The sequence below is a fragment of the Aedes aegypti genome, chromosome 3, assembly GCF_002204515.2.
Source record: "Aedes aegypti strain LVP_AGWG chromosome 3, AaegL5.0 Primary Assembly, whole genome shotgun sequence".
NCBI classification, from domain to species: domain Eukaryota; kingdom Metazoa; phylum Arthropoda; class Insecta; order Diptera; family Culicidae; genus Aedes; species Aedes aegypti.
In genome coordinates, this window is record NC_035109.1 from 99882536 (window position 1) to 100026714 (window position 144179).

The window sequence follows — 144179 nt, forward strand, 5'->3', positions numbered from 1 at the left end:
GCAAAGAAAGCTCTCAGTTAATAACTGTGGAAGTGCTCGTAAGAACACTACGCTGAGAAGCAGGCTCTGTCCCAGTGAGGACGTAAATGCCAAGAAAAAGAAGAAGAAATCTATGAATTTTGGTTTTTGATTTTTATTATTGTTATTTTTGAACATCCCTATCCTTTTTCATTTTTTCTTGAAGCCTCTTCTAGTTACTGATTTTTGGCAATACTAAAAATTCAAGTTTTTACGGTACTTTTAAAAATAATAAATTTTGAATATTTTTTCTGAAAATATTTGTGTTTTCCGTGTATATAGCGGAAAAACAGGTATGCAAATATTTTAATACCACCATGCTTTTCTCCTGTTATAGGTTAATAGTAGAAAAATATAAAAGGTACGATTTTTTATATTACACGTCAAATAAACCCCAGGTATTTGTAGGTTATATAAGAATACAAGTTTTCAAACAATTTTCAAAAATACAAAAAAGTTTCAAAAGTCTAAAAAAACTTTTCTCATATGCGTGTTATGAGTCAAGGTTAAAATAAAATCATTTTGATTTCCGAGCTATTAGAGGTATTAGAGGGTTAAAAAACGTTGTTTTCCTGAGCCACCCTATGTTGACTGGGGAAAAATGCTCCATATCAGTCAAATTGTAAGCTTCAGGGAAACATTTTAAGGCAAAAAACTTTGCCAAATACTATATACCAGTATTATAACAAATAAGAAAGTTGATCAAATTAGTTATGTGATATTTTGGACCACCCTTGTTCAAGATAACACATAATAAAAGGCTATATCTTTGGAAATAATTTTGACGAAGACCATTTTAAAATTTAAATTGTTTCCATACTCAAGATGCAAAGTTGTAAAAAATTACAAACAATAAAAATCTTTAATATAGTTTTTTTTTTTCATATCGGTTTCATTACACATTTCTCATCGAAGTAAACGTATTTTCTCAATAAAAATTGTTGGTATCTACTTTAGCTTAAAAGTCATTGATTTTTTTATAATAAAAGTTTTTGTTTTTCATGGCTTTTTATTAAAAATAGAGAAATACCACATTTTTTATATAATAAAGAAAATCATTTCGTCTTTTGACTGCCGTCAAATTATATTTTAATCTTTGCCCAAATCAGTATAGACGTGTTTTTGCGAAGAAAAGAACCACAACACTTGAACGAAAAGAGATACCGAGTTCCTTCACTCACCAAATTTAGGTATTTTTAAAATTTGTAAAAGTAGTTCATAGACTACTTTGATGAAATATTAGAATTGAAAACACTGGAGCCAGATAATCAAATAACATGAGAAAACGCTATAAATCGGCCAATTTAAGAGCTGCAAAATAACTTTTTTGGTAAATTGTCTTGAAATTGAATGGTTGATAACTTTGTTGAAGCATGTATACAATAATTCCTACAAATAAGAAAATTGGCCTCCCCTGCTCCGTAACGCTTTTTGTATGAAAATTTTTAAATTTTTGTATGATCCGTAACGCTTGAGTCTACTCCCTCCCTCCCTCTAGAGCGTTACGTAATTTGTGAATGGTGCTTTATTCCAGTGCTAAAGGCAGATGCGTTGCTACCCGAGGAGGAAGAAATTATTCGCAATAAAATATAAATACCTTATTATGATATCATACCATAATTGGGTATTGTTCAATTATTAAAACCTTAATTTGGTATTATAATGGTATTGCAAAAACTGTTGAAAACATTAAAAATACTTCATTGACGTATTCGATAGCTATTGAGGACTGCTTGATGAAGTGAACTATTATTGAAAAATTTCACTTTTATATGAAAATCCATCACGAATTATTTAGGTATTGCAATACCTGATCTAGTTATCAGTTTTTATCTGGTACGGAATACCTCAGTATGGTATTGAGTAGCACTTTTCTTCTGCTCGGGTACAATAGATGGTACATAGTACAACAAGCATTGAAAATTTACGAGTGTCAAAAAAATACAAACCCTAGTGGAATTGAATGGTATAGTACTAAATTTGGTTTCCATTTACTGATGATCGGATTTTTTTTTTTTTGAGTTTTAAACCACTGTGGCCTGTGATGAATTTGTCCCAATATTACAATACACGTCAAAAAAGTTCTCTAGTATTACGGTTCTAGAACTACTTACAAGCTATATTGCTTTCGTTCCGTATCCATCATACTTCGTCTACAGCTTATTTAAGAATTGAAAGACAAGTTTTCGGACTGGTAACCTTGCCAAACATCAGAGCTCCGCAGGATCTCCAAAATAACGGGTCGGGTCTTATCCGGTGTGATTATTATCGATTCTGCTGGAAAGCTTAACATTTCGTTGCGGGAAAATTCCCTCTCACCTCTCCACCCGAAAGCCAACTACGGCAAACTGGACCATCCCTTGACCCTTCTTGAACGTCGTTGAACCGCAATAGATACGTTTGGTACGTAGTTACCGAATGCTGAATCCAAACGATCCGGCTCATCGGCCGACCGGTAATGAAAATCGGCTACAATAATGACGATGATAATAATATTAAAAAATAATGTCCCCGATAACGCCAGAATGGTTAAATTAAAATTAATGCCTAGCGTGAGGGGAGCCCACCAGGCAGGGGCGAATTGGTGTTGTTTGTATCGGTTCGATTTCCATTCGACATTGTACTCCATTTCCGATTGTTATGCGTGGGTGTGATTCTAGTTTTTTGGCAGCATTTCCATTCTGAATTGATGCGGAGGTTCAGTGAATTGGTAAAATTAAAATTGATTCTTTACGAGCGGATTTGCTATCACAAAAAGGAGAAATTGTGTGGGCAAAAAGTTTCAACTATTTGCTGTATTCCATCACTGATATGGGACATTTTATGGAACACTTCCCAAGGGCGTAATAAAAACTAACATCATGTAGCTTTGATGATCGAGTTCTGAACAAAGTCCCTCTGCTGAAAGCTTCCATCATCAGCAACTAACCCAGAATGTCAACCCAAAGGGAAAAACCATCGGGGGAGACGAAAGAGGTTTAATAATATCTAACCCAGTTTTTCGTGGTTTGCAGCATACCCGACCGTACCAGTCACAACAAGTACGGTAATAGTCCACCCTCTCCGCTCCATGGCTCCATCCAAATAATGCTGGCAGGAATAATGAAGTGGTGCCGTAAAATAATAATGGTTATTCGAACGATTATTATTGTACCGTTTCGATAGAAATATCCCCTCAATGTAACAGTTTCTAGTGGTTGATGGTTGTTTGAACATTTTGCTAAGCTCGATTGCCTATCAAGGCGCACTAATCGGGCTATGGGATTAACAGTTCCTAGATCAAGTGCAAGTGAGCAATAACCGTTTAGAGCTTGAAAAGTTTGAAGCAGAGTGACTTCTTAAGTTTTTTGGACTGTAGCGCGTATTTTGTTTTTCTTTGTTCAATATCTGCTTCGTTTTCTAACATATGAAGCTTTGTATCTCAAGTATTGAATTGCCAATCAAATTATAAGATGTGTTGCAAACAAATCAGCATTAGATTATTTTTTTGTGAAATTTGTTAAAAACACTTGATGAGTATGTACCACACGATGTTAAACATTTTGCTGGGATCTAACAGTAGTGTGAACGACAATTAAGGAATTACGATACAGTAAAACCAATATTTGGACTAATGTCAGGTCCTAACCAAATATTTGGCACTGACGAATTCCATCCAGAATGAGACGAAAAAAACATAGTGCTAGATAACCTTCGGTTCAGATTAATTTTTTTTTTATGGTAGAATAAATGTGTTATATAATTCGGAAATGGTTACTTCTAGAGAAGTGATCATACTAATCCCTCTTTTTGGAAGAAAGATCAGGGATTCCACGGAGGCATGCAAGTCGATTCTGATCGACCATTTCAAAAATATCTGAAACTTTGCACAGTTTTTCAGTTCCATCTAAATCGTCATTTTCCGATATCAAATCTTCAAGTTGAGTCACGACTAACTTTTCAAAAGGGTGTATGTGAAAATGGTTCAAAAATATTCAAAAAGCTGCACAGCAAAAACGGTTCGTTCGATTGTTAGACAACTAAAGAAACAAAGTTAGACAACTAAATAAAGATTCCAAAAAAAATACACACAGTAAAAAAAAAAATTTTTTTGCATTAAAAAACATCATTTTTGTCACAAAAACTCAAATATCTCAAAACCCTATCGGAATACCAACGTAATTTTTTGAGGGAAAACGGTCCATTATATTAGCTATCTACCATAAAAATTTGGTGATGGTAAGCCAATAAACAAAAAAGTTATGACATTTCAAATATTTCACAAATTTGACACTTAGTGAAAAATTTTTTTTTTTTTTCATTGTTAATTTTTTTTTAGGACCGCAGTTTGTTGCTGAATTTTTTGTTAAGGGTACCACATGAGGTTAACAAGTTGTTTTCATGATATTTTATTTAATTATTCATAACTGTTATAGCATCTATTAGAAAGTTAGACGTGATCCAGTGTTGTGATCTAAAGTCTTGATAGTGTCATATTTTTTATTGTACGTAACTGAAGAAAAATTCTCTCAATAGTGTTGAAACCTTTTGATAAAAGAAACCTATAAGAAATCTAATATTGAAGACAAAAGCTACAAAAAAAGTTTTCTATACAGGTATACGACTAGTTTACCTGCAAAAAGTTTACCTCGTAGAGAACAAGGCGGGTCTATACCCAGGTGATCTAGTATACGTAAAGCAGGTCGGTTTTCTCGGCGCTGGTTTTCTCCACAAAGTTAAAATCTGATTACACCTGGGTATAGACCCGCCTTGGTAGAGAATAGACTTTGTTAATCATATTTGGGAAAAAAATATCCTGGTAAAAAAAAAAATATTTTCGTGTAATCTGTTAATTCATTTTAATTTATACATATATACATATACATATAATATTTATACATATACATAATATTTATACATATAATATACATAATACTAATGAATACATGAAAACGACTTGTTCAATTCACGCAAGGCCCTTAACAATAAAATCAGCAACAAACTGCGGTTCCCGTAATAATTTACACCGAAAAAAAAATTTTTTTTTTCTACTAAATGTGAAAATTGTGACATGTTTGAAATGTCATAACTTTTTTGTTTATTGGTTAACCATCACCAAATTTTTATGGTAGATAGCTAATATAATGGACCGTTTTCCCTAAAAAAAATTACGTTGGTATTCCGATAGGGTTTTGAGATATTTGAGTTTTTGTGTCAAAAATTATGTTTTTTAATGCAAAAAAAATTTTTTTTTGGAATCTTTATTTAGTTGTCTAACTTTGTTTCTTTAGTTGTCTAACAATCGAACGAACCGTTTTTGCTGTGCAGCTTTTTGAATATTTTTGAACCATTTTCATATACACCCTTTTGAAAAGTTAGTCGTGACTCAACTTGAAGATTTGATATCGGAAAATGACGATTTAGATGGAACTGGAAAACTGTGCAAAGTTTCAGCTCAATAGAAAAAAATGAATTAAAAAATTTACCAAATTTTGGTGCTGTTGCTTGGAATCACTCAGATGTCAATTCACCTTTCCTTTTATTAATAGTATTCAGAAGGTCATTCCTTCATGAGTGGTTTGTTAGATTTAAGGATCCAGTAAAAATCGGAGGCACGGGTCCTAACAAGGATCGAAATAAAACCAATGAGATAAATACGAAACACTGAATAGTACAGTTTCACTGTTCTTAGTTGTATCAAAACTTCCGTCAGCAAAAAAAGATGATACAGCAGCATACGAGAGATTCGTAATCAAGTAACAGTTTCATACATATTTCACATTGAACTATATAATGTAGAAGGCAGCACAAGTTATCACTCATATGCACACGAGTAAACATTACATTCTGATCTACGTGACGCCGTCTTGAGTTTTATCCCACACATAGGACCCAGTGTATACTGGTGCATATTTGCGTCAAAAATTCAATATGCCTGGATCCTTCTCCGAACTTGGAGTCCACCAGACGACGATACGTCACGAGTCTATATCAGCGTTAGCAAAGCACTCCAAAACAGTCAGCGTTATAAATATTTATGGGGTGAACGAATCCTCGTTGGCGGAACGAATGCTCTGGTAACAAGTAGGAAAAATGAGAAATCCGAGCAAATAGTATAAATATAAAACATATTTATAGATGAACCTCTCGTGTCGCGTCCGCCTTCCTGCCGCCGGTTCCGATAATATGAAATAATCTCGCACCAAGAAAAATTCGATTTATTTATATTTCATCCTTTACTCTATCTTCCAGCTTGGTCGGTTCTTGCAGAATTCTATTGTTTTTTTTGCGATTTTTTTTCTGTTGCATATTTATCCCATCAGTGGAGCGAAATCGTGCTTCTTCAGTATTCCAAACCAGCCGCCACCTTCTTGAGTATATGCATGGCTGCACGCGAGCTGTTCTTCTTTGCTCAATGATTCCTATTTTCTTGCTCAACGTTTCAACTGGAACGTGGACTGTCTATTTTGAACCTATTAGTATTGGGATCATTTCCACAGCTATTTGATGATACTTTTTATTACACGAACTTGTATATGTTGTGTCAAGCTCAGGAACTGTGCTAACTGGACCCCGATTCAATGATTTAGGATTGTTTTTAATAGTATGATGGTCAACATCAATCAATGCAAATGACGTGTCAAGGCTATATTAATGAAGTATTTAGAATACAGGGATGCTACCACATGAAGAGATCAAAAAGTCATCATATAGACATTTCGAATCGTACACTCGTGCTGTGCGTACACAAATTCTCTTTGCTCTAAAAAGTTTTTAAAACTTCCTAAAATACTAAAACAGTACTTTAAAATTTCAGTGTTTCGAAAACAGTACTTTTCAGTGCTATTATTTAATAGTTACTGGTCCCTTTTCGATTCTTGTTTGGACCCGCGCTTTCGATTTTCCGTTGGTGGTAATCCTTCTTGGACGCCGTCTAAGAAGAAAACTTCTCAGAAGGTCATTACTTAATTCATTAAACATAGTTGATATCACAAACAAAAGGAAGGGTGAATCATTGATCTCACAACTTCCATCCAAAACAACTGTCACTAAACTAAACGTGGCAAAAATTGAAGAAAGGACGATTCTCCAGAATGCGCGATTTCTTCCAAGGGTGAATGAATAATTGTATCGAAATGTGCAATCAGTTCGATGCTCTAGATAAATTTTCCGAACACCAAATCGAAGCAGCCTATCGTGATCAGTTGTTCCGAATTTGGAGGATTCATGCAGAAGATCTTGAACTCCATTAAGGGAATCAAGGTTTCCTTCCAAATCGCAAAGAAAGGAGACTGTCGCGTTTTGCCGTTTTGCGAACTTCTTCTCAAACATCTTGAAGAGAAGAAGCACATTTTTTTTACATATGACGACAAAACTGAACGTTCGTTCAAAAGTTATAAAATGGAATAAATGATTTACTTGGATTTTTTACAGTCCAAGAAATCATTATGAAAAAGATAACCCAATCTGGCATTCTGAGTAAAGGGCTTTCACATGAATATTATTCAGTTCACTTTGACGAAATAATAATAAAGCTTTAGAAAAAGCAAGACTATCCGTGGGGGACATGGGAACAATTCCAAAAACCTGAAGGAAATTTTCAGAAACTCACTCAGTGCCGTCGGTGCCAAAAGTGGAGTCATGGTACTAAAAATTGCCGCATGGATGCTAAATGCAAAATTTATGGAAGTTCTTCTCACGCTGAAGACGTCTGTCCTGTGAAGGAAGATACCAAAAAGTTTGTATGCGCAAATTGCGGGGGCAAAAACAATTGAAATTTGAAACAAATTCATTGTATTAGCTTTATTGGGAGTTTATTAGTTCAGCAATGAAAAAAATATAAAGTTTATACTTGAATGTAAAGTTCACTTTGCTTTTGAACATAGATTCGCAGCAACAGCTTGGACGAAATCAGCAAGGTCGTAGTTCTCATGATTGTACACAATTTTCGAAAGTTTTGCATCAGTAATCTGATCTTCACTGTGCCGCTTCTTCTCAGTGCTTCATGACTGCTTTACTCCGGTTTGGCTGCTGATGTACAGTTGTGTTCAGAATAATAGTAGTGAAAGCCGATTTTTATACAAAATGCTCAACTTTGGCATGCTGTAACTTTGTTTCCATATGAGCAATCGGCATGAAATTTTGGCAGTGAACTACAAATATGCTCAATTTCATCATCACAAAATTTGAAAATTTTCACACTACCGGCTAAAAAGTTAAGCACCAGGTGAAATCGCTCAAAATAATAGTAGTTTTAATAATTTAAACATCTGCTGTATTTTGAGTTTTTGAATTTTTCTTTACTCATCGTTTCAACCATTTCCACCCAAGCTTTAAATGTATAAACAATACAATTTTTTACAAAATTGTTGCTGAACAAAAAATTACAAAAGAAAAACTACTATTATTTTGAGCGATTTCACCTGGTGCTTAACTTTTTAGCCGGTAGTGTGAAAATTTTCAAATTTTGTGATAATGAAATTGAGCATGTTTGTAGTTCACTGCCAAAATTTCATGCCGATTGCTCATATGGAAACAAAGCTACAGCATGCCAAAGTTGAGCATTTTGTATGAAAATCGGCTTTCACTACTATTATTCTGAACACAACTGTATTTCTCCTCCGTTTTCAGCTCTTTGATTATTTCAATCACAAAAGCACTGCGTCCCACCAGGCATTTCCAACGAAACGCGAAATTCGCTCTTTCATATTTCCTATATATACTGACCAAAGTTGTGATGGAAACAATTGTTTGGATCTGGATATTCGGCCCGATCGCGCTACCGTACGTTGGGTTTTGCCGAGCACATAGGTTTTTACAACGTATGTCAAAAATCCGTTGAGAACAGCTGGTGCCGATGATTTGATGTTCGCGAAGGCATCAGGGCTGCATTTTGACTGAAAGTTGCCAGCAAGTTGTTCTGCTGAATATTAAATTATTTACAGTTTTTGCACATTGCAATGATAGAATATTGAGAAATTTACTACTTCCAGTAGCGGAAGAACGAAAATGGAGGGTTTTATGTTTAGAAGCGTTTTTCTCGACATCGTGATTTTCCTAATGGGACTGTATTGCGAATATGGGCAGTACAGTGGGATTCCGTTTTTGACATGCTCCATTTTTGGCACTCTCCGAGTTTGCAACAAAATGGATCCGTTTTTTGCAACATTTTTTATTACAATTAAAATTTTCAAATTTTTGTGAATATCATTGTGAGTTTTATTTAAGTCATTTGAAACGCAAACGTTTTATGAAGTCATTAATCTCTATGAGTAGATACTCAAAGAGTTCAAACATATTTTCTCAGGCATTCATGTTGTATGACCAACCTACTTGAGTATGCCGGTAGATGATACAGTTAATAAAAATATTTTTTATTCAGATTTCAGATTTTCAATGTACAAGCATTGACACAAGAGCAACAAAAAGTCTCACACAAAGTTTCAACTTATCATAAATTTCATGTCGCCGCTTCAGCACACTGTTCTTTTTAATGTGGAATTACAAGGATTGCCTAAAAGCATACCACAACAATAGCAACAAAACAAACAAAAAGTCGTATCTCTCAACTCTCTACGGAATTTCATAAAATAAATTGCATTTTTTTTTCGATCAAGATTGTTTCAAAAGTGTCAACATATAATTTATGACCATGTAAATATCCCACCAGCTTCCTATATACTCCGTTTATTAGCTAGGTCATTAGCGTGCAATGAATACAATAGAGACTCTGTATGACATTCGACTTTTTAAGAAAATATCCAATATTCTATACCAGTGCTACTCAGGCTGGAGTATAGTGCGTACCATATCAAGGATGCGGGCCGCATGAAACAATCAAAATTACGAGATCCTGGAGATCCTTAGCTGGGTCTAGGTGTTTTCTAACTGAATTCTGGAGAATCCTTACGGGATCCTCTGCTCTTTTAGAGGGCTTCTGAGAATTTTCATCGAATTCTTGAAGATTGTGAATATTTTTTCAGCGAAATTTGGAGATTGTTAGTAGTAGCCTGGGAAGTCCTTATGAACTTTTGTGAATTTCCATAGGAGACTTGAAAATTTTCAGCTATATCGCAGCGAAATCTTAAAATTCTAAGCGATATCCTCAAAATTCCAAGCAAGCCGTTGGATAGATCCGAATTACTATATGACTCCTAAGGAAAATCTAAACAAGCTCCTGTGGATTCCTACCGAGCTACTTCAGAGTCCAAGCTGGTTTCTGTGGAATCTTAACGGACACCCGAAGGTTCTTATTGGGATCTTTGGTTTTCATAGCGGGATCCTGCGAATTTCTGTTCATACCATATGGTTAATTTAAAACATACAAGCTCAAATTCAAAAACACAATTGAATATCTTTTTAAATTGAAATAATGAGAAGCTTATTTGTACGAAATAATGGGCCACAGTTATGGGGTGCTCATGAAGCTTGTGGACCGCATGTTGACTATTACTGGTCTATACCATTTTCTTATTAATTCTAGAGGAACTTTACATCCATATTTCTATAGAAAATCCTATTGGAGGCCAAGTCAATATTATGTTTCGAAAAATATCATAGTATTTGTGTACAGCAATTGATTTCAGCACAGAAACATGTGCCCCTTTGAATGTAGGCAGTAATTCGATATGAGATGCCTCACCATTCATATTGTCAAATTTGAAGGGCTCAAAAGATAAACCGATGATTAAAGGATAGTTTAAAGCAGCGAAACATTCCCGTTAGATGCTGTAATTACTTATGGGCTCATTATTGTGCTTGATAGTTAGTCTGGTCATCATTTAGTTCCATACTGATGATGTAACAACGTCTAAATGATATTCTTGAATTAAAATAAATGGTTTCTGATTTTGGCAACTTAAATTCTTTGTGGCCAAAAATGGAATCCCACTGTATTTATAAGGCTCATGCGCCATTAAGCATTACGAAGCAGGCGTTAAGTCAGAGTGGACCAAGTACAAAACTTGGGAAAATTGCAAAATAATGTTATCTCTATTTCACTTTGATCCGATTTGTTGAATGTTGAAAACTGGGAGAGTTATGTAACAAATTTACTTTGGATGATCAATAAAAATAAATAAAAGTATGCAGCCAGAGTGGACCAAGTGCTTTTTACCATAACAACGAAAACAAGCAGTACGCTGAGAATTCTATAAAATGCTAGACATTTCAAGTTATTTTTCAGATTTTTCGACATGGAATGATTCTTTTTTCCATCCATCAATAGAAATTCATAAATATGGCATAATTCGGTGGATCTTATTTTTGAATCTGGTCATTTACCGTATTTGACTAAGTGGTCAGAAATTGCAACAATTTCTGTGCAGACAGAGTGGAAAAAGTGTGAAAAATCAACTAACTGATTGATTATTGCATTTTTTGAGTTGTTTTCAGAGTCCGATAGAAGTTTATGATAGTTCTATGGTGCATGCATGGACTGTCCTAGAACCCGCTTATTAGACCAGTATATTTTGGGAGGTACTCGAGATTTTCACTTGGTCCATTTAGTGTAGAACTAGCCCTCGTGTGTTAAAATACACTCAAATAAAGATTTAAAAAAAAAAAAAAAAAAAAAAACTTGGTCCATTCTGGCTGAACTCATATTTGAATATTTCTGGTCTTCATTTCCCTGACCCTGCAAAACCTTAATTTTCAAGCTATTGTAATGTCACTGATTTCGGGATTGAAGATATAATAATCCATATCTTCAATCCCGAAATCAGAATTTACGATACTGAAGTCAAAAGGTCTTAATAATCTGTTTATCTTAAAGATATGCACCTAGTTTGACCATGCAACCATTGAATGATTATTATTTTTATAGAAATTGTTCAATCAGAGTGAACCAACTCACTGAACGGTGATCTTTAGTTCAGTCAGAGTGGACCAAGTGAACATAGTGTATCAAAAAATCGTTCTAAAAGAGGTTTGGATTGCGATTTTTCATGAATATCACTTCACATTATATTTTTCGAAAGTAACACAAAGAAATATTGAGCCAAAATATTGATGAAATAAAAAATTACAAAGTGTTAAACTTTAAGCCCGTTTTTCTCAAAAAATAAAAATATCTTGATATCTTTGTAAATTGCACCGCAGCTGCAATGATTGCTATTTGTGAACCCTATTCAATAAAAATAAGAGCCTAGAGAACTAGTTGAACATACATAAATCGACATATTACCTTAATAAAGTATCGACATAAGTCCAACCCCTTGAACCACGGCTTCTTCGATACTTGCGGAAGAATGGCCACCTGCCCAATTCTTCGGCATCCAATTTTTGTTGCCAGCTGACCAATGCATGTTGACGAGCAATTGAAAAAAAGTTCATTGAAGGCGATTCCTCGATCAAAAATATCACCTTCCATAGCGCCCACCTTGGCGAGCTAGTCCGCTTTCTCATTGCCCGGGATCGAGCAATGCGAAGGGACCCAAACCAAGGTGATAGTATGTGAATAACGCGTGGCGTTAACGTTGCTGCACAGTAATAATGATTTCTTTTGTACAACAAATTGATCGCCAAACGTGACCTTTGGCACTCAGAGAACAATAGCCGCTTTTGGCTCATGGTTTAAAGTGAGTGACCGATACACTCACTTCCAACACGAGGAGTGTATCTAGAAAAATAGTGCTGATGAGCGTTTGTGCTTCTAGTGCGTATCTAGATTCCGTGCTCAGTATCCCCTGCCAGTGTCAAAATTTTCGACTAGCAAAATTGTAACGTTTTATTTGAATCGAGTGTTTACAGTACCAAATTACACAGCATTATATTTGAACAAATTATTTTTAAAAATCTAAATAGTCCTAGTTCGAGCGAAATAAAAATCAAAATGAAAAATTCACAAAACAAATTGTACCGAAACCACGTGTTCTTAGATGATCCATTGTTTACTGTTCAAGACGTATGTGGCCTATTGTCCAAGTGACCACAATACATAAAAAAATGTTATTATATCATCAATGTTCAATTCCAAACAGAGATTAGAAATCACATCTTTTTTCTAAGTCAACGGCCTACGATGTCCACGTACAAAGTTGTTGTTTATTATAAGATTGAAAGGGCCAGCAATCAGACGATATGAGAAATAATTGAATTCTTTAGCTGAATATTTCGATATTCCGATTCAAAGAAATTATTATTCATATTGTATTACACACAATGTATACGAATATTTAAATGGAACTACTAGAAAATCACATTGCAGTACTAAAAGCTGAGCAATAAATTACAGAATTTTAGTATAAAGAGACCTGTAACAATTACGGCTAAAATATTAACGTCCCATAAAAAAATATAAAATTTCTATAAAAAATGCAAAATTTGCCAGTAAAGAAACAAGGGTAAAATCAATAGAAAAGTTAAAAATTTCCATAAAAAATAAAGAAGTGCATAGAAAAAACAAAATTTTCCATAAATAAAAAAAATTTGAGCAATAAATAGATTCAAAAGTGCAGTAGAATCGACAATAATCTCACTAAAAAATATCGAATTTTCCATTTAAAAACCTCAAAATGTCCCTATTTTCTTCACAAAAAGCAAGAAATAATTATAAATTTTCCACAAAAAAAGCCAAAATAAGCAATAAATAAATAATAATTCGCCCACAATAAATCAAAAATTTCCATTCAAAAAATCAAAGATAGCAATAACAGTAAATGCAAAGTTGCAATAAACAAACTCAACTGAGCAATTCAAAATGACAATCAATACATGAAAATGTTGTAGAAAATTCCAATATTTAAGTAAAACTTTCCATAAAAATAACGTAATTTTCCAATAATGAGTAATAATGTGTGTAATGGATTTCATAAATTTTCAGTCAAACTGAAGCATTGTTTTCACAATTGGAGCTAATTAGTCGTCGTATGTAGAAGTAGTAATTGCATTTTAGAGTTCGATAATTAATTACGTAAGAATTTAGGGGAGGGGAGAGTGGGGAGATTGGCCGGGTTTGAAAAATAAAATTCTTGCCATATAGAAAAAAATATGTTTCATACAAAAAATCATACATGGAGGGGAGGCGTGGTTTCGGAAAATCACAAAAAAAATGTTTTTTAATACACCCCATCGTTAGGCGCTACAATTTTAATTATTTCGGCAAAGTTGAAATGAAACATGAAGTGGGTGATGAGGTACAAAAGTAGCGTTACAGCATGCTTAACCATATTTGTAGTACTGAGACAACCCACTAGATCTAAAAATGAACCTATTGGAAGATACTTTAAAAAGCGTTATGTTCGTATGCAAATAAAAAAAAATATTTAGGAAAAAACTCATCAATCGAAGTATACATATTTCTGCAACTGCTGTGGGCAGTTACTTTACTGATGCTTAGTTTGTAAACACCAGTTCCCTGGCTGGTGGGGCATGAGAGCATAAGCTTCTACCAATGTAGTTGGACATAACCCAAGTAGTGACATAAGTGTTTCTAATATTGGAAGATTTGATATCCCATGTTCCATGTTTCATTTCAACTTTGCCGAAATAAGTAAAATTGTAGCGCCTAACGATGGGGTGTATTAAAAAACATTTTTTTGTGATTTTTCGAAACCTCGCCTCCCCTCCATGTATGATTTTTTGTATGATACATTATTTTTTTCTATATGACAAGAAATATTTTTTCAAACCCGGCCAATCTCCCCGCTCTCCCCTCCCCTAAATTCTTACGTAATTAATTATCAAACTCTAAAATGCAATTTCTACATCTACATACAGTATTAGACAAAACATTAGCTACTTTTTCGATTTTCCATACAAAATGACCAACTTTGGTAAGCTAGATCTCAGTTATTTATGGACCGATTAGAATGAAACTTTTACAGAACATCAGATGTAACTTGAATTTTAACATATATTTTTGAATAATTTTTCCAATCACGAGTTTATAAGTAATAACGATTTGACTAAAGTGTAATTTTCGACGAAAAATTCAAAACTTTTTATCTCAAAATCTGATAGCCTTACACAAAAACTGTCTTCAGCAAACTTATTCATCTCGTCAAAATCTACAACTTTGCTGAACATACGATGAAGCTATTCCTTCACTATGTTAAGTTATGTCAATTATGAAAAATCGTCAAAAAATTCACTTAAGTATAACCGTTACTGCTTTTCAACTTGTGATTGGAAAAATCACTCAAAAATATATGTTAAAGTTCAAGTTATGTCTGATATTCTGTGAAAATTTCATTCAAAGCGGACCATAAATAACTGAGATATAGTTTATCAAAGTTGCTCATTTTGTATGAAAAATCGAAAAAGTTGCAAATGTTTTGTCCAATACTGTATGTACGACGACTAACTAGCTCCAATTGTGAAAACAATGCTTCAGTTTGACTGAAAATTTATGAAATCCATTATACACATTATGACTTATTATTGGAAAATTACGTTATTTTTATGGAAAGTTTTACTTAAATATTGGAATTTTCTACAACATTTTCATGTATTGATTGTCATTTTGAATTGCTCAGTTGGGTTTGTTTATTGCAACTTTGCATTTACTGCTATTGCTATCTTTGATTTTTTGAATGGAAATTTTTGATTTAATGTGGGCGAATAATTATTTATTTATTGCAAATTTTGGCTTTTTTTGTGGATAATTTATAATTATTTCTTGCTTTTTGAGAAGAAAATAGGGACATTTTGAGGTTTTTAAATGGAAAATTCGATATTTTTTAGTGAGATTATTGTCGATTCTACTGCACTTTTGAATCTATTTATTGCTCAAATTTTTTTTATTTATGGAAAATTTTGTTTTTTCTATGCACTTCTTTATTTTTTTATGGAAATTTTAAACTTTTCTGTTGGTTTTACCCTTGTTTCTTTACTGGCAAATTTTGCATTTTTTATGGAAATTTTATATTTTTTTATGGAACGATTAATTGTCTGCCTAACAATTACATCTTGTATATAATATAATAATAAAAAGCTTAAAATTGATTGTTGAGATCTGAAATGAAACTGATACATTGTGATACTCCACGCTGCTGCTCAGAACAGCTAATAATCAGAAGAAGGTAAAATATCTAATTTGAATTTAATTATTATCAATTTACCGATACTTAAGAATCATTCTACGCATCTGAAAATGTATTTCCTTTTTTTTTTCATTAAATTCATGTTTATTTCTTAAAAGTTTTTTACAAAGAACATAATATTTTTTAAATTTAGGTGGTTGACCAGAGTGGTTCTTTTGAAATGGTTTTACCCTAGTGCTAGTGTTCGGCCTTTTTGGTTCTGGTAGTTAAATTTATTTCCTCTAGAACATTAACATTCATGAAAACATCTTCATCTATATCTTCTTTTACCATTTTGAACAGTTGATCTTAAATTTAAAAAAAAATGTAGTGGCTTAAATAGAATATTGGTAAAACATGATAAAATTTAATAAATTTATCCGTACTGTGCGCCTATATAAGGTGCACCCATTTTGCCTGTAAGAATGTAGTTTTTTTTTTCGTTTTCCCACCGAGTAGGCACGCTGCCTCTCGGTGGCATTAAATCGTCAGTGAAGTGAAATATCGGTTGTTTGATTCGTCGTCCGTCTCCACATCATTAAAACACAACGTACGGAAAGACATCCTGTCCGAAACAATGACTGTATCCACTATTTAATAAAAAAAAAATCGAAACTTTAGTTTTCCTCTCATAAGCAGATGAAATCAACTCACATCTAAAAATTTGAAACCCCTACGGCAAATGAAATGTAATATGTTGTTAACAAAATGTTAATGAAAGCTTAATTTTGTTTGCCCAAATTGTTAACAAAACGTTAATAAAAAACTTAATTTAATTTAACCATATTAGGATGATAGTGTTGCCTAACACAGAACACCTAAAAATATAATAAATTTATCCAATGTGATGTTTGAAATAAAACTAAAGAAAGGAATTAAAAGGAACTCGTTTTTCTCAGAAGCAGATATTTGTTACTCAGACTTTTTTGCTTCAAACCTAGTGATCATGTTTTTTGAAAGCCGAATACGAATGCCAAATAATTGAAGCACATCAAATTCAGTTCCCATGAAAACACTTGAATACTTCCCAACGATGGATTACTTCGACTACATTGTCGGATAAATTAAAGATATCGAAGGAAGCAGCATAACGAACCGAACTCCACTCGACGATGACGAAAGAATCTTGTGAGAGAAAACCTTGCTGCAGGGCCAACGAAACAAAAATGCGAATAATAAAAAGCCCAACAGTGAACGATCTATCCGTGATTGGTTTTCCAGCCTCCGCCTCTCTGTAGGTTTCACTTCGTAAAGCCAGAGAAATCTCTGTCTGCGAAGAGGAGTGCGCTCGAATCTCACTATTTTGGCTTTCGTTGTTTTGTTGTTCGTCAAATTATATTCGCAAAAAAATGTCGGCATTGTGGGGCTTGGTTTCGGATTTCGATAGCCCTGGAGGAAGAATACACTTTCGTGAAGGTTGACTTTGATTTTTTTTTTGTCTTCGGCAATGTAATGGAACCCGATTTGGGAGGAGTAGATGTACTGTAAACGAGGTTCGTTTTTCTGTGTTCCAATAAAGGAATTTGACGCAATGCTGTAATATGAATCAATCGAGCTCAACGTAGCATGAGAATTTAAAGAAAGCTTATCTATAGATGGTGGCTTATTATATTATTCGTTGCTTGTTTCTAAATTTAAAAACAACTCAACATTTCATTCCAGACGAATTGATACCTAAGCTGCCATAAAATATAAATTCATTTTGCCTGAAAAATTATGGTCTTCGAATATTTTTCTTACAATCAATTTCGAGACCACTATCTCACAAACATAACTAATGGAATGCACTTTGCTCTGCATTTATTCCATTCCAAGATAACTCCCCTGATTTGCAGTAATCCATCCGCTCCGCAGTAAGTAATCCATCTTTATAGAGTTCACCGAGCAACATTGATGACAGCATCCGTCGAAAACGACGACGGGAAGCCAATATTCCACTCCAGTGGACTTTTGCCATCCCCGGCGTCGCCGGAACCGTATCACTTCGTTGCGGGGCAATTTGTTTCCCATCCGGGTCGAGAAGATAGAGAAAAATTGAACTTACTCTATCCTGTCCTGTCCTGTGCCGTTCGTATTTATACTCCGGTACGCTTGACGAAGCATCGTGTGTCCGCGCTTTCCGGAAACAGATAAGCACCATAAGTAATGATTTGCGCTCAAGCCGGGAGGTGGACAGAATTGCTTTCTACCGCAGGGGTTTTGTGGATGGATGCCTGATGGAGCGTTTTTCTTTGTCCAAGGTTTTTATTTTCTGCGTTTAAACATTTTTTTACATACACGATGATACTCACCAAAATTCCTCCAGGAAGACCTTCAGGCATTTTTCCAGGAACTGCTTCAGGAAGTCATCCACGGAATCCATCAAGAAGACCTCCGGGAATTCCTTCAGGAAGTCCTCAACGGATTCCTTCAGAAAGTCCTCCAAGGATTCATTCAGGAAGCATTCCGGTGATTTCTTCAGGAAATCCTCCAGGGATTCCTTCGAGAATTCCTCCGGGGATTTCTTCAGGAATTCTTCCAGAGATTCCTTCAAGAATTTCTTCAGGGATTCTATCAGGAAGTTGTTCACGGATTCCTTCAGGGATTCCTCCGAGTAAATCTTTCAATAATTCCTCCAGGGATTGCTCCGACAATTTCTACTGAGATTGCTTCAGGGATTCCTTCAGCAATTCTTGCAGGGATTCCTTCAGCAATTATTTCAGGGATTACTTCAGGAATTCCTCCAGGGATTCCTTCAGCAATTCTTCCAGGGATTGCTTCAGGAATTCCTCCAGGGATTGCTTCAAGAATACCTCCAGGGATTTCTTCAGGAAGTCGTCCAGAGATTCCTTCAGGAAGTCCTCCAAGGATTCATTAAGGAAATACTCCAGGGATTCCTTCAGGAAATCCTCCAGAGATTCCTTCAGGAAGTTCTCCAGGGATTCCTTCAGGAAGTCCTTTAGGAATTCCTTCAGGAAGTCCTCTATGATTCATCCAAAGATTCCTCCATAAATTCTTCCAGGGATTCTTTCAGGAATTCCACCAAGGATTTATTCAGGAAGTACTCCAGGGATTCCTTCACGGATTCCTCCATGAAGTCCTTCAAGGATCCTTCAGGAAGTGCTCCAGAAATTCCGTCAGGAAACCCTCCAGGGATTCCTTTAGGAAGTCCTACAGGGTTCCTTCATGAATTACTCTGGGGATTCCTTCAGAAGTTCCTCCAGGGATTCCTTCGGGAATTCCTCCGGGGATTCCTTCAGAAATTCATCTGGGGATTCCTTCAGGAATTTCTCCGGGGATTCCTTCAGGACTTCCTCCATGGATTCCTTCGGTGATTCCCGACTCCATCAGGAATTTCTTCAGGCATTCTTTCAGGGATTCCTCCAGGGAATCCTTCAGGAATTCCTGCAAGGAATTGTGCAGGAATTCCTTTAGGAGGTCCTCGAGGGATTCCTTTAGAAAGTTCTCGAGGGATTCTTAAAGGGAGAATTTCAAGAATTCCTCTAGGGATTCCTTCAGGAATTCCACCTCAAATTCCTTTAGTAATTCCTCCAGGGATTCTTTCAGGAATTCCTCTAGGGTCCCCTTCAGAAATTCCTCCAGGGATTCCTTCAGGAATTCCTCCAGGGATTTTTCAAGGAATTCCTCCAGGGATTCCTTCATAAATTTCTCCAAGGATTACGTCAGGAATTCATTTAGGGATACCTTCAGAAATTCCTCCAGAAAAAACTTCAGAAATTCCTCCAAGGATTCATTCAAGAATTTCTCCAAAGATTCCATTAGAAACTCCTCCAGGGATTCCTTCAAAGACTCCTCCAGTAAATCTTCCAATAAGTCCTCCAGGGATTCCTCCAAGAATTCCTCCAGGGATTCCTCCTGAGATACCTCCAGGAATATTTCCATGAATTACTTCAAGAATTTCTCCGTGATTTTCTTCAGAAATACCTCCAGGGATTTCTTCAGATTTTCCCCAGGTATTCCTTCAAGAATATCTCCAGAGATTCCATCAGGAAGTCTTCCAAGGATTCCTCCATAAATTTTTCCAGTAATTCCTACACGGGATCCTCTGGAGGTTCTCTCAGGAATTCCTCAAGGGATTCCTTCAGGAATTTCTCCAGGGATTGCTTCAAGAATTCCTCCAGGGATTCCTTCAGGAGTTTTTCCAGGGATTCCTCTAGAGGGAATTCCTCCTCCAACAATTCCTCCATGATTTTCTTCAAAAAATCCTCCAGGAATTCCTTCAAGATTTTTCCCACGGGTTCCTTCAAGAATATTACCAGAGATTCCATCAGGAATTCCTCCAAGTATTCCTCCAAAAATTTTTCCAGTAACTCCTACACGGAATCCTCTAGAGGATCTCTCAGGAATTCCTCAAGGGATTCCTTCAGGAATTCCTTCAAGAATTCCTCCAGGAATTCCATCAAAAATATCTCCAAGGATTACATCAGGAATTTCTCCAGGGGTTTCTTCAGAAATTCCTCCAGGGATTACTTCAGAAAGTTCGCCAAGAATTTCTTCAAGTATTTCTCCAGGGATTCCATCAGGAAGTCGTCCACGGATTCCTTCAGGGATTCCTTCAGTAAATCCTCCTATAATTCTTTCAAGAATTCCTCCGAGAATTCCTCCTGAGATTACACCAGGAATTTCTCCATGAATTTCTTGAGAAATTCCTCCCGGGATTCCTTTAAGAATTTATCCAGAAACTCCATCAGGAATTCCTTCAGTGATTTCTCCAGAATATCCTCCAATAATTCCTCCATAAATTCCTCCTGTAATTCCTCCACGGAATTCTCTAGGGGTGCTATCAGGAATTCTTAAAGGGATTTCTTCAAGGAATTGCTTAAGGATTTCCTCCATGAATTCTTTCATAAATTTCTACAAAGATTCCTCCACAAATTTCTCCAAGGATTCCTTGAGGTATTTTTCCAAGGACTGCTTCAGGAATTTCTTCAGGAATTCATCCAGGGATTTCTGCAGGAATTCCTCCAGGGATTTCTTCAGAATACCCAGGGATTCCATAAAAACTTTCTCGAAGGATTACATAAGGAATTCCTTCAGCAATTCTTCCAGAGATTGCTTCAGAAATTCCTCCAGGGATTCCTTCAAGAATTTATCCAGGGACTCCATCAGGATTTCCTTCAGGGATTACTCCAGAATATCCTCCTATAATTCCTTCATAAATTCCTTTAGCAATTTCTCCCCGGAATCCTCCAGGGGTTCTCTCAGGAATTCTTCAAGGGATTTCTTCAAGGAATTGCTTCAGGAATTCCTCCATGAATTCCTTCATAAATTTCTACAGGGATTCCTCCACAAATTTCTCCAGGGATTCCTTGAGGTATTCTTCCAAGGACTGCTTCAGGAATTCCTTCAGGAATTCATCCAGGGATTTCTGCAGGAATTCCTCCAGGGATTTCTTCAGAATACCCAGGGATTCCATAAAAACTTTCTCGAAGGATTACATAAGGAATTCCTCCAGGGATTCCTTCAGCAATTCTTCCAGGGATTCCTTTAGGGATTGCTTCAGGAATTCCTCCAGGGATTGCTTCAGGAATTCCTCCAGGGATTGCTTCAGGAATACCTCCAACGATTCCTTCAGGAATTCTTTCAGAGATTCCTTCAGGAATTCCTCCAGGTATTCCTACAGCAATTCTTCCAGGGATTGTTTCAAAAATTCGTCCAGGGATTCGTTCATGAATTTCCCCAGGGATTCCTTCAGGAATTCATCAAGGAATTGCTTTAGAAATTCCTCCAGGGATTTTCTCAGGAATTCCTCCAAGGATTTCTTCAGAAATTCTTCCAGAATACCTTTAGAAATTCCTCCAGGGATTATTTTAGGAGTTCTTCCAGAATCCTTGAGGATTTCCTCCAGGGATTCCTTCAGAAATTCTACTAGATTTAATCCAGAGTATTCTCCCGAAACACCTCCATGAATTCAGTTGTTAACTTTGGATAACATCCAGATATTCCAGATATGTTTCCAGGAAGCTCTCAGATATTTTTCAAAAATTTCCTACTGGGATTCCTTCAGGAAGTCCTACAGTGATTCGTTCAGGAAGGCCTCCAGGGATTCCTTCAAAGATTCCTTCAGGGATTTCTTCGGGAATTTCTTCAGAGATTCCTACAGAATTTCTTCAAAGATTTCTACAGGAAGTTCTACTGGGATTCCTTCAGGAATTACTTCAGGGATTTTTTCAGGAATTCCTCCAAGGATTTGTTTAGGAATTTATCCAGGGGTTCGTTCAGGAATTCCTCCAAGGATTCCTTTAGATATTCCTCCATGGATTTTTTCAGGAATAACTCCAGGGATTCTTTCAGGAATATCTACAAATATTCCTCCATGAAGCCCTCCAGGATTTACTTCAGGAATTCACCCAGATAGACTTGAAATAACAATTTGATTTGTTTGCAGTAAATTATACTTAAAATTTCTACCGTCTTCAAACTTTTGTAGAGCATTTTAAAATAATGCTTCCGCCCAATAAAAAAAAAACATGCTTCTTAGAAGAGTGGCTTGTTTTTTTTTGGCTCTTGTACAATTTAAATAGGGTGAAAAAATAATGAAAAGCCGTTGTGCTCATAAGTGGATTTATGTCACTCAGACCTCTTTGCTTCTAATCCCATCAAATGTTCTGAAAAAATCTCCAAGAAGTTTGCCATAAGTTTCATAAGTTTCAGAATTCTTAGAGAAATCTCTAATTGGATTCCTGGATTCAACTAAATTTTGCATTAAACTTGAAATATTAACTTCTCTAAAGAGGTGATCATGATAATCATTACGGTTTAGAATGATTTCAAGATTCCTATTTAATCATCAAAACATTTTTTTTTTTTGAAACAAAAAAAAATTGAAAATCCACTCGAAGTTGTTCATAGAAAAAGTTTTTTTTTTATTTCTTCATCATGAAACATTGTTCCAAACATCTGTTTCCTATCTAGATTCTGTAGTGAAAATATAAAAAATATGGTGATTTGTTGGGTGTTTTAATTTAATTTAAGTAAGTGAATTTCGTAACAAAAACTTTAAAAAAAATTGCATGCAACAATTAATGGGCCATTTTCGAAAGTTATTCTTAAATCAAAAAGATCGATATATCTATGGAAAATACTTGTTGTACCTTACCGAAAACATGTGCAAAATTAACTGCATCGAATATGGTCGAGTTCTGTGTAAATAATTTCTACTTCTGGCCAGAAAATTTCACCAATACCAAGTTATTATTTTTTCGCGTTATACAAATTCGAAGAATTTTTAGGGTAACTCCTGATAGAGTTTCTATATTAATAACCAACTGTTCAAAGACTTACTTGAACGACTATTCATGAAATTTTTGAACACATTAGCATCTGTTCGCGAATGTCTTTTGGAATCATGGGGAACTATCTGAAGTAATCCCTCTGAAGAGATTTCGACGAAGTTCTATTCTCTGTTTTTTTTTTTTGCACTCTTTACAGGAATTATTTCAGGGATAACTGGAGTAAAGTTATCAATTCAATTATTTTTGGAGAAACTACTAGAAGGATGGATCAATGCTGGTAGCTCAGCTAACCAAATGCCTCAAAATGTACACCAGATTGGAAGATTGTAATAGTAATAATCAAGTTTTACGGAATACACGATTGCATGATCAACATTTAATACTAAAACAAAAAAGTAAGTTGGAGTACCTTGTATCTTTTAATTCCGCCTTAATTGCTTATATATAACAGATACGCGTATTTCGACTACCACTCGTAGCCTTCTTCAGTGACAGTTACTCGTACTAGTAAGTACTTCAACCTACATTTTTGTTTCTCTTTTAAGATTCTGCTCAGAGGATTCGAATATATTGAAAAGAATTGAATACCATTTTCACAACGAAGAACCGGAAAACCCCTGTCCGTTTCCACCATCCATTGATTCTCCTATCAGCTTCGCACAGAGTGCGGTGCGTATACTAATGATACTAATGGTTATTGGTAAATTGAATGGAATTGGTCGTAATTTTACACTGACATTGAGGAAGGACGATAATCGTCGTAAAGTTGTGAACAATAAATAGTATCGAGCGTGTGCAATCGATCGGAAAAACCAGTGCGAAGCAAACATTGCTTCATCCGTGGGCAACGCACACAAGATTGATTCTCCACCGAAACCAAACTCCATTAGTTCCTTTCTTGTCCTAATCCGACAGTAATTGCTCACCAAAGTTGATTCTGGCTGGCACAAAATAAATAATTAACGTAAGTTCTCTAGAGACCATACCGAAACTCTCCGTGGCGAAACCATGAGCACCTTCTTGTACTATACTTTGCTGCTCACTTTGAGCTGGGATCTGGTTGTTGTAATTCAGATTAAGATGTAAATCTCAAAATCACACCATTCATGATTGAGCACAGGAGTCAGACACCCAACAGCTTTGCCGCTCACCGCAAAAACCATTTCCATCTCGTTTCGTACCTCGAAAAGTCTTGAGCCAAATCAATTATTCAGCTAGGGCCAGACAACCAACCAGAGGGATGCAAAACGAAACCTGAGAAGGGATGTGACTTATGGACGATGGAATTACCAAAGGTGAATAGGAGACTGAAATGTGTGTAAATTTTGAGGTGGGTATGACTTATAAACCTTATTTTTATTCTGGTAAATAACTAGAAAATTTGTAAGGACTGGTATAATTTTATGATAACGTATTTCAAAAGTTAAAACAAAAGCAAAAAATAATACAGTAGCTCTAATCCAAAATATACAACTTATAAAACAAAAGAAAGTGCAGGAAACTCCGTATCCATTTTCGTTGGTACCGATATCAATGACGCCAAGTGGAGACTGAAGGTAATCGACTGTCAATCGAAACTTCCGGGAATAAATAGTGCAATGGAGCCCTGCCTGATATTCTCGGTACAACGGCACAAACCACTAAAGACGCTCACTTGATAGCGATAGCTATAGGGGAAGGGGTGGTAAAATGAACACCTTAAGGACATCACCTTTTTTCTGATAGAAAAATGAGGAATTTGTATAGTTCTATCCCATAACATCAAAAACAGGGATGTTATGTATAGCAGCGACACGAATTCAGACTAAAATAGCTGATTTTTCACATATTTTTGTCGCTAGCAAAAAAAGGATGTAAATGTTCATTTTACCTGCACTATGTGGGTAAAATGAACAGCTGTTGGTGGTAAAATGAACATCATGCAAAAAACGTGAGCAAAACAAATATTTCTGAAAATTGTTGATGCCCTACCGAAAATATATCCACTAATGATTGTAACTCATTCAAAAAGAATTCTAAAGGTGTCAGATTTGACCTCATATTATAACGATATTCACCTCATTGAAAAACTTTATGTCTTCCGAGCTGAAAGTTACGTCAGTTCTAATTTTCAAACGTGGTTTTCTAAAATCTTGGTTTTCGTTGATATTTTCACTTCAATTGATCTACGTATCAACTCAAAAACTCCGATATATGCTATAAATCGTCCGTACGTGATAAAAATTCATCAAAATTTGTTTTTTCTTGATAAAAGGCAAGGTGTTCATTTTACCACCCCTGTTCATTTTACCACCACTTCCCCTAGCAAACTGTGCGACGACAATCCTGTTCAGATCCACTATGGACATATAAGACACAGCAGCAAAACACACATAGTGAACAAGAGACATAGATGGAACGAGCGATCTGTTATCCGGACTATAAATAATGCATGTCATTTATTTGACACGGGAGAAACTGAAGTGGGATGCACCAGATCGTAAGGAAATAGAATTGAAATAAAAAAAAATATTTATACTTATTTGAAGTTATTTTTTGCGAAATAAATATAATAGAAAATGTTGATATAACAGCCTGTCAAAATAAAAAAAAAATAGTATTAAAGGTGATTTTTTTTTATCTTTATTAACGAGATTTTTAGCCCTGGGCTAGTTCATCTCGAGACCAACGGCTTTACTTCCCTTCCGAAGGAAGTCGTCACTGACATTTTTAGTGACTATTTCGGGGATGGGATTCGATCCCAGGTCCTCGGCGTGAGAGGCGTGTGTTCTAACCACTACACCAGGTCCGTCCCCTGCAAAGGTGAATTATAGAATCCAAAGATATCCATCACAATGGGCGACTAGTATCCACAATTGCAAATGCACTAAACTGGAAAAATAGTGAGCTAAGGGATCCGATCTTCATATTTAATGCTTGAGAGATATTTTACTGTTTTACTGTTTATCCCAGTGTAAACTCGTGAATTGAATAAGTTTGTAAAACGAGGAAACTTAGTCTGTAAAAAAAATTGCATTATATAGTCTGTTTATGAGAAATTTATCAAAAAGTTAAGCATATTATTGATACTTATGGATCTTGATCAAACTAAAAATGCATTTTTTTATCATACTGTATCACACAAGTTGACAGTCATGCATGTTGAGACCACAAGCTCGATAAATTTACCGCCATGCTGGCAACATTGTTCTTATGTGTAACAATTCATCATTAGCTTAATCATAAGTGTAACTTCACCGGGGGACCAAATTACCGGTTTGATCCAATTATTGGACCATGTTAAAAATTGGAGCTTGCACCGGTGTTGCAAATAATGTTCAAATGTTATTTTATTCCACTTTACTGGTCTATTTTTTTGGAACAGGTTAACTGCCTGGTCAATTTTTGGTCGGATTTCCAAATTGAACTGTTAGTGGTTAATTTTTTGGTCCAAATTTATATCAAAAATGGACGTCTCAAAATTAAATAGACCATTAAAAATATTATTTTTTCGATCCATTTCGAATGTGATCAACAAAAACAAACCAATAGTATTGAATCAGCAAAAGTCTAAAGTTTATTGCCGGAATCTAGAAATTTTCACCTGATATTTATTAGTGATCCTTTATAGAGAGATAAGCGGAAGTAAAATGAAATGATTTGGCAACATACCAGCAGTACTGAGTTTGCTTCGCATCGACAAAAACACAAAAAATGCAAAACAACTTTTACCGAAATAATTTAGAGCGGATTACATTACTACTCATGAAAAATTCAAAACAAATATAACGCATGTTCGTTTGGCTCACGCTTTTACAGCTCTCGCTGCTCGATTAGTTCACACTTTTATGAAGGATCACTATTATTTACTGATAGATGGAAGAGCTGCTGCTGTGGAAGAATTTCAGATCAATTCTCGGTTGAATTCCAGAGGACTTTTGAGGAATTGCCAGATGTGAAAGGGGAAGACAGGAATTCAAGGAGGAACTTCGGAGAGATTCCAGGAAGAACTCTGAAGGAATTCCGGAGAAATTCTAGGACTCTTGAGAAATTCCCGGAGGAACTCTGGAGAATTTCTTGGAGGATCTAGGAAAATTCTCGGACTATTTCTGAGGAATTATCGGAGTAACTCTGAAGAATTCCTGGATAAATTCCGATAAAATTCCTTTAGAAGAAATTTGAATGAATTACCAGTGGGGCTCCGAAGGATTTCCCGTCAAAAGTTTTGAAAAAAATCCTGGAGGAACTTTTAAAAGAACACCGAAGGAAAAAGAAAAGCTCCGAAAGTATTTCTGGAGAAAGTCTAAAGGAATTCCTGAAGCAAATCTTAAAGGAATTCCGAAGAAATTCTTGGAATGATTCTTGGAATTCTGAACGAATTCTCGTAAGAACTCTGGAGGAAATCCCGGCAGAACTCTGGAGGATTTCCCAGAGGAAGTCTGGAAAAATTGCCGGAGGAACTCCGTAGAAGTTACTGGAAGAACTCTGAAAATATTCATGGGAAAATGCCCGAGGCAATTCTGAAGGGATTTCCGGAAGAACTCTAGAGGAATCCCTGGAGGAACTCCAGATGGATTTCTGGAGGAACTCCAGAGATATTGCTGAAGAAACTCTGGAGAAATTGCTGAAGGAACTCCGGAAGAATTGCTGGAGGAAATCCGGAAAAAAAATCCTTGTGAAACTCTGGAGGAATTCCTGAAAATCTACGGAAAATTCAAAACGCAACTACGAAGTATATCCAAAAGGATTTCCGGTGGACCTCTGGAGGAACTTCGGAGGGAATGCTAGATAAAAAATCAGAAGAATTGCTGAGAGAACTCCGGAGGAATTCAAGAGGAATTACCAGCTACGCTTTGGAGGAATTCTCGGAGGATGTCAGAAGGAATTTCCAAAGGAATTTTGAAGGAATTCCAGAATGAACTCTGTAAAAATGCTAGAGAAACTCCAAAGGAATTCCTGCAAGTACTCTGGGGCAATCCTTGGAGAAACTCTGCAGGCGTTCCGGGCAAAACTATGGAGGATATTTGAAAAAAAAAAATCCCGATGGAACTCCGGAAAAATTTCCAGCAATTACTGGATGAAATCCAGAGTAACCTCTTGAGGAACTCTAGAGAAATTTCTGGAAGTACACTGTAAGAATTCCTGGTAGAAATTCAGAAGAAGTTGCTGTATGAAATCCATAGGAATTGCTGGTGGAAATCAGAAAAAACTTCTTGAAGAACCTAAGAAAAATCCTAGAGGAATTCCATAGAAATTATTCGAAAAAAAAACCCGGATAAACTCTTGAGAATTTTTGAGGAACTCTGGAGGAATTCTTGGAAGAATTATAGATATTTTTTTGAACAAACTCGTGTTGAATTCCTAGTGAAAATCCGGAGGATTTCTGAGGTATAACTAGAACTTTGAAAAACTCCAGGAGAAATTTCGGGAAAAAAACGAAAAGGAGACCTGGACGAAATCTGAAGAAATCCCCGTTGGAACTCCAAGAGAATTCCTGGAAGAAATCTGAAAGAATTCCTAGATGAACTCCGAAGAAAATCCCCGAGGAGCTCTGAATGAATTCTTGCAGGACTTTCAAAGAAATTCCTGCAGTACTTTGAAGAAATTGCCGAAGGAATCATTTTTAGAGTAACTCCGGAAAAAATCCTGATGGAACGATGGAGGGAACCTCGGAAGAATCCTGAAGAAAATCTGGAAAGATCTACAAAGAAATTCCTAAAGAAGCTCGAAGAAATTTCTGGAGAGAATCCGAGGAGTTGCTGGAGGAACTCTGACTCCAGGAAGAATCCAAGAAGTTAATCGAAAGGAATTCCCGGTGGAGCTCCGAAGGGATTCCCATAGCAACCAGGTAGAATTTTCGGAGGTAATTGTGAAGAAATTCCCGGTGAGCTCAGAAAGAACTCCCGGCAAAAAATCTGAAAGAATTCGTGAAGGAACTCCGAAGGAATTCCTGGAGAGACTCTGAAAAAGTTCATTTAAAAGGTATTGGAGGAACTCTGGAAAACAGCCCTGGAGGAATTTTAAAAAAATCCCCGGAAGAATTTCTGAAGGAAATCTCCGGAAGAATTCCTGGAGCAAATTCCCGGAGGAATTCTATGAGGAAATCCTCGGAGGAATTTCCGGAGCAAATCTCCGGAAGATTTCCTGGAGGAAATCCCGAAGGATATGCTGTTAAAAATTCCTATAAACATTTCTGAAAGGCGACCCGCGGAGAACTTCCTGGTGGAAGTCTCATGAAAAAATCCTGGAGGAAAACTTCGGAGGAATATCTGGAGAAATTCTTGGTGAAAACCTTTAGAAGAATTCCTGAAAAATATCCCCGGATGAATTCAAGGAGCAAAATCCTGGAGAATTTTTGCAGAAATTCCCGGTTGAAATCCCATGAAAAAATTAAAAATTCCTGGTGGAAATCTCAAGAGGAATTCTTGGAGATATTTCTGGAGTAAATCGCCAGAGGAATTCCTGAAAGGGATCCCGTAGGATTTGCTGTAAAAAATCGCCGCATACATTTCTGTAGGAAATCCACGATGTAATTTTTGGTGGCAATCCCATGAGAAATTCCGGGAGGAATTTCCCGGAGGAATTTGTGAGAAAAATCTTGGTGCAAATCTTAGAGGCATTCCTGGGAAAATTCTCCAGAGGAATTCCTAGATCAAATCTTCTGAGGAATTCCTCGTAGAAATCTTATGTGGAATTCCTGGAGAAATTCCCTGGAGTAAATTCCCGAATGAATTTCTGGACGAAATAACTAGAGAAATTCGTGGAGAAAATCCCCAAAGAATTTCGTAGAGAAAATCCCCGAAAGAGGTTCTGGAGGAAATTCTTGGAGATATTTCTGGTCTCGAGTATCATGAATTGCTGAATAACAGTTCAATCAGCTGAACTATGCTGGAGAGTGATTTGTTCAACACCTATTCAGCAAAAATGTTTATTGGGGAAGAAACCTCTGGACAACATTCAGATAATTTCTGGAGGAATTTCTGGGGTAAATCCCCGGATGAATTCGCTGAAAACCCCTCGAAGGAATTCCTGCAAAAAAAACTCCGGAGGATATTTTTTAAATTACAACTCAGGAAGAATTTCTATTGGAGATCCTCTTTGGAATTCCAGGAGGAAATCCTTGGAGGAATTCTTGGAAAATATCTCCGGATGAAATCCCTGGAGAAATTTCTATTGAAAATCCCCTGAGTAATTTGTAGAGAAAATCATCAGAGGAAATCCCCGGATGAAATCTCCGCTGAAATTCCAGGTGGAAATGGCCAGAGAAATTTGTGGAGAAATTCTTCGGAATAATTTCTTAATCAATTTATGGACAAAATCCCAAGAGGCATTCCTGAACAGAAATCCCCGGATGAATTGCTATCGGAAATCCATTGGTAATTCATAGAGGAAATCCCCGGAGGAGTTTTTGGAAAAAATCATCAGGGTAATTTTTGGAGAAAATCCCTTGAAAAATGCTGGACAAATTTCCGGAGGAATTCCTGGACGACATTCCGTGGAGAAATTCCTGATGTAAATTCCCAGAGACACTTCTGGTAGAATAAATTCTCTGAAAAACCCCCGAAGAAGATTCTGGTTGAATTGTCTGAAGGAATTTCATAATGAAATCCACAGAGGAATTCCTGCTGCAAATCCCTAGAAACATTCTCGGAGAAAATCCCCGAACAAATATTCTAAAAAAAGTAACCGAAGGAATTTTGGGAGAATGTCACAGGGAGAAAAATCCAATCTGGTAAACAAACATGTGTCAAACCAGATTTGGAACAGCTCAAATTTGGTCCAAAAAATAGACCAGAAAACTGGTATAAAATAAAATTGGTACATCATTTGCAACACTGGTGCAGGCTCCAATTTTTAGCATGGTCCAAAATTTGGACCAAGCCAGTAATTTGGACCACCCGGTGAAGTTGCCCTCAAACACTAGTTTGACACATGTTTGTTTACCAGTTCTGATTTTTCTCGCTGAAATAGCCGATGACTCTAGTTCCTACTCATTTGAGGTAGATAAAAACAGGAACAATATTTATTCCTCTTCCAACAATTCATTCGGCAATTCATTCGGGAAATCCTCCAGGAATCATCAAGTTATTTCTCCGAGGAATTCCTGCAGGAATTTGTTCATGAATTCCATCACGAATTTCTGCGGGAATACATCTTCTCTTCCTCAACGAATTCTTCTCACAGAAATCTGCAGGAGCTTTTCCAGGAATTCTACCACAGTTCCTCCAATGTATCTAACAGGATTTCCCCATATATTCTTGCATGGATTTCCACCAGGAATTCCTCCTTGGATTTCCTCCAGAAATTTGTTCGGGGTTTCCCTCCAAGAATACCTCTGGAGGTTAGCACCAGAAATTTCTCCGGGGGTTTCGTCCAGGAATTCGTCTAGTGATTTGCTCTTTCAGAATTTTTACCGGGAGTTCCTTCAGAGCTTGTTCTAAAATACTACCGTAATTACAACGGGACTTTCTATGGCTTTTCTCCATGGATTCTTAAGGAATTCTTTGAGTGTTTCTTCAGAAATCCCTTGGATTTCTTTAAAAAAAATTGGAGTTCCTCCAAGAATTTCTTTGAAGATCTTCCAGGATTTTCCCCAGATTTCCTCCGGGATTTCCTTCGGAAGTTCCTCCGGATTTCAACGTCCAAAAGCCTTACAGCGATTTTTCTCGATTTCATCCAGTAATTCCTCTAGTGTTCCTCCGGAGCTCGAAAATTCCTTCGAGTTTTCTCCTTAGTATCTGCAGGAAATCCTGCGGAGTTCCTCAAGCAATTACCCCAGAGTTTCTCCACAAACGCAGTTCCTCCAGCAAATGCTTCGAAAAAGTTTTTCCAAGAATTCCTTTGGAGGTATTCCAAGAATTTTTCCTCCGGGAATTCCTTAAGATTTACTCCGAAAATTTCTTTCTTTTACTCTTCCGGGGGTTTTTTTTTTCTTTTTGATTTCCAGGAATTTAATCGGACTTTCTCCAAGAATTCTTCAGAGTTCCTCCAGTAATTCTTTAGAAATCCAACGGAGTTACACTAGAAGTTCTTCTGTAGTTACTCCGAGAATTTCTCTAGATTTCCTCCGATAAATCTACCAGAGTTCCTACGAGAAATTCTTCAGGAATTTCCCATTAGTTTCTTAAAGTTCCTTCAGAATTCCTTCTGGAATTCCTCCGGAGTTCCTCCGAAGTTCCTCCAGAAACTAATTTCTTCTAAAAAAATTTCCCGGGGTTCCTCTGGCAGTTCCTTTGAATTTTTTCCAGTAATTCCTCTGGATTTCATCCAGCAATTCCTCGAAGATTCCTCCGGAGTCTCCGAAGTTCTTCCATAATTTCTTTCGAGGTCCCTCTAAAAATCCCTCTGGGTTTGATCCAGTAGCTCCTAAGTAATTTCCACTGGGAATGCCTTCAGATTTCCTACATAGTTCTGCAGGAATTTCTTCAGAGTTCCTCAAGCAATTACCTTGGTGTTCCTACAGGAACGTTTCAGGAGTTCCTTTAATAATTGCTCCATAAATCCTCCAGAGTTCATTTAAGATTTTTTTTTTTAGGTATCCTCCAGGAATTTCTTCAGAGTTCCTCTAGGAAGTCCTTTGGAGCTCTACCAATAATTCCCTCAAATTCTCTTCATGGTTCTCCCAGCAATTGCTAAGGAGTTCCTCCAAGACTTTCTTCGGAATTTTTCTATCGAAAATGCATCTTTTCAAGATTTTAGCGTCTTCTAAATAAGTCCGATTTTGAACACAAGTTTATCTCCATCGCTAAATATATTAGTAATAACTCTTTTAAAGATAACTTGGAACCAACTTCTTTTGAGAATCAGATCAAACGATGTGGGAAATTCTAAGAATTTTCATTAATTTTTGACGTGCTAATGAGTTTTAGCTGTGGGATTTCCCCTTATGACACCTGTTAAGAAGACTTTTTGAAGACAATTCATTACGCAATTAAAAGTGATTTTATATATTTGCAGATTGGTAAGTCACTAGTATGGCGAACAAATAACTTTAAGCTCTGATATGTTGCTTATCTTGACAGTTAGGCCTATTTATTTTATTTTTTCTTTTGCAAAAGTGCAGTGTTCAATTAGTGGATTTCTTCTCTCATTTTGCGAAAAACAGTATAAATGTATATTGGAATTATTATTTAAACAATTACTGAAAAACGTTTTTATCCAAACTAATGTGTCTTATGAAATTTCACAGAAGGGCAAAGTGCTTCCATTTATGAATTAATTCTTATTCAAAGTTTTATCAGATTTGTCAAACATTTTGATCTGTGATTTCGAACTTGTTTATGAAAAGCTCTGAATTTGAGCTTAGCAAAATTGAAATTACTTCCAAGTTGCGGTGAAAATTCAGGCTATTCGAAGCACTAGAAGCCGAAATTCAAAACAACAAATGATTATTTTGTATGGAAAACGGCCGATGCGTACTTCTCTCCGGTTTAGTTAAATCTTCCACAATTTAAAAAAATACTCAACCTAAATCTTTTCTTAAAATAAAACACCGGCGCTTTTATAGTTTTGAAATTTAGTTACTCAACAATATCCTAAAAACTGGTTTCACTTCTGATCCCAAGTAACATTATTTAAGATTTCAAAGCTAATGTGTAGTAAATAGAACACCTTGACCAAATTTTTTCAAATTCTTCATTTAGGCAAATTTCAGTAAATTGACATATGGCTTGTTTTTCACCTTTACCAGAAAAGTTTCAAAGGGAGGCCCAGGGAGTTCAAGGAAATTTCCATTACGAATAGATCCTGGACCGACCGGGTATCGAACCCAGCTTTGGACTCTAACCACTCGGCTAAGGAAGACCCCTAGCAACACTATCTACCATATTACTCAGTGCGATAAGTTACCCTCGGGTTTGCAATAAATCTTTTCCGATTCCATCAGTAAACCACATCCCAAAGAAACCAACTTCTATCACTGTTCAATACTGAACTATTCACAACCACCCGGCAGCTTATCATGCATAGATCACCATACACAAGAAAGTAACTTTCCCAAAAATCGAAAAGCATCTGATGCAACACAGGCAGCTGCAGGCGTTCGGATTTTTTCTCCGCCATCAAAGATGGAAACAACTTCTTCCGGGAGTGTCTTTCAAATCTAGAGGGCTTTCACAATCTTCGTAAATAAAACACGAATCTTCGCACTCCCCTACTAGGAGTTTGCTCGCCGGGTTGGGATGTGCGACGCGAGACGTTCACAATCTATCAAACTTATCCCGCCGTGTGGTTCGTATCGGGAAGGCGCACGGAGGTGGCGAAAGTTTTGCTCGTTGTTCTTGTTGCAAAGTCATATCCCAACTCTCGGATGGTTCACCTCCCTCGCCGAAGATAACCCGCTGCACAGTGGGAAAAAAGAACCCAAAACGGCGATTGATGTATGCGGCTGATTGCGGTTCTCTAAAATCGACATATTACACACAAAATACATCAAGAAATCGAATGCTGAAAGTTTTAGTTTTAGCTTTTCAGCCAATTTGCATGCAAGTTTGCCAGCTTGTATGGCAATTTATTTGCTTTATTTACCACAGTATTCAAAATTTATGTGCATAACAATACTTATCAACAAAGCTGGTAATACTTTCGATGGTCAACATTAATTTTTTGGTAGTTACTAAAAGAATTGCATTTTTCCATATAAGAGAAACGATTTTTTTGTATGGAGACTGCAAGCATGCTAAAAAAATCGATTTGAGGTGAATCTAGTCAAGCGATTTTAATTAAATAACATCTAAATTGAAAGATTAAGTCCTATTTTGCATGCTTGGTGGATCACAAAGAAAGTTTGATAAATCATACTTTAAATTTCATGTAAAGATCAATGAAATCAGTGCGCTTATAAAACTTTGATTACCTGTAGCTAAAAATAGTGCTGGAACATTTCTGAGGATGGCATCCGATTCAGCGACCTCAAATTTAATAGAGACACATAATTTGATCCTTGGGACACCCAAAAAAGTCATTTTTGATACGCTGTGTAATGGGTAATTAAACGCATGGAAATCAAGTTTATTTTGAAAGCATATCATGAAGTGTCTATAGCGTTGCATACCAGCAGACGTTTAACGTTACATGGAAATTTCTGACTTCGATTTCAAAAATAGTACCAACTTTTGTGTAAATGCTTTTCGTTAAAAAAAATGAGACGGAATTCATATTCTTCTATAACAAGGCTATCAAGAATAATTGACGAAGTTATAATAACTACATCAAACAGTGGTCGTAGAGCACATTGTTTGTAGGGGTTTCAAAACTGCTAAAATCTCATTATATTTTAATATTCCGTGGTGCGGGGTGACATTGGGCCATAAGGATGAACTTAGGCCAAGATTTTTACAGCAAACTAAAACCAGAACAATGAAAACAGTGTGGCAAGCTTCAAAAATACGTTATTAATAGCCTGAATGGTCATGGATTAGTTTTTTGGCTTCCTTACTAGCCATGAGATGCATCGAAAAGGGCGGTCAAAGTCACCCCCTAGGCCCAATGCCACCCCGCGTGGCAGTTCGAATGAAAATCTTGAATGCACTCAAACTCAAAATGAATCAACCGAAAATTGCTCTAACGTTAAATTTCATACTGACTCAACTCTTATCTTTTGCATTCGTTTTGCTTAACAGAATAACTGTAACTATGTTATTTCGTTATGTTTATTGTGGGTCCCGTACTATCAAGGATAACCCGTTTTACTATAGTAATGATATTAGCAAGCGAGTGCAGCTATCTAATTTTTTCTGAGGTAGAATCATTTGCCTCTATTTGAATGCATTTTGTGCAAAAAATATGTTGAACTTATTTTAAACTTGTAATGGATTTGTGTTGTAAATGTAGGTGATATTTCTGTCAAATTTTTAAAAAATAAGATAATGGTTTGTTAATGTTTATTAAATTTCTGTTAGATTTGTAAGGAATTAGTGTTAAATTTGAGTATTTTTATTGTTTATTGCGTGTTAAATTTGTGTTACATAAATTAAACTGCACGATAAATTCTTGATAAATTTGCGATGGATTTATAAAGATTTTTTGTTGAATGTGTTTTGAATATATATTCAGTTTTGCTAAAATTCTGTTATATTACTGTTAACGATGATCAAAATTTTGTTGGATATGAAAGGTGTATTGAAGTGTTATATAATTTTTGCTTGGTTTGTTTTAAATTTATCTAAATTTTGCGTACAACTAGTTTTGAAATTGTGTTCAACTTATGTTAAATTTATGATTTCTTTTCAAGTTTGTGTTTATTTTATGTAAAACTTTTGATAAATTTGTCTTATGATTTTGATGAATCTGTATTAATCTGTGTTTAATATCTGTTGATTTTTCGTTCAATTTGTGTAAAATTTTCCTTTGAATTGTGTTTAATGCGTATTTATGAAACAGTTCAGTTGAATGTGAGTTAATTTTTTTTTCTAAACTTATGAGAAACTTTATACGAGGTTGTGTTGATTTCATGTTAAATTTGTGTAAAATTATTTTTTATTGAACTGTATGAAAATTATAGGGCCTTCCTTAGCCGTGTGGTTAGAGTTCGCGGCTACAAAGCAAAGCCATGCTAAAGGTGTCTGGGTTCGATTCCCGGTCGGTCCAGGATATTTTCGTAATGGAAATTTCCTTGACTTCCCTGGGCATAGAGTATCTTCGTACCTGCCTCACGATATACGAATGCAAAAATGGCAACTTTGGCAAAGAAAGCTCTCAGGTAATAACTGTGGAAGTGCTCATAAGAACACTAAGCTGAGAAGCAGGCTCTGTCCCAATGAGGACGTTAATGCCAAAAAGAAGAAGAAGATGAAAATTTGGTAAAGTTTTATTGAATTTGGTGTTGAATTTTTGTTGAATTTGTGTTAAATTTATGTCAAATTCATGTTCAATGCATGGTGAATTTATGATGATATATTGTTATATTTTGAATAAGTGTTAAGTAATTGTTAAACTTCCTGGTACATTAGGGTCATTTTTGGTCAATCGCCACGGCAAGCTTTGTAGAGAAAAGAGATAGAAATCTTAAATTTTCTTACTTTTCCTAACTTCTAAAAACGACTTTTGCGTGCTAAAAGGAGCTTTCAGCAACCTCCAGGAGCGGCGCTACAAAACAAGTGACACATTATGCATTAAGGGTCAAAAAATGGCCCATGGACACCTCCCGATATTTCTCCAAAAAAATTTTCAGTGACCTGACCAGAATAACATAACAAAAATGTTACATACTGTACAAAAAACTTCTACAAATAACAGAAGTTATTATAATTTTGTTATCAAGATGGCTTTGTTCTTAATTTGACACATTTTTTGTAACAGATGTATTACATCATTTGTTATACTTTTGACACTGAATTTGTGAGTTGGTTGTAAATAACATCTAAAGTTATGAACAGTAACAAATTTTGTTATGTTGTGATATGTCGGAAACACGTTTTGTAGTAATTTTGTTATAATTTCGATAGGGTTTGTTATATTATATATTTATATGGTGTAAATTTTGTTAGGATTTGTTAAACTACTAAAGAAATATATTTTTATAACAACTGGTGAGATAATAAAATCATATCAAAGCAACATATTCTGTTATAATCATGTTTCTTCTTTCTGATCGGGGACTCTTTTCAGGAATACTCCAGGAATATCTCTAACGGGATCTATGCAGAGATGTCTTCAAGGCTTTCTCCAAGTTACAGTACGATAATTTCTTCAACGATTACTCCAGATATTTCTCCGCTTATTTCTCCATAATTTCCTCTGGCAGTCTTCTCCAGATTCTTCTAAAAATTATTCCTGAGATTTCCTCTGGAATCGCTTCAGAAATTCTCCTGAACAAATTCATCTAGGGATTCTACAATAAATAACTACATGAATTCCTATAGGGACTCATCAAAATGAATAAGAATTCATCCAGAATTTCATCTGTGATTTTCTTGGAGATTTCACTATGAACTCCTTTCCTAAAAAAGTTTTCTTGAAAAAAGCCCTAGATAAGTTCTTGAAGAAAATGCTGAAGCAATCCCTGGAGAAACCTTTTTTTAAACATAGAAAAGACGTCTACACTGAAATGCTACCAGTGAAGACTTTACCTTTGAAGGAAGCACCAAACCAGACAACGGACTTGCATGCAATGCCCAATTTCACAGTCAAAACACGTACCTGACAAAAAGATATTCAGACTGAAGCGGGAATCGAACCCGCACTCCTTGGTCGATGCGGCTAAATGCTGTGTAACTCTAGAAAAAAAAATCAAGTAACCTAGGGAATTTCTGGAAGAATCCCTGGAGATCTTCTTGCAGGAACCTATCGACGGATTCCTGAGGAAATCTCTGGAGGAATATCTGAAAAATTTCTGGAACATCATATATGCTTTTTGGCTACGAAGTCTTTATTTTTTCAACGGCTTTTTTATCATAAAGACTTCGTAGACGAAAATCATATATCATTGGAACATGCAGTTGATTGTCTACCAGCTCAATCCTGGAAAAAAAATCTGGAGGAAACCATTTGAAGATTTTTCTGAAGCAATCCTTTGTGAAATCCCTGGCGGATAAGCTGAAAAAAATCTCTGTAGGAATCACAGTAGAGATTTTACTATTGTAATCCCTAAAGACTGTTCATTTTATAAAGTGGACACCTTGTTTATGCTATATCTTTTTTATTTATTGATGAAATCGTAATCGGTTTTCTGTGTTTCGTTCAACTATTATTCTACAATGTTATGAAAATACATAAACTTACAAAATGCTTTCGGTTAAAGAACTAAATAGTTTTTGCAAAAACTCCTAAGAAAAACTGTTCGTCAAGTTTAAGCATTATTTTTCGCATGAAAAAAAACCTAAATTTAATGAACAAATTGTATGTTTGTATCCTTTACTATTCAACTTAAGGTAGAGCTTTTAAAAACATCAATAATATTCCATCAGTTCCTGACGCTGAGTCACTTTAGTGATCTATTCCTTATGGTCAAATTTGCTGATACACCATCTTTTTACTACCAGCAAAAAAGTAAAGTAATAAGCATGTTCAAAACTGGTTTAGATTACTAAAGAAACTATATATGTATAAAAAAAAGCAAAATCTTGAGTTTTAACCGCATTCTTGGGTACCAAATTTACTCTTTATGGTCGTTTTATTGAAAAATCCCATACTTTTAAAATTATATACGCATGTTTATCGATCTAGAGCAAACTGTAAGCGTTTTTCTCAAAATATTTTGATAGGTAGTCTCAGAATAACACATTCTGAAAATAATACATGCAAAATAAATTTGATTTAATTCAAGCAGTGTTCCCAATCTTGATGATTGTCATTGTGCTTTGAGTGGTCTTCTGAAAATAAATTATTTGTTTTTCTATTGTGCTTAAAATATGACGTGGGGACTAAATCAGCAACTCTATGAAGGCGTAAGTTATTTTTATTATAAATACTATATTATAACTTCCGTCTGGACGTACTTTAAACCTTAAAATTCTACTCATATCAGTTCCATTAAAATTTAAGATATTTTTCTTTAAAAAAAATTGATAAAAAATGATTTTATGATATCTGCAAAATTGCTTCTCCGAAAATAACTTGATATTTTTTAGCAAGCTTCTAATTTATGATGCTTTCTAAGTACAACCATTTTTTGAAAATAAAAAATATAAATTGTCGAATTTTCCTGCCAATTTTTAATAATCCTTGATTTTGATAACCTCCAAAAATCGACCGTTCTAAACGTTGTGCCTTATTAGTGTGAAATCATATTATTTTGGTAACTTTTTTATTACCACAGCATTGTACAATATTAGTCGAACGATGTACAGAAAACCGATTTCGATTTCATTGATAAATTAAAAAGATATTGCATGTCCAAAGTGTCCACTTTATAAAATGAACAGTCCTTACATGAGAATCTGGATAAATTCCTGTAGGAATCTCTGAAGGGCTTCTTGAAGAATTCCTGGATAATTATTGGAGGTATCGCACGAAGAATCACTGTAGATATTTCGCAGGAATCTTTGGAATAATTCTTGGAGAAATCCCATGAGAAATCTCAGGAGGATTTCATGATGAGATTTTCTCCAGAAGGAATTAATGTAGAGCATTTACTGGAGGAATGTTTAAATAGGTTTTCCTAAAATAATCCCTAAAGTAGTTCTTAGAATAATTTCTGATGGAATTCCTGCAGGAATTCATAGGAAAATTTCTGAAGGAATTTCAAGAAGAATTCTTAGAAGAAACCCCGAAGGATTTTTATGAATCATTAGAATCATTAGAATAATTCATGTCACAATTTTCCTCATGGTAACTCTGGAAGAATTCCTGCAATAAATTCTTGAGGAATTTGTGAGTTGTGGAACACCTTTGAAAATTCCTGGTAGAATCCCTGGAGTGATCCCGTGGAAAAATCCCGCAATAATTGCTGGAAGAATCTTACGAGGACTCCATAAAATTAAACAAGTGTAGCTTTGAAGAAATCTCTGCAAGAATCCTTGATTTTCTAGAGCAATCTCTAAAGGAATCAATTTTATTCATCCGATTTTTCAATTCGATTCATTATGAGTAAATCACTAAGGATTTCTTGATGAATTGATAAAAAAAAATCTCAAATTTCGAACCAGCTTTGAAGTGTTTATCTGTCCCATTAAATTTCAAGAGTCAACCTAGGATATCTTTTTTAATCTCTTCAAAGTGCAAAGATAATTTATCAACGTTTTCTTTGACAAAGCATAATGTATACATAAATAGGTCAAGTTTAGTTTTTAATCAGTTTATTTTCAGATAAGGATCTCTTATTTTGTTTAATGCATCTACTCGTTTTTCGTTCAATTATTTGATTTAATTGTTGAAATATAAAATTTTTGAAAAGCTGAAAGGTTCTGTGGTTTCTCTTTGTGGAAGATTTTCAGAGGAAGCAGCTAAAAGCCTTTTTTCCACGTTTTAGATCATTGACTTTTTTATATCTTTATTAAGGAGATTTTTATCATTGGGTTTGCCAATAAATAACTGATCTCGTGCTATTCTTTTCTGGTATCCATTTTCTAAGATAAAATAAAGAGCGTTAGTTTGGTTCACAGATGCATCATATTTTGATTCAAATACACGATAGGGAGCCGGATCATATTCTTGGCACTTGTAATTAATGTTGGCAGTCGAGTTTATTGAAAGCATTTGAAGTGCTTCTTCTTGCAAGGTACAATTCGGCAGAGTAAGAATCCTCATGACAAAGTGAATCATTTAAGTGCTCAAATAGCTCTGCGCCCTAATTGCTATATATTCTCAATTTGGGCATAAAAAATATTTATAGAAAATCTCAAAAGCTTTAGGACTCCTAATAGCATGCCAAACCCCCCCACAACGACAAAACCGAGGAAGTGGAGATATGCTTTCTGGGGCTAACTAAACATTATCGAAAAAAGAAACCAAACATACTGTTTCATACTCAAACTCTTTTACATAAGCGTATGTCGACTACCAAAGCTTAGAAAATGGACATTAAACAAAAGATAGTTGGATGAGTTTCGACTGAGATTATGCTATTGAAATAATATTCGATGACAGCCATTAGGGAATTGAAAACGCTGTTTTTTAATGTTTCCCGATGTTTCAATCCGTTTCTTTCACCCTTATTCAAGTCTGATAAATAGTTAGAGATTCTAACAAACTAGAGCATATGAAAATTAATATTTGATTAATTTGAAAAGGAGGACATTTTCAACTCAAATAAGGATGGAAGGACACATGATCAAAAAGGAGGACATTTCTCTCCAAAGGATACCATCTGGTAGCCTAAGCCTGTAGGATATTTGTGTAACATTAACGTTAAATTTTTAAAAATAAAGGGCTCGATTTGTGCACAATGGCAATGGTAAACTAATCCCAAGCCCCATTCATTAAATCGCTGTGCAATTTTGATTGCTCTAGTCAATCACGGAGTAGCAACTACGAATTGTACGGTTTTCTATGCTTATGCTCATTATTAGTAAATTATAAGTTAAATTTATGTTTATTTTTGTTAAATTTGGACAATTTGCTTAAATCTGGTTTCTGGGTAAGCTTAGTTGATGTTTAGTAAAATTTCCAAAGTACCGCCGTGCGGGGTGACATTGGGCCTAGCGGGTGACTTTGACCGCCCTTTTCGAAGCATCTCATGGCTAGTACAAGAGTCAAATAACTAATCCAAGACCATCCAGTGGCTATTTATAATGTATTTTTGAAGCTTGTAACATTGGTTTCATTATTCTGGTTTTAGTTTGCTGTAAAAATCTTGGCCCAAAGTTACCCTTATGGCCCAATGTCACCCCGCACGACGGTATTATTCGTTTGGATTCAAAATTTGGCCGAATCGCAAACAACCATTTCCACAGTGCAACATGCACAAACATCGATCCATGCGGATGAATTTCTGTTTGAGTTACGATTGTAAAACTCCGTATTTAACTTCTGGCGGGAGTTTGTTATGTGAGTTCTTTTCCCATCAAATTGTCACAGCACCGACAGAGAACGGGGCGCTCCACGGCGCTCCTTGTGACTCAATATTTGTAACCTCTCGCCTTTGGGACTTGTGTATCGACACCCTCACCCTTTTTGCCCCTCGAAATCGGTATTTCTCCCGAATGCCCGAGGAGTCGGAAAATACTAGATAAAATTTGCAAACTACTCATGTTTCTAGTTCATTTGAAAAACAAAATGTATCCACCTCCCCCCTTTGTGTCAGCCGTCGACAGTCCCCGGTCTTTGGATTCGGCGGCTCGTTTCGTGCCTCTTGTTTTTCACTCGCAGTCAGGAGAACAAATACACAAATGTTGGGAGCGAGGAAAAACAAAACCAGAGCGTGAGTGGTGGAAAAAGGCAAAAGTTTCCGTCGCCGTTTGCCAACAGGGATGAATGGAGGACTATACAAAGGACAACGTAACCAAACCACCCATCAGAGTGATAGGAAAGTTTTCCAGCGGAAACAGGGCAAACGTATAGCTACTGTAGCTGAGTGCTTCCAGCTCGAAACGCGAATAAAAAGGGCATTTTCAGACTAACCATTGTCAATTTTAAAAAAGTGCATGTACTTGTAGCTTTCTGTTATAATATTTCCTATCAATATTTTACTTAATAATCAAGGCTACGTTTGAAACGACTGAAGACTTTTGGAGAAGGTTTAAGGTGATTATAGAACGAAGCCACACCTCAAATTTTCAAAAGCACAAGACATCAGAACCAGACAGCTCTTTACGATGAAAATTTATCCCATTGGTCACCACCAGCAAGCAAGCAATTTGATCGGTTTTCAACGCTAACTGTTGTCAGATTACCAATCTTGAGCACTTGAAAATTCTACGTTTGGCTTCGTTTTATAATCACCTTAATCAAATGCACCGTCCGTTTAAGTGATATAGTTTTTCGATTTTTTAAAATTTTTTTCATGGGTCATTTTGGAAACGTAGTCTGGAAACCTGAATTTTGATAGAAAATATCATATTGAAAATTTTGAGAAGCTCCATATACATGTGCACAGTTTCAATAAATTCAAAAGAAGTAGCATCTCCACGATTTGCGTTTTGATCTGGAAATGCTCAGCTGCTGTTGCTGACTTCGGGCCCAAGTGAGTGACAAATTTGTACAAACTGATCCACATAGTTTGGTGCTGCTGATGCCTGTGCTTTGAATGGAATAGGAATGAGCTAGGAAAAAAGCCATCAAACTTTTTTATTTTTGTGTGAGTTTCTACATTGTGGAAACACGCTTTTGCCGGGGCTTATGGGATTTCAAATTAAATGGATGCCTCGGGTACTTCCATATCACTATGGGTATGCGGTGGAAGTTCAGCGGTGGGGAAAATGGAAAACTGTGGTTGATGAAATATGTTTTAGGGTCAATTATTCTGATGGAATCTGCAGAGGCAGGTCCAACAATGTACAATAGGGATGACTTAAGGAGTTGAAATGACTTCGAAGCTAGGGTCTAAGGCAGACCACAACAACTAGCTGGAACAATATTATATAATAGGTCTATCACCTTCTGTAAACATCCGTGGGTATGAAGCAATGGCATACAGAAAATTTCAAAGTAGATTCCCGGTACAGTTCAAGACCTTTGAAGGGTAAAGATTTCCTTTACTTCCGTGGACATAAGGTATTATACTGAAGCAGGCTTTGTCTCTGGGAGTTCGTTCAGGCATTTCATCTAGAATTCCTCCAGGGATTTCATCAGAAGTTCCTTCAGGGAACCTGGATACTGAAGATTCTCTAACGATTCCATCAGGAGATCTTTTTCCTTCAATGATTCCATCTGGTCTTCCTGCAAGAACATCTCTAGAAATTCCTCCAAGGATTCCAACAGGATTTCTTTCGGGGATTCAATCATGAGTTCTAGAGGTATTCTATCAGGAGCACCTTTCGGGCTTCCATCAGAGTTCTTCTGGGGATTTCATCAGGAGTTCCTCCAGAGATTCCATTTAGAGTTCTTAAAGAAATTCCACTTGGAATTCCTCCAGTGAGAGGAATTTTCCATCAGGATTTCTTCTAGGAATATAATAAAGAGTTCATTTAGGGATTTAATCAGGAGTTCCATCAGGAATTTTATCAGGAGTTCCTCTAAAGAGATTATATCATGAGTTCCTCTAGAGATTCCATCAGAAGTTCCTTTAGAGATTCCATCCGGAATCCCTCCAGAGATTATGGCAGAAGTTCTTCTAGGATTTTATAAGGTAATCCCACAGGAATTCAACAATGAATTCTTTCAGAGATTCCATCAGGAGTTCCTCCAGGAATTACCGCAGAAGTTCTTCTAGGGATTACAGCAGGAGTACATCTGGGGATTCCATCAGGGGGGGGGGGATCTGAACAGAATTTTCTCCACAATGGCACAAATCTCCCAACTGGTGGGGAACGTGCCTTTGGAGCCGGCCTTCTGATAGAATTACTCCAGGAATACCATCATGAATTTCCGTAGAGATTCCACCAGATTTCACTTTATTTCGCACTGCGTGCTAATATTTTAGCAGTATAATAGCCCTATAAGCCCAGATAGGTGAATCAGCATGCTAGTGGTTACTTGGGTTACATCAGAAGTTCTACTATAAATATTTCTAATGTTTCCTTATGAAATCCTTCTGGGATTCCACCATGACCACCTTCTGGGATACTATCAGAAGTTCTTCTCTAGGGAACTCTTCAAAATAATCCTCCAGGAATTGTTCAAGGGTGTCCTCCCGGAATTTTTTAAAGGATTCCTCTCGAAATTCCTCAAGGAGTAAACCTCGGAGTTCTGTGAGGGATTCCTCTCGGAACTCCTCCCGGAATATCTCCAAGGATTCTCGAGGGAACCTTCGGGGATTTTAACAGAAATTTATTTTAAAGATATCACCACCGGAAATGTTCAAGCGATTCCTCAAGGGATTCCTCCCAAAATTCCATAAAGAATTAATCCCGGAATCCCTCATGGTTTTTCCCGGAATTTTGCAAGGAATTCCTTGCCGAATTCCTTTGGAGATTTTACCATAAATTTCTCATCAGTATTTAACCGGTAATAAGAAAATAGACAAGTATATCCTCCAGTGACTCTTTCAGAAATTCCTCCTGGGATTCAAAAATGGAATTCTTTCAAGTATTTCTCCAAGAATTCCTTCAGTAATTCCACCATGAATTCTTTCAATAAATCCGCTAGGATATTCTCTAAGGATTCCAACTAAAAATACCCCACATAAATCCTCCAAGGATTCCATCAGAGGTTCCTTGATGAATTTCATCTGGAATTCGCCGAGGTAATTCTCCAGGATTTCCATTAGGAAAATTTTCAAGGATTTCAGCCAAAATCCTTATAGGGATTCCACTATAAATTCTTTCAGAAACTTCACCACTATGAATTTACCGGATATTCGAAATATCCTCCAGAATATCTTCCAAAACATTCTGGAAAACAATCTTCAAGGATTCCGCCAAAATGTTCTCCAAGGATCCCATAAAGAATCTCTCAAGGGATTCGACCACAACTACCTACCGTTTTGATTCATATTACGGACACTTAAGGCCTCAGTGAAGTATAACCCAGCATAAAGCATACAAAATAAATCATTCTGTATGATTCCTTAGCGTTATCGAGCGTCGGAAGCCCTTAACTTTCGAATGGTGGATAAAGAATACGCTTCCGCAACTTGAATAATTTTGAATAAATCAAAATGTGTGGCCTTTTCAGGATTCTTATTCCGGACGCCTCCTTACTTTTGCCTCATATTCCGGACACTTTGATTCGAATTGCGGACAGCTCATGAAAATCATAAATAGAAAAGACAAATCATCAATTGAAATCGTCCAACCACTAAAGAGCCATCTAAGGTAGTTGGGCAATATAAATTTTCAAAGACATTTATGGAAAAAGCTTACTAAAACGAGCCTCGAAACTGAGAACTTTTGTACGGCAAAAAATGAAACATTTCGTGTGAAATGTTTCCCATACAAAGTAGAGTGTCCGGAATTTGAAGCTGTCCGTAATATGAATCAAAACGGTATAAAGATTCCACCAATAATTCCTTAAGGATTTCACCAGTTTCTTTAATTATTTCTCCAGTAATTTTTCAATAGAGAAGATTTGTTTTAAAAATTTCCCTAGGAGTTCTTTCAGGACCAACACTGAGAATATCACCAGAATTACGCCAGAAAAATCTACCAGAGTTTCTTCAGATGTTCTACAAGGAAATATTTCGAGGATTTTACTAGAATTTCTCTTCTTAGAATGTGTTCAGGGTTATCATGAACTCCTCCTGGGAATTGACCACAAAAAAATCCAAAGAGTACACAAACATTTTTTTCTGAAAAATCACCAATTTTTCCACGACAGAATCTACCAGAAATTCCTCGATGGTATTTCAAAAGATTGTTCATCTACAGATTCCACTGATATTTACTTAGAGGATTGAACTAAGCATTTATCTGAATCCATGCAGGTTGAATCCTTGAAGAAACCTGGAAGATTTTATTTTTGGAAAATTTCTGCGAAAATCCGTGGGTCAATTTCATGAGAAATCCTTGAAGAAATCACAGCAGAAATTCCTGAATATATCTCTGGAAGAACTTTTAAAGCAATCCCTGAAGAAGTTCCCAAACGATTGTCTAAGGTAATTCTCGGTGGATTCGTAGGAAAAATTCCGGCAAGAAATACTGGAAGGGATTTATGGATAATTTCTTTCCCGAGCAACACACATGTTATAATTGAGTATTATAAACTTATATATGACTAAATTTGGTTATATATCAGTTGATTATACACAATTATAACATGTGTGCTGCTAGGGTTTGGGAATACTCGGAGGAATTTCTAGTAGATTCTTGGAGTATTTCCTGAAGGAATCCCAGAACTAATATCTCGTAGGGTCCCTTCAGGTAAACCGGAAAAAATCTTTGAAGGAAACACTTTAGGAATTTATAAAAGAATTTGTTGAAGGTTGCTTAAAAGTTATCCTAACTTGAGCGAATCTCTAGAAAAATTCTTGATGGAATCCCGTGGAGAAATCTTGGTGCAATGCTTGAAGGAATTCCATGATGAATCTTTGGAGAAATTCTGGGAGGAATTGCCCTTAGATTTTTTGGAGTAACTCTGCATGTATTTCTGTAGGAATTTTCGAAGGAATTTCTAGAGAAAATCGTGTAGGAATACCTCATAAAATCTCTTTAAGAACTGACTGAGTCACAGGAAAAAAAATCCTGAATGAGTCTATTTAGGAATTCCTAAAGTTTTTCTGGAAGAACCACTATATAAATCTTGGTGGAACTCTTGAAGGAAGCATTGGAAGAATAACTGAGCAAATCACTTGGAGAGTTTTTGGATAAATCTCCGGAGGAATCCCTTTAATTACGGGAAAGAATCAATGAAAAAATTCTGGTGGAATTTCTGATGGAACTATTGATGGAATTAAAAGAGGAAGCTCTGACAAATGTCCTGATGAAATCCCCGTGGGAAATTCTAGTGGTGTATATCTTTAGGAATACCTGGACAAGTTTATCAAATAGTTCGTGGTGTGATTCTGGGTACTGCGTTATCTAATCCTTGTAAATAACTTCTAGAATAATTTCTGAAGGAATCTTGGAAGAAATGTTTATAGCAGTTTCTAGAAGAATTCATGAGGTCAGCCTTAGAATAAGTCCTGTAGAAATTACTTGAGGATTTTTTTGGATTAATCATTGAAGGTATCAGTGGAAAAAATCCTGAATAAATTGTAGGAAATCTTTCAAGGAATCTCTGGAGGAAGTTCATGATGAATTCCAAAATATATTTCTGAAGAATTTTCCCCGCAGGATTTTCTGGTTGAATCTGTGGATAAATTCCTAGAGGAATTATTCATAAAATTCCTGGTAGAATCCCAGGAAGAATTTCTGGTGGAATCCCTAGTATAACCCCAAAGTAACATAACTAGAGAAAACCACAAAAAAAAATCTAAATATAATGTTTGGAGAAATGCTCATATCCATTCCCATATCCCTGTTCAGAAAAATTCCCGACAAATTTTTGAGTTTTGCCGGACTGTTTTGTACGAGTTATAACTGGAATTCCCGATCAATATCATTTTTTTTCGGTTCTTAAATTTTGAAAGTTCTGCTCTTATTTACTACGATTATTGTCCAAAAATCGTAGAAATATTCCCCCCACAGCCATAGAATTCAGATAATAACAATCACATATCCATTAGACTTGCCGAGCTCATTCCAAACATGCGAATAAATATAGTGTTGCTTCAGTCGGTCAAACAGTTGCATCAACATAAATCACTTTGACTAACTTGGGGGCGGAATCAATGTTGATCAAACTGTCTGGGCGTCTGTGAGCTGCATAAGACTAACTTTTGGAATTGCCCTTCACGCAAACGAATTGTTGAGGTTCGTACTAGGCAGATGAACGTCAGCGTTTTAGAAACCAAAGTTCCCCAGGCAGAATCTCCAACAATTCTAATTTTCCAGTTAACGATCGCTTGCTGAATAATTATACCCATCAGGTAAATTATTGTCTTGCTCATTCACAAGCACAACGGAAAATCCCAACAGAAAAAGCACCTGCTTCTAGCAATATGTTTCTATTTGATTTTAAATTTTTAACTAAACGACTGAATAAAATTATTGACGCAATGTTCAAAATCGCCACTAACTAAATTGTTATAGGATTACGTTTCTCTAATGGATGCAATTTTTTTTTTTTGTTTGAATACTTTGAATTGAAATGCTCGTTGTTTAAGTAGTAAAGTGAATGAGCAGGTTATTAAAGCCTGTCCACGATAAATTTCGGACACGGATGGCGGGTGTACCACAGAAAGTTCGAGAATTTTACAGAAAGAAGGATTAACATCCTTGTCAACTGTTTATTTTGTAGATATAACTCTTTTATTCTGAAATAAACAATTGTTTTTGTTGAATTATGAGTAACTTTTTTTTTGCTGCCATTATTTGGGTGTCCGAAATTTAACGTGGACAGGCTTTATTCCAGCTTTTTACGCTCACTATAAAATTACGGAGGGATAATTAGATTTGACATTTCCTGCGTACATATTTTAAAGCTTTATCTCAGTAGGAGCTTCAATTTCTGATTTCTTAACATTTCACTCTTGTCTTAGTAACTAATTGCATTTATTTTTAGGGATACAAAGAGATCATCCTAAAAACATAATGATGAGAACAAAAATGGAAACGATAAGGATCTTCAGATGTCAATTGTTTCTTTGTATGATTATACTAATTCAACCGTTTCATTCATCATGATTGAATTCTCTAGCGTAGTATGAGGTCTAAATGGGTCTGCCCATGGTAATAAGCCGTACATTCTTGGTTGTCCAATCGGAACATTCTGAAAAGCCTTTTCAAACGCACAGGCTTCTTCTGCAAATCGGGGGAGTCGAAACAAGTTGCTGTCTACGTGAAAAACGTGAGATGCCTAATATCAACCAAATAACAGCGTGTCGAGTCTCATTTGACACCACTTCTCACCTCTCCTGACTCTAAGAATAAGCAAAATATATCGCATGATTAAGAGGAAGCTAATCTGTGGATATCAATTAATAATTAATTTTGTACAATCAAAAAAATATTCAAAGTGAGTAGTGTTTGATCCTTGGGGTGGGACGCTCGCTCCAGCGGGTAAAACGGATTCTACCCCATTACCCCGAATCCCATTACCCCGAATGCCATTAACCCGAACGCCATTACCCCGAATTCCAAAACCCCGAATGATCCATCACCCCGAATGACATTACCCCGAATTCCAATATCATGGGGAAATGTCATCAATATCATCATGTGAAGATAATTGTAAATTCGGGTAAAAAGCATTCGGGGTGATGGAATTCGGGGTAATGGTACATTGGGGGTAATGGAATTCGGGGTGGTGGCATTCTGGGAAATGGCATTCGGGGTAATGGGGTAGAATCCAAAACCCCGAATGATCCATCACCCCGAATGACATTACCCCGAATTCCAATATCATGGAGAAATGTCATCAATATCATCATGTGAAGATAATTGTAAATTCGGGGAAAAAGCATTCGGGGTGATGGAATTCGGGGTAATGGTACATTGGGGGTAATGGAATTCGGGGTGGTGGCATTCTGGGAAATGGCATTCGGGGTAATGGGGTAGAATTGGTAAAACGATAGGGGGAAAAGTGAATACCGCTTCAGTAGTGTTTGATCCTTGGGCTGTGATGATCGCTCCAGTGTAGGTAATGGTAATCACCCGGTCATAAGATAAAAACCGGTGCACTCTTGTGAGATCTATATTTCTATATAACCTATTTACTACTTTATTACCTATTACCCTTTGAAACCACTAAATACGTTCCAGGGTCAAAAATCTAATTTTCGACTCAGGAAGTGTGAAATCATTTCAGATGTCCATTTGATATCTGGGTGTTTTCATAATGAAAATGACCTCAGAATGTGTGTGTATTTACTGCCATTCTTGAAAAGGGTCGTTGGAAATTACAGTACAGCTATCACCTTCCTTCTCCCGGGCTAAAGTTATCTGCAAGTATGTAGATATCGAAAGATGTCAATAAATATATGCATAAAAGCACTGCCGGTCAGTGGGAGCTGGATTGTACACACACACATCAAAAATACATTTTAAAAGTGGTGGTGAAAAGGATTAGGTTATCCCCACAGCATGGCTTAGTTCGAGCACCAGCAGAACACCAACGTTGAACACAAGAATCACAACTAATGACATGGCGATTAGGGCGATTCAATTTTTGAAAATGTTTGAAAATCCAATCTCCCATATGCTCCTTATTGACCCATAACGCGGGTAGATTGCCCCATATGGTGCAAAGATCTACCAGTGAACCCTAGTCCTGACTGCTTCAAACGAAGAGAACAGGATATTATAGTAATCAAAGGAAAATTTTTTGGTCCTTGTTACATTTTTAAACCTTGTTGATAGTGACAAGTCTCGATTTTCCCGGTTGCCGGAAAAGATCTTGAGATAAGGAAAATAATGAGTCGAATACAACAGTTTTTTTTTCTAATCTTATTTATTTAGTTCTTTAGTTTGAAGAAGTAAGGACTAGGATTCTGATGCATGCACAATATTGGTGTAATTTCTTGGCATTATCAAGGGATTCGATTTTGACTGATAAAGAGGCGCGCCTGTGGAGAGTGTACCCACCACATTCTTCAAAGGGTATAAATAGCGGAAACTTTCAATTAGAATCCTTTTTTGCGATCAAGTTAGGAATTACATCTGTAAAAAAATCCGAATACTTTATCACTTTTCAGTAGTGGTAATGTAACACGACATGCACTAAACAAAGGTCAAGGGATATACTACAATAGATCAAATATTGGTCGCAGTGGTTTATGTTCCGAACAGAAACAAAAAAATGCTCCTTACCATCCTTACGTTATAATAATGTTTTGTGAAATTTTAAGCTTTCCAGGTGGTGATTTAAAGGTGGTCCAAGGACAATGTAGGATTATATAGAAATTACTATGGAGAAATTTTGAGTAATGTTCCAAACATGTAAGCAGAAACTTATCATCCCATATTGAAAACTCATTTTTCAAACCTTAATGAAGGATATTGCTGAAGAAACAAATCCCTTTTGAGCAAAGGTTTTTTGTACATGTTTGCAGGGCTATAATCCCATATCAAGCTAAATAATAGCAAACAAACTCATGAATATCTCTTCTGATATCCGTCTTATTGAATGAACTCTCTTCAGCAAATTTCTTTATTTTGGTTTGAAGAATAGGTTTTTACTATGGAAAAATAACTTTATGCTTACATTACAGTACTAGCGTATTTTGGAAATGACGGGGTTGGTGGTCTGATGGCTACCGCTTCTGCTTCATATGCAGAAGGTCATGGGTTCAATCCCAGGCCCGTCCCTTTCCTCGTACTTTGTAGTTGTATATCTCTCACTTGCTTCTATCTTCCATTCTAAATATATCACACTCAAACTATTCGTTCATAGCAAACGCTAGAACCAGAGACGGACAAGAAACCGTTTCTCTAACGCTTACTACTTCCACGCGCACGCCTTTCTTACGCCTGATACATAGGCAGTCTGCTAACCACAAAAGCAAACCTCTCTGCCATACCTTTCCCCCAATCCATACACTCCCGCATGAACTGGCGTGGATGCAGTGGAATATACGGTCTACGTGGGAGTCAGTTCAATGCATCATCAATTCCTCCCCCTTCCCCTCATTGGTCTGCATTCTGACGTGGCAGGTGCCATTGTTGCCTAAAAATAGAAGATCACCTGAGGATGCCTGTTAGTCCCAAGCAGTCATTCGGTTGGTTCCTTGTGTAAGTGCAGCTGATCTGGCGATACTGGAGTGCATCCACGGGCGGCCAATCAAGCTCTCAAGCTCAAGCTCAAGTACTAGCGTATTTTGGAAATTTCTCTAAATTTCTCCTTAGTAATTTCCATATAAACATACATTGTCTTTGGGCTACCTTTAAATCACCACTTAGAAAGCTGAAAATTAAGGAACACATGGTAGATTGAATTTTCAAACATTTTGAACCGCCCTAATGACGATATACGCCTTTATATTTATAGTCTTATAGTCGTTCTGTGGGAATGAAAAATCCGTTTCCCAGTGGAAAGTCCCACTGAAGAACACATTTGAACATCTTCATAATAAATGGAAATCTGTTCTTCAAGTTGCTAAGTTGCTGCCTTCAACCACTTTTTGTTGACCTAAAATATCGATGTATAGTTGAATCAAAGACAAATTAATGACCTCCATATGGCCATGTCCCTTGCAGTTACCCAACATTTTATGGCTCATAAGTTAATCTAGAAAGCCGTGAAAAGTGTACTGCGATCCGTCAAACTTGGGTACCTTTTGCACTACCGAGGGACCAAATGCAGTACTAGAAGTGGTACCCAATCTGAGCCCGAGTGGGACGGACCTGGTTGAATTATTAAACAAGAAACAATATTTTTTTCTACTTTCAAAACAAAGAAAGGAGACTTCTGTCGTTTCAGTGACAACTTTCAACATCACAATGCTTGCTTTGATTCTGCCATGAACAAAATTATAGTGTAGGCAAGATATGTCAAAAGGGGATGATTTAAATTTTATGGCGTGCTAGCGTAAAAAGCTGGATAACTGTAATACCATAATAACTGGTAAAAGTTATAACTGGTATATAGTTATTACTTTAACTTATTTGAAACCTAGATCCAAGTTCAAAAGAAATCCTAACATTTTTGTTTATTGTAATGATCGACTGAATGAGGCATGTGATGAAATTGCTATCATCATTCATAGGCGTATAAAACATATTTTTACGGCATTCGAAACTTTATATGTTTCTGTTGAAACACAGCTTGGGCAGCATCCATTTATAACATAACGCTATAATTCAACCCCCTCCCCCCTTCATAACGCTTTTTGCATGAAAATTTTTAAGAATGTATATGACTCGTAACGCTTGAGCTTACCCCCCCCCCCCCCCCTTCAAGCATAACGTAATTTGTGGACGCCGCCTTGGTAAATGTACTTTATAGCAGTAGTGTATATTTTTCTTTTCAATGCACTGTTAATTTGCTTCAAACTGACTTGTGCAAAATTGACTCGCATAATTTCAAAAAATTATCACTGGTGATTTTAATGTAAAACATCGCTCAGGGAATAATTTGCAAACAAATTCCAGCGGCAGAATTTTATTTGATGAGTGCTCTTCAGGGTATTTCAAAATTCAATGCCCTGATAGATCTACTTGTTTTTCCTCTTCTAGAAACACTTCTACGATTGATTTGAACTAAACCGACTGTATTCAGTTATTCACCTTTGTAGCCCACTGGTTACTCACGCTGATTTTGACCATGTCCCTGTTACATTTCAAATATCACATGTAGCGATTCTTAATCCTGTCAGCTCCACTCTCAGTTATTTTTAAGCTGACTGGAATAAATATGAAACATATGTACATCACTGAAAGCTAGTTTGAAAGCAGTTTATTATCATGCATCAAGCATTTCAAACCTAAGCAACCCTAATAACATCATAATTGTCAAGAAACATTGAAAACCATTTTTTGAAACAAACTTGTTGATAAATATTGGTAAGCTCCAAACATTTTATCTTTGCAATCAATATGAACTATGGTTCAACTTCCAGTGTCACTTTTTGATCACTCCAATTTCATTTCGAACATTTCCAGAAAAAAAATCCTTCAAGCCCCACCGAATCACATCGCATCCAGTTCCAATTTCCAGTTAGCCCTAGGCCATCAACTAAAAACGACAAAGAAATCATGACTGCTGCGGCGCCGCCCCTCTTAAGATCCGTCCATTTTACCGATAGTGAAACACTGGCTAGGAAAACATTTTCGCCTCTCAGATACAATGTGCCGCTGTTTGTGTACAAAAGTTAGTGTGAAAATTATCTGCCACCCGTCATCCATTCCGACCCATGTCTGGGGTCTCTCGGAACGCAAGCAATTTTCTTTCTCGTTGAATTTCCCATCTGCTTCCGCCCAACCTGCGCCAGGTGTTTCTTTCGCTTTCCTTGGCATTGACCCCCTCTGGGCAAAATGATGCGGAAGGATATCGGAACAATAAACAACTCCATAACACCTTCTGCAGCTTCCTCAGCCGGATAGAAGAGTGAACATTCTGGAAGCGGGAAAAAAAATCCGACAGGAGACAAGTTTATTTTCCACAGTCCTTCCATAGCTCCACCGATCAACTCTGGGGCTAGGACTGCAAAAAAAAAACTTCCGAGTGTAACTTTTCGTCAATCTCCTTTTGATTGCAACTCCGACCGCCTGGCAGTCGTGGCGTCATCACAGTGTGTCACCGAGCGTCGTGATGCCAAAGTTGAAAATTTGTTGTTTTACCTCCATCCTTCCTTCCTTTCCCTATCGTCACAGACAAATAGACGTAACATTAGCAGTATTCTTTCGTGTTTAACATTTCGCACTATCGCCATCTGCAAGCCTTATTTTTTTTGCAATCTTCTACAGATTACACGCAGGCATCGTCCTTTGATTAAGAGGCCTGTGTCATATGCAAACAAAGATTTTTCATATCCCTGAGGTAACTTAGGTAAGTCAGATGTGAATATTGTTTAAACACTCAAAGTTTCAAAACTTTGGTTTCAAATGATGAAAAAACTGATGTTGTTTAAGCATATGAAGGATGATAGCAACTCCACTACATGCTATACTCAGGCGATCATTTGAACGAACCATAAAGTTTGGATCTGTTTTGAGTTTCAGATAAGTTTAAGTAATAATCTTTTAAAAATCCAACAGCTCGTCGTCTTCACCATTAAATAACGAGCATTCCAATTTAAAATGTTATTCTAAATAAACTTCAAAAAATAAAAACATCATCATATTTTTCTTCTTTTTAGCATTACATCCTCACTGGGACAGGGCCTGCTCATCAGCTTAGTGTTCAATGAGCACTTAAGCAGTTATTATTACGGTTGTTAAGAAAATTTTCCATTTTGCGGTAGCCGCCGAGTTCTACCGCAGCTGTCAAAGTTCTACCGCAGGCTTCGAAATCATTCTATCATTGAAGCAAACAATTCAATCATAGTATGCTTGAAAGAGAAAGCTCTATGAGAAACACCAACAAACAACAATCTTCAAGACGGTATCCAAGGTATCATTGAAGCCTACTTATGATTTACCAGTGCAAATCAGTGATGTGACAGCTGCGGTAGCTTTCCGTTGAACCGTAAAACGGAAAGTTTTCTCTAAAATTGCAATAACTGCCTAATTTTTTGCCGAAGTTGCCGTTTTTGCATTCGTATATCGTGTGGCAGGTACGATTATACTCTATCCCCAGGGAAGTCAAGGAAATTTCCATTACGGAAAGATCCTTGATCGACCGGGAATCGAAACCAGACACCATCGGCATGGCTTTGCTTTGTAGTCGAGCACTCTAATCACTCGGCAAAGAAAGGAAACACCATCTGGTTAAAACATTTGCTTGAAAAAAAAATGACAGGTAAAGTGTCCAATGGTATTGAGCGGTTCCACGCGAAATCGTCCCATGTTTTAAGGACAATAAAGTGTATACTATACAATGCCGATTTTGATTTTTTTTGTCGGTATTAATGAAGCTGCCGGTAGAGGTTTTTTTTTTGCTGCTAAATAATGTGCTAAGATTTTATGTACTCTTGGAGAGATCACGCATTTTGTACAGTCAAGTTCTTAATGGAACAGACTTTATTTGAAGTGGGCGATGGGTTTTCTATTAAATCCTTCAAACTGCCACGTCTGCTTGTCTGTTCTGTTGCCATGTATCATCAAAATTGAACCCAGCTGTTTTACTGTTTTACCCCCGAAAATATTGCTTTTCGACCCCTTTTCATGCACTGGAAGAGACCTTACGTAGCTGTACCTTTCCTTATAGTTCTCCCCTTATACTCTCTCGTTTCAGAACTAACCATTCCGGGCGTACAGCGTCGTGACGAGTTGAGAATCCTTGCCAACGGTCGCCGACAGTTACTCCGGAGGATGTTGAAGGCCAACTATAGCGAGCTGCCAAATTGTGAAGGTACTTTTATGAGCGATTTCTTTTGCCACCCGAATCATTTTTTTACGAGCGGTTACTATACAAGAACGTACAAGACAGTTTCCAGACGAGGTTTATGATGAATTGTGGATTGTGGTTTGATTTCGCCACAATAATAAATATTATGAGCATTAAATTTACGCATTTCAGTAACCAGCAGGAAGCTTAACGAGCACATATTTTCAGAATATTTATGTATTATAACTTAATGAAATATTCTTCAGCACTCCAGGTATTGGCCATAGCTAGGCTTACTAGATCCCTTGGGAGGACATGTCCTTTCTTTGGTCACATGTGCTTTCGCCTTTCTTTTTCGAAATGAGCCTATGTAATGTTTGATATCTATTCATACCTCTTCCTAATCTATTTGTTCAAATATTTTAGCATATCTGTTTTGAGTAAACTTTGTTAAAGATTCAAGTTGTAAGGATTAAGGTTAAACCAGACTTCATGGCACGGTAAATGTCTGGGCATGGCGTACCATTTGTACCTCGCGTGCCTGCAGGAATAAAATAGACCCTTTTGTGTGGTCCTTAGCCTCTTGCCCAGCAACTCCTAGCCCTACCTCCTCGCGGTACTGGCTGGGGTACGAGTAACCTTAGGGAAGATTGAGTAACCAACCCCAGTCGGAAGGAAGGGTTTGCTTTTGCTTCTGCAAACCTTGAGCGTCTGTACTCCATGTTAGGAGTGGCTCACAACAGCGTCTGTTCCCCTTGTTAGGGGCGGCTGATCATCGTCCGAGTGCCAGAGAAGGACTCTAAGCTAAACTGCGCATTATGGTCCTCTGAACATTTAGGGGAAATGTTCCTGCGGAAATCTAGGGGGTTGGTGTCAGGTCGTTTTGAATCGTTGGCGATCGCCATCGCTGGACAAAGATCTGTTGGAGAGCAGGTACATCACACATCCTGCAGGGGAGATGTCTATGCGTAAGAATTGTAGAGGTAGTCGAAATAGAATGTAAATGTAAATCACTTTTAGAGTTTATTCACAAATTTTATAACGCCGAAAATGGTCATTTTTGATACCCACCCACCCCCTCGTAACGCTTTTTGTATGGACATTTTAGGAATTTTGTATGAGCTGTAACACTCGTACAGCCATAAAAAATCAAGCACCGAATAATCAACGAGATAATACGAACCGCCAACCGGCGAAGACCACAGCGACGTATAGAGACTAGCGATTGGAAGCTCGGTACGTGGAACTGCAAATCTCTCAACTTCATCGGGAGCACACGCATACTCGCCGACGTGCTGAAGGTCCGCGGATTCGGCTTCGTAGTGTTGCAGGAAGTGTGTTGCAAGAAATCAATGGTGCGAACGTGTAGTGGTAACCATCTACCAGAGCTGCGGCAACACACACGAGCTGGGAACAGCTTTTATAGTGATGGGTGATATGCAGAGGTGCGTGATCGGGTGGTGGCCGATCAATGAGAGAATGTGCCAGTCAAGGCTCAAAGGCCGGTTCTTCAACTTCAGCATAATAAACGTGCACAGCTCTCACTCCGGAAGCACTAATAATGATAAAGACGCCTTTTACGCCCAGCTCGGATGCAAGTACGACAGCTGCCCAAGCCACGACGTCAAAAACATCATAGGAGATCTAAACGCTCAGGTTTGCCAGGAGGAGGAATGCAGACCGACTATTGGAAAGTTCAGCGCCCACCGGCTGACGAACGAAACGGTCAACGACTAATTGATTTCGCCGCCTCCAAGAATATGGCCATTTGTAGCACTTACTTCCAGCACAGCCTTCCATACCGATACAACTGGAGATTATCACAGCAGACAGAATCACAAATCGACCACGTTCTGATTGATGGACGGCACTTCTCCGACATTATCGACGTCAGGACCTATCGTGGCGCTAACATCGACTCCGACCACTATCTGGTGATGGTCAAACTGCGCCCAAAACTCTCCGTCGTTAACAACGTACGGTACCGACGACCGCCCCAGTATGACCTAGAGCGGCTTAAGCAACCGGATGTCACAGCGGCATACGCGCAGCACCTCGAGGCTGCATTACCGGAAGAGCTGGATGAAGCCCCTCTTGAGGACTGCTGGAGAACAGTGAAAGCAGCCATCAACGATGCAGCTGAGAGCAACGTCGGGTACGTGGGACGGAGTCGGCGGAACAATTGGTTCGACGAGGAATGTAGGCAGATTTTGGAGGAGAAGAACGCAGCGCCAGCGGTCATGCTGCAGCAAGGTACTCTTTAGAACGTGGAGCGTTATAGACGGAAACGGCAACAGCAGACCCGCCTCTTTCGGGAGAAAAAACGCCGCCTGGAGGTGATGGAACAGCTGTGTCGGTCTCAAAAAACACGTAAGTTCTATCAGAAGCTCAACGCATCCCACAACGGCTTCGTGCCGCGAGCCGAGATGAGCAGAGATAAGGATGGGGGCATTTTGACGGACGATCGTGAGATGATCGAAAGTTGGTAGCAGCACTTCGACGAACACCTGAATGACGCTGAGAGCACAGACAATGAAGGGCGGACAATGTAGGAAATGCCTTTGGAAACCAACCAGCCCCCACTTTGAGAGAGGTTAAGAATGCCATTCACCAGCTACAATAAAGCTGCTGGTAAGGATGGAATCGGTGCTGAACTCATAAAGATGGGCTTAGAGAGACTGTCCATTTGTCTGCACCGGCTGATAGGCACAATCTGGGAAACAGAACAGCTACCGGAGAAGTGGAAGGAAGGGGTAATATGCCCCATCTACAAGAAAGGCGACAAGTTAGCGGCCTGCAAGATATTATCCCAGATCATCTTTCGTCGTCTGTCACCTGTAGTAAACGAGTGTGTGGGAAGTTATCAAGCCGGCTTCGTTGACGGCCGAACGACAACGGACAAGATCTTTACTGTACGGTAAACCTTCCAAAAATCAGAGTTGCGCAATATCAGCCATATCAACTGATAGCTGATGTACTAAAACTATCAATATTACTTGCGAGCTATCAATATCACTTTAATTTGACAACCAACAGCAGTGATGCGACATCGCACTCTAGATCATAATCGCTGCAGAATGAGTGATCACGTGGTAATCAACCAAACTATTAATACTTGTTTTAATTATGAATCGTGGTTTACGGCCAACCAGCCGAGTGGAAGTTTAACAACTACCGAAAAGCTAAACATTACATATAATTTGCAATTGGATTAGATGGACAAATTGATGTGAAGATTTGCGAAAAAGTTACACGTCTTCTCAGTGAGAATCGAACTCACGACTCCCCGATCTCTAGTTGGGGCGCGTTAACCACTACGCCATGAGAGGACTCATGAACGCAGAAGTTAACCTGAATTCGATTTCAGCTCAATAATCACGTGGTCCTCTTTCGCAAAGTGCACCTCTTTCGGAAGAATTAGATGCCCATCCAAACACAACGCTTTCTATATATATCCAATGCCTAGCCCGAGAGCGCATTGTTTTTTAGATATAGGAATAGCACACTACACTAGCCAGCAACTGCGCTGGCTGAGGTTTCTATTGTGTGGGCTTCCAATGGGTCGCGACGTTCTCAAACGACCGGTTACGGAACATGAGTCCGTTGCTCGATAAATACTTGTTTTAATTATGAATCGTGGTTTACGGCCAACCAGCCGAGTGGAAGTTTAACAACTACCGAAAAGCTAAACATTACATATAATTTGCAATTGGATTAGATGGACAAATTGATGTGAAGATTTGCGAAAAAGTTACACGTCTTCTCAGTGAGAATCGAACTCACGACTCCCCGATCTCTAGTTGGGGCGCGTTAACCACTACGCCATGAGAGGACTCATGAACGCAGAAGTTAACCTGAATTCGATTTCAGCTCAATAATCACGTGGTCCTCTTTCGCAAAGTGCACCTCTTTCGGAAGAATTAGATGCCCATCCAAACACAACGCTTTCTATATATATCCAATGCCTAGCCCGAGAGCGCATTGTTTTTTAGATATAGGAATAGCACACTACACTAGCCAGCAACTGCGCTGGCTGAGGTTTCTATTGTGTGGGCTTCCAATGGGTCGCGACGTTCTCAAACGACCGGTTACGGAACATGAGTCCGTTGCTCGATAAATACTTGTTTTAATTATGAATCGTGGTTTACGGCCAACCAGCCGAGTGGAAGTTTAACAACTACCGAAAAGCTAAACATTACATATAATTTGCAATTGGATTAGATGGACAAATTGATGTGAAGATTTGCGAAAAAGTTACACGTCTTCTCAGTGAGAATCGAACTCACGACTCCCCGATCTCTAGTTGGGGCGCGTTAACCACTACGCCATGAGAGGACTCATGAACGCAGAAGTTAACCTGAATTCGATTTCAGCTCAATAATCACGTGGTCCTCCTTCGCAAAGTGCACCTCTTTCGGAAGAATTAGATGCCCATCCAAACACAACGCTTTCTATATATATCCAATGCCTAGCCCGAGAGCGCATTGTTTTTTAGATATAGGAATAGCACACTACACTAGCCAGCAACTGCGCTGGCTGAGGTTTCTATTGTGTGGGCTTCCAATGGGTCTCAGTTGCTGGCTAGTGTAGTGTGCTATTCCTATATCTAAAAAACAATGCGCTCTCGGGCTAGGCATTGGATATATATAGAAAGCGTTGTGTTTGGATGGGCATCTAATTCTTCCGAAAGAGGTGCACTTTGCGAAGGAGGACCACGTGATTATTGAGCTGAAATCGAATTCAGGTTAACTTCTGCGTTCATGAGTCCTCTCATGGCGTAGTGGTTAACGCGCCCCAACTAGAGATCGGGGAGTCGTGAGTTCGATTCTCACTGAGAAGACGTGTAACTTTTTCGCAAATCTTCACATCAATTTGTCCATCTAATCCAATTGCAAATTATATGTAATGTTTAGCTTTTCGGTAGTTGTTAAACTTCCACTCGGCTGGTTGGCCGTAAACCACGATTCATAATTAAAACAAGTATTTATCGAGCAACGGACTCATGTTCCGTAACCGGTCGTTTGAGAACGTCGCGACCCATTGGAAGCCCACACAATAGAAACCTCAGCCAGCGCAGTTGCTGGCTAGTGTAGTGTGCTATTCCTATATCTAAAAAACAATGCGCTCTCGGGCTAGGCATTGGATATATATAGAAAGCGTTGTGTTTGGATGGGCATCTAATTCTTCCGAAAGAGGTGCACTTTGCGAAAGAGGACCACGTGATTATTGAGCTGAAATCGAATTCAGGTTAACTTCTGCGTTCATGAGTCCTCTCATGGCGTAGTGGTTAACGCGCCCCAACTAGAGATCGGGGAGTCGTGAGTTCGATTCTCACTGAGAAGACGTGTAACTTTTTCGCAAATCTTCACATCAATTTGTCCATCTAATCCAATTGCAAATTATATGTAATGTTTAGCTTTTCGGTAGTTGTCAAACTATTAATGTTTTTCAGTGACCAACACACCGTTTTAATCCATCTGCAGCACTGTCAAAAATATTTCACGGAAAAATTGCTATTTTATTTGCTTAATTTAAGACTAAACTTAGCCCATCACTGATATCCATAGTCTATGGCTATCAATGCACTAGTGATGGCGTAGACAGCATGATGTTGATGTGATATAGAATGATCTGAATTGTATCACAGTCGACCTGTACAAATCAGCAAATTTCAAGCGTTGATAGTGACAACGAGCAACTCTGCCAAAAATGTCGTGAATACCAGGTCCCAACGTATCACCTTTTCATCGATTTCAAGGCGGCGTACGATAGTATCGACTGCTTAGAGCTATGGAAAATCATGGACGAGAACAGCTTTCCCGGGAAGCTCACGAGACTGATAAGAGCGACGATGGAAGGTGGGCAAAACTGTGTAAAGGTTTCAGGTGAACACTCCAGTTTGTTTGGATCCCGCCAGGGACTACGACAAGGTGATGGACTCTCGTGAATGATGTTCAATATTGCGCTAGAAGGTGTTATAGGGAGAGCCGGGCTTAACAGACGGGGTACGATTTTCACGAGATCCAGTCAATTTGTTTGCTTCGTGGATGGTATGGACATTGTCGGCCGAACATTTGAAAAGGTGGCTGACCTGGCCTGAAATGCGAGGCAGCAAAAGTTGGACTGGTGGTGAATGCGACCAAGACAAAGTACATGCTAGCTGGTGGGCCGAGCTTGACAGGGATCGCCTAGGTAGCAGTGTTAAGATAGACGGGGATAAGTTCGAGGTCGTCGACGAGTTGATCTACCATGGATCCTTGCAGACGGCTGACAATAACGTTAGCCGTGAAATACGGAGGCGCATCATCAGTAAAAGCCGGGCCTTCTATAGTCTTCACAAGAAGCTGCGCTCAAAAAAGATTCACATTATAAATGTCAAAAAAGATTCACACTCGCACCAAATGTACCATTTACAAAACGCTCATAAGGCTGGTAGTCCTCTACGGGCATGAAACGTGGACGATGCTCGAGGAGGACTTGCAAGCACTTGGAGTCTTCGAACGTCGGGTGCTTAGGACGATCTTTGGCGGTGTGCAAGAAAACGATGTGTGGTGGCAGAGTATTAACTACGAGCTCGCCCAACTATACGGCGAACCCAGTATCCAGAAGGTGGCCAAAGCTGAATGGATACGCAGAATACCGGACGTAATCCCTGCAAAGATGGTGTTCGCGTCGGATCCGGTTGGTACAAAAAGGCGTGGAACGCAGCGAGCTAGGTGGGCGGATCAAGTGCGCATCGATTTGGCGAGCGTGTAGGGCAGAACTGAGGATGGAGAGTTGCGGCCACGAACCGAGTATTGTGGCTTGAAATTGTTGATTCAGTGTTATCTGTTTAGATGTTAACTAAATAAATAATAATAATACGAGTGGTAGTTAAGTTATCAAATCTTTCAAAACTTCCGACCGAAACTTGATTAAAAACAAACCTTAACTTTTATCTTCGTTATTTCGACTGGTAACCTTTGCCCCCTCAATAAACTTATGAAGTTGGCGCCTCTGTTCAATTAACTTTTTATTAGACCCCTCTAACCTTGGCAGTAGGGCTGGCTTTAACCTTCGGAACAAAGTGCTATTCTTTGCCAATAGGGTCCTAATTTTAGTACGAAACGCTTAGGTTTAGACCGAAAACATAGGTTTACTCAATCTTCAAATGTCTTCTGTTGGTTCACGTTCAAAACCCTTTTTTTTTGCACAGCCATTGGTTTGAACGATTAATTTTGGGTCTGCAGTCAACCGCACAAGTCAGCTACTCGATATTTTGTATCTCGATATCGAGTTGAACAACCATAGTAAAAGTTGATTTTCATGGCTACCTCGATGGTCCCTTGGATCGCATTGATCCCATCATTATCGAGTTAAGGGGAGTTTACTGTATTTTGTTGTCCGTAAACATCGGGTAGGAACAAACCCAGTGCTAAAAAATAGATCCCCTGTGTTGTTTTTGTCCACTAGGTGAACGCCCAACTCGATCAAAAGTGTCAAGGTTCAAACTTGAACCCATTTTTTAAATTTTAAAGTTTTAAGATGATATAGCCGTTTTATGAGCGGGACTATTTACCAAAGTAGTGGCAAGAACACGATCTATTGTGATATTCAATAAAAACATTTTACGACCATATTGAAACGGCCGCTACCTATATTGAGCTGATATAAGCATAAGCATTGATGACCGTACAATTCGTAGTTGCTACTCCGTGATTGACCAGAATAATCGAAGTTGCACAAGGAACCAACAGATGTAGCTTGGGAGTAGCTTTCCATCTACAATGTACACTTTCGAGAACTCCAAACATTATAAAGTCAATAACTGCGCAGACCACCTGACCAGACGATGACCTTACGGTCATCGGGAAAAGGAAGGATAATGAGTGTGACATCCATTGTTACTAGAGACCAAGATCACCTCTGCATCTCCATGGTTGAAACAGGAAGGAATTTGTTAGTGGCGAGGGTTTAAAAGTTACATAATCAGGATTCACCTTGGTAAGTGATGCGATTCATGCAGTCTCAGTTCAAAAAGTCACACATAAGACACTAAAGACAACGTGAACCTATTGTAAGTCGACACTTTCTGTAATTACAAGAAATAGGTAAAAGGAAATGTATGTTCTGTTAAGCATGAACAAGAGTTTTTGTCAATACTTATAGTGACGAAACATTCATATTCTGTTGTATAAATACATAATAGTGGCATTCCTATCGTTGTCATGATATAAATAATGTTTTAAAGACACCGACACGATAATACTTGCCTTTTGATGGAAGCACCACACTAGAACGAACTAGCATGCAACACCCAGTGGCACAGTCGAAAATCTTGCCTGACGAAAAATTTTCCAGACTGAAGAGGGAACTGAACCCACACTCTTTGATTCGATGCGGTAAAATGCTTATTAGCACCAATCGCACGGCCACGGAGTCCACAATATGTTTCATATTAATCAAACATTTAAGATAAGAGCATGAAACGGGCTCACCAAATTAATCATCCATCCGTGACTGACTGCTCAGTCGATACACGCGACATACACTAATTCATTCCGGTAACGTGAAACCCGAACTTGAGCTCAAAACTTAGACGACTCTTTTCCGGACGTAAATTTTCAAAAATCTAAATAAAAATCGTGTCACAAACCTTGTCTAATTCCACTAAACACAGCTCAGAATCAGAAGAAAAAAATCGCGAGCGAAAAAATTTGAAGTCCGTATCTACCAACTACACAACTATATTGAGCTGTGAATTTGTTTATCGGCATATCGGTCCATTTTGCTCGAAGTAAGAGGGAGCATGGAGAAGAAAGCAATGAATACTAGATGGATAGGTACCGTAAGGGAACGGCGAGAGAAATTGGATTAGATGTTGAAGAGGGCATACCATATTAAACAGTATTACTTGAAACGTCACTTCCTTGTGGCTAACGTCCCCTATGGGAACGGCTTGGGTGTGTTTTGAGAATGACACTACCAAGACAGCCAAAAGGAAGGAGGTTTCAAGCGCCCTAATACTGTTTGGCGATCAAGCAGGTTCTATTGAGCTGATTATAAAAAACAGTTAACATTTGTTAAAACTTAAACTCAGTTTTGGTTTGGTTTGTAGATAAAAATTCTTTATTTCGTCTGTTAGGTCATTATTGGTAGTCAATGTTCGATAGCGATGTAAATAATCCAATGTTTATAATTCAATATGATTCACATGATAATCCAATAGCATTACTCGCAACACTGAATTCAAGTGAGAATATTTATGAACCTATCTGCAGCAGAACATTTATAGCGCCCGCATACAACCTCGTATGCAAGTTCCCGTTGGATCTCGTTTGGGCATTATTGGAATAACATGACATACGTCATCAATCCTTCAATTCTGGATTGTTATTATTTTGATCGAATCTGATCATCGCGATCTCCTCGCGAATAGTTCCGCGATATTTCAACATTTCCCCTCAATCCGGACATTAAGGATGTTCAGCAGTTTCCTATGTTGAGCAGCTGGAAGTCCTTTGGTGAATGCATCAGCTGGTTGATCCACCGTCGAGATATATTCTATCTTTAGCTTCCTGCTCCTGACGAGTTCCCGGATGAACATGAACTTCAAATCAAGGTGTTTCATTCGTTGGTGACTTCGAGGTTCTTCAGTGAAGTTTATGCATGGAATGTTGTCTTCCATGATTATGAATGGAGAACTTTCTATGCCCAGTTCATTCAGAAGGTTTGTTAACCACAATCCTTCTTTAGCAGCTTGACAGAGTGAAATTAATTCAGCTTCTGTTGACGACAAACTAACCGTTTGTTGTCTTTTGGTTGACCAAGACACAAGATTGCCGAAAACAAGAAACGAATTTCCAGAAATTGATTTTCGATCATCGATGTCGTTGGCAAAATCGGCATCAGCAAAACCCAATAAAACGTTTGAGTGTTCTCTATTGCTGAATACGATTTTTGTGTTCATGGTTCCTCGCAAATAACGCAAAATGCGTTTCAATCCTGTCCAATGTGCATTTGAAGGGGAAGCTTGGTATTTGCTTAGGATATTTACTGCAGCACTGATATCAGGGCGTGATACTAATGCTAGATATTGCAAGCAGCCAAGCAATTCTTTGAATGGATGTGATGTTAATTCATCATCATTTGACTTGACCCATCGTACATTCGGATCTAGTGGAGTGCTAACTGGTTTTGATTCGGACATTCCAAATCTTTTTAGGATTTTCTCTGCATAACCTGCTTGAGATATTTCCATGATTTGGTTCTGATAATCTCGGTGTATGTCCATACCCAAAAAGTGTTTCACTTCTTTTAAATCTTTCATTTGGAATAGCTTCCCAAGTTCAGATTTTATCCAGTTTAGTTGTGAATCCTGTTTTCCAAGAATGAGTATATCGTCTACATATAAAATCAAAATCAAATCTTTTGCTCGAGACGTATACACACAACAGTCACTCTTTAATGGAATAAAACCCAGCTTTTTAATTTCGTCATCGAATTTCCTGTTCCAAGATCTACTAGCTTGTTTTAAACCGTACAAACTTTTCTGTAGACGTACGATTTGAGAATTACCTATCTCATCGTTTGGAAGCTTCATGAAGATCGTTTCCTCTAAATCTCCATAAAGAAAAGCTGTCTTAACATCCATTTGATGAATAAAAAGTCCATTCTTATTTGCGACTGACAAAATTGTCCTAACGCTTTCCATTCTGACTACTGGAGCAAAAGTATCCTGGTAATCAAAACCAGGTCTCTGTGAGCAACCTTTTGCAACAAGCCGTGCTTTATAGCGGCCATCGTCTTTCACCGAAAAAACCCATTTCGAATGAATAGCTTTTTGGTTCTTCGGTAAACAGTTGACCACTGTCCAGGTTTTATTTTCATGAAGAGAATTTAATTCTTCATCGATGGCAATTTTCCAATTCTCCCAGTCCTCCCGTTTCTTCAATTCGGCTACTGTTTCTGGAGCATCTTCATCGAATGTTGCAGAAGCTATCTTGGCAGAACTCGGTTGGAATCTTTGGGGAACTTTTCTTTTCCGTGTACCACGTCTTAGCTCTGATTGCTGCTCATCGATGCCCTCATCCTCCTCAGCATCCGCGAAAACCTCATCAGACGTCTCGATTGTTACAACTTCTTCTGCTTCCACTTCTTCCTCAGGCTCAGGAAGTCGAATCACCTCTTCTCCATCATCTTTGTTTGTTTTGCTCTCATCTTCGTTGCAGATTGAAATTTCTTCCTCCTTATCTTCATTTTCGCAGTGTTTCTGCTCCCTCACAACAATTGGTAGATGAACATCTTCGGTTGTTGTATTACTGCGAACAATTGATTCATCAAAGACAACGTTTCTGGATATTTCAATTACTCGGTTGTTTTTATTCCACAACCGATATCCGTTATTCGCATAACCTACGAATGTCAATCGTTTTGTCTTCGAATCAAGCTTGTGACGTTTCTCTTTCGGAATTTGCTTGTAAGCATGGCTACCAAACATCTTTAGATTACTAAGGTCTGGTTTCCTGCCATTCCACATTTCAAAAGGCGTCTTGAGTTCAACAAGAGCATTTGTCGGAGACCTGTTAGTGACGTAAGCAGCCACATACAATGCTTCTCCCCACATTTCTTTCGAAAGTTCACTTTGATGGAGTAAAGCTCGAACCTTCTCCATTAGCGTTCGATTTATCCTTTCACTTACTCCGTTCTGCTGAGGAGTATAAGGAACGGTAAAAATCATTCTGATACCTTTATTCCTACAGTAGTCTTGGAAATCTTTGCCAAGATATTCTCTACCGTTATCGCAACGCATTTTAGACAACTTTTGACCAAAGTGAGCTGTTGCCATTGCTTCGTATTCTTTAAAACGATCGAATACGTCACTTTTTCTTTTAATGAGATAAACAACAGTGAAATGGGTAAAATCATCGGTAAAGGTGACGAAATACCGATACCCATCGTAGGTGGATTGCTCCATATACCCGCATACATCTGTATGCACTAATTCAAGTGGCCGACTTGATCTGGGTAATTGCATAGAAAGAAACTTCTTGCATGATTGTTTGCCTGCTAAACAACTCTCGCAAACTTCATACTGTTTGACTAAATCATTTGATGAAATATCTATTCCATCAACCATATTGTTTTTGAGCAGTTTTTCAAGCCCCGAAAAACTAAGATGACCGAGCCGTTTATGCCAATCGGTTAGACTTACCTTCCTTTGACTAAATAACGCTGCTAGGTCGACAGTATGCTCCAAAAACATTTCAACGCAATACAAACCATTTTTATCTTTCCCCTCAGCGATAACCTCGCCTTTATCTTCAATTCGAACCTCTTTATCCTGAAAAGTGACCCTTTTCCCCATGGAATTAATCTTTCTGACTGAAAGGAGGTTTTCTTCGAGATTGGGAATGAAAAGAACATCGTACAATTCAATACGTTTTATTTTGTTCAAGCCAACAACCGATTTCAATGTTACCTTTCCTTTCTTCACAGCCTGTAGGGTCTCCCCCGACTTTGCTGTGCTGATGGTAACCGGTGTTGCCAGCTTCACCGCTCTCTGTAACAATTTTTCGTCGTTCACCATGTGGCTCGAAGCTCCAGAGTCCACAGCAAACGATACCTTCCGAGATTCCTTCTTCTTTTCTCCTGCTAGCATCGCATGACCTTGGTGATGAACAAACCGCTTCTTCTTCCTCTTTAACGCCGGGCATTTATTTTTGTAGTGTCCTGGCTTTCCACACCCAAAACACTCAATTACTCTTCTGGTCGTTTTTAGCGCCACGTCTGGCACCACTGGCTCATCATCGACCTCCATCGTCTCGCTTTGCTCCGCATCCAACAGCATTCGTTTTATCTCCACTAACGGCTTCTTGCAGAGTTCATCGCACGGCAAAACGGTCAATGCTCCCTTGACGTGCTGATATCGCTTCGGTATGGCTATCATCAGAGCGGCCATCTTCTCCGATTGATCCATTCGAGTACCCATCCGATCTAGCTCCCGGATTATCGACTCGTACTCGTCGAATAAGGCCGAAATAGAAGTATGTTTTCTATTTTTGATCGAAAACAATCGATCACGCATGGCAATCATAACGCCCGTTCCAACTTTTTGGTAGGTTTTCACCAATAGATCCATAGCCTCCTTTGCGTATGAGACTCCGATTAGCTTGTTAAGGACGTCATTGTTCACCCACATAACAATTTCATCCAGAGCGTTCATGTCGTCGTTGATTCTCTTACGCAGCTTTGCCTTTCTCACTTCTTCTTGGGCTTCCGAATTACCCGCCACGGGAGTGGCGTATTCTTCTTCGTACGGAGTACGAACCAACGTATGGATGAGGTCCATCATAGAGAGGTGGTGCTCCATCCTCCACTTCCATGCCGCAAACATCCTCTCCGACCCATCGAAGATATGGGCACGATCCCGTACAGCAACGGCGGTATACGGCAGCTGCCGTTCGAATGCTCCTCTCTCGGTCCGATTCTCAACCTCCTGTCGCTGGTTTGCAGGTTGACCACCTGCCTTGACTTCGACATCGTTCACAGACATCTTTCGATTTCTTCAAAAAAACTTGATCGTTGAAGAAAAATAAATCTTGCTCAGTTGACTACTGGGCCCATAACCTGTTAAAACTTAAACTCAGTTTTGGTTTGGTTTGTAGATAAAAATTCTTTATTTCGTCTGTTAGGTCATTATTGGTAGTCAATGTTCGATAGCGATGTAAATAATCCAATGTTTATAATTCAATATGATTCACATGATAATCCAATAGCATTACTCGCAACACTGAATTCAAGTGAGAATATTTATGAACCTATCTGCAGCAGAACATTTATAGCGCCCGCATACAACCTCGTATGCAAGTTCCCGTTGGATCTCGTTTGGGCATTATTGGAATAACATGACATACGTCATCAATCCTTCAATTCTGGATTGTTATTATTTTGATCGAATCTGATCATCGCGATCTCCTCGCGAATAGTTCCGCGATATTTCAACAACATTAATGGTTAACTCCTTACATTCCCGAATAACAGCTAAAGGCTTTAAAAGTGAACATTTCGTTCAAAATATTACACAAGTTTTGCTTCATTCTAAGCAACAACTTCCAAAAATTAAAAGCAAAAACTGTTACTATCTCCAACATAATGAAACCTTCCAGGTAAACCGTAAAATGTTTCAATTCCCGCATGACTGCTGTAAGCACTCGAGATACTCCCGTCCAGACCAGACTGATAGACAAAGGAATAAAGCAGTATATCACACATCATTTCGTTCCAGTAGATAAAATTGGCAATAAAATTCTCCGATCCATCCCAGCACACGAAACGAATGAGTCTGCCATTCGAAACCCGTCCAAGATCAAGATTCTTACAGAGGTCGCCTTCTTACCTGTACAGTGTAAATTCTATATGCTTCTAGTGCGTTCTGTGCAAGCTAGCAAGTAGTTCAAGTTGAACGATTCCGAAGAACCAGCAGCAAATAAAAACTATCAACTTGAGATCCTTGTGAAATAAACCCATCTTCATCTAGTCGTCGGAAGACCTGCCACACTGCCGACTGATGTTGGTTCACCGTAGAAATAAAAAGGATTGAAGAAGAACCAGAAAAAAAGACAACAGTCAGAACGGTATTTCCTATACACTTTTATTATTTCATCAGATTTGCCCTGGGTCTGTTATTGTGAAGCAGCAGCAGCAGCTTCACACAAAGTTGAAACTCGAAACGATTTTCCGATGCGGTGGGATGGCAAGGCAGATTACGCTGGAAATGAAAACAACCGGAGTGGAAGGGTGGGCGGAACGTTTCCATCAGTTGGATCGTCTCGTGTTTCAGAAAATGATGTGTTCGTTTTTACTTTCGATGGTTAATTGGACAAAGTGTACAAGACGGAAGATAAGAATCTGTTATAAGCTGATTTCTAAGGGTGGGACGAATTTTAAAAATATATTGAATTTATAAATTTTTTGCTTTGCTCTTTACTTTTCCCTCTAGTTTTGATATCCAGTTTTTCTCCCTAGCTTTACTCTTTGGCTTTGCTGTCTACTTTGCACTCTAGTTTTCCTTTTTTTTGTTACTGGCTTTACTCTTTGGCTGTGCTGTTACCGACCGACCGACCGGGAATCGAACCCAGACACCTTTAGCATCACGCTAAACTTCAACCGCTCAGAAATGAGTGCCGAGTACACAAAATCGGCCTCTCTTCATGCAGCACAGATTCTGTGCAAAGAGGGCTGTACACAGTTTTGTGCAAACGGTGGTAAACAAACCGAATGAGTGAAATGCGCACAGAGGAGGAACGCTTGGAATGCGGAATTCGCTTCCATGTTTGTTTTGCTTCTGAAAAAATTAAAAAAAAACATTCCGATTTTAAAGTTTTTCAGAGATTTTTTCATTCGAATAGCCGAAGCGGAAGCAAATGGGGGAAAAACTTTCTCATTTGCGACCATCTTCCGGCTTTTCGCTGGAAAAAAATCCCTGAAAACTCCCCATCTTACCAACGGCCAACTATTTGCTGCTGCGCGGGAGATGACTGACAGTTCCATTTCCATCGATCCGCGCACAGCCAATGGCCAACACATCGGTTACACATAGCATGAGTGCGACTTACACAGAATTTTCACTCAGCCATAGAGTCATGCATTGGTTGCCTCATTCTGTGTAGTTTTAACACATGCGCTGCGTTGAGCAGGCTTAGCGTGTATGCTGTTCTCTCTAGTGTTGCTCTCTAGCTTTGTTCTCTTGTTTTGCTCTATATCTTCTCTTTTAAACTTTGCTCTTTATATTACTTTGTTTTTTTTTTTGCTATCTAGCTTTACTCTCCTTTTTCTTTAGTTTAGCTCTTTATTTTTGCTCACTAGTTTTACTCTCTAGTTATGCTCTTTAATTTTATTCACGCTAAGCCTGCTCAACGCAGCGCAAGTGTTAAAACTACACAGAATGAGGCAACCAATGCATGACTCTCTGGCTGAGTGAAAATTCTGTGTAAGTCGCACTCATGCTATGTGTAACCGATGTGTTGGCCATTGGCTGTGCGCGGATCGATGGAAATGGAACTGTCAGTCATCTCCCGCGCAATGTTGCCACAAGTACAGATTTATCTGGAAAGGTACAGATTTTTTGATAGCTTTTGGTACAGATTCTGTACGGTACAGATTACAGAATTTTACGAAAAAGTACAGATTGGTACAGATTTTTGGAATTGGTAATTTTGAGACACAAAATCCAAAAGATACATGAAATTTGTAACTGATTTACACAAAACCTTAATTGAAAGATACAATTTCCATGGAATTGAATAATAAATATATAACTAGTGAAATTATTTCAATAAAAACTATGTTAAATTTCAAAGTTCATAAGGATTTTAAGGATTATTTCAATAATATTTATTGGATTTGGTACAGATTTTGGGTACAGATATTTAAAATCTCTGGTACAGATAACAAAGATTTTTGAGCCTTCGGTACAGATAGAAATGTGGCAACACTGCTCCCGCGCGGCAGCAAACAGTTGGCCGTTGGTAAGATGGGGAGTTTTCAGGGATTTTTTCCAGCGAAAAACCGGAAGATGGTCGCAAATGAGAAAGTTTTTCCCCCATTTGCTTCCGCTTCGGCTATTCGAATGAAAAAATCTCTCAAAAACTTTAAAATCGGAATGTTTTTTTAAAGTTTTCAGAAGCAAAACAAACATGGAAGCGAATTCCGCATTCCAAGCGTTCCTCCTCTGTGCGCATTTTACTCATTCGGTTTGTTTACCACCGTTTGCACAAAACTGTGTACAGCTCCCTTTGCACAGAATCTGTGCTGCATGAAGAGAGGCCGATTTTGTGTACTCGGCACTCATTTCTGAGCGGATGAAGTTTAGCGTGTTCTGGCTTTATACTCTGAGTTTGCTCTCTAGCTTTGCTATAACATTTTTCTAGCGTTAACATATTTTGCTATTTATGATATCTTCCGACATATTACCTCAAGCTAGGATGATGGGTATCTTCATACATATATACATTGTCATTGTATTTTTTCAGGCATGTCGGAACAATCTGTTATTATGTAGGTAATATTAATCATCTTTTATTCATCGATTCTACGTCAAAACATAGAGTTATAGTATGATTTCCTATATTTTTATATTTTAAATCATTGTATTTAATTTATTACATAACAATCATTTAATTGAATCATATAACATGGGTGATATTGGGAGGGTGCATCAAGGTATCATTAAAGTTACAGCTGGACAATGGAGTGGAGTGCCAGCCGGAGTCAAGGGCTGAAGTAACCGTAACATCCTTGTAGATGGGTTCTTCTATCCCAACAGGTGTAATAGATTTGACGCGCCCTTCTTATAACAAACCATCCCGTGGATAACTTGACAGGTATTGCAAATTTCATTATGCTTTCCTGCTTGTTGGAAGAAGATTCTCTATTTCCCGCGGGTTTCGCGTAAGTGTATCTGCCTACGCGTCCGCCACACTCCATTTTGGCCCTTCATACAATGGTAAGTTGAATTCAGATTGATAATGAAAATCGACTGTACTGTTAAGTGGAACCGCATGCAGAACAAGATTCAGAATTTGATCTAGAATCGAATGAGTGGTGTGGAGCAAAAGCGATTTTTGAACACATTGTGTATGTAACGATTTAAAAACGATTTTTTGAACCGCTCCAATACACATACATTATGATATCTTCCAACATATCGTTATACATACTCAAATCACAAATAATCAATGAATGTTGAAGAATTACCCGGAATAACCAGAATTAACAATGACAACTGGCCAAAACGATAGAAGTAGCAATATTTTACTACATTTTGTACTATTCTAAAATACCCCACTGGGTTCTACAAATGGGGAGGACTCTTCACATTTTTCTTCCTTTCCATTCAGTTTTCTATAAGACACTAAACGAATTGAATAAAACAGTTTATTCGATCAGGAAAAGCAGCTACAGAGCGTACATGCCTGAAAGATATATGAAGCAGCTTCGCCTTGCTCGGGACAGTATACACTCAGTGTGACATGAAGTCCAACGTGAAGGAAGCTATGAAGGCACATCGTCCTCATTGGAAGCACATGATGGATGGATGTTTTATCAATATCAAATAAGACGTTCGTTCGCTCGTTCGTTCATACTTTTCCCCGGTGCCGAATAAGTAAGGAAAGTGAGTTGAAAGTCACTGCTCGAAGATGATCGATTTATCAACAACTGGATGTTGTGTTTTATTGCCTTTTGGGTGACGACTATGCCGGCGTCATCTCTCCAACTGGGGGATCCAGTGTTATCCTGTAAGGTTCATAAAAGTGGGACACAGCTTTATTCATCAGAACATGAGTCCATCAATCTTCTCACAGGAATCTTCATGAAAACTTCAGTGCATGTAATGGCGATTTCGTTCCACGAATGTGTACTTACAACATACTTCTCGCTCACCTCGTCTTACCATAACTCATCAATCATTGAAGTCCGTAGTTGTTGGCCATCAGTTTCATAGCGTTCTCTGGGAATACAATTTTATTCAACCAAAATTTCTTCATAACAATTGAAATGCGATACTAAAAATATGATTGAATGTATTCAACATTGATGGTTTCGTCTAAACTTCCGAACACTCATATATAGAGTACGGTGGGGCAGTGTTGACCAGACTCATTTCCCCGAAATTCGAATTGTGAAGCCATGAACTGTTATAACTGTGCGTTGTATTCCTGAGATGGAGGGGAGGTGGTTGGGCTTGAGTGTTGCACATGGGATCCGACAGCTTCGATCTCGGTGGGCCGCAATTCAAGTTTCGGTGAAATGATTCGCACTCACTCACTCACTCATTTCATTTCACCGAAACTTGAATTGTGACTCTCTGGGATCAAAATTGATTGATTTTGTGTGCAGTACTCAAGCTTAACCATCTGCTTTTCTATCTTAGGAGGATAAAGCATGGTTGTAGTAGTTCGTGGCTTCGTAGTTCAGAAAATGTTATTTTCGGTGAAATGAGTCTGAGCAACACTGCGGGTGGGGTAAAAGTTTGACCTTAGTGGAATAATCATCATTTTCACGGTTTCAATCCCTGACGTAGTGAGGAAAGGAGAGCCCCAAACGTTACGTCCAAACAAAGATTTTAGTGGAATAAGAGTTGAACAAACCACTCTAAAGCTTATTTCAATTGAACAACCCATGATTCATCTACTAATTTTATTTTGGATCACGGTCATTTCACAAAACTGAGTATTGAGCGTTCGATTAGGAATAAGTTTGGTGTTGCTGATCGAACGAGATTTATTAGTATCTCCATCGAGCAGGGCTGTTCAGGTGTTCAGCGGAAAATTATTAGAAATTGATGGGATCGAAGGCACTTACGTTCAATTATTGGTACCGTAAAACGGGGTAACTTCGATAGTTTTTTGAAGAAAACTTCAATGGAAATTTTTGATTTTGATTTCAAAAATGGTCCTAGTTTGTAAAAATGGTTTTCGCTAAGAGATTTGACACCGAATCCATGTTCTACTATAACTAGGCTGTCAAGGATAAGTGACGAACTCATTATGACTTTATCAAATAGTGATCGTAGAACAGATTGTTTTTTGCAAAAACGCTAAAATCTAGTAAATTTTTAATATTTGCATGTGAATCCTAAATGCACTTGATTCCAACGAAAATAGCTTTGACATGAAGTATCAGACTAATACTCTTTACTTTTGCATTCGTTTTGATTAGCTGATTAATAGAAACATCGTTATTTCGTTTAATATGTTGTGGGTCTCGCACTATGAAAGTTACCCGCATTATCAAAGTTACTCTGTTTTACTGTACCTACATAGATAAAATTTAAAAATTATTTTAATTATTGCTGTTTAGAGTGCACATCCGATTTGATCAAGCACTTACAAAATAACCATTTAAGAAATGGTGTTCACTAAACGTCTCTCCAATTCTTCCGATTAGATCATATCAATGTCAATTTGGAGCCGGATTCAACCCAGGCCTGGGACCGGAAACAGCAGGCACAGCACGTGCGTGGCAACCCTTTCAAATCGCCTTGCCCGAAATCACTGCGAAATGGTCACAAGGAATGGACCCTAGCACCCAACAGGTAAATAAATCAGTGCAAACCGATAAGCGCCGCAAAACCCATTTACAGAGGTATAAACACCGAATCACCGGGATGGATGATGCGGGTTCGAGAAAAAAAGGGTCACAGTAGTATCCCTACGAGCCGCAAGCTACAAGCCAATAGATCAACCCCACTCGATAAAATTTACATTTTATTTTTATTGCCCTTTATCATCCGTTCATAATTTATATTGCGCTCTTTTTTTCCTCAGCACATCAGTTCATCTTGAGCGGAACGCTTTCCGCCGGTCGCCCGGAAACCGGAATAAACCATCTCTTCAGTTACACATCCTACACCCTACATCCCTATATCCATATCTACCTCTATTTCCGTTGTAGACTCAGCCGCCGGTTTGAGCTAGTCGGAAAGCAGTTCATCCACATTTGGCACGTGTTGGCTGGGTTGAAAGGAATAGAGCATGTGAATATCTTATCTATTCTAGTTTGTATCTATGCTTATGCAAGAGGACTGACAGCTCCAGTTTATGGGTCTGAGCTTTTCTTTTTTTTTCTTATGGGACTGAGCTTGCTCGTCACCTGTTTCGTTACCTGTGTTGCAATGAGCAAAAGAGCTTTTTTTTTGCAATTTTCTTTGCATATCAGCCTACTTTGTATCAACAAAATGAACCAAATAAGGTCGTTATCAATTTTTTTGCAATTTCTCATCGTAATAGGCAGTTTTTCATCACGCCAAATAATCTACTTTCCTGCACTGAATTATGCAGTGCGGGAATAGTAATTACGCCACTAAAACCAGTGCTGTAATGATTCATTACGCAACGCTGTCTCATTACACAACTGTTTTGAGTTGCGTAATGAATCATTACACAACAATTTTTCAGAAATTGTAAAATTATGGTGAATGTATTCTGATATAATTTCTGATACTCTTGCAAAAAAACTCGATTGTTAAAGCACTCGTCGTAATTATCCTACTTAGCAAGCCTCGCACACTGGCGCAGATCGCTGTTTTCGACGGCCAAAACCTTTAGTACTCTAGATATGCACCCTAGAGGTTTGGTGTCTTGGGCAAAGTGTTCAAATCACTTCGTCAACATGCATATGTTTTAGAAATACATTTGAAAAATATAAATTCATGAAAAGTTTCTCAAATATAAGCATTTTTTAACATATTTTCATCAAGTTTTCAAACCACCACAACAAAAAAGCCCCACGTGGCCCCACTTTTCTTTCTTCGGGACAATGAAACTTATGTTCTTGACTAGTCGTATACAAAAAATTAGCTGCTACCATCTGCCGCTTCATGGTTGGTAAATGGCTGGGCATGGCGTACCATTGGTACCTCGCGTACCTGAAGGAATAAAATAGACCCCTTTGTGCGGTCCTTAGCCTCTTGCCAGCAACTCCTATCCCTACCTCCTCGCGGTACTGGCCGGGGTGCGAGTAACCTTAGGGAAGATCGGGTAACCAACCCCCGGTGGGAACTTTGGTCGTATGCTGACAGGGAAGGGGGGGTTTGCTTTTGCTTTTGCTTCTGCAAACCTTGAGCGTCTGTACTCCATGTTGGGAGCGGCTCACAACAGCGTCTGTTCCCCATGTCAGGGGCGGCTGATCATCGTCCGAGTGCCAGAGAAGGACTCTAAGCTAAACTGCGCACTATGGTCCTCCGAACATTTAGGGAGAATGGTCCTCCGGAAATCTAGGGGGTTGGTGTCAGGCCCTGCAAGCCAGCCGTAAAAAAATCAAGCAACGAATAATCAACGAGAGAATACGAACCGGGACAATCGGCGAAGACCACAGCGACGTAAAGGGACTAGCGATTGGAAGCTCGGTACGTGGAACTGTAAATCTCTCAACTTCATCGGGAGCACACGCATACTCGCCGACGTGCTGAAGGACCGTGGATTCGGCATCGTAGCGTTGCAGGAAGTGTGTTGGAAGGGATCAATGGTGCGAACGTTTAGAGGTAACCATACCATCTACCAGAGCTGCGGCAATACACATGAGCTGGGAACAGCTTTTATAGTGATGGGCGATATGCAGAGGCGCGTGATCGGGTGGTGGCCGATCAATGAGAGAATGTGCAAGTAAGGGTCAAAGGCCGGTTCTTCAACTTCAGCATAATAAACGTGCACAGCCCTCACTCCGGAAGCACTGATGATGATAAAGACGCTTTTTACGCGCAGCTTGAACGCGAGTACGACAGTTGCCCAAGCCACGACGTCAAAATCATCATAGGAGATCTAAACGCTCAGGTTGGCCAGGAGGAGGAATTCAGACCGACGATTGGAAAGTTCAGCGCCCACCGGCTGACGAACGAAAACGGCCTACGACTAATTGATTTTGCCGCCTCCAAGAATATGGCCATTCGTAGCACCTACTTCCAGCTCAGCCTTCCGTACCGAAACACCTGGAGATCACCACAGCAGACAGAATCGCAAATCGACCACGTTCTGATTGATGGTCGGCACTTCTCCGACATAATCGACGTCAGGACCTATCGTGGCGCTAACATCGACTCTGACCACTATCTGGTGATGGTCAAACTGCGCCCAAAACTCTCCGTCGTTAACAACGTACGGTACCGACGGCCGCCCCGGTATGACCTAGAGCGGCTCAAGCAACCGGATGTCGCAGCGGCATACGCGCAGCAACTCGAGGCTGCATTACCGGATGAGGGTGAGCTGGACGAAGCCCCTCTTGAGGACTGCTGGAGAACAGTAAAAGCAGCCATCAACGATGCAGCTGAGAGCAACGTCGGGTACGTGGGACGGAGTCGACGGAACGATTGGTTCGACGAGGAGTGCCAGGAGGTTTTGAAGGAGAAGAATGCAGCGCGGGCGGTCATGCTGCAGCAAGGGACCCGGCAGAACGTGGAACGCTATAAACAGAAACGGCAACAGCAGACCCGCCTCTTTCGGGAGAAAAAACGCCGCCTGGAGGAGACGGAGTGCGAGGAGATGGAACAGCTGTGCCGGTCTCAGGAAACGCGTAGGTTCTATCAGAAGCTCAACGCATCCCGCAACGGCTTCGTGCCGCGAGCCGAGATGTGCAGGGATAAGGATGGGAGCATTCTGACGGACGAACGTGAGGTGATCGAAAGGTGGAAGCAGCACTTCGACGAGCACCTGAATGGTGCTGAGAGCACAGGCAATGAAGGACGGGACAACGGAGGAAATGCCTTCGTCAGTACTGCGGAAGATGGAAACCAACCAGCCCCCACTTTGAGGGAGGTTAAGGATGCCATTCACCAGCTCGAGAACAATAAAGCTGCTGGTAAGGATGGTATCGGAGCCGAACTTATAAAGATGGGTCCGGAAAGGCTGGCCATTTGTCTGCACCGGCTGATAGGCACAATCTGGGAAACAGAACAGCTACCGGAGGAGTGGAAGGAAGGGGTAATCTGCCCCATCTACAAGAAAGGCGACAAGTTAGACTGTGAGAACTTTCGAGCGATCACCATTCTAAATGCGGCCTACAAAGTATTATCCCAGATCATCTTCCGTCGTTTGTCACCCGTAGTAAACGAGTTCGTGGGAAGTTATCAAGCCGGCTTCGTTGACGGCCGATCGACAACGGACCAGATCTTTACTGTACGGCAAATCCTCCAAAAATGTCGTGAATACCAGGTCCCAACGCATCACCTTTTCATCGATTTCAAGGCGGCATACGACAGTATCGACCGCGTAGACTGCCCATAAAAGCATAACTGTCCCATATGGATTTCCTTCAAAAAATTTTTTTTGGCGGGCTACGCATATTTGTATGTTTATTTTCATATGCACACATAAAATTGATCAGTTTGTTCGAAAACATTGCGAAAAAATTTCAAACTAGTGCTGTCCCATATTGAAAAATAAAGGCATAACAGTCTCTATATAGATCAGCCTGCAAAAAATATAATTATTCTTTAGTAAAAATTATCTGCGATACAAATTCATCGCGAGCACATTTTGATTGATATTTAGCATCATTTATACATTCAATTCATTCCATTTTGTAATGTAGAATATCCTATATATTAAACATAGGAACAGTAGTGTCTTACTGAATATTGTAACATGACCCAAAACCGCGCCCTTTACTGTACACAAAACAGAACCGCTTCTGGCGGCAATGTCGATGTGGTCAGCTAGTCTTGGGTTGAATACGTTAAATCTTTACGAAAGCTAATTTACCGTATTTCATTTGCAATATTGATGATTAATTCGTTTTCAATCAAATAATTGAAGTTGCATAAACAATGGAGCTGAAATAGCTGTTGCGAGAGAAGCACATCTCTTCATCCAGACCATGGTGAAGGTGGTAAGAATGCATATAAGTCCGGACGAGGATCTACTCGGGTTGAACATTTTCTTGCTTTCACAGGGCATAGTATATCTTCGTACCACTCGTTATACAAATGTGAAAACAGTTGATTATCAAAGAAAACTCTCAGCTTGAAAAACTATCACAACAAGAAACTCACAGCACTAAAAAACCTGGACGCATTTAAATGAGCAGGACCGGATGGCATTGCACCCGTGTTCTTCAAGAATCATTCAGAAGAGCTTACCGTTAAAACGCCTTTTCGACATGTTTCTAAATAATGGAAAATTCCCAAGAGCTTGAAAATACTCATATTTGGTGCCTGTTTTTCAATCAGGCATAAAATTTGACATACGAAACTATCGCGGAATTGCCAATATCTCTTGAAAACATGTAACAGCTCCAATTGAAGTATTTTTAGGCTATCATGTAGTGCAGATATGTAAAGTTGTAAGGGATCATAGATAATAGACTCAAAACTCCCTTTTGTAGAACATTGGAATTTCATAATTAAACAAGCAAACAGTAAGCTTGGCTTCATTAAGGTGAAGATGAATCGAAGCCAAACTTCAAATTTACAAAAGCACGGATCTGGAGAACCAAACACCCGTTTGAGCTGAAAACTTAATCGATTGGTCACCACCAGCGAGTGACCAATCGATTAAGTTTTCAGCTTAAACGGATGTTTGGTTCTCCAGATCCGTGCTCTTGAAAATTTGAGGTTTGGCTTCGATTCATCTTCACCTTAAGAGGTTCAGCAACAATTTGCATAACCCTTATACTATTAAAATATTGCATATTACATATGTAAGACCAATTCTGAGATACTGCCGCCTAGTATGGAACCCGAACCATATCATACACGAAGAATCCATAGCATAAGTACAGAAGCAATTCCTTTTATTTCCGGAGATTGTACTGAAGAATAGGAAGAAGAATTAACAAATGAGTTAGGTTTTTTTAAATTACCTATAAAAAAGTCTATGTATTCCAAATCATGCGTTGTTTTAGTATTTATTTAATTTAAATTCAACTGTGAACAGCAGTTTGTAGATAGAAACTTGCTCATCCTAGTCTTTCCTCATTATTCAGGATATTTTGGTTTATTGTAAAGATTTTGAGCATACGGATACTCATGGGCATCGGCTGCCAGATCACTGTATAGCAGGTTCCCAGTTCCCCGGGGGATGTGATCATGTTCCGAATTGGCCACTTATCTAGGAGCCCCTGGAATCTACTATAGAGTGATTACAACATTTGTGATTTTGAAAATGCTCCACATCTTCCAAGGCATATAAAACCTACTGTTCATGGTAGACGGTGATTCTAAAACTACATCCAGAAGCATGAATTTTAAATATATTAAAGTTTGTTACCCATTTTGGTTTTATTCCGTACAAAAAAATCCGTGTAAAATTATCCACTTTCATCAGGGTACCTCGAACCTACTATACAGTAGTCATGACAGCCGGAGGTTTATGAAGTACTTTCTGAAGCATCACCTTTTAAAATCTTGATATTCGATACCCATTTTGATGTGATTCCGGACATGTTTTTTATTGGCCACAACCCTTGGGGGACCTGGATACTACTAGAGAGTGGTCATGGCAGTCGGTGGTTCTGCAAATTCTTCCGGAATTATCACCTTTAAAAATCTTGAAGTTTGATGCCCATATTGATATGGTTCAGAACATGTTCCTAATTGGGCACTTCTCCCAGGGCACCTGGAACCTACTATAGAATTGTCAATTCGTCTAAAGGTTCTGAATATGCTGCCGGAAGCATCATCTTGAAGTATAAGAGGAAAAAAACCATCATCTTTTTAAAAAATTTCAAAACCTTTTTTTTTTTTGCTCAAATTTGAAGCAATGTTCATGAAAATCGATCATTGCATTGCACTTGCAATCTGAAATGCAATGATAGATTTTCATGAAGATTTTTTAAAATTGAACGAAAAAACTGGGTTTTTATTTTCGATGATTGCTGATGATTGAATGATGTATTCTTGAGCATTAAAGGTCACTAGGATATAGCTTCGGATAGTATATATAATACATGATAGGAAATAGAAACATGACTGATCATATTTTCCGGAACCAGTTCTACGCTAATGGTTATATTTCTGAAGATTTCCAACAAATTTAAATGCGTTTGCCGGCATTCAACTTCCTATTAATTCTAGTCTCTAGGAAAATTGTAAACACTCATACAACTTCACCCCGCACAAATTACAAGCGACAGAAAAATGCCATTTGGACATGACCTCGGAGAATCCGGAACATCTTTGGTGTCAGGTGGCCAATATGCAGGGCCAAGAAAGTTCCTGAAACAAGACCAAATTTGCCGCCGACTACTTCCAGATGCATTGAATTTTATCCATTCTTCATAAAGTTATGAGCATTTGGAATTAGTCAAAATTTTGCTCATCGTTCTGAGCTGGCGGTGAGCCTGATATGGCTTTATTTCTGTTGCCTTGCAATAAAATAAAGGCAAAAGAGAACTTTCCGTGAGAAACTACTCAAAATACATCTGAGCGCTAAGTATCGAACACGATGATGTTCTGCTGGGCATTTATTTTGGCATTGTCGACGCTAAATTGGTGTTTTTTTGACGACAAGATATTTGACTTCATCTATAGATTTCTCGTTCGATAGCAATTCCATATGGGACAGTTATGCTTTTATGGGCTATGGAAAATCATGGACGAGAACAGCTTTCCCGGGAAGCTCACGAGACTGATAAGAGCGACGATGGAAGGTGTGCAAAATTGTGTGAAGGTTTCAGGTGAACACTCCAGTTCGTTTGGATCCCACCGGGGACTACGACAAGGTGATGGACTTTCGTGCCTGTTGTTCAATATTGCGCTAGAAGGTGTTATGCGGAGAGCCGGGCTTAACAGCCGGGGTACGATTTTTACGAGATCCAGTCAATTTGTTTGCTTCGCGGATGATATGGACATCGTCGGCCGAACATTTGAAAAGGTGGCAGACCTGTACACCCGCCTGAAACGCGAGGCAGCAAAAGTTGGACTGGTGGTGAATGCGGCCAAGACAAAGTACATGCTAGCTGGTGGGGCCGAGCGCGACAGGGCTCGCCTAGGTAGCAGTGTTACGATAGACGGGGATACGTTCGAGGTGGTCGACAAGTTCGTCTACCTTGGATCCTTGCTGACGGCTGACAATAACGTTAGCCGTGAAATACGGAGGCGCATCATCAGTGGAAGTCGGGCCTACTATGGCCTCCAGAAGAAGCTGCGGTCAAAAAAGATTCACGCCCGCACCAAATGTACCATGTACAAAACGCTCATAAGGCCGGTAGTCCTCTACGGGCATGAAACGTGGACGATGCTCGAGGAGGACCTGCAAGCACTTGGAGTCTTCGAACGTCGGGTGCTCAGGACGATCTTCGGCGGTGTGCAGGAGAACGGTGTGTGGCGGCGAAGGATGAACCACGAGCTCGCCCAACTCTACGGCGAACCCAGTATCCAGAAGGTGGCCAAAGCTGGAAGGATACGATGGGCAGGACATGTTGCCAGAATGCCGGACAGCAACCCTGCAAAGATGGTGTTCGCTTCGGATCCGGTTGGTACAAGAAGGCGTGGAGCGCAGCGAGCTAGGTGGGCGGATCAAGTGCGTATCGATTTGGCGAGCGTGGGGCAGAACCGAGGATGGAGAGATGCGGCCACGAACCGAGTATTGTGGCGTGAAATTGTTGATTCAGTGTTATCTGTGTAGATGTTAACTAAATAAATGAATGAAATCTGCCGCTTCATGAGTTATCCTGGATTTTGTGAAACACTATTTTTAGACTGTTTTAAATATAATTAAATCTGAAAATTTTGCTAGCGAATGATGTAAACATACTTTGTTATAGTTAAGCTTCTAATACTTGATGACAAAAAATGTTTTAATAATTTTTTTTATGAAAAAATGGTCAAAATCGATTTTTTGACTGTTTTTACTAAATTGTTATATATCGTAATCCACGTCAGTGATAGAGTGTAAGTTTCTTCCGAAGAAATGTCAAAAATGCCTCAATGAACAACTTCTCAGAAGAAAGTTTTTTGCTAGGACGCTCCTATCAAAAGATAAAACTGATCTAGATCAGTTTTCACTTATCTAGATCAAATCGGAATGTGCCAAAATATAGTACAAGTTATTCCAAAACACTTTGTCGAAGACACCAAACCTCTAGGGTGCATAACTAAAGTACTAGAGGTTTTGGCCGTCGAAAACAGCGATCTGCCCCATTGTGCCTCGTAGGATAAATTTAGTTCTATATTTATTTAGTATCATTCTGCAACTTTTCGGTAAACTACTATTTTCCATCAAATGAAACAGTGCTGGTAATTGCTACTGTTCAGTACTACTTATAGTGCTGATAAGTAGCACTTTTTGGTTCTGATTCTATATTCGTTGGACGATACAAATTCGTCGGTGATCCGAATCCGATTCAGGTAACGGTGACATGAAAAATAACTGTAGAGTAAAGTGGGACAAAAGTTCGAGTGGGCAAGAGTTTCTTTTAATGATTACTAGTAAAACTTATGAATGCCATGGTGGCTCAAATACTATTCAACTACGAGACTTTCACTTCAAATATCATAAGACTGAGATTTGGAGAAGTTATTGCTATTTGTCGTTTTTTGACGTAAAAATTGAATTTTTTGGTCAAACTTTCATTGCATAGAACCAGGGCTGCATTTATTCGAGGGCGAGGGGTCCCTCGGGCTCCTTCATTTTAGGGGCTCCCTCAAATTTTTATTTCACTACTAAAATGATTAATAATAACACTTTTGAAAGATAACTTAAGCCCAACAATCAGATGAAACAATTTAACAAATTCAAAGATGGTCCACAAATTGTCATTACGCAACTAGGGTTGTCATGTCTATTACGGCTTAAACCAGCCGACGGTGTTTTGAAAAGCACCTGTCATGGTTGTGTTGTTGAAACTGTCATTGTTGTGAGGATATGTCAGTTCGAGCACGCCAAAATCCTTCCAATTAAAAATGTGTTAGCGGTGCTTAATGTGCAACTGTTTGCTTTCATAAACGATGATCAATCTTGTAGTTTTCGAAACATGAATCCCGTTTTATCGGATGAACTGAACTGGAGAGAATCTAATCTAATCTAAGCGCTTGCACAGCCAATATTGAAGAGCATCCTGGAAATACTGGAATTTCTTCTAGTATTTTCTTGACAGTATTAATATTTGCAGCATATCAGTGATATGATACAAATACTAAAATGGCCAGGCCCACTGTGAAGACTTTGTTTGGAAGAAAACTCAATTCTACCATACCAAAAACATGTGCAAAATTCATGTGACTTTGAATTCGTCACATATTCCTGCCGAAAGCTAAGGGATTTATACATGAAATTCGGGGCACATGTAGCTGTAGCGGTAAACGCGCAGCTATTCAGAAAATAAACCCAGATGGGGGTTACTAAAAACATGTGCAAAATAAAATCATAATCAAAGATTATCGAGCACGATTTCGGCCAAGATGCAGTAAAACCTCCATGGACTCATGGAACCATACAAGAAAAAAAAAACAAAATTTCATGGTCACTATGATGGTCCCTTCAAACAGCTTTCCAAAGCATTTCTGTTCAATGACTCGATATTTCCATAAGTCAATTGTTCCTTCACATATCCACTCAAGGAGATTTGACTGTAAACATAAAATCCTTTTCGATTTTTTATGTAAGGCGTACAAAGAAGAGCCATCAAAATTTCACATTTTCACTTAGTTTTGCGAAAAACTGCTATTTTGGGTATATGAAGGAAACACATCTAATCCCAGACAACCAAAATGTACGTATAACGAAATCACCTGGAGGCTCTATATGTGCAAAATTTCACTTATAAGATGTTGCGAAACGGCCTTCTACGTACAAAAGTGGAGGCGATATGCGGGCATATATTATGTGATGAATAATAACATACAATGCGAGTGTATAAATATTCTACCGAACTAACCTGCAATATTATGCGACTTAACTTATGATAACAAATGATGATTTGACAGCTGCTACGGATTGATCCGACTTACTTTGTACGTGTGTACGGGACGAAACAAAATGTACAAATGAACTCAGAAAAAAAGTGTTTTATGCGAGGAAACTCATAAATCTGACGAGTTTATCCACGGTGTTTAGCGAGTTTGATGTAATTAGTATGAATAAACGAGTTGTAACGTGAACTTTCATGCGATTTCTGGTTGTCTGGGATCAGTTTGGGAATAGTTTATTGAATGTCAGTCATTATTGTAAATTTTGCACTGTATCGGACGTGACGATTTGTAATCGTCGCCGGTGAAACCGTCGCCAAAATCGTCGCCAGCCAACTAGCCGGTGCGAATTTGACGTTTCCTCAGTCTTACCAACACAACGGCAAATCACATCCTTTGATTAGTTTGCTGGCGACGATTTTCCCGGTCTGTTTGAAAGTTGGCGGCGCGTTTTGTTGTCAATGAAACAGACAATACAATTTATTTAATGTCTAGCCTAAGTCTATGCTTATTGTGATAGCTACCTACTCATTTATTACTACATTTCAGCCATCCTGATTAACCGATGTTCTCATCGTCATTTAAATCTTGCTCTAATAAATTATTAGGAGATAGCCACAGTTTCATATTTCCAGGTGAACATACTGAGTGGAAAGGAATGCTGGATGCCTGAAAACCTTTTTTTTTTAATATCTTTATTAGTATCATTCCAAACATTACATTCATTTTTTATATCTAGGTGTTCTGTGTTATTTGACAACACTATCATCCTAATTTGGTAAAACAAATTTAAGATTTAATTAACATTTTGTTAACAACATATTACATTTCATTTGCCGTAGCAGTTCAGTTTTTCTACAGGTGAGTTGATTTCACCTGCTTATGAGAGAAAAAAAAAGTTTTGAATATACTTAACCTAACTTAACCTAAACATATAACGCATTAATCGTGGCAATAGAAGATTGTAACGATTTTTGCCTGAAATTATTAATGATTGTATTTGACATTTGTTCCAATGTTTCAACATTGGATATTCTATGTAACTCATTGGTACTATACCAGGGAGGAAGCCTCAGAATCATTTTCGAAATTTTATTTTGAATTCTCTGCAGAGCTTTCTTCCTGGTATTACAACAGCTAGTCCATATTGGTACAGCATACAACATGGCTGGCCTGAAAATTTGTTTGAATATCAACAGCTTGTTCTTAAGACAAAGTTTTGATTTTCTATTAATAAGGGATAGAGACATTTTACATATTTATTACATTTGGCTTGAATGCCCTCAATGTGATTTTTGAAAGTTAAATTCTTATCTAGCATAAACCCTGGATACTTAACTTCATCTGACCAATTTATTGGAAACCCTTTCATCGTGACAACATGTCTACTTCTTCTTTTTCTTTCTGGCGTAACGTCCCCACTGGGACAGAGCCTGCTTCTCAGCTTGAGTGTTCTTATGAGCACTTCCACAGTTATTAACTGAGAGCTTACTATGCCAATGACCATTTTTGCATGCGTATATCGCGTGGCAGGTACGATGATACTTTATGCCCTGGGAAGTCGAGAAAATTTGCAACCCGAAAAGATCCTCGACCGGTGGGATTCGAACCCACGACCCTCAGCTTGGTCTTGCTGAATAGCTCCGCGTTTACCGCTACGGCTATCTGGGCCCCACAACATGTTTATTTATTTATTTATTTATTTATTTATTTATTTATTTCGTCAAGCATAGGTAGACTACATACAATAATTACAATACTTTCTTACATGCTATGGATTACTTCTATTGTTCTTTAGTTGTGTTTTAAGCTGCTCTTTGGACATAGTAATGCCAATGAATTCGCAATGTACATTATACTGACGCATCATACGGTTTATTGGTCCGTTTTGAGCATAATGCGTTCTGCATGATTTTTCTGAAAATAATTTTCTTGTTCTTAAATGCCGAGAGGGTGTCTACTTGAAGGTTTCAAAGAAAGAGCTTTTGGTTTATGTGGGAATATTATTAGTTGAGTTTTGGAAGCATTAGGAGAAATCTTCCATTTTTGCAAGTATGAAGAAAAAATATCCAAACTTTTTTGCAATCGACTACAGATGACACGCAGGCTTCGACATTTGGCGGAGAGGCCTGTGTCATCCGCAAACAAAGATTTTTGACATCCCTGAGGTAGCTCAGGTAAGTCAGATGTGAAAATAGTATTATACACTATTTTGGTCCCAAAATGCTGTCTTGAGGAACACCAGCTCTTACAGGAAGTCTTTCAGATCTGGAGTTCTGATAATTAACCTGAAGTGTACGATTTGACAGATAACTTTGAATTATTCTAACAATGTATGTTGGAAAATTTAAGTATTTTAATTTTACAATCAAACCTTCATGTCAAACACTGTCGCATGCTTTTTCTATGTCTAGAAGAGCAAGACCAGTAGAATAGCCTTCAGATTTGTTGGAACGGATCAAATTTGTTACACGTAAAAGTTGATGAGTGGTCGAATGTCCATGGGGGAATCCGAACTGTTCATTGACAAAATTTGAATTTTCGTTGATGTGGGCCATCATTCTGTTCAAAATAACCTTTTCAAAAAGTTTACTGATGGAGGAAAGCAAACTGATTGGACGATAGCTAGAAGCTTCTGCAGGATTTTTGTCTGGTTTTAAAATTGGAACAACCTTAGCATTTTTCCATTTGTCAGGAAAATATGCTAATTGAAAACATTTGTTAAATATATCAACTAAAAATGATAAGCTACTTTCTGGAAGTTTCTTGATGAGGATGTAGAAAATTCCATCATCGCTTTCATGTTTTTGAATTTTTTAATAATAGTTCTCACTTCTTCCAAATCAGTCTCCCAGGCATTTTCGAAAACGTTCTCTTGATTGAGAATATTTTCGAACTCCTGAGTAACTTCATTTTCAATTGGACTAGTAAGTCCTAAATTAAAATTGTGCGCACTTTCAAACTGCATAGCAAGTTTTTGAGCTTTTTCGCAATTAGTTAGTAATAATTTGTTTTCCTCTTTCAATGCCGGTATTGGCTTCTGAGGTTTTTTCAAGATTTTCGATAATTTCCAAAAGGGCTTAGAGCCAGGGTCCAATTGAGAAATTTTATTTTCAAAATTTTTGTTTCTTAATTGAGCAAAACGTTTCTTGATTTCTTTCTGCAAATCCTGCCATATAATTTTCATAGCAGGATCGCGAGTGCGTTGAAATTGCCTTCTCCTCACGTTTTTAAGACGGATCAAGAGTTTAAGATCATCGTCTATAATCACGGATTCAAATTTTACTTCACATTTTGGAATTGCAATGCTCCGGGCTTCAACAATGGAATTTGTTAAAGTTTTAAGAGCATTGTCAATATCAAGTTTAGTTTCTAAAGAAATGTCAACATCAAGATTGGAGTCAACATACGTTTTATATATATTCCAGTCGGCTCGTAAATAATTGAAAGTGGAGCTGATAGGATTGAGAATCGCTTCTTGGGATATTTGAAATGTAACAGGGACATGATCAGAATCAAAATCAACATGAGTAATCAGTTGGCTACAAAGATGACTAGAGTCGGTTAAGACCAAATCAATCGTAGATGGATTTCTAGAAGAGGAAAAACATGTGGGGCTATCAGGGTATTGAATTGAGAAATATCCTGAAGAGCACTCATCAAATAAAATTCTGCCGTTGGAATTACTTTGAGAATTATTCCATGACCGATGTTTGGCATTAAAGTCACCAATGACAAAAAATTTTGACTTATTGCGAGTCAATTTACGCAAGTCAGTTTGGAGCAAATTAACTTGCTGCCCAGAGCATTGAAAAGGCAAATAGGCAGCTATGAAAATATATTTACCAAACTGTGTTTCAACAGAAACACCTAAAGTTTCAAAAACTTTAGTTTCAAATGACGAAAACAGTTGATGTTTTATACGCCTATGAATGATGATTGCAACTCCCCCACATGCCCCATCAAGTCTATCATAACGATAAACAAAAAAGTTAGGATCTCTTTTGAGTTTAGATCCAGGTTTTAAATACGTTTCGGTAATAATTGCTATATGCACGTTATTAACCGTAAGAAAATTAAACAGCTCGTCCTCTTTACCATTCAGAGAACGAGCATTCCAATTTAAAATATTTAAATTATTATTTGGATCCATTAGAAAAACGTAATCCAATAACAATTTGATTTGTAAATTTTACACCTACTTGGACTGCTTCAGTCATAGTGGTGGCTTTGAACATTGCATCAATCATTAGATTCAATTGTTCAGTTAGAAAATTAAAATCAGATGCAGACATGTCATGTGATTTCCCATTGGAATTTCCGGTAGACGAAGAAGCGGAGTTACCTGTGGCGGTAGGGTTTTTTCCATTTGATTTGAAACAAGTAGAATGGGTACCCATGGATCGAACAGGGGAGGAGTTCGAATTTCCTGCTACGATATCGGCAAAGGATTTACCGTGGGTAGATAAATTCGAAATAGAAAGATTCGAACGGCTACCCGACGGATTAAAATTAGTTTGTGAATGAGCATGATTATGATCTTCCTGATGGGTATGATTCATGATCAAGCGATCGCTAACTGAAAAATGAGCTTTGTTCGATACTCTACCAGGCAAATTCCGGAAACGGCCGTTATCGTAACGGATATTATCTTTCATCTGCCTGGCACGAGCCTCAATGACCTTTTTGCGTGAAGGACAATTCCAAAAATTGGACTTATGGTTAGCCCCGCAATTACAACATATGAATTTGGTGGTATCTTCCTTCACTGGACAGACGTCTTTGGCGTGAGAAGAACCTCCGCAAATCATGCATTTAGCATCCATGCGACAATTTTTTGTACCATGACCCCACTTTTGGCACCGACGGCACTGAGTGGGGTTCTGGTAATTTCCTCCAGGTTTCTGGAAATGTTCCCATGTCACACGGACATCAAACAAAAGTTTTGCTTTTTCTAAAGCTTTAATATTATTTAGTTCTTTTTTGTTAAAGTGAACTAAATAAAATTCTTGAGAAAGCCCTTTCCGAACAATGCCAGATGGGGTTCTCTTTTTCATAATGATTACTTGGACTGGGGAAAATCCAAGTAAATCATTTATTCCATTTTTGATCTCTTCAGGTGATTTATAGTCACTTGAGAGACCTTTCAAGACAACTTTGAACAAACGTTCAGTTTTGTCGTCATAAGTAAAAAATTTGTGCTTCTTCTCTTCAAGATGTTTGAGAAGAAGCTCACGATCTTTAAGAGTTTCCGGCAAAACGCGACAGTCTCCTTTCTTTGCGATTTGGAAGGAAACCTTGATTCCCCTAATGGAGTTCAAGATCTCCTGCCTAAATCCCCCAAATTCGGAACAACTGACCACGATAGGCGGCACTCTTTGCTTCCTCACTTGAATCAAAGAGCCTGGGCTAGAGGCTGCTTCGATTTGGTGTTCGGAAAATTTGTCTAGAGCATCGAACTGATTGCTCATTTCGATACAATTATTCATTTCACCCTTGGAAGAAAGTTTGCATTCCGGGGAAGCGTCCTTTCTTCCATTCTTGCCACGTGTAGTGACAGTTTTAAAACCCACTTTTTTGGAAGGAAGTAGTGAATTGAGAGATTCACCCTTCCTTTTGTTTGTTGTTGATACCATGTTTAATTAATAAACGAAAGAAGACGTGACCTTCGAAAGGTTTTTTCCCAAGACGGTGTCCAAGAAGGATTACCACCGCTAGCTTTCGCCAACGGGTCCAACGAAAAATCGAAGGCACGGGTCCAAACAAGGATCGTAAAGGGATCAATAGTAGAAAAAATAGTACTGGAAAGTACTGTTTTAGTAGCACTGAAAAGTACCGTTTTTAATTTTAGCACTGAAAAGTACTGTTTTTGTAGCACTGAAAAGTACTGTTTTATTGCTTTAGGTAGTTTTTAAGAAAACTTCCAAGAGCAGAGAGAATTCGTGTACGCACAGCACGAAGGTACGATGCGCACTGGCTGAAAACCCTTTATATCAGTTACTACATAACGATCATTTGGTAAAATTTTTTGGATGATGTAAGGTCCTTTGAATTTTTCCGAAAGTTTTTATGGTGAAACTGATTTGAGCACAACAAAATCTCCAACATTATACTCAGTAATCTTTTTACGTTTTTTATCAGTTACCATTTTGTTGTAGACTTGATTTTTTTTAATTATCTCTTTTGTTTTATCTCTTTCAGTTTGCAAATCGATTCGATTATTATTATTTTGAAAACTATTCACAAATGCTTCTAAGTTATGATCTGTAACATGTAAGTTTCGCTGTCGCGATCCAAACAGTAAAATACTAGGATAATTTTTTATTGATCTATTATATGTGTTATTAAATATATACTCCATTCTGTTCAAAAGAAGATTCCATTTTAAACCAGTATCATTAATTAACTTAGAAAGCATTGGCGTTAATGTTCGGTTCACCCTTTCTGCTTGTCCATTTGCCTCTGGTGTATATGCAGTTTTAACATGATTAATACAATTATTTTTTGTGAAATTTTCAAATTTAACTGATGAAAAACAAGATGCTCTGTCAGAAACAATCCTGACTGGTTTACTGTAATAATTAATGTAGTTCGATAAATGTTTTATTACTTCATCTGAGTTTGTTGTTTTCGTTGGATAAAATTTTACAAATTTAGTAAACGCATCAACTACAACTAAAATGTGTTTAAATCCTCCACTCGACGGTAGTTGAATCGGAACATAATGATCTATATGAATTGTGTTGAAAGGTTCATTACCTTTATCAATATTTTTTAAAAATCCCTCTTTTTGCCATCTTTTGGGCTATAAAATATGCAGTTTAGGCAATTTGATATATATTTTCTAACAATTTTCTTCATATTTGAAAACCAGTAATGCTTTTTTATTTCTATCATTGTTTTATCTGCACCAATATGTCCATTTTCGTCATGACATATTCTTATTATATTATCTATCATAAGCTTTGGAATAACTACAATTACAATTCAAGGTTAATTTTGGGGCAAATTTGTTTGTCAAAATTTTTGTTTCTTGATTGAGAGAACCTTTTTTTATTTCTTTTTGTAGATCCTGTCATATACTTTTCATAGCAGGATCGCAAATGCGCTGAAATTGCCTTCTCCTCACTTTTTTAAGACGGATCAAGAGCTTAAGATCATCGTCTATAATCGCGGATTCGAATTTTACTTCAAATTTTGGTATTACAATGCCCTTTGCTTCAACAATGGGATTTGTTAAAGTTTCAAGAGCATTGTCAATATCAAGTTTTGTTTGCAAAAATATGTTAACATCAAGATTACTACCGGTATATGTGTCATATGTATTCCAATCGGCTCGAAAATAATTGAATGTTGGAGCTGATGGGATTGATAATCGCTTTATATGATATTTGGAATATAACACAATCAAAATTAACGTGAGTAACCAGATGGCAACATAGGTGACTACAGTCGGTGTTGGGACAGCTGCGGAAAGGTATTTCGGACGATCTGGTAGCACGACTCGTTTTATGTTGGCACATGAGTCAGCTTTTTAGCTGGAATTAATTTTAATTCGTTTAGTTCATAATTTCATTTTAAACTGTGTGTTACTTACATTTCTAATCCTCTATTGGTATCTTGTCCACTGTCCAACAATTTATTTTAACAATTTCAGTAATTTTAGCTAGATTTTAACTAATTTTAAGGGAAATTCTATCAACTCAATGTTCTAGTTATAAGCAATTTTTATCGTGTTGTGTTTTGCCCGTACTTAGGTAGACAATTCAACATATTGGCATGACATTTCATTCCACATCGTCGTATGTGTTGACGTTACTTGTCGACTATGATCTCCTGCTGCATGTGGATCGAGTGACCCTTTCGCACCGCGGTGCTGGATATTCGTCGATCGGAACAGTCGGTTAAGACCAAATGAATCGTAGAAGGGTACAAGTACTATAATGGTATTGAATTGTGAAACATCCTGAAGAACACTCATCAAATAAAATTCTTTCGTTGGGATTACTTTGCTTGACTCGTAGCGAGTCATTTTTTGCAAATCAGTTTGGAGGAAATTAACTTGCTGCCAAGTGCATTGAAAAGGCAAATAGGCAGCTATGAAAGTATATTTACTAAGCAGTGCTTCATCAGAAACACCCAAAGTTTCAAGAGCTTTAGATTTAAATGACGATCACATATCGGTCCCCTAGGAATTTTCGAAAATGTTTGCTTGCTTGAGTATGCTTTCAAAATCTGAGTATCTAATTTGACACAATTAAAACTTGTGAGTGCTAAATTAGTGCGCGCTTTCAAACTGCATAGCAAGTTTTTGGGTTTTTTCGCAACTATTCAACATATCCCATAGAATTAAAACAAAACTCAAACCTAAATTTTAACACACCGAAACTATTTGTATTTTGAACCGTTTTCCCAACTCCCACCCAACAGGTACCGATTGGCCAACAACATCTCGGATACGGCCAGCAAATCAACAGGCACCAAAGGACCTTATCAATGTTTCACAGGTAATTTTGTGCACGCTTTTGGATTCCGATTTCGGCCTCATCCATTTCCAGAAACGATCCACACGAAAAATCAACCCTCGTTCTGCACCAGCCAACCAAAACCGGCACAGCAAATTGATTTAATCGTCCGAATAACGCCCAACAACTCCACAATGAAATTCACGTTGGAAAAACGTGCCGTCAAATGGAGTGACTTGCAACAATTTTCAACTTCAATCAATTGAGATCAAAAACAAAAAAAGGTCACCTAAATCTTTCTTTCTTTCTTTTTGAGTTTTTAATGGCCGGCCGCACAGAACAAAGACTTTCAAGACATTAACAAAAATTATTTTTGACGAACAGTTTAATTGTTGCCACAACTTGAGTTGTGGGTCAGACGTGTGTAGGATCGATTTAAAACAAATTTTCTTCTGATCTATGGGGTAATTTACCATGTGTTGCAAGTCACCCCGTTTGACGGTACTTTTGCGTGAAGCTCCAAAGACGACAACAGCTAGAATGAACTGCTGACTAGGGATCGTTATTCTGTTTATCATATTTTATCCATTTCAGGTGAACGTTTTACATCGATTCCGAGGGTAGTCATCCAAAGAAGCCGTGAGGGTAGCCGTGGAGAAGAACTAGCTACCAGCCTTCCTGCCGAAATGGATCGACTCGGTCACCCGAAGCGGTACTTTGTGGGGAAAATTCGACCAGGTATGTATGGTGGCGAAAGCGGTTTGATGGGAAATCGATACAAATGGGCATTTTTGAACATTGCGCTGCACATTACGTACTACACGGATATTGATAATATACTAAGAATATTTGATCAATTCGTCGCAAAATGGGCGAAGAATTCATTTCTTTGAAACTCAGTGATATTATAATCACAATCGAATTTTAATGCGTTCAAATGTTTCAAATCTATTCGGAATAGATTGCAAATTGCATACGTAATGAATTCTTACGGCAATGTATAATTCGACTCAGGAAATCAGACTTGCATATCGCACTAGGTAAGGGAGCGCACCATTTTTTTGACCTAGCACTAGTTTTCAACCCATTTATACGGCTAGTGTTTTCCAACCCACCGGGCTGTGTATGGTTATCCAAGAACCCTTTAAGAACGAAATTTGGGAACTTTAATCGTAACCATTGAATGTGGTTCATACTCAGGCAAACTTTAACAAACATACTCTAACATGCAACTAGGGTTGTCACAAAGACGAAATAAAGACCTCCATGTCCCTCGGTTGCATATTTTGGAACATGGGACAATTATGAGCACAAGGGCAGTAAGAATTGTGCTCAATTCAGTGAATGGATAATCCTGAATAGTCGTAGAACTCATAACTTGGTAGAACTTGACTATGTAAGCCTATATGGGTATTATGCTAGTTCACTTGTAGATCTGATGGCCTGTACACCAAGAAGATTTTAAATAACACACTTCATTTAGAATGCCGAATTTCGACTTAATATAACTGAGACTAGTGGTCCCGGCTAACTTGGTCTTGCCATCAAGTGGGCTGTTGAAAAATGTCATGGAACCTCCCATACAAAATAACATATAAGTACTCTTCCGTTTTACCAAACTTTCAGAAAATTTCCCACACACTTTTTCAATCACACGAACACGTCAAAACCCTTCAAGAAGACAACAGTGAAGGAATTGAGCAAATCAGTTGTTCCGTTCTCAAGTCATTTCGTGACATACAAACACCACTCTATTTTTATTTATTTATACAGATTTGTACAGCCAAGTAGTCGGCAAACAGACTTGATATCTCTGCAATCGAAAGCTGAGTATCAGTAAATGGTCCAATGCATGAGTTGAATAATCTGACGTTTGAGCGGTGCCGAATTCACACGTTGTCATGGTCACATAAATAACACGGCTCCACTCAAACGTCAAATAATGAACTTATGCACCGGTCCATTCCGCTTCGCTACGAAGCAACCTGTCAATTTGTTAGCTGAAGCTCAGTTAAGATTGAAAAAACCAAGATTTGCTGCTCCAAATTTGATAGAATATAATTAGCCTTTATGTATATTACCCTTGATAATGATCTCCAAAAAGATCACTGGCTACGCCTGTACTTCTAAAGTTCTAAAGACCTGTACTCGAAGGAGTTATTGGATAAGTCTAGCACTCAACACTGAGTCGCAAACAAAATAAGCCTATTTTTTACAATATAAGCAAAATATTTTGGAATTTTCACGACTTCCCAGATTATATTTGTGCTTGCCACACGGTGTATGAACAAAGACAAAATAAAGACATTCATGTTTCTTGCAGTTGCCCATAATTTTATGGCACATAAAGATAATAGAGCAAATTCTATAATACCGTGAAACGATCCTATAACATTTCCCCGAATATCATCACCCCGAAAACCATCATCCCAAAAGTCAATACCCCGAATGATCAAGTGCCCCGAAAACCAAGACCCCGAAATTCATTAACCCGGATAGTCCGTAACCCCGAATACCATTTCCCCGAATGGACCATAACCCCGAATTGTATTGCCATGCCAGATGGCAATGAAGATTCGATAAATAAACACCATATATTTGATGGAATAACAAGTTGAGGTTAAGCACGTCTACTAATGTTCATAAGAGGTTATTGTCGATCAGATTGTCCCTTACACATATGACAAACAGAATTTAAAGCTTTGGGAATACAAAACATCTCCTCAGTTGGACGAAGTGTTTCCTACTTCAAAATATACTTCACTTAATAATACTGCAACAACGGTACTGGCGTAGAAACCGCCAATCTAAATATAATATACTACAGTGGGATTCCGTTTTTGGCGACAAAATTGAAATTTTCAGTTGCCAAAAACGGAACCGTGCCAAAATCGGAAACCATTTTTTTTAATTTCAAGAATATTATTTGGACGTCATCACATCATAATTATGGATCCAAATGATGGCCAGACATCCAAATGGTCCATTTCGAATCGGATTTCCATAGGAGAGGGCTATGCTATAAATTTATAGATCTGTCATGTTAATAGTGACAGACGCTCCACACAGGCCGTGTAAAAACAATAATCGCATAAGTGACCTTCATTCTACAACTGGACAATTCCATCAAATAGTTGAAGAATACAGAAATACAATACTTTTCATTAGGAACGTATTAATAAAAGAGTTCTGGGTATTACAAAACATAATGACATAACATAAAAGTTTGTCTTTCAAGTCCAAGCGTCATATTCAACAATGACGGGATTGGTGGTCTAATGGCTATCGCTTCTGCTGCCAAATTTGACAATATTCGATCAATTGAAAATGGCTCTTCAAAATTATGTTCTTTGCATAGTATGGTATCATATATAAAAATATTTATAACAATCCAAAGGGTACACAGAAACAGCTGAGATCAATCGAAAAATACAAACACTATAATATTTATCGAATCATAATATTGACTAAGCATTTATTTCAATTTTCCACAGAAATATGGATGGAAAATTCCTCCAGAAATAATTCAAAAATTGTATAGAACAGTGATGCTCAACATCTTTAACAGTGGCCCACAATTCCATAGAATACACAAATAAGCTTCTCATCACTTCAATTTTAAATGAGTTTTATAAGTTGAGCTTGCATATTATCAACTAACCATATGAGTCTAACAGAAATTCTCAGGGTCCCGCTATGAAACCCTTACAGCCCGATAAGAATCTTCAGGTGTCCGTTAATAATCCACAGAAATCCGCTAACAATCTGAAGTGGCTCGCTAGGAATTGACTGGATCTTGCCTAGAAGTCATATAGGAATTGACGTCTACACGGGTAGAAATCAGAATCCAAAATCACGATCATGCACCCGGTTATCATGATTCCGGTGTATTTCATCTTATGAAAATACACCATGATTTGGACTCACGATATCATGAGTCAGATTATCGTAACGCGACACAAGTTGCAGCTGAGTGCTCGAAATCATGCATCGAATGCTCGAAAACCATGATTCCGCATCCATTTCGGATCTGTTTAAATTTCTGTCAGTCAACCCGATAAAATGAGTACAAAAATAAACAAAATTTGGGAGAGCAAGACTCGAACCAAGAACCTTCTGATTGAGAGCCACGTACTTTACCACAGTACCAATCTATCGTGATGAATGATGGGTGATCGATGCGAATGACTTGAAGCAAAGTGTTGTTGCTCTGGATGTTACGTTTATGAAGAATCATGATTATGACTCCAGGAACCATAATTTGTCGCCCTGATATCACGGCCTAACCAATTTATGAATTTAATGACTTGTAATTTACAAGTTGTATATCATGGTGTAATATCAGATTTTTATCCGTGTACCCAAGAGCTTGCTAGGAATATCAAAGACTTTGCTCTGAGCAGGGCTGTTAAGTATCATGACTGACGGAACAAGTCTTCTCACTGTCGCAATGACGGACCTCTCCCGAGACCAATTTTTATGTTACTTTGCTATTAAAATTTCTATCGCTTTTTTGAGAATTTTGGGAAGTAAATGTGTTTGAAACGTTAAGTGGATATCCTTTCTTGGTTCCGGCGATGTAAATAACAGTTATACCAAATAACGAACTAAAACTAGTCAAGTTTGTGATTCCGTCACAGGCCGTAGCGACGGAAAAATGAAAGAGATTTTGAAGAAAATCTCTGTCATTGTCTCGCCGTCCGATGACAGTGAGGGAAGCATCTATGTAAACGTCGCGCGTCATCTCTGCTTATATTGACGCTTTCTAACCTTGGCTCAGAGATTCAAGATTCCGCAGCAATATTGCTGAAAATTCTCAATAGTTCCCAGTTCTCAATAGTTTCCAGGATTTCCCAGACTACGAATAGCAATCTCCATATTCCGCTGGAAACCTATTCGGAATCCTCAATATTTTGAAATGTTCAGAATACAATTAGAAAATTACAACATTCCGCTAGAAACTTACAGGACGTCTGAGACCTTAGGAATTTACAAGGAAAGACAGATTTTGCACAGTGTCTCAAACAACTAATTATGTCTCTTAAGGATCCAGCAAGAGACCTATAATGTCCGATATGAATACCCAGATTTCGCTCAGTATTTTCAAGATTCCACTGAAAATTCCCAGAAGCTCACTTTAATTATCCCGTAAGGATTCTCCAGAATATAGTTAGAAATCTCCTAAACCTAGCTAAGGATCACCAGGATAGCATTAGGAACATTTTGATCCATGTGGCTCGCATGCCTTATTAAAATCTTAATATGATACGCATTATACTCCAGCTTGAGCAACATTTGATCATTTTTTCAAATGTCTAACATTATACAGAGTCTCTATCATATTCATTGCACGCTTTAATTACCATATTGAAAATAATGTCATACTGGTGACACAGCGTACATAGCTGCTTCTGTGAGTCGTTTATTTATCTAGGTATTGCCAAAGAAATTCTACAAAAACCGAAGAGACCCGACTGTTTGCTTGAGTTGCTTCTATTGTTGTGGCTGCTTTTACAAACGCTATGCATGTAATTCCACAATTAAAGGAACAGTGAGCTGAAGAGGCGAGACGAAATTTATGAATTTATATACTTTTTGTTTCTCTTGTGTCGATGCTTATGCTTTGTACAAAAGAGCTTTTCTAAAGTCGAAGAAGAATGTATATCACCTCCCGGCATACTTAAGATGGCTGGTCATACAGCGTGAACGCCTGAGAAAAAAAATTGGAACTCTAGTTGAAATTCTCATAGAGATTAATGATTTTATGGAGCATTGCAAACACACGGCCTTTTAGAAGTAAATAGGCGCGTACGGTAGCAGTTGGTGCAATTTGGGGGAATATCAACGAAAATTGAGCTCTGGAATGCGATAAGCTTGAAGCTGACTTGCTTTTCAAATGACTAATAGAGTAAGGTGGGGCAAAAGTTCGACCTTAGTGGTATAATCAAAGTTTCCAGGAAAACAATAGCAGTTAAAACAAAACAAATACCATACAGTGAACCTTCAACATATTGGCTAAAATTTTGCTGAACAAACTAATGTCAAAATATTTACCCATTTTTAGTTATAACAGTTTCAAAATTGATTGTCTTATTCGAACTCAAGAGTTCGAATCTAGTGTGGGGCAAAAGTTCGCTGGCTAAAACACAAAGTATCGATCCTTTTATGACAGGCATACTTTACACCAGCCGTTAACTTAAGTTTGACGAAAAATACACACTAAATTTTCATCAAAAAATTGCCCAAAACTGGGTTAAATGTAATATACCCAAAAATAGAAGTTTTTCGCAAAACTAAGTGGAAATGTAAAATTTTAGTGACAGTTTTCACACGATCAGACAAATTTAACTAAATTTGAAGATAATATGTGGATTTTAAGCAATTTGCAAATTTTTCCGTGATTTTAAACATGGGTCGAACTTTTGCCCCGCTGATTCGAACTTTTGCCCCACTATGGGCCAAAAATTGTTTTCAAGAATTTATGCAAAAACTAATACCGTAATTTCGGGTGAATATGATCACTTTTCACGGTTTTTCTTGTCTGATTTCAATAATGTTGACAATGCCAAACAACTGAATGCAGGAAAACAAGTATGAAGGTGAGCCTCATTGACTCAAGTATCGAAATTTTCTAACAAATGTTATTTTAGTGCTAAAAAATATGTCTAAAATAAAAAATCGGAGGATCTCATTTCGGGGTGAAATTGATCACTTATCAATGCCATTATTGTTAGTTTTCAAAACAACTTTACATAATGAATTTGTGCTCCCTGAATCCGAATATGCTTGCCAAATTCTTAACAATACAATATTAATAGAAATAACGAATGTTTAAATTTCAAGAATAACGCAAAAACGCCTAAATGTATGCAATTTCCTAAGGAATTTCCTGATATATACCAGAAATTCAATTATTTCAACCAAATCAACGAATTGGTACGAGTTTTGGTTATGAAATCTAGTTTGGGGATATATCTTAAGCATCCTCACAAGCTTTCAGGATTATACCATGTCCAAATCCTTGTCTACAACTAGAAGTTTATTGATGTTTGTCAACACTGCACCGTACATGATTTTGAAATTTTACATTATTTTAATAGAAATGAACATTTTTGAACGCAAAAAACTTCACAACACACAATTTGGACATACTTACGACAAACAACGTTCATTCTCTGCAGGTTACATTGATATTTGTGCTCCACTAGGAAGAAATAAAATCGAGTGACACAGTGATCAATTTCACCCTACTGATCAATTTCACCCGAATTTACGGTACACCTCAAAGCAACCTTATGATAGGCCTAGAAACAAATAGCCATAACTTTTCCAAATCTCAATTGATTTTTATGATATTTGGATTGAAAGTCTCTTACTTGAATAGCATTCGAACCACCATGACATTTATAGGATTGGTTTAGAATTTAACTGGAAATCTTAAAAAGAAACTCTTACCCCACTCGAACTTTTGCCCCACTTTACTCTACATACGACAAACAAATATTTACAAAAGTTTACAAATTTTAATGATTTTCAAAAATGTTGCCAAAAATGGATCCATTTTGTTGTCAAAAATGGAGCATGCCAAAAACGGAGCATGCCAAAAACGGAATCCCACTGAATTTGATTTTGAATTGAATTCATGTTCTTGTTATCAAAGATTTAACCTTCTTTTAATCATCAGCATTTTTTAAGGGCCAAATGAGAACCAAAACCTTACGGAAACGTACATATGCATTTAATTTTACGAAGGTGGCTGTGGCAACTAATCATTTATCCAACTGATGGAGATGCTGTTATTGATACTGTTTTCACATTGGATAATTAAGCAATTAGGAGCAGTATAGACTTTAATTCAAATAGTACAACTCGACAGAACAGGCTATAACTCAGAGAAGGTACAATCACTGTTTGAAATATTTACACATATAATGCCAACCTCGAAAGAACAGCCGATGATTGAAAAAAGGAAAAATCACTGATAGAAATGTTAGTAGTTGTACAACAACTATTTTAACACTACTAGAAAAACCTCGCCTGTCTTACATATCACGAGCAAAAGGAATTTCTAGGCTCAAATTCGCGAGCGTCCTGGAAAGAATAATCAAAGTGCATCACTGGCTTTCAGGGAAGAGTCGTATTCGGGGAATTGGTTTTTGGGGTAATGTGTCATTCGGGGTAACGTTGCATTCGGGATAATGGTTTTCGAGGAGATGGTTTTCGGGGTAATGGCATTCGAGGAAGTGTTATAGGACCAGTGAAAAGTGTACTGCGATCTGTTAAATTTGAATACCGTAAAACGGGGTAACTTTAATAGTTTTTTCGAAGAAAACTTGAATATTTATGCATACTGATTCAAAGAATTATAATTTATATTTTTAAATCAAGTACTGGTATCCTCACTATCGATTGCAGTTGATAGATTTCCAAAAGATTTATTCTTAATGAATATATAATTTTTCATATAATCGAAAGTCGGTTTTCTGTTTTGAGGTAACTTTGATAATGGAGCATCAATCGAACAAAATTGAATGAATTACGGAACATTATTAGGGCGTTGCAAACCTTTAGGCGTTTAACGCTATATGGAAATTTCTGACTTAGATTACAGAAATGGTCCCAGTTTGTAAAAATAGTTTTCGCTAAGGGTTTCGAGACCGAATTCGAGTTCTACTATAACAAGGCTATCAAGTATAAGTGACGAATTCATTATGACTTCATCAAATAGTGATCGTTGAACAGATTGTTTGAGAGCATTTCAAAATTGCTAAAATTTTATAAATTTTCCATATTTGCATATAAATCCTCAAATGTACTTGATACCAACGAAAATAGCTTTAACATGAAGGGTCATACTAATTCTCTTTACTTCTGCATTCGTTTTGCTTAACTGATTAGCAGGAACTTTGTTATTTCGTTTAGTATGTTGAGAGTCTCGCACTATCAAAGTTACCCGCATTATCGAAGTTACCTCGTTTTACGGTACCTTTTACAGTACCAAGGGATCAAAATCAGTACCGTCAAACGGGGAAACTTGCAACACTTTTCAACTTCAAAGCTACATGGATGAAAAATTTAAGGATTCAGATTACACAACAATCATCTACTATCCTAATCGCCACGTAAAGAATACCACGCGGTATTAATTATATCAGTTTTAGGTTTTCTAGGATTTTTCATGCTACCTCTTATGTGGGGTAACATGCAACACACAGTGCTATCAAAAGTTCACTGTTATTATGATCATTTAATAATTTTCTACAGTAAAAGCATGACAATAATCAGAAAAAGGCTACTCTACTCTTAAAAAACTAATTATTATTGACTAGTGGTCCCGGCAAACTTCGTCTTAGGCTGTTGGAAAACGTCAAGAAATTCCCCATTCAAAATGACACCTCAATCTTCTCCCATTTTCTCGATTATTCCAGAGACTTTCCCGAACTTTTTCTCCGCACGAACACGTCGCACCCCTTGTGGAGTGCAACATCGAAAAACTTGCGTTAATCCGTTGAACCGTTCTCAAGCCATTTCGTGACATACAAACACCACTCCATTTTTATTTATATAGATTAAATTATGAGTATTAAACCAATTAGATTTATGACTCCAATGGTATTGCATAGGAGGTCTACACTTGGAAATTCTATTATATCATAAGTCTTTGAGTTTTTGGAAAGCCATTGAAACGTATAAAAATGCAACTTTTCAACAATTTAAACTTCACTAACTTATTAGTTTTACACATATTTCTACCAAAGCAACGTATATCATATTGATATGAATGTGTTTAAATATTATCCGTTGGTGTTCCGATATAACTATCATCATATTTCCATGCAGAAAGTTCCCAATTTTAATACAGATTTTCAAAATTATTCATTATTTCGATGAAGAAAATAAAACTAATTCTAGTTATAATGCATTTCATGTAAATTTTCTAATATTTTGTACCAAACGTGTTTTTGAATTGATTGAGGTACACAAATTGTAATGTTATTGAACAAATATATGTTCAATTTTGCTTTTTCATGTGTTTTTGATGACAAACGGAAAAAAAATATCGAACAATTGAGTCTAAAATTGCTGTTGCAAGTTACCGCACAAGGGTAGTCAAAATTGTTTTTGAATTATTTTTGTACAATCCAACGTGTAATATAATTTTCACCTCTAGCAAGCCAACCAAAAAAGATACAATACCCAAACACTCGCCAAAATCTTCTGTTTTATTCATAAGGTCAATAAACGACAAAATAAATTATAATAATTTAACTCAAAGCTGAACGAAACGTAAATTCGATTACATGTCGAAGTGTTGCAAGTTTCACCCCTGTTGCAAGTTACCCCGTTTGACGTTACTAAAAGTGGTACCTATTCGACTACTATGTCTCTATTCCAGTGGCGTACCCATAATTATAACATAATTTCTGTTTATCAGGTAATCAATGATAAGTCGAGTCTAGTACACGACACTGAAGATGGCCTTACAGTTGAGGTCGAAATACGCGGATCTGTCAAAGGATACAAACTCTAGTGGAATTAAATGGTATAGTACTAAATTCGTTTTTTTCATCTACTTAATGATATGTATTAATTTGACCCTTCATGAAGCTCTACATTTTAATCAATTTAAATCGAAAGTATTTGAGGATTTCTATTCGATTTTTTTAAATCTAAGCAGTTTTATCATTTTTGAAACGATGAACAATTCGAGTTTTACGATCACTATTTGATGAAGTGTAAAATAGTTCGTCACTTATCTTTGACAGCCTAGTTATAGTAGAACTTTCATTTGGTCTTAAAATTTTTACAAGCTGGGACATATTTTGAAAACAAATAAATTTACTGAAAATGTATTTCATTTGTGTATCTTATTAATCTGCACAGTTTTGCTGAAAGGCGAATTGCTCTAAATATTCCTACTTAAAAATTATTTCTAAATAAAAAATTAGTCATTTTTGTCAAATTTTAGGTTCGTGATGCCTTACAAGTTTGTTTATGAATTGCTCTTAAATTTCAGCTTAGCAAATTTGAAGTAACTTCTAAGCTGTAGTAGAAATCAGGTCAAACAGAGCACTGGAAGTCGAGATGCAAGTCTGCAAACTTGACCATTTTGCATGGGAAAACGGCCAATACTGCCGTACTGCCATACGGCCAGTACTATGCCTATTTTAATTCGAAAATCGATTGACTCATGTTTATTTAACGTGAAAAATAGACAATCAATTATTATCTATTCACAAATTTAATTTTATGCAATCTCATTGAGACCAATAATAATGTATTGCATGTGTGTTTAACTTAAACACTTTTAAAGGTGATTTTTTTAATGAATTATTTTTTATTATTGCATAAAATGTGTTCTACGTCCATAATTAACAATCTCCAATTCAGTGTCAACTGCAATGACTTTTAACAGTAGTTACGTAGTTTTAGCAATGACTTTTAACAGTAGTTTAGTTGTGTATTTCTATGTGTTTACATACCCATTCTCAAAGTTATCCTAAAACAGAAAACCGACTTTCGATCAGGGTTGGGAAAAAATCTGAAATTCACTCTACAGTAGCCAAACAAAGCCAATCACAGTCAGCGAAGCCAGTGAAACTCACGCCCATCGCTGCTGTAGGCAAAATGCCTTGAAAATTGCAAAACACCCGTTGCTTAGGGCAACCCAAAATTACTGTAGAAAAATGTTCTATTTCCCGCTGCATTTCCCGCATTTAGAGCCTTCAAATACACTCATGATTTAAAAAATTCGTGCACCCAACATAGGCTACTTGATGAGATTCGCGTTTTTAAACTACTGTACAGGGAGAGCCACGTGATTTTCGCGAAAATTCAAGCCTACTACTATTACCATTCCCAGCACTGCTTTCGATTATATGGAAAATTATAGATCTATTTACAACGAATCTTAATGCAATTTACCAACTGCTTTCGATAGCTAAGATACCAGTACACCCGATTCTGTTTTTGCACGGATTTTTTTTACACGGCCGTGCAAAAAAAGTTTCCATACATTTTTTCCGCCAAAACCTATTTTTTGCACGAAACGTCGAGAACTGGTGTTACTTTTTTTACACGGTATTTGAAATTTTGAACTGAAAACTTTTTTTGCACGGTACGCATCCACCGTGCAAAAACAGAATCGGGTGTACTTGTTTTAAAAATATAAAACTTTTTTTTTGAAACAAAAAATTTTTAAGTTACAAAAAATTAACACATTTTCAATCTAACTCAGAGCATTGTCTAACATATAACTAAAACAAGCTTTTGAATTGAATATTTTTCAAGATTGATAGCAATGATTTGGTGGATCAATTGTTGTATTCAAATCGAAATTACATCAACATTCTTAAGTAATAGTTCAACTTAAATATGTGTCGTGCTTGAAAAGCTGTCTACTTCCTAATATAGATCATTTTCAAAGTTTCTTGAGAAAAAAGATCTCTATAATCTAAATGTGGCCTGATAGCTTTACTTTCAACTAAAAAACTAATCCAGAAATTCTATCACCCAGAAAATCTACAGATATGAGATGCTATTTGGTATATACTAGGGTGATTCAAATTTTGAAAATGTTTGAAAATCCAATCTTCCATATGCTCCTTACCATAAAAATAGTGTTCTGTGAAATTTTCAGCTTTCTAGGTGGTGATTTAAAGGTAGCCCAAAGACAATGTAGGTTTATATGGAAATTACTATGGAGAAATTTTGAGTAGTGTACCAAACATGCTAGTACTGTAATGTAAGTAGAAACTTATCATACCATATTGAAAACTCAAGGATGTTGCTGAAGAAACAAATTCCTTTGAGCTAATTTTGTTTGAGAAATTTGTACATGTTTACAGGGCTATAATCCTAATTGAGCTAAATAATAGCAAACAAACTCATGAATATCTCTTCTGCTATCCGTCGAATTGAATTTCTCTCTTCAGCAAATTTCTTTATTATGGTTTGAAGAAGGAGTTTTTACTATGGGCTAAGTTTGTACTTACATTACAGTACTACAGTGCTTAGAACATATCTCAAAATTTCTCCATAGTAATTTCCATATAAACCTACATTGTCTTAGGGCCACCTCTAAATCATCATCTAGAAAGCTGAAAATATCACAGAACTCTATTTTTTATGGTAAGGATGGTAAGGAACATAGGAGAGATTGGATTCGCAAACATTTTTTAAATTTTGAACCGTCCTAGTACATACACACCTTTTCAAAAATTGTTTGATAAAAATGACAGATCTTCATTAAACAAGTTTGAGGCAATTTATCTTTATAAAATATGGATGCAACTTAAATTTGCAAAAAAAATGTTTTGGTTTTGCCAGGAATCCACTTTTTTTTTGAAACGCTTAAACGCTTAATACTTAAATCATTTTTTTGTTTGAAATAAAAAAAAATACATCAATTTGAAAACATGTACGTATATGTAGCAAAATTCAAAGTCCTTTCCAAATTATAGTCAAATGTCAATCAATAAACCCTTAAGCCTTAGCAAAGTTATTTGGAATCTCACTTATCATATTCGTTTTAGATTTTCAGTGGCTGATACAAATATTAAATTTCTATTATGTCCGAGACCACTTGGAAGTTACGACGGGGGGGGGGATAAAAATAAATAAGAAACAAAAAAATAATTGAAAAAAAAATATTTTTTCGAATTTTTATTTTTAACGATAATTATTCAACTTTTTTCAAAAGTTTTCTGGATCATTATTTTACTTTAAAAATTGCAAAAACCTAACTGATGTCAAAAAAAATGATGAATCTTTTTTTTCTCCCCTTCAAAATTTTCGGATTTTAGAAGGGGGGGGTGACATAAAAGAAAACAAATATTTGTATCAGCCTAATAAACAATTAAATCATAATACCGTTTTCGTATTACCAATCCTCAGAGATGTTAAGAGTGAAAACGTGATACGTAGCGAATTCAATGAGGTTTAACCCTAAGCAATTCAAAATTTTAACAGATATTTTGATTCACCTACTTATAATACAAAAAAAATAATGGGGCGCCTTAGAACATACTTTTATTCGCCCATTTCCCGCTCCTATGCAATAAGCAAATAAGACCCGCAATATTCATCATTGATGCCATTCCAAATTTGACTTCCAGGCGACAAAAACAAGCAACAGACCTACTCACGGTTGGCCCTCTCCCAGCCAACCCTTTGCTGGCGCAATCCCCTGGAACCGGGTCCCAACCATTACTTCAAAGGCATTTTTGACATCCCGCCGAAGAAGGTCCCACCTATCATGACTGGCCGATGCCAACAGCGGCTCCACGTGAAGCAATTAATCGCCGGACCGTCCGCTACCCCCGGAGTGCCATCCGTGCATCATTCATATTGTGCGGAACCCTTCCGCAGGCCACCTCCCGGTCGTTATCAACTGCCAAGCAGCATACCGATTCCGAAGCCATTGCTGTCAATTGCACCCCGTCGTAGAAATGTCCCCCCCACACGATACGACTTCTCATACAATTTCGCATGGAATCCGTACCGGCAGCCAAGCACCGTTCTGATGCACACCGTTGACATTCCAGTTCGGCGCCGGAAGCGAGGCCGCAACATGAAGGTGGCCTTCGGTAGTGCGACGGCCCGTTTCAAGGATGAGGAATTTTTCCCCATCGGAGCACTCAAATCTGTTCTTCCGAAGGATGCGATTCCGGCGAAGAAGAGGCCGGACGGCAAGAGTGGTCACGGTATGTCTTGAATCGTTAGTAAAGGATAAAATGACCATCAATTTTGCACCCACATTTTGAAAGATATGGTATCCTGGCATCCTGGCATTTTGAATAGGAATGCTCGTTGCAAACTTTTTTGTTTATCGTAATGATCGACTGGATGAAGCATGTGGTGCAGTTGCTATCACCATTCTTAAGCGTATAAAACATTAACAAGTTCTTAAAACTTTAGGTGTTTCTGTTGAAACACAGCTTGGCAAATATACTTTCAAAGCTGCATATTAGCCTTTTCAATACACTGAGTAGCAAGTGTTGCAAACAGACTTGCAGAAATCGACTCGCAATAAATCAATTCTTTTGTCATTGGAGACTTTAATGCCAAATGGACATTTCTCAATTCAACACCCTGATAGCCCTACTTGTGTTTCTTCTTTTTGAAATCCTTCTACGATTGTTTTGGTCTTAACCAACTCTAGTCGTCTATGCAGTCATCTGGTAACTCACGCTAATTTTTATTCTGATCATGTCCCTGTTACATTTCAAAGCGAAGTAAATTTAAATCCTATCAGCTCTACGTTCAATTATTTACAAGCCGACTGGAATACATATGAAACATACATCGATAGTAATATTGATGTTACCATTTCTTTACAAACAAAACATGATATTGACAATGCTACTTTTACAAATTTCATTGTTTAAGTAAGGGGCAACGCAAAAGCAAAATGTGAAGTAAAATTCAAATCCGTGATTATAGACCATGATCCTAAACTCCTGATTTGTCTTAAAAACGTGAGAAGAAATTAGTTTCAAGGCGCTCGCAATCCTTTCCTAGCTTTTAGAATCTGTGTCGGCTTTAACCATTGATCGTCTGAATCCGGAGATATTCCGAAATCCCATGCATACATATAACCCACTTTAATATCTTAGGCTACAGATTTTTTTTTCTCATGTTCGGTTTTTCACTTTTCGAAACAATACTTGAGAGCCTGTTAAGAAACAGTGAAGCGATGAGGTACAACTGTTTTTAGATATGAGTACCGGGTACCCCAGTTGGTTTGACCACATTTAATCTGAACACTTTTTAATTTGTACCCCGCTAATTTGCACATCGTTTAGATTAAAAATGGTTCAAACGTCATTTAGCTCCTGGAACGGAGCAGAGTGAAATGGAACGCTGTGGAACGGAACGCAGAATCAAAACAAAACAGTGAAAGAGGCAACCAGAAACACGATTCTAGGGTGACTAGATGTTAAAATTAATAATGAACCCCGATGGTTTGCATGAGGTACCGTTCAAATTAGCGGGCGTACACGGTATTTATGTTTGTGATACCCAGTGGCGCGAGAACACTATGGGCGGTTTCCATACAGACTGACGGCCAAAAATATTTCTTCCAGCTCATGTCGTATTTATAAATTTTGGTATACAAATTTAATGTTTTGTTTTCAAAAACAAATTTTCGAGACTAACTTTTGAATAGGGCATATAGCGAAATAATAAGCTTTGTTACAAACCATTATAAATGTTAGAACTTACATAGAAATGATTATATGAAAGCTTTAGCGATATTCAGTTATTCTCTGAATTATTTTTTAGCTGTTTTTAATACAAAATAGTTAAAAATATTGAAAAAAAAAATCAAAAAGCCCTAAATTAAAAAAGTGCAAATTTGTGCAGCTAAATTCTTCACGATCCCTTAGTTTGCATCTCAAAGTATCCTTGGAAATAAATTTTAGCTTGGGACAACTTGGGACAAAAAAGTATGGGATTTGAAAAGTTTCGATATAAAATCAAATATATTTTTTTAGTGCACTTTCCGCATTTTGCCGACCTACGAGTACGATTTTTTATTTCATTCTATTTTTCTAAAATAGCATTTTAAATAAGCTTCCGGACAGTGCATAAAGATCTGAATAAAATATTAGAATTAAGCAGCATATTGTATTTGATGTGTACCTTGTGTTTGCACTAAATTCTTCATTTTTCTTAAAAACTCTAACTTTGACATACTGTATCATTTAAAATATAAAAGATCTTGCCCTGATATTCCAGTAATATCTCAATAGAAGTATTCACTATGGAATGATGTACTCGAAAAACCTATCAGAACAAGTCATTTTTTCGATTATTGGCCACTTGATCGCCATAGTGGAGAAGTGGGTAGGACAGGTAGGATGTACTACGCACAAACATACCATGGTAGGACAGTCAAAGGATTGTCCTACCCACGGTTCAACAAAAAAAATGTCAGCAGAAAGCATGAAAAATAAATTAAATTATTTATCATCTGCTCAATATACATACAAACTCGATCAACGTCGTACTTATTCTTAAGGAGGATGGAAGCCACGATAAGATTTTTTTGGTATTCCTAAGCCTAGTAAAACGTAACATGGTTTGTGCATGACTCCCAAAAGTTCTGGCGTGTGAGCAGAATGATTGAGAATATCTAGAGTGAAAATCTTGGTGAATTAACTGTAATAATTTCTACAAGAAACTTCTTTAACTGTTAGAAAAACAGATGGAGTAATTCTCTATGGCATTTCTGAATTAGTCAATGAGTGATTTCTTCATAATTTCTATCGGGCTCTCACATTTTGTGTGACAAATTGTCATGAACGTTCCTGGACGTAATTTTCGTTTCTGGACGTTGCTGGAACATCCATAGAGAATTATCAGAATATTATTGAAAAATCTTCGGATAAAGTGATAGAATAATCTAGTACCAGTCACATCGTGTTATACACAGCACGAGTGTGATGGTGCTAGTGATTTCTGAATGCGCGAACAGTCTTGATATAAACTTTCAAAGCACTGCTAAATCTCTTGACGATTTTCAAAGCAATTCAGAACATTGCCGGGCGTATTGTAGAGCTCCATCTTTGTCGGTCTTGGGCGAAACTTCTCCAGTTGTCCCAAACGTTTAGGGTTGCCAGGTCCTCTTCCACTGCGTACAGCCAGCGTATTCGTGGTCTTCCCCGAAGCCGCCGACCTCTACCTGGTTCCCTGCTGAATATTAATTCTTTCTTCCGACATTCGCACTAAGTGACCAGCCCACTGAAGTCTGACGTATTTTACACGATTGATAATATTCGCATCTTTGTACACTTGATACAACTCGTGATTCATGCGTCTGCGCCACACACCATTTTCGAGTTCCTCACCGAGTATTGTCCGCAGCACTTTACGCTCGTAAACACCTAGAGCTTTCCGGTCTGACTCTTTTAACGTCCACGCTTCGTGCCCGTAGAGAATCAATGTTTTATACAGGGCGAATTTTGTTTCCGTTTGCAAGCTGCGGGACCTGAGCAGGTTACGTAGTCCGTAAAAGGCCCTATTCGCAGCCGCAACACGTCTTTTCACTTCGCGGAAAACGTCGTTGTCGCATGTCACAAGTGTTCCTATGTAAAATAAATCTTCAACAACTTCAAACACATCCCCATCAAACACTACCTCAGCACCTACACCACCATGCCTGAATTTATCTCTACCTGCAATCATGTACTTCTTTTTGGTTGAATTTATGGTCAGGCTTATCCTCGCTATCTCCCTCTTCAGAGGCACGAAGGCCTCTTCCACTGACTTGCGATCGATTCCAATTAGGTCTATATCGTCCGCAAAGCCAAGGACCTTGTGATAATAGTTCCATTTCTCTGCACGCCAGATTTCCTAATAGCACCCTCGAGTGCAATGTTGAACAGTAAATTCTAAAGTGCGTCTCCCTGCTTCAATCTGTCTAAAGTCACGAACGAGGTTGACACCTCGTCTGCGATCCGAACACTTGATTTCGAACCATCCAGCGTATCACGTATCAGCCTAATTAGTTTCGCCGGAAAACCATTTTCACACATTATCTGCCAAAGCACATTTCTTTTCACTGAGTCGTACGCCGCTTTGAAATCAATAAACATATGGTGAGTCTGCAAGTTATACTCCCGAAATTTGTCTAGGATCATTCGCAAGCTAAACATCTGGTCCATTGTCGAACAGCCCTCACGAAAACCAGCTTGGTATTCGACGACGAAGGACTCCTCGAGCGGTCGCAGTCGGTTCAACAGGATGCGCGACAGAATTTTGTACGCCGAATTCAGCAGGGTAATTCCCCTGTAATTGGCACACTCCAGTCTGTGCCCTTTCTTGTAGATAGGGCGGATGATGCCATCCAACCAGCCGGTGGGCAATTCTTTGTCCTCCCATACCTTCAGAAGTACTCGGTGGATCGACTGGTAAAGCTGCTCGCTTCCGTGCTTGAGAAGCTCGACCGAGATCTCGTCCTTCTCAGCAGCCTTACAGTTCTTCAGCTCGCTGATAGCCTTTTTAACCTCTCTTATGGTCCTCGCTACATTTCCATTTCCACCCTTCAACAATTGCTAAAAGTGCTCCTTCCACCTGGCAGCCACCGCCGTTTTATAGGTCAGCAAATTCCCTTCTCGATCAATTGCACATGGCGGGCACTGGTTCGGTATTGTGCCGCGCACCATTGACCGATGGTCAATGACCGTTGCATAGAATCTCCGCATATCATTCTGGTTCATGCATTCTTGAGCGTCAGCTACCACACTTTCTTCGACTCTCGCAGCCCTATACCGCTCTCTGTTCTGTCGGGTACCGGCCACAAGCATACGGCTTCTGGCGATATTCTTCATGTCTGTCACTATCTGGCACTCTTCATCGAACCAGTCGTTTCGTCTCCGTCGTTGACCAATGCCGATCACTTCCCGCGTCGTTGTTGTCACAGCTTCGTGGATAGGGTCCCACAGGCTGTCGACATCTCCAGCAACGTTGATTCTTCCCAACTGCTCGTCTAGTTGCTGACGGTACTGCGCAGCTACCCCATCAGTCGACAAGCGTTGTATATTGAAGCGCAGCGTTCTGTTTATTGTGGAACTCGTGACGCTGGATAACCGCGCCCGAATTTTAGCTACAACGAGATAATGATCCGAGTCGATATTAGGGCCTCGGAAGGTCCTGACATCCATGACAGCTGAGAAATGTCGCCCATTAACCAGCACGTGGTCTATTTGGGAGCAGGCATCGCCACTCGGGTGTCGCCAGGTGTGTTTGCGGATACTCTTCCGTGCGAAGTAGGTATTGCTGATAGCCATCCCTCTAGCAGCAGCTAAGGTTACTAGCCGCAGGCCATCGATGATTATCTTGACGTCTTGTTTTAGGCACTCTCCGTAGGCCTTATCCAGGCTCTCAGAACTCATCCTTCATGTCATCGGGCTTATCGTTCGTTGGCGCATATATGCTGATGAACGTGGTACCGTAAAACGGGGTAACTTTGATAATGCGGGTAACTTTGATAGTGCGTAACCCACCACATACTAAACGAAATATCATCATTTCTGTTAATCAGTTAAGCAAAACGAATGCAAAACTTAAGAATATTAGAATACCACTTCATGTAAGAGCGGTTTTCATTTGAATCAAGAACATTTTAGGCTTTTTATACGAATTTAAAAAAAATTACACTATATTAACAATTTCGAAACGCTTACAAACAATCTGTTCTACGATCGCTATTTGATGTAGTTTTGAATAGTTGGCCACTTATCTCTGACAGCCTAGTTATCATAGAACTCGAATACGGTCTCAAATCTCTTAGCGAAAAGCATTTTTACAAACTGGGACCATTTTTGTAATCTAAGTCAGAAATTTCCATATAACGTTAAACGCCTAGAGGTATGCAATGCCCTACAAATGTTCGTTATTCATTCAATTTTGTTCGAATCATCCCTGGCCACGATCACAGGGTTTGACGGTGCCAAAGTAGAAGGTGCACCATAATAATACCCGTCTGTGAAACATATCACCTTCCCAATACTTTGGCACACCTCCAACGGTTCATGATTTATCATGAAACGGCTGCATTCAGGCGGAGGATCTGTTAATATGTTTCGGCATATTATCAGGTCCTCTTCGAACGGAGGGACCGCCAGGGCTCATTAGTTACTTATAAACCAGTGCTGGTTGTTTGATGTTTCAATTCGTTTACACGAGCTGTGGCATCCTTTGTACTAATCAGCAATGGTGGTTAAGTTTCGAAGCCAACGTGTGATCAATCGTTTTATAATGCAACATAAGAATGGGTGTTTGGTGGAACTGTGCGTTACACTCGTCGTTATTAAATTTAGTGATTGTGAAGGTGCTAATAGTGATTTTATAATTAAATCTATAGTGATGAAAATTTGAAAATTAAGTGGAAGTGATTCTGATAGTTTTGTTAAAAATATAATAATAATGATGTGAACTCTACTAATTTAATAATGGTCATAATACATTGTGCAATCATTTTTCTGAATATAAACTTAATTGCCTAGTTCTTTAAACGTGCATGATAAAAGTGTTAATGACAGCGAGTGCAAAAGAATGGATCGAAGTGATTTTGTTTAATGTAATCGTAGTTTGAATAGTAATGACTCTGCAGCAACAAAAATAATGATACATTTAAATTGAATATCTTTTAATTACTTAGTAATGCTAACAGATGGTAATGCTAACAGATTTATATGAAAATGGTGTGATGTGAAAAGTGATATAATAGAAAGTATATCTGAAGTGTATTACGAAAGTTGATGAGTGATAATCGGTGATATACGTGATAGTGTCGAAAATAAAAGTGACGATAGTGAGTGATGAAATGAAATGGGGAATGAGGACCTTTTAATAAAACTATTTCGTTCTTCATTTTAACCACTCTAGTAGCATTTCAGGCCTTATCATAATTTGATAGTAGTCTGAACTACTAGACTGCAAAACTACGGCAAGGGCTTATTGCTGCTAGCGTACACAGTGACCATTTGAGCAACATTGCTTAGGAACGTCTGTGTGATGAACGCAATAGAGGCTTATAAAAGCAAATGCTGGGAAGGAGCTTAGGGCAGATTAAGAGTGCCAGTACTACCCCTATCGCTACCGACAAAAAAAAAAAAAAAAAATTTGTTCGAATCATACTCCATTATCAAAGTTACCCCATAACAGAAAACCAACATTCAATTATATGAAAAATTATATATCCATTCAGAATAAATCTTTTGCCAATTTATCGACTGTAATCGTTAGCTAGGATGCCAGTACTTGTTTTAAAAATATAAATTGCAAATCTTTGAAACAGCATGCAAAAATATTCAAGTTTTCTTCGAAAAAACTATCAAAGTTACCCCGTTTTACGGTACTTGAATGAAGTGTTGGCGATGGGGTCCACCACTTGGAATTCGCGTTCTCCGTTTCTTGGCCAGCGTATTTCCTGGATAGCTGCCACGTTCACGCCGACATTCCGCAGCTCACGAGCCAGGAGCCCAACACGCGCGGGATCATTCAAAGTTCTCACGTTCCAAGATCCAACTTTTCAATCGTTGTCCTTTATTCGTTGCCGGTAAATCAATCCGTTTGCTCTACTTTTGCCTTTGTTGGTTGGTGAAGAGTCTTCGATAGGCCACCTAACCAGGGTTGCGCTACCTACATCGTGCTAGAGGGGCTGCCCCCTCGGTGCTGATAAGATACAGCAATGTCCGTTTGTTCTTTACATGATGACCACGGTCATAGCCATCACAACCATCCACCTTTATCAGGGCTTTGGACCTGTAGCTCTGGTTCTTAATAGTTTCAAGTTCTTTCGGACATGCTACTATGGTGAGCCGTCATGCGCTAGCGGTGTTATTTAAAGTAACTATTTTAACCAAAATTGTCTCTGTGGTTTTTTTTTCCTTATTTTGCTTGCATTGAATCCTGATGCAAAATTGTGTACAACGGTTTGAGCAGGCTCTTCAAAAATTTCGTCTCAGATTCCCCGATAAAAAGCTTCAGAAATTATCATTGTGATTTTATTTTGAATACTACAGAGATCTCTCCAGAAATTCCTCTAGAGATTTCTCTACCAATTCTCCCAGAAATTCTTCCAGCGATTTCAGGATGCTCAGAAGAATTTCTCCATAATTTGCTCAAGGAAATCCTTGAGAGCTCCAAAGTTACTACTTCCAGTAATCTCCTCAGGTATGATTTTTTAAAAACTATCCTAGATTTTCCTCCAGATATTTTTCCTCTAATCCTACAACAATTCTCAAGTAGTTACTCTAGGAGATCTTCAAAAAAATTTAACAGAGTATTCCAAAATATTTTAATAAATAGCTTAAGGGTTTTTTTTCAAGAAACCCTACAAGAATTATTCAAAAATATCAAGAAACTAAAAAGTTATAGCGATTTCAATATTTATTCATTTAAAAAAAATAAGCTGCTGGTAGAGGAGTTATTATCTCCAAAACCGTAAAAAAGTTCAAATTTTAAGGCAACATAGAACAATACTTGATGAAACGGATGTCAAAATTTTAGAATTGTCATTTTTTTCATTTTTTCAATGAATTTATTACTTCAATGCAGTTAAATTCCCGTGGGTCGATCTGAAGGGACATCCGACTCTTAGAAACAACGAGTCATGGAACAAGAACTTTTAGAAATCTGTTAAACTATCGGTTAATTTCAGTAAATGGTTCCCGTTGTTACGAAAAAAAAATTGCCGAAGACACCAAATGCCGGAAATGCTTCATTACCAAGTTTCCCACCAGATTGCGTCCCTGGCCCATAGTGCAACGACAAGTCTTTGAGATAGATGAAATCGAGGTATGCACAAAATTTTTTTGGTATATTCTCTTTTTTTATTTGTGGCGAGATTTTTGAGTTAATCTTAGGAAATCCTTGACGAATTATCGTCATAATCATAGACATTTTTTACTTATTTCTACCAAACCATTGGCGTGAAACTCTCAAAGTTTACATAATTTCTGATTGATTCTGGTTAGATTTTCGAGTTATGCCTGAAATTGTTATCTTTCGTAGTTTTCAGGGAAGATGCTTGACGGATATTTGATTCTCGGACAATTCCTGACGATATGGTTAACGTTCAACGCTCCGTCATCGCAATATCATCGTCATCATCGAAACTTCAAGAGCAGTTTTTCTGTTCAAAACTAAAAATTATTCGTTGAAAATGTGTTCACTGTACTTCGGTTGGAGTAAAAAATACAGTGAACACATTCTCTTGTAAATTTTCTAGATTTTGAACGAAAAAACTGCTTTATAAAATGCCGAAATCAATGACGGAACCTGCCCCCTTAACGTATTTTTCCCACGATTTTAATAAGAGCCTTGGAGCCAATTAATTTCTTAAAATATTCACAGCAGCTTCCAAAAGCTTCTTTGCTGGATTTCTAGCAATATCTTTGAAAAATTCCTTAGTAGTATGATCCTTGTGGATGTCGTGAAATTATTTAGAGACATCTGAGAAAATTTTTCGAATTACAAAAAAATAGGATGTTTTTTGAAGAAACATTTAACACAATTTCCTAAGAAAATCTATGACGACTTGCTGGCAAAATTGTAGAAATATTTCCAAGAACTTCACCTGCATAACGTTTGTACAATTTAGGCAAGATCCTTTTGAAATGCTCTTTAGAAAAATATCCCAATTAATGATGTAGTAATTGCAGTCAATTTAATTTGAATCTAATGTTTAGCTTCATTCAAATTATCAGATTCTAAAATTAAAAAACAAATTTTTGTCAATGGTATATGTAATGCAAAATTGATGGTCTTTTCTACGTTAATCACGGTTTCCGACAAACCGTGTGATGCTAATCAGAAAATTGTGTCGACAGCTGCCGTCGTGGACGTTGTCGCCGACGCTGAAAAGGCCGCTGCTGCTGTTGAAGAGGGCCCGTTGGCTAATCTCGGCCGAACACGCACCAAACTCTTTGTCATTCCACGGAAACATCAAACAAAGCAGATTCCAAGTGTAGCCGATGCGGTCCCCAACGGAAAGGATCAAAGCTCACCGTCCTCGTCGGCATATGCTGCGGAAAAGGAGCCAACTTCGTTGACAATAACGACGATGATGGCCGCCGCCAATCCCGATTTGGAGCTTTTTGGTGATGGAGGGGATAGCGTCATGGAGACGGAAATCGTTGTGAAGAGATCGAGTATTTAAACTTGTAGGAACTTCAACCCTATTTCCAAGGAACGTTTTATCGAAGTTATTCAAAATTTTTAGCGTTTTTTTCTTCTATATAGAAATAAATATATTTAATCAAATTTTAGACATTTATATTACAGAAAATGCGACAAGAATTATTCCATGCCGAAAAATATGCAAAATCACAATAATCCTTCATGGACACCGTCTTGAAAAAACTTAAAAAAAAGTCTTCTTTCGTTTATTCATTGAAAATGCAGGCACGAACAAAAGGAATGGTGAATCTCTGAATTCACAACTTCCTTCCGAAAACAGTGGGTTTAAAAACTGTCACTAAACGTTGCAAGAATGGAAGAAAGGACGTTTATCCGGAATGCGCACTTTCGGTGAAATGGTTAATATTTCGATGCTTTAGATACATTTTCCGATCATCAAATCGAAGCAGTCTCTAGCTCAGGCTCTTTGATTCAAATTAGAAAACAAAGAGTGTCGCCTATCATGGTCAGTTGTCCGAATTTGGGGAATTTAGGCAGGAGATCTTGAGCTCCATTAGGTGAATCAAGGTTTCCTTCCAAATCACAAAGAAAGGAGACTGTCGCATATTGTCGGAAACTCTTAAAGATCGTGAACTTCTTTTCAAACATCTTGAAGAGAAGAAATGCAATATTTTACTTATGACGACAAAACTGAACTGCCGTGAATCACAAGTCAGTCCTATCTGCATTTTCGTCAAAAATGAGTTGAGCTCAATTTTCAACATATCTTCCAATGCTCTTTCAGCTTGAGATGAAATGCTTTGTTCATAAAAATTAGGACAAAACAGCAAGTCAAATTGTCCCATAATGAAAAGTAACCGCATATCAGTCCCACTACAGATTACCGCACCGTGTAACACAAAAATGAACCGTCTTTTGATTATCTTTATATTTTTCTCGAAAAGATATCGTAGTGAAGCAAATTCTGAAAGTTTTATTAAGATTTGATCACGTTCCAATTCTCTGGAATTTTTTGAATAATCGTATGGAAAACGAGTTTGAAAATTTCACAGCCCATTTTCTCAATGCCTACTTTTTACAGATGGGACTGACTTGCGATTCACGACAGTGAACGTTTGTTCAAAGTCGTCTTGAAAGGTCTCTCAAGTGATTATAAGTCACCTGAAGAGACCAAAAATGGAATAAATGATTTGTTTGAATTTTCCCCAGTCCATGTAATCATTATGAAAAAGAGAACCCAATCTGGCAATCTTCGGAAGGCTTTCGCAAGAATATTATTTAGTTCACTTTAACAAAAAAGATCTAAATAATATTAAAGCTTTAGAAAAAGCAAGACTTATGTTCGATGTCCGTGTGATTTGGGGACATTTCCAGAATCCTGGAGGAAATTTCCAGAATCCCACTCAGTGCCGTCGGTGCCAAAAGTGGGGTCATGGTAGAAAACATTGCCGCATGGATGCTAAATGCATGATTTGCGGAGCTTCTTCTCACGCTAAGGACGTCTGGTATATGAAAGAAGTTACTAAAAAGTTAATATGCGCAAATTGCGGGAACAATCATAAGTCTAACTTTTAAGATAGCCCTTCACGCAAACAAATAGTTGAGGCTCGTACCAGACAGATGACATTCTTCAGTTAACGATCGCTTGCTTTATAATCAATTATAATCACGCGTAAATATACTTTTATAACTGCCTATTTGTCTCTTCAATGCTCTGGGCAGCAAGGTAATTTGCTTCAAACTGACTGAAATTTCCTCTCCGACCGCATAAAATTGAGAATACAAAACAAAGTTTAATCCTTCGTTCTGAGAAAAAAAAAAGCTTGTGCGCATCAATGTGTGCGCGATGTTCGACGTATAAATACGGTTCCTTTGATTGTTGTTTTCGCTGCACTGTGAGGAAATGCTATAGTACGGTCAAAAGGAATTGTGTTCATATGTTTGGGCTGAATTTTGATAATAAACAAAGAATTTTAAAGGAAATTTGTATATTCCATCATGCTGACGGAATGGAGGGAGATGCCCGTAGATCTATATATTCTAGTAAAACATTTTATTATAGCGTTGATATGCTGTTTTTTGACCACTCAATATATCACAATGAGCCGTCAGTTGTGAGACGAATCTGGAAACTGATTGCGACAGAAATGAAAACAATACGACAGATTGAGAATACGGAAAGATGCATTTTCTTTGCATTATTTCCGAAAAGAGATCAAGATTCATCAAAATCTTATTGTACAATGCTAAAGCCGTTTTGAGAATGAACTGTGTGGCATCAGCAATGTTGTTCATTGTAGAAATAGCTATCGAGATCTGTGTTCAGATTTTTTATAGAGTACAATGGGCGATCTCTGGCGATTTTCCTTTGTAAAAGTAAGTTTTTCCATAGTAAATCCCATACAAACTTTGAACGGCTGGCGCTAAAATATAGTTTTTTCCGATCGAGCTGAAATTTTGCACAGTTGTTATGGGACCTAAATGCAATCCAAAAAGTGGACTGGAGCGAGAATCCAAATTTTTCATATAACCGTGTCCCAGGCTAATGGATATCTACCAGTCCGTTTGGCATCCCATTTAATTCGTATTGGGCCCTGAAAAACGTTCACTATCGAAGGAATCATTAGGCCTAGGGTCCAACACGATGGATACTAGCACATCACCCTACGTCTCATCATCCATAACGAGACACTGTGGTTTCGTCAACATCTGGGTGTAGAGTTACTATATTCTGCCGTTCATCGCGATTAGGCGCCTTTTGGACTTTGTACGTTTTTTCGCATCTTGCACGAGAGTTTTGGATAGATTCAGTTTCTTCACCTTCAACCTTCAAGCTTGAACTACCCGTTTGTGATCCTTAACACTGCACGGAGATCCATTTTTGCCACTTTTTTCGATCCGATCGATGGTCAGACGTTCATGGTACCGATTTAAAATACAATCAGTGCGCATCGTACCTTCGTGCTGTGCGTACACGAATTCTCTCTGCTCTTGGAAGTTTTCTTAAAAACTACCTAAAGCAATAAAACAGTACTTTTCAGTGCTACATAAACAGTACTATTCAGTGCTAAAATTAAAAACGGTACTTTTCACTGTTCTCAAAACAGTACTTTTCTGTACTAATTCTTCTACTATTGATACCTTTACGATCCTTGTTTGGACCCGTGCCTTCGATTTTTCGTTGGACCCGTTGGCGAAAGCTAGCGGTGGTAATCCTTCTTGGACACCGTCTTGGGAAAAAACCTTTCGAAGGTCACGTCTTCTTTCGTTTATTAATTAAACATGGTAACAACAACAAACAAAAGGAAGGGTGAATCTCTGAATTCACTACTTCCTTCCAAAAAAGTGGGTTTTAAAACTGTCACTACACGTGGCAAGAATGGAAGAAAGGACGTTTCCCCGGAATGCGAACTTTCTTCCAAGGGTGAAATGAATAATTGTATCGAAATGAGCAATCAGTTCGATGCTCTAGACAAATTTTCCGAACACCAAATAGAAGCAGCCTCTAGCCCAGGCTCTTTGATGCAAGTGAGGAAGCAAAGAGTGCCGCCTATCGTGGTCAGTTGTTCCGAATTTGGGGGATTTAAGCAGGAGATCTTGAACTCCATTAGGGGAATCAAGGTTTCCTTCCAAATCGCCAAGAAAGGAGACTGTCGCGTTTTGCCGGAAACTCTTAAAGACCGCGAACTTCTTCCCAAACATCTTGAAGAGAAGAAGCACAATTTTTTTACTTATGACGACAAAACTGAACGTTTGTTCAAAGTTGTCTTGAAAAGTCTCCCAAGTGACTATAAATCACCTGAAGAGATCTAAAATAGAATAAATGATTTACTTGGATTTTCCCCAGTCCAAGTAATCATTATGAAGAAGAGAACCCAATCTGGCATTGGTCGGAAAGGGCTTTCTCAAGAATTTTATTTAGTTCACTTTAACAAAAAAGAACTAAATATTATTAAAGCTTTAGAAAACGCAAAACTTTTGTTTGATGTCCGTGTGACATGGGATCATTTCCAGAAACCTGGAGGAAATTACCAGAACCCCACTCAGTGCCGTCGGTGCCAAAAGTGGGGTCATGGTACAAAAAATTGTCGCATGGATGCTAAATGCATGATTTGCGGAGGTTCTTCTCACGCCAAGGACGTCTGTCCAGTGAAGGAAGATACCACCAAGTTCATATGCTCGAATTGTGGGGCTAACCATAAGTCCAATTTTTGGAATTGCCCTTCACGCAAAAGAGTCATTGAAGCTCGTGCCAGGCAGATGAAAGATAATATCCGTTACGATAACGGTCGTTTCCGGAATTTGCCCATACCCATCAGGAAGATCATAATCATCTTTCAATTTCGAATGTATCTACCCACGGAAAATCCTTTGCCGATATCGTAGCAGGAAATTTGAACTCCCCCCCTGTTCGTACTATGAGTACCCATTCTACTTGTTTCAAATCAAATGGAAAAAACCCTACCGCCACAGGTAACTCCGCTTCTTCGTCTACCGAAATTTCTAATAGGAATTCATCAGATAATGTACCCACTCCAAGTGATATGTCTGCCTCTGATTTTAATTTTCTAACTGAACAATTGAATCTAATGATTGATGCAATGTTCAAAGCCACCACTGTGACTGAAGCAGTCCAAGTTGGTGTAAAATTTACAAATCAAATTGTTATTGGATTATGTTTTTCTAATGGATCCAAATAATAATTTAAATATTTTAAATTGGAATGCTCGTTCTCTGAATGGTAAAGAGGACGAGCTGTTTAGTTTTCTTACGGTTAATAACGTGCATACAGCAGTTATTACCGAAACGTATTTAAAACCTGGATCTAAACTCAAAAGAGATCCTAACTTTTTTGTTTATCGTAATGATCGGCTTGTTGGGGTATGTGGGGGAGTTGCAATCATCATTCATAGGCGTATAAAACATCAACTGTTTTCGTCATTTGAAACTAAAGTTTTTGAAACTTTAGGTGTTTCTGTTGAAACACAGTTTGGTAAATATACTTTCATAGCTGCCTATTTGCCTTTTCAATGCTCTGGACAGCAAGTTAATTTGCTCAAAACTGACTTGCGAAAATTGACTCGCAATAAGTCAAAATTTTTTGTCATTGGTGACTTTAATGCCAAACATCGGTCATGGAATAATTCTCAAAGTAATTCCAACGGCAGAATTTTATTTGATGAGTGCTCTTCAGGATATTTCTCAATTCAATACCCTGATAGCCCTACATGTGTTTCCTCTTCTAGAAATCCTTCTACGATTGATTTGGTCTTAACCGACTCTAAGGACTGTTCATTTTATAAAGTGGACACCTTGTTTATGCTATATCTTTTTTATTTATTGATGAAATCGTAAACGGTTTTCTGTGTATCGTTCAACTATTATTCTACGATGTTATGAAAATACAGAAACTTACAAAATGCTTTCGGTTGAAGAACTAAATAGTTTTTGCAAAAACTTCTAAGAAAAACTGTTCATCAAGTTTAAGCATTATTTTTCGCATGAAAAAAATCCTAAATTTAATGAACAAATTGTATGTTGGTATCCTTTACTATTCAACATAAGGTAGAGCTTTTAAAAACATCAATAATATTCCATCAGTTCTTGACGCTGAGTCACTTTAGTGATCTATTCCTTATGGTCAAATTTGCTGATACACCATCTTTTTACTACCAGCAAAAAAGTAAAGTAATAAGCGTGTTCAAAACTGGTTTAGATTACTAAAGAAACTATATATGTATAAAAAAGCAAAATCTTGAGTTTTAACCGCATTCTTGGGTACCAAATTTACTGTTTATGGTCGTTTTATTGAAAAATCCCATACTTTTAAAATTATATACGCATGTTCATCGATCTAGAGCAAACTGTAAGCGTTTTTCTCAAAATATTTTGATAGGTAGTCTCAGAATAACACATTCTGAAAATAATACATGCAAAATAAATTTGATTTAATTCAAGCAGTGTTCCCAATCTTGATGATTGTCATTGTGCTTTGAGTGGTCTTCTGGAAATAAATTATTTGATTTTTCTATTGTGCTTAAAATATGACGTGAGGACTAAATCAGCAACTCTATGAAGGCGTAAGTTAGTTTTATTATAAATACTATATTATTACTTCCGTTTGGACGTACTTTAAACCTTAAAATTCTACTCATATCAGTTCCATTTAAATTTAAGATATTTTTCTTTGAAAAAAATTGATAAAAATTGATTTTATGATATCTGCAAAATTGCTTCTCCAAAAATAACTTGATATTTTTAGCAAGCTTCTAATTGATGATGCTTTCTAAGTACAACCATTTTTTAAAAATAAAAAATATAAATTGTCGAATTTTCCTGCCGATTTTTAATAATCCTTGATTTTGATAACCTCCAAAAATCGACCGTTCTAAACGTTGTGCCTTATTAGTGTGAAATCATATTATTTTGGTAACTTTTTTATTACCACAGCATTGTACAATATTAGTCGAACGATGTACAGAAAACCAATTTCGATTTCATTGATAAATTAAAAAGATATTGCATGTCCAAAGTGTCCATTTTATAAAATGAACAGTCCTTAGTCGTCTTTGTAGCCAATTAGTTACTCATGCTGATTTTGATTCTGATCATGTCCCTGTGACATTTCAAATATCCCATGAAGCAATTCTCAATCCTATCAGCTCCACTTTCAATCAAGCCGACTGGAATATATATGAAACATTTATTGACTCTAATCTTGATGTTAATATTCCCTTACAAACAAAACATGATATTGACAATGCTCTTAAAACTTTAACAAACTCCATTGTTGAAGCCAGGAGCATTGCAATTCCAAAATTTGAATCCGTGATTATAGACGATGATCTTAAACTCTTGACCCGTCTTAAAAACGTGAGGAGAAGGCAATTTCAACGCACTCGCGATCCTGCTATGAAAATTATATGGCAAGATTTGCAGAAAGAAATCAAAAAACGTTTTGCACAATTTAGCAATAACAATTTTGAAAATAAGATTTCTCAACTGGATCCTGGCTCTAAGCCTTTTTTGGAAATTATCTAAAATCTCGAAAAAACCTCAGAAGCTAATACCGGCATTGAAAGAGGAAAACAAATTATTACTAACTAAAAGCTCAAAAACTTGCTATGCAGTTTGAAAGTGCGCACAATTTTAATTTAGGACTTACTAGTCCAATTGAAAACCAAGATAGTAAGGACTTCGAAAATATTCTTAATCAAGAGAACGTTTTCGAAAATGCCTGGGAGACTGATTTGGAAGAAGTGAGAACTATTATTAAAAAATTCAAAAATATGAAAGCTCCTGGCGATGATGGAATTTTCTACATCCTCATCAAGAAACTTCCAGAAAGTAGCTTATCATTTTTAGTTGATATATTTAACAAATGTTTTCAATTAGCATATTTTCCTGACAAATGGAAAAATGCTAAGGTTGTTCCAATTTTAAAACCAGACAAAAATCCTGCAGAAGCTTCTAGCTATCGTCCAATCAGTTTGCTTTCCTCCATCAGTAAACTTTTTGAAAAGGTCATTTTGAACAGAATGATGGTCCACATCAACGAAAATTCAATTTTTGCCAATGAACAGTTCGGATTCCGCCATGGACATTCGACTACTCATCAACTTTTACGTGTAACAAATTTGATCCGTTCCAACAAATTTGAAGGCTATTCTACTGGTCTTGCTCTTCTAGACATAGAAAAAGCATTCGACAGTGTGTGGCATGAAGGTTTGATTGTAAAATTAAAAAAAAAACTTTAATTTTCCAACATCCATTGTTAGAATAATTCAAAGTTATCTGTCAAATCGTACACTTAAGGTTAATTATCAGAACTCCAGGTCTGAAAGACTTCCTGTAAGAGCTGGTGTTCCCCAAGGCAGCATTTTGGTACCAATATTATCCAATAGTTTCACATCTGACTTACCTGAGTTACCTCAGGGATGTCAAAAATCGTTGTTTGCGGATGACACAGGCCTCTCCACCAAAGGACGAAGCCTGCGTGTCATCTGTAGTCGATTGCAAAAAAGTTTGGATATTTTTTCTTCATATTTGCAGAAATGGAAGATTTCTCCTAATGCTTCCAAAACTCAACTAATAATATTCCCACATAAACCAAAAGCTCTTTATTTGAAACCTTCAAGTAGACATGTTGTCACGACGAGAGGGGTTCCAATAAATTGGTCAGATGAAGTTAAGTATCTAGGACTCATGCTAGATAAGAATTTAACTTTCAAAAATCACATTGAGGGCATTCAAGCCAAATGTAGCAATTATGTAAAATGACTCTATCCCCTTATTAATAGAAAATCAAAACTTTGTCTCGTGCAATCCAACTCAACGATGCGAAAGTAGGCCTTTGCCAAAACGACCAATGAGAAGTGGTCTTTTTTGACAGGCAATTGGTTTCATTTTTGTACTTTCACCTACGTCTTGGGTAAGGTTGCGGCTATCGCGAATTGGCTCTTATTTTTCAGCCAAGTAGGCGATATTCGAACATTAGAAACATTGCCAAATTGCTCGGGTGAAGTGTACATCAAAATTTTCAGTGCCTTTTTTCAAAATTAAAATAAAAAAAAATCCGCACCATGGATAGCCCAAGAAATTCAGCTTCATTGGAAAACATTGAATTGGAAAACCCTGAAGACATAAAACGAGAAAATTCGAAACTAGAAAATACATTTGTCGAAGAGGAAATGTCTGACCAAAAAGAATCCAACTCGGATCATTCGGATCTACCAGAAGGAGTAAATTACTATCCACCCCAAGAATCCAAGCATAGCCTGAGGCCGACCCCAACCCCATCGGTGAGAAGCTTCAATAGTCAACGCTCAATGCAGTCTTTACATCAATGGCATGCATTGTCGCTGCCAAAGTCTCACCACTTGGAGGATAACATACAAAGCTTCAAAGAAGTGCTAGACGATGAAAAAAAAGATAATTTAAAAAGACAGTTGAGCAACCAGAAAATACTCAGGTATACTACAAAATACATTCCTTCATTTTCAATTCATTTATCAAAACTATCTATAGGGAAGTAACGGGTTACAAATACCTAAACCGTTGCTCGCAACCTCCAGCAACACCCCAACTGCCAAGCAGCCGTCGCAAATCAGTAGACGCTCAGAAACGGGAAGAAATAATGCGAAAGTTCAACGCTCGACTAAAGAGAGACGCTTTCGACCGACTCATGGCCAAAGTCTTCACCGAGCTGCCCCGTCTAGTGCTAGAAGAAGACGTCACAAACATGTCGAAACTGCCGCCTGAGACGCAACAAATGATTAACGTGATCTTCTCCACACTCATCGATTTGGGCGGCAAACCGCTAACCGCCCACGATCACGAACTGTATTGCCACCTTGCCGTAGGTTTGGCACGATTTGTTGAAAGTGTTGTTGATTCGGTTCGAACGCAAGTTTACTCCAATGCAAGCATCGTCAACGGAGAGGACCGTAAACGGCAGTTACGGACTCGACAGGAAAGATGTAGCATGACGACGGGCCTTCTGGGGAATATGAACGAGACTATTGTTAGCATTCAGCGATCAAGAGAAATACTGAAACCGGAGAACCCCATAGAACAATATATGACAGAGAAATTTTGAGATCAATAAATTTCAATAAAGCACCATGTTACTCCATCGCATAATAATTCATTGGTTCACTTTATCCGGGGATAATTTTCTTTTGCCTACCACAATCACTTTCCAAATCCACCCGTGCTGCTACCTAGGGGTCACTAGTGGAAACACTAGTAACAAATCTCTCAAAAGCTTTCACCACGAAAGCATGTTCGCTACATGAGGAGAGGAAGAGTTTGAATAAAAGACCATGTATCTCCATCAACGCCGTCAGCCGGAGAAAAAGACTTGAATGATCAGTGAAGCGTGGACCGTATCGTTGTTGGAACGTTATGATTTGACAATATGCCCGGAAGTCAAAAAGGCTCGTGGGGTAAATGCGGAACTCCGGCTCCTGAGTAACATTCCCCACCATTTGGGAGATCTTAGGCCTGATGAGTAAGAAAATAAACACTTTTAAATACTTTCCATTTTATTTTATTTCTTTAAAAGTAACATTACATTCATTTCTAATATCTGAGTGTTCTATGCTCGGCAACACTATCATCCTAATTTGGTAAAACTACATTAAACATTTTGTTAACAACACCGTACCAGTTCAAAATTTTTACAGGTGAGTTGATTTCACCTGCTTGTAATCATTGGCGTAGCTAGGGTTTTTTTTCTAGACGGGGCCTAGGGGGGGGCCTAGTATTTTCTTGCATTACAGAAGTAATGCCGATCGTATTAACCCGTATAGGCCTGAGTGAAAGCAAAAATACTAAAATCCTTACCACTCAGCGAATACTTAACGGATTCAAATAATTTTTTGTCAGTATACTGGCCCACATATCTAGTTTCTAGAAGTGGTTGGAGGAACTCGGGAATACTTCTGTAGCCGGAGTTATTGCGATGGGTTACTGGGTCAAGTCGGGTAGAAAAAGGCGATTTTTTGGGGCATGCGAAGTTAACTTTATTTATTACCACTGGCAATCATTTTAATTTGCATAAATCATTGAGATTTGATATTCAACATTACAAATGAATAGTTTTGTACTGTTTAGAGTGTACCAGATGCGGACACTCGGGCTTAATTCCCTTAAGAACCGTCTCTAGAATTGTTAGGTACTAAACCGTTTCAAATCTCTAAAAGTATAGATCGAACATAATAGTTCACTAAAATGCGTTCTCATAAGCTTGACACAGATGTTAAATTATAAATTGTGCACTTTATCATAAATTTGAGGCATCCCGGGGACCCGAAAATGATCACTTGTGAGATCAATCAAATACAGTTGACATAATTATTCAAATTAATCGATTATCAGAACGTTTACGCTGATGCGTTTTTCTTGAAACTTCTTGATAAAGTGGCCACATTATAGCAAATTCTGGTAATTATCTGTGACTTGAAATTTGCCTATGTCCAGGGGCAAAGAAGCACAGAACCTTTGTCACCCGACCTGACCCAGTGATCCACCGCAATAACTCCGGCCACATGAACATCCCCCAATTCCTTTGACCACTTTTAGAAACTAGATATGTGTACGAGTATACTGACCAAAACTAATTGAAATCCATTAAGCATTCGTTAGTCGGTGAGAGTTTTAGTATTTTTTCTTTCACTCAGGCCTATACGGGTTAATAACGATTTTTACAAATCTCGTAGTGTTCATAGATTTGTATTGATTTTATTTATAATAAATCTTCGAGCTCTTTAGTGGAATACCTATATCTAGATGAAAACCCGAATTTAGTACTATACCATTTAATTCCACTAGTTTTTATATTTTGACAGATACGCGTATTTCGACCTCAACTGTAAGGCCGTCTTCAGTGTCGTGTACTAGACTCGACTTGAGAAAACCATCGTAAGCACACATTACATATTTAAACTAGGTGTAGTCATAATTCCCTAATCTTTTTCGGAAGAATCTCAAAAATTTAAGAGCTTGTAGCCTGCATGCCCACTACTACCGTCCTTGCGTATGGTTCTAAATGATTCCACAAAGTCTACCATATGAAATTGAAGTATAGATCCCTTACCATATGTAAATCACTACACTTACAACACACACAACAGAACACATCGTCTGGTCAGCAGCAATAGCTGACCACAGTTACAAAAGAGCCAATTCTCCATGCCTCTCCAGTAAAAAAATAGATCACTGATGGTGAGTACATAGGGCCGATCGTTACGATCAAAGAGAATCTAAAGATAGATACTCCGTACTCATAAACTACCCATAAAAACCTTATCAGTAACCCTCATCACATGCCGATACACTCTCGCAGCATCCAATCTCTCGATTCGCCTCTCGTTATCGCCACCCACCGATGAGATGTGATACACCATCATGGTTTGAGCTGGGTCATTTAGTTGACGCAAAGTCAGTAGTCAGTTAAATGTTAAGCAGGCAACAAGTGAATTCAAGCTTTCGAACGCAGATAGCCTGACTGACGAAAGCTATAAGTGGCAAGAAGAGAAGAAATTTAGATGTGCTCCACTGTGAGTAATTAGAAAACTAGTGGTGAGGTAGTGCGAAATACTTCACTGAATTCTTTTCCACAGTTCAAGTACCCACATAGTGGAATGAATCCGTTTGTCCGAGCGAGTAGAAAAATGGAGTAGTGTTACAAAGATTACGGAGATCGGTAAGATTTTAATGGCTGCTTGGGCACGTCAGGAGTTAATCATCAATATTACCCGAGGAGGAACAAATAACTCCCCAATAACTTATGCATACCATTTTTCGGTATCATACCAAAATTAGGTATTGTTCAGTTGTCAATACCTCAATTTGGTATTATAATGGTATTGAAAAAAATCTTTAAAACAATTAAAAATACTTCATTGAGGTATTAAACAGCTATTGAGGTCTGCTGGAGGTATTGAACTACAATTGAAAAATTTCATTTTTATATGAAAATCCATCAAGTATTATTGAGGTATTACAATACCTGATCTAGTTATTAGTTTGGTGTTCGTAGAATATGCTTGAGATATTATTTGAGGTATTTTACCTCTTATGCAGGGCTAATTCATACCTCATTCAGGTATGTAGTATTGGAAATTATCTGGTATGGAATACCTCAAATTGGTATTCAGTAGTTATTTTCTTCTGCTCGGGTAACCTCCTTTTCCCGAGCAGCCTAGATAGCCGCGTAGTGTCGGTAGCGGTTGTTTCAACTGGCTAAGAATTAACACTACGGACTGCCTGTTCCGGTGGTAAAAGTCCACCTCACAGGTGACCCCTAATTTATGGTGTGATGCGTACCGTGCCTAAGAATGAATGGTTAGGGGGGTCTAAATAAAACCTAACCGCAAACGGAGCCTGTGGGGTACCAGGGCGCCCTCCACAGTATTGAGTCCTTCCTGTGCTACCCGGAGCAATGGTGCAGGTGACCTTGTGTTTCTCCGAGATAATCGGCTGCCCTTCTTCAGTCTCTATCTTGAGGCTTTATAAGGGTGGGATTATGAATATGTTGACATTTAATTTAAATTATCACCTATATGGATTCGCATTATGCGTTTTACACAGTGTATTCTGTGCTCTTTCGCCTTTGGCGACTTTAAATAGATACCGATCTGGTTTTTTCGTTGCTGGTCTTTTTCGTGCTGAGATTGCAAAAAGCTTAATCCTGCCTAGTTTGGGTAATGGCTACGGTTAGGTTAGCTCAGATTAATCTTCAGCATAAAAGAACAGCAACGATCAATCTTTGCAGACTCATGCAAAATGGTGCAGCCCAAGTGGCGCTAGTTCAAGAACCCTACTTTCGTAGAGGGAACTTCTATCTAGGTAACCTTGTGGACCCAGTTTTTGCTACTTTTAGCAAGCTTGAAATGGCAAACTCGCGCTCCATGCCCCGCGCATGCGTGCTCGTTAATAAAGCAATCGTTGCTACACTCATTTCTGAGTTAACTACCAGAGATGTATGTGCTGTCACAATCGATGTTTCTGTTGGTGACCTCAACAGGAAATACGTCTATTGTTCGGTATATTTACCACATGATGAACCATCCCCAACGGATGACTTCAAACGAGTTGTCGTACACTGCGTAACAAAAGGCCTTCCGCTGATTGTGAGCAGTGATGCCAATGCTCATCACATCATCTGGGGCAGCTCGGATATCAATTTGAGAGGCTCCAGTCTGGTGGAATACTTAAGTAGTACAGACCTTGGATTACTTAACATAGGCAATCGCCCAACCTTCATGGTTTCTAATAGAGAAGAAGTGTTAGACATAACGCTCTGCTCGAATAGAATCAGTCACGAGTTGACGAATTGGCATGTATCAGATGAGGAATCATTATCTGATCATCGCTACATCTTCTTTGAACATTCAAATGTAACTGCGCAGACTTTGCGTTTTAGGAATCCCCGGTCAACAAACTGGGAACTCTACATTGAATTGGTTGCGACCAAATTTCATGGATATTCTCCGTCCATTGAAAATCCAAGTGATCTGGATGATGCCGTTTATACTACAACATCCTACATTATGGAAGCTTTTGAAGAAGCATGTCCTCTGCGGTCTGTAAAGACTACAAGAGGGACCCCATGGTGGAATTCCGATCTGACTAGACTCAGGAAACAATGTAGAAGGAGTTGGAACAGACGCCGTTCAGCTGGATCAGAGTCGTTCAAGTTGGCTCGCAAGGCTTACAAGAAGGCTCTTCGTTCTGCTGAACGATCCGGCTGGAAAAACCTTTGTACAAATGTTTCCAGTTTGAGTGAAGTCAGTCGGTTGAACAAAATTCTTGCAAAATCTAAGGATTTCCAAGTGAACGAAATTCGCTTACCTAATGGTGACTTTACTTCTTCCGATGAAGAAGTTTTAGAATGTTTATTCAATACACACTTCCCCGGATGTGTGGACATAGCATCTACGGATGAACCAAATGTCTTTTCATGTAGTTACGAGTCTCTGGCCTCGGCTCGCAGTATCGTAACTACTGAATTGATTCAATGGGCACTTAATAGTTTTGCTCCTTTCAAATCTCCAGGAGCGGATGGGATTTATCCTGTTCTGCTCCAAAAGGGATTTGAGTCTATCAAACATGTTTTGAAAAAGCTACTTGTAAGCAGTTTTGCTACCGGGTACATTCCCAAATCCTGGCGTGATATTACTGTAAAGTTTATCCCAAAAGGAGGACGTGCGTCGTATGAGGAAGCGAAGAGTTTTAGACCAATCAGTCTGACCTCTTTTCTTCTAAAATGTCTGGAACGCATTATCGATCATCACATCCGTGATGTTTATTTGGCAAACATGCCTCTTCATGTGAATCAACATGCTTACCAATCTGGAAAGTCCACTGTGACTCTTTTACACAAAGTTGTATACGATATCGAGAAAGCATTCGCTCAGAAGCAATCGTGCTTGTGTGTTTTCTTGGATATTGAGGGTGCCTTTGATAACGTGTCTTTCGATGCCATATTGGAAGCCGCACGAAACCATGGGCTACCTACAATGATTACCAATTGGATTCATCAAATGCTCAAAAACCGACATCTCTTCTCGAAATTGCGTCAAGCAGCGATTCGAAAATTGAGTGTTTGCGGATGCCCCCAAGGGGGAGTCTTGTCACCACTTTTGTGGAATCTCGTAGCAGATACGCTATTGAGGCAACTCAATAATTGCGGTTTTCCAACTTATGGATTTGCCGACGACTATCTAGCTCTGATAGTTGGTATGTGCATAAGCACCCTATTCGACCTGATGCAAAGTGCTCTTCAGGTAGTCGAGAGTTGGTGTCGCCAATATGGCCTTTCGATTAACCCGAATAAAACATCTATTGTTCTTTTTACGGAAAGACGAAACCGCGATGGAATTCGACCTTTACGTCTTTTTGGCACTGAGATTAATCCATAGACTTTTATGGACAGCTCACATTGATTTCAGAGTCAAAAAAGCTTGTATGGCCTTCGGTCAATGCCGGCGAACCTTTGGTAAAACTTGGGGCCTCAAACCCAAATATATCAAATGGATTTACACAACAGTTGTTCGACCAATATTGGCATATGGATGTCTTGTGTGGTGGCAAAAGGGCGAAGTGAGAACAATCCAATCAAAATTGGGCCATCTCCAAAGGATGTGCTTGATGGCGATGTCTGGTGCGTTCTCTACAACTCCCACAGCAGCGCTCGAGGCCCTTTTCGACGTTGCGCCACTACACATATATCTTAAACAAGAAGCACTTTCTTGCTCTTACCGTTTATGGGTACTGGATCTACTGGAGAAAAATCCAGTGAATCGTAGATCTACACACACTTCGTTGTTTCCACTTTTGGTGAATTGGGACAAAATTGTCCTTGCTCCAAGTGATCTCACAATTGCTTGTAACTTTCCTTACAGGTAGAAGTATATCAAACAATATAGTATGTTACACTGATGGCTCCCTTCTTGAAGGTAGAGCTGGTGCAGGAGTATATTCTCGTGAGCTAAGGCTGAATCAGTTTTACTCACTTGATAGAAACTGCACCGTTTTTCAGGCGGAAATACTTGCCCTTATGTGTGGAGTGCAATCAGCACTTCAACAGCGCGTAATGGGTAAAGTCATATACTTCTGTTCAGATAGTCAGGCTGCTATAAAAGCTCTCGCTTCGGCCAACTCAAGGTCGAAGCTTGTTATCGCATGTCGAACTCAAATTGAGGAACTGAATTCAGTCAACTCTGTAAACCTTGTATGGGTACCTGGCCATTCTTCCATCGCTGGAAATGAATTGGCTGATGAGCTAGCTCGCGATGGAGCATCGCATGACTTCATTGGCCCTGAGCCGGCTATTCCAATTTCGAAGTGCTGGGTGAAGCTTCAGATAAACTCTTGGGCGGCAACTCAGCACAAGCAATATTGGAATAGTTTGGAGTCGTGTCGTCAAACAAAATTGTATATTACTGAGCCATCTCCAAAGGTGGCGAAGTATTTAACAAATCTGTCAAAGCAGAATTGCAGTCTCTTGGTCAGAACGTTGACAGGCCACTGCCGACTCAACTATCACATGGCAAATATTCAGCGTGCTGACTCATTTGTGTGTGATAGTTGTGACTCCGATTATGGAACTTCGTATCACCTGATATGTAACTGTCCAGTTTTTGCGCAAATGCGATTCCAATTACTTGGTAAACACTTATTAAGTGAAACTGAATACAGAAGCCTGAATCTTCAGGACATCCTGTTATTCTTAACCCGCTGTGGTAATGAGCTATAGGCTCTCTTTACGCTCATGAGTTTTGCAGTGCCCTTTTTAGGGCGCTGTTCGAACCCATTGTGGTATGGAGCTACATGCTCTCATTTCGCTTATGCGATCTTCCCTCTTCAAGGGACCCCACTCCTATTTCCTCCCATCTTTCCCTTCCCTTTCCTCTCCCATCGGGTAGATGATGAAATAGGCTCAAATATGGCGATGGCACAAATCTCCCAACTGGTGGGGAACGTGCCTTTGGAGCCGGCCTTCTGATACCTGATAAGATTAGGGTGAATCGTAATCCCTGAAATGTATCCCAATATCCTGCGAGTGATCTAAAGTGCCCCTTAAAAATTGTGTTCATATAGGCCTTTCTGTTGACCCAAAAACCCATGGTGATGGTAGCCATACGGTGGCTCAGTGTTGGGACCCTAGCTTCGGTACTAGCGTAGTCAGCGATGGAGATGCCGGCTTGGCGCCGGTGGTTAACCCCTGTCTGTCCGGGCAGACCCGTTTTGTGCAGCCGCCGAGGGATACACCATACACTGACGCCCACTCCACAGTAGGATTAAGTATCATAACTAACAAGTAAGTAATAAATCTTTACTAATTATTATGTAAAATTTCTGCTTTGATTTCTCCATGGTGAGACCCGTATAGCTTCTTTTTTTTTTCTTTTTGGTTCCACTATGTCGAACCTGGTTGTTAGTTGGCAGAGTTGATATGTGGGAAATCAATTCCTCTGCAACTTCTTTCAACCGTTTTGTCTCCGTCTCATGCGGCCTTCTTAAGGGGAGGTGACAAGCTCTTAGGTACATCCCATCCCTCTTTTGTTGAAACTTTAAATTTAAGAGCTGAAAGGTACATCACGGGAACGATTAGTAGATATCAAGTTGAAAAGCCATGTATTGCCGGTGCCTTGGTCTCTGTTGAGTAGCGTCGTAGGTACCTGTTTGCAAATTTCCAGACCCTCCACCACATCCAATTTCCAAGGAGAAGAAACATTTCGCAAAAATTTGATATCGTCTTCTGAGCTTTTCCTATTTCCGCTAAGTGTTCCTTGAATCTAACCTCGAGAGACCGCTTTGTTTGACCAACGTAGACCTTGCTGCAGTGAGCACAACTGATTTTGTAAACACCAGCCTTGTTTAGTGTGTTTACCGAATCCTTGGAAGAGCCTAACAAAGTCTTAAGTTGGTTGTCTCTGCTGGAAAACACCAAATCGATTTCGAAATGTCTTAGCTTTGTGCGGAGCTGTTTACTGATGTGTATGTCGTATGGCATGGGTTCGGTGATAGGGGTGAGTGTCGTCAAAGCACTCCGAATTTGCTGTATTTCCTTTTTATCGTCCTTTCCTTGTATCCGTTTATTCTTGCCGTCTCGTAGATGTAATCTAGTTCCTTGTTTTTTTTTTTAATTCTTCATTGGTATCATTCCAAACATTACATTCATTTCTTATATCTATGTGTTCTATGTTAATAGACAAACTATCATCCTAATTTGGTAAAGTAAATTTAAGACTTTATTAACATTTTGTTAACAACATATTAAATTTAATTTGCCGTATCAGTTCAGATTTTTTACAGGTGAGTTGATTTCACCTGCTTATAAGAGAAAAAAACACGTTTTTAATTTACTAAATCTAACTTAACCTAAATATATAACGCATTAATCGTGGCAATAGAAGATTGTAACGATTTTTGCCTGAAACTATTGATTATTTTATTTGACATTTGTTCCAATGTTTCAACATTGGATATTCTATGCAACTCATTGATACTATACCAGGGAGGAAGCCTCAGAATCATTTTCAAAATTTTGTTTTGAATTCTTTGCAGTGCTTTGTTCCTGGTATTACAACAGCTAGTCCATATTGGTACAGCATACAACATGGCTAGCCTGAAAATTTGTTTGAATATCAAAAGCTTGTTCTTAAGACAAAGTTTTGATTTTCTATTAATAAGGGTATAGAGACATTTTACATATTTATTACATCTGAGTGATTCCAAGCAACAGCACCAAAATTTGGTAAATTTTTTAATTCATTTTTTTCTATTGAGCTGAAACTTTGCACAGTTTTCCAGTTCCATCTAAATCGTCATTTTCCGATATCAAATCTTCAAGTTGAGTCACGACTAACTTTTCAAAAGGGTGTATGTGAAAATGGTTCAAAAATATTCAAAAAGCTGCACAGCAAAAACGGTTCGTTCGATTGTTAGACAACTAAAGAAACAAAGTTAGACAACTAAATTAAGATTCCAAAAAAAATACACACAGTAAAAAAAATTTTTTTTTTGCATTAAAAAACATCATTTTTGTCACAAAAACTCAAATATCTCAAAACCCTATCGGAATACCAACGTAATTTTTTGAGGGAAAACGGTCCATTATATTAGCTATCTACCATAAAAATTTGATGATGGTAAACCAATAAACAAAAAAGTTATGACATTTCAAACATGTCACAATTTTCACATTTAGTAGAAAAAAAAAAATTTTGTTTTCGGTGTAAATTATTACGGGAACCGCAGTTTGTTGCTGATTTTATTGTTAAGGGCCTTGCGTGAATTAAACAAATCGTTTTCATGTATTCATTAGTATTATGTATATTATATGTATAAATATTATGTATATGTATAAATATTATATGTATATGTATATATGTATAAATTAAAATGAATTAACAGATTACACGAAAATAACATTTTTTTTACCAGGATATTTTTTTAGAGTATGATCGATGAGTTTCTAAATGTTATATATAAACTTTAAAAGTTTTGGATTTGGGTATGCGTTATGAGATCATGAAAACATTTTATTAATACTTATTTATTTATTTATTGTTATTCAATTTTTTTACAATATCGAACACTTTTGCATCATTATCAGTACAGTTCGAGTATAGTTTTGCTTTAATTTTATTTTCTGACAATGGAATGAAACAGTGAAATTTTTGGGTTTCTTGGATCGTTTTCGCGTTATTATATTGCTCGCTGAACTCTGATGCCGCTAATTCGTACTCTTCAGTAGTAGTAAAACAAAATGATAATTTTGTTGTTAAATCTTCTTCTTTTCTGCGATTCGCCCAATTAAATAGTTCTTTTGCAGTTTTAATTGGATGCTCACGTTCTTTGGCTAAACTTGCTCTTGTGGCCATGCGCTTTATGGTTCCTCCAATAGCATCACAAGGACCTTTGCCATGTGACGTAGCAAAGAAATGCCATTCTGCATCAATTCCGTACTTTGACTTAAATTGACATAGGCTCGAAAAATTCTTACGGTTTTTGTACTGCGATGCTGCTCCATCAGACATGAAATATATCTTTCTGATGGATGAATTGTAGCTTGTTGTACGTTCCAGTGATGGGACTGCACTTCATCTTGCAATACAAAGCTATAGTTTTCAGAAAAATCACAAATGACTAAAAATTCACCATCTTGTAATGTATTTTTCGTATTTTTTAAAAAGCGGGATTGCTCTGTTTTAATAAAGTCGTGAGGAACTAAACTTTCTAATTTCAAGCAAAAAAATGACACAAACTCATCTACAGGTTTTACAATAGTTTCTAGGTCACACCTATCCGTGGTCACCCATTACTCAAATGATAACTGATCAATATAATTTTCTTCAAACTCAGCGAATAAAGTATTTTCCAATGATGAAGAATCTGGACAATCCGAACAAGATCGTAGATAGCAATTTGATGTTGTATTTTCACACAAAAGACTACCAGTTAACATTTTAATATCCTTTGATAAATTGATTCTTTTCAAACTATGTAAGATTAGGTTAATATTTTCGTGTGTTGTGCACACACAAACATTATGTGTTCCTGAATTGGATAGAAGCTTGCATTGCCTTGGACGAAGGCTTGCAAATGAGGAAAAACCTACCTTAATATTTTCGTTAATTTCCTTGAAGCGTGTATACGCTTCTTTCAAAGTAGTCATCATTAATCGTTTTTGGATTGCTTGACGCTTTCCAACTATTTTACAGATACATAATCTTTTTGGCCAGGCATAGCTCTACTTACTTCATCGTCTTCAAAATATTGAATTATTATATCTTTTGTCTCATCTGTTAATGAAGTACACGACCTAGCATTTTTGGTTGCAAGACAGTTATTTTTGAATTGTTTTGCCTCTTTTGCTGTATTTCTATTGGTTTTGAACTCATCAATGGCGTCTTGAATAGACCACGAGCTTGGCAGCATCGACAAAATCAATAATTTTTCTTTCCTTGTCGTGGCTAGATTCGAGAACCTTTCCTTCATATTCATAATTACCTCATCGTAGTCTGTATTTTCCACATCCTCAGGTCCTAATTTGAAGAGGTTTCTTCGTACAACTTCGTTGATTTCACGGTATTTTTTCTCGGGATAATTGACGTAACCCATCTTCGTCCATTTAATCGGAGTCACTTTTATTCCAGCTATCCCTTCGTTGAAGCGTTCGATGTTGACCTTCTGGATGCATTCATCTTCTGATTGATTTGTTGAAACAGATGTCGCTGATGGTACCGTGGCAAGACTATCTGCACTTGGTACTTCTGGTAACTCCTCAGTTATTGTCGGTGCATCTAGTAATTCCTCAGTTGTTGTTGTTTTCGAACTTCCTGCAACCTGATCCACCGATGATGTACAGATTGCCCGTTTGTCAACGTTTAAACGGCAGGACGTACAAATGCGTACATTTGTATTCAATGTAGACATTGGAGCAAAACCAGCCGCTTTCAGTTTATCTATGGTATCTATCTATCGAACACTTTTTTCTGCAAACGGCCTGCAACAGTTGAGAAAGCGACTACTCATGTTGCTCGTTAGATTTTAATAAACAAAATCACTTTTAAGTTTTTACTGACTAGTTTGGTGTCGTTTGCTTGACTGAAGAAAAATTTTACAATTAAATCTTTTATAACCATAGTGGTAGTATATTTTTAGCTTTTTCGTGAGTATGTTCATGGTATGTACCTATCATGTTTTTGATGTTGTTAAAGTTACTCGCTTTCTCCCAAATATGATTAACAAAGTCTATTCTCTACCAAGGCGGGTCTATACCCAGGTGTAATCAGATTTTAACTTTGTGGAGAAAACCAGCGCCGAGAAAACCGACCTGCTTTACGTATACTAGATCACCTGGGTATAGACCCGCCTTGTTCTCTACGAGGTAAACTTTTTGCAGGTAAACTAGTCGTATACCTGTATAGAAAACTTTTTTTGTAGCTTTTGTCTTCAATATTAGATTTCTTATAGGTTTCTTTTATCAAAAGGTTTCAACACTATTGAGAGAATTTTTCTTCAGTTACGTACAATAAAAAATATGACACTATCAAGGCTTTAGATCACAACACTGGATCGCGTCTAACTTTCTAATAGATGCTATAATAGTTATGAATAATTAAATAAAATATCATGAAAACAACTTGTTAACCTCATGTGGTACCCTTAACAAAAAATTCAGCAACAAACTGCGGTCCTAAAAAAAATTAACAATGAAAAAAAAAATTTTTCACTAAGTGTCAAATTTGTGAAATATTTGAAATGTCATAACTTTTTTGTTTATTGGCTTACCATCACCAAATTTTTATGGTAGATAGCTAATATAATGGACCGTTTTCCCTCAAAAAATTACGTTGGTATTCCGATAGGGTTTTGAGATATTTGAGTTTTTGTGACAAAAATGATGTTTTTAAATGCAAAAAAAAATTTTTTTTTACTGTGTGTATTTTTTTTGGAATCTTAATTTAGTTGTCTAACTTTGTTTCTTTAGTTGTCTAACAATCGAACGAACCGTTTTTGCTGTGCAGCTTTTTGAATATTTTTGAACCATTTTCACATACACCCTTTTGAAAAGTTAGTCGTGACTCAACTTGAAGATTTGATATCGGAAAATGACGATTTAGATGGAACTGAAAAACTGTGCAAAGTTTCAGATATTTTTGAAATGGTCGATCAGAATCGACTTGCATGCCTCCGTGGAATCCCTCATCTGGCTTGAATGCCCTCAATGTGATTTTTGAAAGTTAAATTCTTATCTAGCATGAGCCCTAGATACTTAACTTCATCTGACCAATTTATTGGAACCAGAGTTGCTTGCTGTCACTATCAACGCTTGAAATTTGCTGATTTGTACTGCGATACAATTCGGATCATTCCATATCACATCAACATCATGCTGTCTACTCCATCACCAGTGCATTGATGGTGATAGATTATTGATATCACTGATGGGTCAAGTTTAGCCTTCAATTAAGCAAATAAAATGGCAATATTTCATTTCGACATTCTTCATAGTGCTGCAGACGGATTGAAACTGTGTGTTGGTCACTGAAAAACATTAATAGCATGGGTAATTACCACGTGATCACACATTCTGCAGTGATTGTGATCTAGAGTGCGATGTCGCATCACCGCTGTTGGTTGTCAGATCAAAGTGATATTGATAGTTCGCAACTGATATTGATAGTTTTAGTCCATCAGCCATCAGCTGATATGACCGATATTGTGCAACTCTGATTGGAACCCCTCTCATCGTGACAACATTTCTACTTGAAGGTTTCAAATAAAGAGCTTTTGGTTTATGTGGGAATATTATAAGTTGAGTTTTGGAAGCATTAGAAGAAATCTTCCATTTCTGCAAGTATGAAGAAAAAATATCCAAACTTTTTTGCAATCGACTACAGATGACACGCAGGCTTCGTCCTTTGGCGGAAAGGCCTGTGTCATCCGCAAACAAGGATTTTTGACATCCCTGAGGTAACTCAGG

The 144179-nt window shown here is 37.8% G+C and overlaps 2 protein-coding genes across 2 annotated transcripts; both read left to right on the forward strand.

The window, feature by feature from the left end:
* The first annotated feature begins 54810 nt into the window (after positions 1–54810).
* LOC110678099 lies at positions 54811–110735 on the forward strand. The gene is made up of 6 exons (XM_021850693.1): positions 54811–55054; positions 57080–57196; positions 77102–77249; positions 95985–96061; positions 96614–96757; positions 110137–110735. The coding sequence occupies exons 1-6, from the start codon at positions 54940–54942 to the stop codon at positions 110733–110735; spliced, it is 1200 nt and encodes a 399-aa protein (XP_021706385.1). The 5' UTR covers positions 54811–54939.
* An 18379-nt stretch (positions 110736–129114) lies between these two features.
* LOC110678936 lies at positions 129115–130318 on the forward strand. The gene is made up of 2 exons (XM_021852624.1): positions 129115–129644; positions 129701–130318. Exons 1-2 carry the CDS (start codon positions 129256–129258, stop codon positions 130269–130271), a joined length of 960 nt encoding a protein of 319 aa, XP_021708316.1. The 5' UTR covers positions 129115–129255; the 3' UTR covers positions 130272–130318.
* Positions 130319–144179: the final 13861 nt, after the last annotated feature.

Coding starts and splice junctions, on each gene's coding strand:
- LOC110678099 (XM_021850693.1), top strand. CDS start 54,940: ATGACTGCTGCGGCGCCGCCCCTCTTAAGATCCGTCCATTTTACCGAT. Junction 96,062..96,613: donor ACCTTATCAATGTTTCACAG/GTAATTTTGTGC, acceptor TATCCATTTCAG/GTGAACGTTTTACATCGATT. Junction 96,758..110,136: donor TGTGGGGAAAATTCGACCAG/GTATGTATGGTG, acceptor TTTGACTTCCAG/GCGACAAAAACAAGCAACAG.
- LOC110678936 (XM_021852624.1), top strand. CDS start 129,256: ATGGATAGCCCAAGAAATTCAGCTTCATTGGAAAACATTGAATTGGAA. Junction 129,645..129,700: donor AGCAACCAGAAAATACTCAG/GTATACTACAAA, acceptor AACTATCTATAG/GGAAGTAACGGGTTACAAAT.